This window comes from Macrotis lagotis, chromosome 4, assembly GCF_037893015.1.
Source record: "Macrotis lagotis isolate mMagLag1 chromosome 4, bilby.v1.9.chrom.fasta, whole genome shotgun sequence".
Classification (NCBI taxonomy): domain Eukaryota; kingdom Metazoa; phylum Chordata; class Mammalia; order Peramelemorphia; family Peramelidae; genus Macrotis; species Macrotis lagotis.
The window spans coordinates 268,637,917-268,782,095 of record NC_133661.1 but is presented as its reverse complement, the minus strand read 5'-3'; the positions used below and the strand labels follow the sequence as shown (position 1 = coordinate 268,782,095).

Here is a 144,179-nt window from a genome sequence, read left to right as displayed (position 1 = left end):
CACCTTAAAAACAAAAAGGAAAAAGAAAAAAAAATTTAAATGCTTCAATCAAGTACTCAAAATTCATCAATTTTCTCTCTTTTATCATAGTATGCAAAGTGTTAATTTAATATTTCTGCTTTTCTGCATTTGGTTGCAAGGTCAATTTTTGTACCGTGTACATTGGAAAAAATAGCATTTTCTATTCTATTTGCAATCAATTTTCTCTATCAGTCTATCATCTATAGCTTTTCTAAGTATATATAAATCTCCTTTTTTATTTCAAGTTTTCAAAGAGAAAAATTAAGGTTCTTCCCTCTCAACCCACAAACCCACAATTTTACTATTTCCTCCTGTAATCATTTAATTTTTCCTTTAAGAATTTTGATGCTGTATCATTTGCTGCATATATATTTAGTACTGATTTATTTTGGCGAGATATACTTTTCTTCCTTATCTCTTTTAATTAGATATATTTTTATTTTTGTTTTGTCTGAGATCATGATTTCTATCACTGACTTTTTTTAATTCATATGAAACATGCTCAATTCCCTTTCAGTCTTTTATTTTTACTGTGTGTTTCCTCTGTATTTCAAGTGTGATTCTTGTAAACAGCATATTTTTGGATTCTGGCTTCTAATCCTTTCTGCTATTAGCTTCCATTTCTGAGATTTCATCCCATTCACATTTATGATAACTAATTGTGCAGTTCCCTCCTTCCTATTTTCTTCTGTTAATACTTCCATTTTACTTTATCTTCCTTTCCATTAAAGTCTACTTCGTTCTGACAACTGACTTCCTTTACCCATCATCCCTTTTATCACTACTCAGCTTTTTCATTCCTTTCCCCTTCTACTTTGCTGTTGAAAAAGATAAATTTTTAATACCCAATTCTCCTCCATTTTCCCCTTCATTGTAAAAGTTCTTTGTGTGGCTCTTTTGTGTGACAAGATTTTCCACATTCTTTCTTTGCCCTTCTCCCAGGGTATCCCTATTTCTCACCAATTTTTTCCTTTTTTATATAATTAGCTCACACCATCACACACTCTCTCTCTATGTGGAATCCTTTTAACTACCCTAAAAATGCTGATGATGTTTGTCCTTTCTTCTCCAAGAAGACCATGACATCAGGGAGGTGATGCCATAGCATGCATATGATTTGGACCAACCTCATTTTCTTCTCCAGAGCCATGAATCCAGTGGCCAGACATGAATCAGGAAAACTGGAGATGGCCCTGATGGAGGCAACAGGATTAAGTGTCTTGGCCAAGACCTCACAGATAATAAGTGTCTGATGCTGGATTTGAACTTAGATCCTCCTGACTCCAGGGACAGCAATCTACCCACTGTGCCACAAGAGTTACATGATACTATCTCAGTTTTTTGCACTGCTATTTTCAGGGTTAAGTCTGGAGTCAGGAAAGTGCTTCCATTTTGGTATAATCTAGGGGAACATGTCAAGAAAGACCTCTAATCCCATGGAAGTATTAAGGATGCTGTTCGTCAGGATCTCTGAACCCTGACCATAGAAAACTACTGTGGTGATGAGGAAAATCAAAACACAAACTCAGAAGAAAGTGCCAATATTAGAAGCTTCAAAGAAGAATCTGAATTGGTTTCAAGTCCAAAAAGTCCCCTTTAAAGAGCTCAAAAAGAATTTTAAATAAGAAAGATAAAAGAAAAATTGGGAAAACCATTGAGAATTATTATGCAGGGGAATTATGAAAAAGGAGTCAACTGATTTAAAAAAGGAAACACAAGAATTGACTGAAGAAAACAACTCCTTAAAAAGTAGAATTAGTCACATGGTGAAAAAAATCCACTGAAAAAAATAATTCCTTTAAAAATATATCTGAACAAGTGGAAAAGAAGGTTCAAAAGCTAACTGAAGAAAATAATAAAAATTAGAAATGGGCAAGTGAAAGTTAATGATTCTGTAAGACACCATGAATCAAACAAAATCAAAAGAATGAAAAAATAGAAGAAAATGCAAAATATTTCACTGGAAAAACAACAAAACTGGAAAACACATTCAGGAGAGATAATTTAAGAATCATTGGATTACTTGAAAGCCAGGATCAAAAGAAAAGCCTGGACAACAAGATTAAAATGTTTACAAGCTTACACAGGAAGATAATACTTCTCTCTGGAGAACTATATCTCTGTTAGGACAGTTTGAAGGAGTATACATAATCAGGTGTTAGAGGCTGCTTGAGTGAGTTGGGGTGGGAGGCCAGTTATGGCCAAATAACCTAAGCTCTGGTGACCCTTGAGCAGAAAGTTTCCACAGAACTCTGATTTGATAACACAACTGTGTCATCCATGACCTCACTTGTCATTAAGCCCTGTTCCCAAACTTCTTGATGTGGATTACATCCTTCTCGGTTATATCCTGCCCAAAACAAACTTAGATCATTTTTTTATCCTATATGCTAATTTTGTGGTTTTCTTCTATAAGAACTGTTTGATGTTTGCAATAAACCAGCTCTGCCAGTTGTCCAGCTGGTATTCCCCACCCAAATATGTGAGTTTCTTTTTCTCTCCTGAGCTGAATCAATATCCCCTTGGTGGACAAGGGATCTCAACAAGACAGGTGAACATATAAATTGATTCTGATGTGATGATATAAAAAGAAATTACAGGCTGAAGAAAAGGATTATACAGGAAGAAGACAAAAGGAGGAGGCAGAACAGGGTAATAACAGAGACACAAAGGACTTATAGTAGAGAGAATGAAGGTAGGGTGTAAGGATTGTTTGAATTTTAATTAATTAACCTCTTCTCCCCAATCAAATTTAGCTCAAAGAGAAAATAACATCCACACTCAGTTGGGTTTCAAAATTCATCTTACCCTATAGGAAATAGAAAGGAAAAGGAAAAAAGAAAAGAGAAATAGGGGCTGATGACAGGTAAGACATAAGGTAGGGGAAAAGCAAATGGGGGAAGGACATGGGAGTTGATAGCATGGAGGGCAGATTGACAGAAGTGACAGTCAGAAGCAAAACCCTGGAAAGGAGGAATAAGGTGAAAAGACAGAGAAAAGTCCAAATATAGGGAAGACTGGATAGAGGAAAATACAGATTTAGTAATCATTAACAGTGAATGTGAATGGAATGAATTTTCCCATTAAATGAAAGTGGATAGTAGATTAGATTAAAAGGCAGAATCCTACAATATGCTGTTTACAAGAAACACATTTGAAGCAGACAAACAAATGCAGAGTAAAGATAAAATGTTGGAATAGAATATATTATTCTTCAGCTGAAATAAAACAAGCAGGGATAGCAATCCTGATCTCAGAGAAAGCAAAAGCAAAAATAGATCTAATTCAAATGAAACCACATCTTTTGAAAAGGTATCATAGAAAAGGAAGTAATACCAATACTAAATATATATGCAACAAGTGGTAGGGCACTCAAATTCTTAGAGGAAAAGTTAAGTGAATTATAGGATGAAATAGGCAAGAAATCCATATTCAAAGGAAACCTCAACTCACTCTCTCAGAACTAAATTAAATTTAACCAAAAAACAAAAATCAAAAATGTTGAAAAGGGGAATAGAATTTTATAATGATAGATCCTCTGGAGAAAATGAATGGGAATGAAAAGGAAAATATCTTTTTCTCAGCAGTACATGACATGTACACAAGAACTTATCATGAATTAGAGCATAAAAACATCACAATCAAGACTTCTGGCCAAGATGGCAGAGAGAAAACAGGCACAGTTCTAAAGTCTCCTGATCTCTTCCCCATCTATCACATGAAATAAACCTCTTAAAAGAAATCCGACCTACAAAGCCCAGAAAGAAAATCCAGGAGAAAGAAAATCTACCTCAGGATTTGTCTTGGGCAGCACCTTTGGCCGAATTCGGGTGGGTGAGTCTGGGCTCAGAGGGAGGATTGGCCCTGTATCAGCCAGATTAACAGCTGAATTGAAACCAGGAGTTGGGGGGCCCGAGAGCCTGACCTGCGGGATCAGAGGTGGGGCTGGACAACAGGGGCTTGGGTTGGTGGGGCAGCAGAGGCGCTGGTGTTGATGCTGTCCCCCTGGAGCTTGGGGACAAGGATGGTGGGAGAGTTCTGGTGCAGAAGAGCTGTGGACACCATCCCTGGGATCCTCTGTTCTGAGGAACTCTGAGTCCCATTACAGCTCAGACCTCTTCCCAGAGCAAAAAAATGCAAACTACTTCTGCCTCAGGCCCAGGTGTGTGAGCAGAAGAACCAGCCCAGCTGAGGGAAGACCTCAGGCCAGAGTAAAGAGCACCACTGATTGAAGGCAAAAGAATTCAGTAGCTCCAACTCCTCCCTTGAAGCAAAGGGAGAAGGCCTCAACCAAGGTCACAGACATTCCAGAGAAAGCAACCAACACCTCCTACTGCCCAGCCAGAGAAACTGCACTCATTGAGTAAAGCCTTTAGAGATTCCAAGCCCCGGTGCACCAGCCTCCCACAACTCAAGGTCTTAGCAAAATGAAGAAGGGTCAGCAGAAAGGCGGATCCATAGAAAAATTCCTGGAAGGGAAAGACCCTAACTCAGAGAGACCTGGAACCCCTGAGGAGAATACAATCTGGTCTCCAGCACAGAAAGACTTCCTTGAAGAAATAAGGAAGGAGCTTAAAAATTTGGGAGAGACAATTAATACCTTGCAACAAGAAAACAAAACCTTAGAAAGTACAATTGGACAAATACAAAAGGAGAATAAATCTCTCAGATCATCAATTGGACAATTACAAAATGAGAATAAATCTCTCACAGCATCAATTGGACCAATAAAAAATGACAATAAAACTCTCAGATCCTCAATTGGACAAATATAAAATGAGAATAATTCTCTCAGATCCTCAAATGGGCAAATGCACAAAGAAATTAATTCTGTCAAAACCTCAACTGGTCAAATGGAAAGCTCTTTCAAAAGTAGAACTGACCAATTGGAAAAGGAGTTGCAAAAGATTAATGAAGAAAACTCCTCCCCCCAAAAAAGAATGGAGTCTACAGAAACTAATGACTCCATGAGACAGCAAGAGTCAGTTAAACAAAATAAAAAAATAGAAAAAATAGAAGCAAATGTAAAATACCTCATCAACAAAACCACTGACCTCGAGAATAGATTGAAGACGGGGAACCTGAAAATTATCGGACTTCCTGAAAACATTGAAGAGAAAAAAAGCCTGGACTTAATATTACAGGATCTAGTGATGGAAAACTGCCATGATATCATGGAAAGAGAGGGCAAAGTAGTTATTGAAAGAGTACATCGATCCTCATCAGAAAAAGATCCTAAAATGAAAACACCAAGGAATGTTGTGGCCAAACTATAGAACTGTCAGATAAAAGAGAAAATCCTGCAAGCAGCCAGAAAGAAACAATTTAAATATCAAGGAGCCACAGTAAGGATCACTCAGGACCTGGCTGCATCAACATTAAGGGATCGAAGGGCCTGGAACAAGATATTTCAAAGAGCAAGGGAACTTGGAATGCAGCCAAGAATCTACTTTCCTGCAAAGTTGAGCCTTCTCTTCCAGGGAAAAAAGATGGACATTTAATGAACTGGAAGAATTCCAAAAATTTATGATGAAAAGACCAGAGCTAAAAAGAAAATTTGAACATCAAACAGGAGGTTCAAGAGACACATGAAAAGGAAAAGGGGGGGGGCAGTAAAAGGGAAAAAATGCAATCCAGTAAGTTTAAACTGGCTATATCCCAGCATGGGGGGGGGGGGGGGAATTCTCATAAATCCTGAGAATTGTAACTCTAACAGAGAGAATACACCTAGCCAGAAAAGATGGACATTGATGACCTATCCATGAGACTGCTATCTAATGGGATGTAATGGGCTTTAACCCCACTTGGGAGAAAGAGTCTAATAACTCTCAGGAATTTTGACTCTATTCGATAGAATATACTGAACTAGAAGGGGCAGACACACAGAATTTTCTATGACGTAGAATGATCTAAAAAAATGCTACCTCCTTAAAAAGGGGGACAGGAAAGAGACTGGAGGAGGGAGGGGATTGAATGGGGTAAATCTCATTACACTAAGAGGTAAAAAATACCTATGGTAATAGAGGGGAAGAAGGGAGCAGAGGAGAAACACCTGAATCTTCTTCTCATCAGACTTGGCTTAAAGTCAACCTACACATACTCAGTTAACTTGTAAAACATCTAACCTTTCAAGTATTAAAAGGAGAAAAGGGGAGGGGGGACAGAGAAAGGGAAGGGGAGTGGGGGGAAAAGGGGGGAAACAAAAGGAAGGGAAAGGGAAAAAGGGAAAGGGGAAAGAAAGTGGAGGGTGTGATATAGGAGGGCAAACACACTGAAGGGGGTGGTATTCACAAACAAAATACTGGGGAACATGGATAAAGGGGGGAGAAAGGGGTAAAAATACAAAGGGAGGGAAGATAGCACGGAGGGCAAAAAAGAATTAGTAATCATAACCTTGAATGTGAATGGGATGAACTCTCCCTTAAAACGTAAGCAAATAGCAGAGTGGATTAAAAACCAGAATCCTACAATATGCTGCTTACAAGAAACTCATTTGAAGCAGAGAGATACATATAGAGTAAAAGTAAAAGGTTGGAGCAAAATGTATTTCACTTCAGCTGAAGTAAAAAAAGCAGGGGTAGCCATCCTTATCTCAGACAAAGCAGCAGAAAAAAATAGATAGCATTAAAAGAGATAAGGAAGGAAACTTTATCCTCCTAAAAGGTACCATAGACGATAAAGTCATTTCAATATTGAATATATATGCACCCAGTGGGACAGCACCCAAATTCTTAGAGGAGAAGCTGAAAGAACTACAAGAAGACATAGACAGCAAAACTCTACTAGTGGGAGACCTCAACCTCCCGCTATCAGATCTAGATAAATCAAATCATAAAATAAACAAGAAAGAAGTTAAGGAGGTAAATAGATTGTTAGAAAAATTAGATATGGTAGACTTATGGAGGAAACTGAATGGGTATAGAAAGGAATGTACCTTTTTCTCTGCAGTACATGGAACTTATACAAAAATCAACCATGTACTAGGACATAAAAACTTAGCTAATGATCAACTGCAGAAAGGCAGAAATGGTGAATACATCTTTCTCAGATCACAATGTAATAAAAGGCATATGCAATACTGGGCCAAGGAGATACAGACGCAGAACAAATTGGAAACTGAATAACCTCATTTTAAAAAATGAGTGGACCAAAAAATAAATTATAGAAAGAATTAACCATTTTATCCTAGATAATAATGAAGCAACATACTAAAACCTATGGGATTCATTCAAAGCGACTCTCAGGGGATATATTATAGCTCTAAATGCTTACATGAAAAAATTGGAGAAAGAGGAAATCAATGAATTAAGCATGCAACTAAAAAAATTAGGGAAAGAACAAATCAAAAATCCCCAATTAAACACCAAATTAGAAGTTCTAAAAATTAAAGGAGAAATTAATAAAAGCAAAAGCAAAAAACTATTGAATTAATAAATAGAACCAAAAGTTGGTATTATAAAAAAACCAATAAAATTGATAAACCTCTGGTCAATTTGATTAAAAAAAGAAAGAAGAAAACCAAATTGCTAGTATCATAAATGAAAAAGGTGAACTCACCACCAATGAGGAGGAAAATAAAGTAATACTTCAAAATTATTTTGCCTAACTCTATGCCAATAAATTTGATAATCTAAGTGAAATGGATGAATATTTACAAAAATATCAGTTGCCCAGGTTAAATGAAGAACAGATTAAATAACTAAACAACCCTATCTCAGAAAAATAAATTCAACAAGCCATTATTGAACTCCCTAAAAAAAAAAAATCTCCAGGGCCTGATGGATTCACAACTGAATTCTACCAAACATTTATGAACAATTGGTTCCAATCCTATATAAACTCTTTGGAAAAATAGGGAAAGATGGAACTCTGCCTAACTCTTTCTATGAAACCAATATGGTACTGTTACTTAAACCAAGAAGAGTTAAAACAGAGAAAGAAAATTATAGACCTATGTCCCTGATGAATATAGATGCAAAAATCCTAAATAAAATCTTAGCAAAATGATTACAAGTCATCACTAGGATAATACATTATGATCAAGTAGGATTTATTCCAGGAATGCAGGGTTAGTTCAATATAGGAAAACTGTTAGTATACTCAATTATATCAACAACAAACCTATCAGAAACCATATGATTATACAATAGATGCTGAAAAAGCTTTTGACAAAATACAACATCCATTCCTATTAAAAACACTAGAGAGTGTAGGAATAAATGGACTGTTCCTTAAAATAATTAGCAGTATCTATCTGAAACCATCAACAAGCATTATATTCAATGGGGAGAGGCTAGAGGCAATCCCAATAAGATCAGGGGTGAAACAAGGGTGCCCATTATCACCACTACTATTCAATATTGTATTAGAAATGCTAGCAAATATATCCCCTGAGAGTCGCTTTGAATGAATCCCATAGGTTTTAGTATATTGTTTCATTATTATCATTATCTAGCAATTAGAGGAGGAAAAAGAAATTGAAGGAATTAGAATTGGGAAGGAAGAGACAAAACTCTCACTCTTTGCAGATGACATGATGGTCTACCTAGAGAATCCCAAGAAATCATCCAAAAAACTACTGGAAACAAATAGCAATTTTAGCCAAGTTGCAGGTTATAAAATAAACCCTCATAAATCCTCAACTTTTCTATAAATGTCTAGCAAGTAACAGCAGGAAGAGCTAGAAAGAGAAATCCCATTCAAAGTAACCTCAGACAATATAAAATACTTGGGAGTCTATTTGCCAAGACAGACTCATAATCTTTTTGAAAACAATTATAAAACACTTCTCACACAAATTAAATCAGATTTAAATAACTGGGCAAATATCAGCTACTCATGGATAGGTAGAGCTAATGTAATAAAAATGATAATGTTACCAAAACTAAACTATCTGTTTAGTGCCCTACCAATCAAAATTCCAAAAAATTACTTTAAAGAGTTAGAAAAAATTGTCAGTAAATTCATATGGAGAAATAAAAAGTCAAGAAATGCCAGGAGCTTAATGAAAAAAAGTGCAAAAGAAGGTGGCTTAGCCCTACCTGATCTAAAATTATATAATAAAGCATCAGTCATCAAAACTATTTGGTATTGGCTAAGAAATAGAGTGGTGGACCAGTGGAATAGACTAGGTACAAAACCAGGAGATGATTATAGTAATCTGCTGTTTGATAAACCCAAAGAGCCCAGCCATTAGGATAAAAAAAATAAAAAGAGTGAATTCATCACCAATGAAGGAAAAATTGAAGCAATAATTAGTACTTATTTGCCTACTGTATGCCAATAAATATGACAATCTAAGTGAAATGAATGATTATTTCTGAAAATCTAAATTGCCCAGATTAACGGAAGAGAGAAGAAAATCCTTAAATAACCCTATTTTAGAAAATTAAATTAACTTAGTCATCATGAACTCCATGAGAAAAAATCTTCAGGTGGTGGCTAGGTAGCGCAGTGGATAGAGCACCGACTCTGTAGTCAAGAGTACCTGAGTTCAAATCCAGCCTCAGACACCTAATAATTACCTAGCTGTGTGGCCTTGGGCAACCCCATTGCCTTGCAAAAAAAAAAGGAAAAAAAAAAAGAAAAAATCTCCAAGACCAGAGGGGTTTATTACTGAATTCTAACATTTGAACAACAATTAATTCTAATACAATTAAACTATTTAGAAAATTGGATGAAAAAGTCCTACCAGATTGCTTTTATTACAAAATATACTGCTGATAACTAAACCAGGAATAGTCAAAACAGAGACAGAAAAAAATTTTGCACTAATATTCATTAGACCAATCTCCCTAATGAATATTAGTGCAAAATATTTTTTAGGTTTTTGCAGGGAAAATGGGGTTAAGTAGCTTGCCCAAGGCCACACAACTAGGTAATTATTAAGTCTCTGAGGCTAGATTTGAACTCAGGTACTCCTGACTACAGGGCTGGTGCTCTATCCACTGCACCACCTAGCCGTCCCTATTAATGCAAAATTTTAAAATAAAAGAATAACAAAGTAATTGTAGCAATTTATCATCAAGATCTGTGTTATGATGGGGTGGGGAATGCAGGGGAGATCAAATATTAGGAAAATTATCAGCATAATTGATCATATAAATAAATACTAAGAGAAATCAAATTATTAAATCGATAGATACTGGAAAAACTTTTAACAAAATACAACACCCATTCCTATTAAAAACATTAGAGAGGGGGCAGCTAGATGGTGTAGTAGATAAAGCACCAGCCTTGGAGTCAGGAGTACCTGGGTTCAAATCCAGTCTCGGACACTTAATAAGCTGTGTGGCCTTGGGCAAGCCACTTAAACCAACCATTTGCCTTGCAAAAAAAAACCCATTAAAGAGCATAGGAATAAATAGAGTTTTGATTAAAATGATGAGCAGTAGACATCTAAGATCATCAGCAAGCGTTATATATAATGGGAATAATTTATAATTCTTCACAATAAGATCAGGGTGAAACAAGAATGCCCATTATCACAATTACTTTTCAATATTGTACTAAAAACAATAGCTGTAGCAATAAAAGAAGAAAAAGAAAGGAATTAGAAGGAATCAGACTAGATAGTGAGGAAATAAAACTATCTTTCTTTGGAGATGATGAGACAGTATACTTAAGAGAATTCTAGAGAATCAACTAAAAAACTACCTGAAACAAAAAATTTTAGCAAAGTTGCAGGATAGCAAATCCACATAACTCATCAGCATTTCCATATATTACCCAAAAAGTCAAGCAGGAAGAGAAATTCCATTTAAAATAATTGTACACAATAAAAAAAAAAAATTTGGAAGCTTACCTGCCAACCTGGGGCTATATGGACACAATTACAAAACACTTATCACCAAAAAAAATAGTCATATCTAAACAATTGGATAAACATCAATTGTTCTTGGGTTCACCAAGGTAATCAAATAAAAATGACAAATTCTATATAAATTAAATTAATTATTCAGTCCCATACAAATGAAATGACCAAAAAAATTTTATAGATCTGGAAAATATAATAACAAAATTCATCTGAACAAATAAAAAGTCAATAAATCAAAGAAATTAATGAAAAATGCAAAGGAAAGTAGCCTAGTTATTCCAGATTAATTATATTATAAAATGGCAATCATCAAAAGTATTTGATACTGGCCAAGAAATAGAATGATAAATCAATGAAAGAGGTTAAATCCATGAGAAAAAGTAAGAAATGACTGTAGTAATCTTCTATTTGATAAACCCAGACTCCAGTTTCTGAGATAAGCACTCCCTATTTAACAAAAACTGCTAGGGAAGCTGTAAAATAATGCAGTAGAAAATAGATATAGACCAATATTTCACACCCTATATCAAGATAAAGTTGAAATGAGTACATGATTTATACATAGAGGGTGATACCATAAGAAATTTAAAGAGCCAGGAATGGATTACTTGTCAGATCTATGGAGAGGAGACAACTTTATGATCAAAGAAGGAATAGAGAACATTGTGAAATGCAAAATGGATAAATTAGATTACATTAGATTATAAAGTTTTTGCTTAAACAAAACCAACACAAACAAGATTAGAAGGAAAGCAGAAAGTTGAGAAACAATTTTTATACTCAGTATTTCTGATGGAGACCTATTTCTAAAATATTTAAAGAATGGAGTCAAATTTATAAGAATACAAATCATTCCCTAAATGATAAATGCTCAAAGGCAGTTTTCAGATAAAAAAAGTTAAAGCTATCTATAGACATATGAAAAAAAAAGCTCTCAGGGACTTATAGACCAGAGCCAAGAGGACTGTATGAAGCTAGCATGCTCCCAGAGCTTTTCCCTGTACAACATTAAATGAAGCTTCTACACAGACATTAAACCTATAAATTTCACAAAAAAGAAAGATCAAAACAAGTTGTCAACTATAGAAATCATGGAGGATCATCACTTAAGATCTTTCTCTTCAGGGGAGAAAGAGAATTAAAGTCCAACTAGGCAAGAAAGTAAGAAAGTCAGCTGTGGACTTTTAGCCAGAGTACATTCCAGATGTCAGTAGCTAGAAAGCAGCACAGGTGCCAGCAGCTAGATAGCAAGTCAAAAGGGAGGGTCCCTACTTCAGACAAAATCCAAGCCTGAGAACACTGGGGCAAATACAGGACTGGGTTGGGAACAAATCACTGAATAGACAGAGCCTGGACATAAAGTAGGAAAAAAAAACTTCTGCACAGGCAATACCTGGAATCCATAGGCAGCATCTTGGTCAGTGATAAGCCAGGGATCATATCCCAGCCCCTGAGTAAAAATGTCAAAGAGATACTCTCTATACCTCAGGAGCAGATCTCAACAATTAAAATGAGCAAAAAAAAAAACCTAAAAGAATGCTAACCATAGAAAACTACTATGCAGATAAAGATGATAGAAATGCCATCTCAGAAAAACAAATCTGTGAAAAATTACCTTTCATAGGAATCTATGAATTGGACTCAAATCCAAAACCTGATAGAAGAATTTAAAAAAGAATTTAAAAACCAAAGAAGAGAGGAAGAAGAAAAATGTACAAAAGAAATAAGAGTCATGCAGGAAAATTAAGAAAAATTGAGCAAAGAAATCAACTCTTAAGAGTAAAAATAATCAACTGGAAAAAGGATGTAACTCTTCAAAAAATAAAATTGACCAAGTGGAAAGGGAAACACAAAAGGTAAGAAGAAATAAAACCCTAAAACTTAGAATGGACAAATAGAAATTAATGAGTCTGTGAAACACCAAGATTCTATCAAACAAAATTAAAAGGCTGAAAAAATTGAAGAAAATGTAAAGTCCTTTTTAGGAAAAACAAGCAATCCAGAAAATAGATCCAGGAGAGGTAATTTATTAATGACTGACCTACCAGAAAGCTTAGATCAAAAAAAGAGCATTGAAAATATCTTTCAGAGAATTATCATTGAAAACTATTCTAATATATTAGTTCAAGAAGACAAAATAGTACTTGAAAGAAAACACGTCCAGAAAGAGACCCCCAAGATAAAAATTACAAAGACTGTCATAGCCAAATTCCAGAATTCTCAAAAGGAAGCACAATCAGAATTACATAGGATTTATCAGCATCAACATTAAAGGATCAGAGGAATTGGAATATATTATGAAGGGCAAAGGACCTTGAATTCCAACCAAGAATTTACTACCATGCAAAATTCAGTATATTCTGTCAGGAGAAAAGATGAATGTTCAATGAAATAGAGGACTTCCAAAATTTCCTGATTAAAGACCAGAACTGATAGGCTACAAGGTGGTGTAGTGGATAGTGCACCAGCCCTGGAGTCAGTCAGGAGGACCTAAGTTCAAATCTGGCCTCAGAAACAGACCTAGCTGTGTGACCTTAGGCAAGTCGCTTAAACCCATTGCCTTGCAAAAATCAAAAGTCACAAAAAAAAAATAAAAATAAAAAGACCAGAACTGAACAGAGAATTCAATCTTCAAATACAAGATTTAAGAGATTCATAGAAAGGTTACAGGAAAGGGGAAGGAAAACAAATCTTAGTCAACAACACTAAATTGTATACAATCCTACAAGGGAAGATAACATTTATAACTAATGAGAATTGTATTTCTCTTAGGATAGTTTAAGGGTTGAATTTAGTTGAAAAGATTGCACTGAGGGGATATAGTCATGCTTAGTTCTTGTCTCTTTTTATTGAAGACAAAAATAACATCACTATGTTTGAGACAAATTACAGTACATTCAACCATATCCAACTGTGTCTGATAAGATGCATGTGAACTCAGAAGGCTCCCCCACAGGTTGGACACAAATAGTCCTGGTAAATACTTAGGAGGTTTATTTTAACATATATCACATGTTCCCTTTGAGTTATTTTAATTCTGTCTTGCTCATAGACCTCAGCACTTTCTCTTATGAGGGCACCTTATTCTGAGCCATTCTGCATCAGTGTCTCCTATGACTTATAATCAGTTTTAAAGTTCTTAAGAGAGATCATGAGACTTCCAACCAAGATGGTGGAGAGAAGCCAGGTCCTGTGCTAAGGTCTCCTGAGCTTCCCTCATAAACAATATGGAACAAACCTCTTAATGGGAGTACTATCGACAAAACCGTGAAAGAGAAGCTAGAAAAACAATACATACCTCAAGGTCTGTCTGCGGGCATCAGGGTGTGGTGAGTGCAGGATGCCAACAGTCAATGGGGGAGGGTCAAGAGCCAGACTAATCTAAGATCAGTCCTAGGGGATTTTCACTATGGGAAGCACTTTGCTGTGGGAACTACTTCCCTGTGGGAACCACTTCACTCTGAAGTGTGGAGGTGCAGGCATGGGACTAACAGTCTGGGAATTCAGGAAGGGCTGGAGGGTAGGTTCCAGCCTGTAGCAAACGCTGCTGGCCAAGAGGAGATATTACATTCAATGAGAAAAGCCTCCAACACCCCCTACTAGCTACCCATTGAGCAAAGACTTCAGCATCCCCTACTGGCCAGCTGGAGATACTATCCTGAGTGTGTAAAGCCTCTAGGGATCTCAACACCAAAATCTATGTGAACCAGCCCCTTCCCCAACACAAGATCTTAGGTAAATGAAGAAAATCCAGAGGAAAGGGGGGATCATAGAAAAATTCCTAGATGGAAAAGGCCCTAATTCAGAGAGACGTAGAACCCCTGAGGAGAATATGATTTGGTCTCCAGCACAGGAAGATTACCTTGAAGAAAACAGGAAGGAGTTTAAAAATCAATTGGAAAATTTGGGAAAAGAAATCCAAGAGAAAATTAACACCTTGCAACAAGAAAACAAATCCTTGTAAAATACAATTGGACAAATGCAAAAAGAATATAATTCTCTCAAAACCTCAAATGATCAAAGGGAAAACTCTTATAAAAAATAGAAGTGACCAATTTGAAAAGCTTTTGAAAAAAGTAAATGAAGAAAATTCTTCCCTAAAAAAAAAAAATAGAGTCTATGGAAACCAATAACTTCATGAGACAAGAATTTATTAAACATAACCAAAAAATTTAAAAAATAGAAGAAAATGTTAAATACTTCATCAGAAAAACTCCTGACCTTGAGAATAGATCAAAGAAAGATAACTTAAAAAGTATTGGTCTTTCTGAAAACATTGAAGAGAAAAAAAAAGCCTGGACTCAATATTACAATTAGAATAATAAGCAGTATCTATCTGAAACCATCAACAAGTATTATATGCAATGAGGATAGGCTTGAGGTATTCCCAATAAAATCAGGGGTTAAACAAGGATAACCACTATCACCATTACTATTCAATATCATATTATAGAAATATTAGCTTCAGGAATAACAAAAGAAAAAGAAATTGATCCTTCAATAGAGAAGGAAGAGACAAAACTGTCAATCTTTGCAGACGACATGATGGTCTACCTAGAGAATCCCCCAAAATTCTAAAAAACTACTAGAAATAATTTGCAACTTTAGCAAAATTGCAGGATATAAAATAAACTCTCATAGAACATTTCTATATATGACTAGCAAGATACAGCAGAAAAAGCTAGAAAGATAAATCCTAATCAAAGTAACCTCAGATAATACAAAATACCTGGGAGTATGCCTGTCAAGGAAGACTCAGAAATTTTTTGAAAATAATTATAAAACACTTCTAACACAAATAAAATCAGAATTAAATAACTGGGCAAATATGAACAGCTCATGGATAGGCCAAGCAAATATGATAAAAATGACAATTCTCCCAAAATTAAACTACTTGTTTAGTGTCCTACCAACAAAATTCCAAAATATTACTTCAATGAGTTAGAAAAATTGTAAGTAAATTCATATGGAGAAATAAAAAGTCAAGAATCTCCAAGGATTTAATGGGGGAAAAAAAGTATAAAAGAAGGTGGCTTAGCCCTACCTAATCTAAAATTATATTATAAAGCATCAGACATTAAAATTGTCTGATATTGTCTAAGAAATAGAGTAGTGGATCAATGGAATAAACCAGGAAATGATTATAGTAATCTGCTGTTTGATAAACCCAATGAGTCCAGCTATTAGAATAAAAACTCTCTCTTCGATAGAAACTGTTGGGAAAATTGGAAATTGGTATGGAAGAAACTTGGATTAGGCCAGCACCTCACATCCCAAACCAAGATAAGATCAAAATGAATACAGGATCTAGACACAAAAGCAATATTATAAGCAAACTAGAAGATTAAGGAGTAGTTTATCTGTCAGATCTATGGAAAGGGAAGCAGTTTATGACCAAGGAAAAGATGGAGAACATCATTAAAAACAAACTAGATAATTTTGATTACCTTAAATTAAAAAGCTTTTGCACAGACAAAACCACTGTAACCAAGATCAAAAGAAATGCAGTAAATTGGGAAACAATTTTTACAACTAATGTTTCTGACAAAGGACTCATCTCTAAAATATACAGAGAACTGAGTCAATTTTTTTGTAGGTTTTTGCAAGGCATTGGGGTTGTGGCTTGCCCAAAGCCACACAATTAAGTAATTATTACATTTCTGAGGCCAGATTTTAACTCAGGTACTCCTTACTCCAGGGCCAGTGCTCTATCCACTGCACCACCTAGCCACCCCCTGAGTCAAATTTTTTAAAAAAAGACAAGCCACTCTGCAATAGACAAGTGGTCAAAGAATACGCAAAGGCAATTTACAGATGAAGAAATAAAATCAATCTATAATCATATGAAAAATTGCTCTAAATCACTAACTATTAGAGAAATGCAAATTAAAACATCTCTGAGGTACCACCTTACACCCCTCAGATTGGCCAATATGACTAGCTGTGAACTCATCCAATCTTTCTGGAGAGCAATTTGAAATTATGCCCAAAGGACAATAAAAATGTACATACCCTTTGATCCAGGAATACCACTACTGGGGCTATACCCTGAAGAGATTATGAAAAAGGATAAAAACATCACCTGTACAAAAATGTTCATAGCAGCTCTGTTTGTGGTGGCAAAAAAAAAATGGAAACTGAGGGAAAGTCCAACAATTGGGGAATGGCTTAACAAACTGTGGTATATGTATGTGATGGAACACTATTGTTCTGTTTGAAACCAGGAGGGATGGGAATTCAGGGAAGCCTGGAAGGATCTGCATGAACTGATGCTGAGTGAAATGAGAAGAACCAGAAGAACATTATACACCCTAACATCAACATGGGAGAGATGATCAACTTTAATGGACTTGCTCATACCAACAGGGCAACAAGTAGGCACAGTTTGGGGGTATCTGTGTTGGAGAATGCTATCTGTATCCTAAGAAAGAATTGTGGAGTTTGAACAAAGAACACAGACTATTACCTTTAATTTAAAAAATATATATATTGTCTTATGTAATTCTGCTATATCTTATTTCTATATGCTTCTTCCTTAAGGATATGATTTCTGTCTCATCACATTCAACTTAGATCAATCCATTCTATGGGAATGATATAAATACTAGCAAATTGCCTTCTGTGGGGGCTGGGGGGAGGGAGGCAAGATTGGAGGAAAAATTGTAAAACTCAAAATAAATAAAACCTTTCTAAAATGAGAGAGAGAGAGAGAGAGAGAGAGAGAGAGAGAGAGAGAGAGAGATACAGGGTGTCCCAGTACTTAGAGGACTTATAGGCTCTATTCATAATTAAATCAGAAGTGACTTTAAATGGGGTTTGCAGTATAATAGTGGCAGAGGATGGGTGCATACTTAGAAGGGTTGGACATAAAGAGATTAGGAAGTAATCTTGTCTTTTTTTTAAATTTTTTTTATCTTTATTTAAGGTAATGGGGTTAAGTGAATTGCCTAAGGTTGCACAGTTAGGCAATTATTGTCTGAGGCCACATTTGAACTCAGGTCCTCCTGACTCCAAGGCCAGTGTTTTATCCACTGGGACACCTAGCTGCCCCCCAGTAATCTTGTCTTAATTCATACTTTAGTTAACAGTGGTTTTAGTACTATGGTTGGGGTGCTAAAGGGAAAAAATGTACCTGCTACTTTGGTTGGAAAGGGCTATAGGGCTATAGATGGAGTACTACAGAGACAGTGGGAAAGAATATACTTGAGAGACTAGACATGAAAATTTCATAAAGAGATTTTGATTTGCTTGACACTTTGGCTACACTTGGAGGGAGTATGCTTGGGGGGTGGTATATAAGTGATTTGGCTTTGCATGGTCCTTTGACCCATGAGGATTGAGTCCATGGAGGGTACTTGAAAAGGCAGCAAGTTATAAAGTGATAACAATTTGATGTGACACATGATTCTTGAGAAGTGTTTTTCTAATGAGACAGAAGAGAGGAGGGTATTTAGTGACTATTAGACAATGCTACTTATCAAACAATCAATCAATCAACTTTTGAAAATATACTCCTAATGGACAGCTAGATGGCATAGGGGATAGAGCACTGGCCTTGGAATCAGGAAAGACTGAGGTCAAATCTGATATCAGATATTTAATACTTACTTAACTATGTGAGCTTAGCAAGTTAACCCTTTGCCTGAAAAATCCAAAAAATAAAGAAAGATTAATACTTTTCTCAGGTCAGATAACAAAAATCTATTTTGAGAAAAGGAATATAAGTTCAAGATAGGGTTAGAACGATAAAAAAATAAAAAGGACTATATAGGAGAAGGCTAAGCATGAGTGGATAAATACTATCAGATGATATATGATATCAAACAAACCTCTTAACAGAAATCTTATCAATAAAAACCCAGAAAGAAAAGCCAGGAGAAAGGACGTCTTCCTCAGAATTTGTCTTCCGCAGTTGTGGGTGAGTCCAGGGCACAAAGGGCAGATCAGATGTGGATCAACCTGATTAGCAGCAGGGTTGGGAGCCTGAGGGCCCAAGAACCAGATCTGCTTGATCAGCAGCAGGGCTAGAGCCTGGTTAACCACAGGGGCTTGGGTCTACTAGGGAGCAGAAGCATTGGTGTTGGCGCTGACCATCTGGAGCTTGCCGGCAGGGCTGGGGAGAGAATTACAGTACAAGAGAGCTATGGACATCATCCCTGAGCTCCTCTGGTCAGGAGGAACCCCGAGTCCATGCTTCTATTTCGACAGAAACCTCTTCTCAGAACAAACACAATTACAGACCTTCTGCCCCAGGCACAAGTGTGTGAGCAGAAGAACCACCTCAACTGACAATAGGGAGAGGGCTGACCTCACCCCAGGGTATAGCCCACCATTGATTGAGGACAAAAGGATATAAAATAGACAATTTGATTACATTTTTGCACAAACAAAACCAAGATTAGAATGAAAGCATAAGACTGGATAGGAACTTTACCACAAGTGGATATGAATAGACTGAAAAAAATCAAAGCTATCTATATAGTCTTAGTGAAAATTAAAATAACTCTAGGGCACCATCTCACACCTATCAGATTGACTAATATGACAGAAAAAGAAAATATCAAATGGTGAAAAATGCAGAAAATGTGGAAAACTGGGACACTAATACACTACTGTTGGTAGAAGTGTGAACTAATCTAACCATTCTGGAGAGCATTTTGGAACTATGCCCAAAAGGCTACAAAGCTGTGCCCCTTGTCTCACCATTAGCACTGTTAGGTTAATAAGGAAAAAGATCTAGATGTAGAGAAATATTTATAACAACTCCTTTTGTGGTGGCAAAGAATTGGTTGAACAAGTTGTGGCATATAGAGTTTTTTTGTGTTTTTAATACATATTTTATTCCGCACCCAATTACACGCTAAAACAACTTTTAACAATTTTTCAGTTATGAATTCCAAATTCTATCCCTCCCTTCTTCCCTCTCCTCTCCAATTTTTGAAATGGTAAGCAATCAGATATGGGTTACACACGTGCAATTATGTAAAACATTTCCAATTTAGTCGTTTTGAACAAGAAAACTCAAATAAGAGGAAACAAATGATTGTCCATCAATCTAAGAATGGCTAAACAATCTGTGGTATATGATTGTAAAGGAATATTAATGTTCTATAAGAAATGACAATCACCATGATTTCAAAAAAAATCTAGAAAGAACAATATAAACTAACGCAAAGTGAAGTGGGCAGAACCAGATCATTGTTTTCAGTAACGGCAATATTGTCTAGTGATCAACCTTGAATGACTTAGCTAATCTCAAAATATAATGATCTAAGACAATTCCAAATGACTTGTGATAAAAAAAAAGTTATCCTGAGATAAAATTGATAAAATCTGAATGCAGATAAAAGCATACTTTTAATTTTTATTTTTCTTGGGGGTTTTATGGGAAGACAGTAGGATCTCTGTTTTCTTTTACAAAATGGCTAATACCGAAATATTTCTCATAACTACACAAGTATAACCCTATATCAAATTGATTGTCATCTCAGAAGGAATTAAATTTGGAGCTCAAAATTTTTAAAAATGAATATTAAAATTGTATATGAAAAAAATTTAAAGTGGTGAAAAATATATATGTTTGGAATTACTTGATTGTATACATCTCAAGAAGCCCATATGTTTTATTTTTTTTAGGTTTTTGCAAGGCAAATGGGGTTAAGTGGCTTGCCCAAGGCCACACAGCTAGGTAATTATTAAGTGTCTGAGGTCAGATTTGAACCCAGGTACTCCTGACTCCAGAGCCTGTGCTTTATCCACTGTGCCACCTAGCTGCCTTGCCCATATGTTTTATATGAAAATTGTGTATGTATTGTGTCCTTTACCTGGCTTTGAATTCTATATCATGTAAGTTTTACAGAGGTTCAGGAGAGCCTCTATCTGCCAAATGATTAATAAATGTCTTTCTAAAATTTTTTCAGGTTTTGGGTTTGCTCTGAAATAACACTGTATACTCTAAATGGATTTGAAAGATTACCAAAAAAGAAATCAAGAAATTAATATTTATTCTGCAAATCTGGTATACCAGGAATTCCTATTAGTTATCAGAAAAAGAAAATTCTTTAGCATGCTTATAAATAAATGCCAATTTTTAGGATAGTTGGTCCTACTCTAAGGAATTTTTGTGAAAGAGAGGAACTAGTTTAGAGTGAAATTGATATTCCATATATTTAGAAATGGAGGGAAAAGGAGTGCAGTTCAACAATCATGAAAGAGAAGATGAGGCTGAGCAGTAGCAGAAAAGGAGAGTCATTCACTTTGCAGCCCTCTTGGGGAAGAAGACCCATTCCAGTTCTACCAGAATACTCACTTAACTCAGGGACTAAAGGAAATCTCAAGAAAAGATGTACTTTTCCTCCAACTTCTCCTCTGAATTCCTCTCTGTCTACAAAGGTAATATAATCTGCTGTCTTGCTCAATTGTTTTCAGAATCCAGTGTTGGGGGCGGGGGGAAGAGGCTTGGCAGTCGCTTAGAGGGGGAAACATAATCACCTTATAAGGGAATGTTACAGAACTCGGCCCCTCATTGAGTAAGAGTTCATGGGAGGGAGGACAGAGGGGATAAAAGGGTCTGCTGAGAGGTGGGGGGGAGCGGGAATGTGATCACAGAAGAATAAAGACTCATTACCCACCTCAGGCGCTCTGTCTGGTTCTTCCCCCATCAAAGAGTGGGGGCCGGAGGTACCCCGAAGACTCATCACGCGTTGGACTGGTGAGTAAGAGGACGGACTAGCATAAAGAAGCCGGCGTTGTAAATAAAAACCCGGCAAGTGGTGCCGAAACCCGGGACCTGATTTTGCTAGGGAACATCTGAATCCGCTGGTCGGATTCTCCAGACAGCCTCGGTCGTTTCTGACCGGGAGGAAGGAGAGGGCGTTTACTCTCAGATATTGCCTGAGGGACATATCCCTATTGTGTTGACTATGCTTTCTTTCTCTCCCCTTTCTCCTTCTGCTCTAATCACGCTCCTTGCCGTGCTGGCCTGTCTGATTGTGCCCTGCTGCCTCCTTCTCTTTTGCCGAACGGGAACTTTCCAGTTCTGCCACCTGTTAGGATTGCAGCCTCGGCTAGTAGACAGCATGGGGGGCCGGAATAGTATTCCCGCCTTTGAGCCGGAGGAAAAAGAGGCCGTTGCAGCGCAGCTTTATAAACTCGGCGCTAAGCATGGCCGTAAATTACCTATCAAGACGTGCCGTGCTTTTGTTGAGAATATCTGGAACATCTGCCCTTGGGTGCAACATAGTGGGATCCAACCAGATAAATGGAAGGTGGTAGGGCAGCAGATGGCCTCCTATAATGACACCTGCCCGGGAAAACTGACCCCCAAGGATTTTACAGTGTATAAGATAGTGGATGCAGCCCTGCATCCCCAAAAGGTGACTTTGGCACGAACAATCAGCACTCAGGTGGGTAGCTTGTTGGCGGGATCGGATTCAGAGGGCTCAGAGGAAGAGGGAAGGCCACCCCCTCCCCTGTATCCGTGGGAGGAACTTAGAAGAAACAATGGGGGAACAAGGGGCCCCCAGGGAGAAGAAAATGCCGCATGCCCCTCCTTACCGAGACAGAATGAAAAGGGGGAGGGCGATGAATGTGGCACACTTAGAGATTCAGGGCCGGAAGTTTCCGAGCGCGGGAAGGGAGGGGTGCAAACAGCCCTCAGGGGTGGCAGGAAGAGGAGCGTGAGTAGGTGGGACCGGGAGGCTGCTGACGAGGAGGGAGAAGTCCCCGCTGATTGGACAGCTGCCGCGCCCCAGGCTTGGCGGCCCAGCCAGGAAACAGAGGCAAAAAATCCCCCGTGTTCCTTGTCCGCCCTTCAGAGATCCCCTCAAGGGCTCCGCCCATCCGGCCTACTTGCCACCAGTGCCTCCATAGCAATAGAGAAAGGGGAGGAGGTGGACTGGGATGACTGGGGCCTCTACCCGGTATTTACGGACCCCCTTACCGGAGCCCGAGACTACCGCCCTGTCCCTTTTAAGATGCTTAAGGAACTTAAGGAGGCCGTGACTAAATACGGCCCAAGCTCCCCTTATGTAAAAAGACTGATGCAAAACCTCTTTGCTACGCACCCTTGGACCCCTGCTGACTTTGACGAAATTGCAGCCGCGTGCCTAGATGCCTCCTTATATTTAGCTTTTAAGGCTCAGGCCCGCAGAGAGGCCTCTAAGCTGGCAAAATCCCGGGGTTATACTCCCCTGGATTTAGCCATTGACCTCCTGTGTGGAACTGGAGCCTATACTGACCCTGCTGTTCAGGCCCAGTATGGCCAGTTTGAGCTAGAGACTGTTAAAGAAACACATGTTGCAGCTTGGGATAAGATTGGAGCCATGAAAGGGGGGAGAGCCACACAGAAGTTGGTTGGGCTGAAGCAGAGAGCAGATCAGACACCCCTCTCATTTGTGAACGAGGTTAAAGAGACAGTGACTCGTATAATGGGAGACACCCCGGGATCTGATCTACTTATGAGACAATTGATTAAAGAGGGTCTTCGCCCCAAAGGGATCGCAGCCATTAGCAGCCTTCCCCCCGACGCTTCATTAGAAGGAATTGTTGACAAATTGCTGGACATGCCCAGCGAGGATTCAATTCAAGCCTTAGTGACTGCCATGGAGAACCGGGAGGATAGCCTCCTGACCGCCCTTCACGGTATGCAGGTGAGACCCACCTGTTTTGGGTGCGGAAAGCCAGGGCACCTCAAAGCACAGTGCAGGCAGCGGCCCCCCTCCACTTCAGTTCCGACCTGTTATTCCTGTGGAAAGCCAGGTCACATAGCCAGGTTCTGCCGATCCAAAGGGAAGTCGGGAAAAGGGAAAGGGAGGGGCCCGGCCGCGGGCCCCCCCCCCCGTGCTCGAAGACAGCGGCCCCATTACTGTGACTATCCCCGTGAGGGTTGACTATAGAGAAGGGACACAGCAGAGAGAGATCGGGCCTTGGGAAACCTCGATGATTCCCATTGAGCTAAATATTTTCCCAGCGCTCATCACAGGGGCTGAGAGATGTGTGGACTTAGTCACCCATACCCAGGTCATTTTTGGTCCCGGAAGTCCCACATCCGTAAGGGTCACAAACCCCCACCCCTTTCCCACCTTGGTAAAACAGGGCCAAGAGGTAGGAAAGGCGCTGCCCTTGCGGACCCCTCCCGCTCATGTGAACTGGGTCCACCCGGTCAGCTCTGGGCGACCACTGTTAACCGTCACGGTGGAAAATCAGAAGCTCGAAGGGATAATTGACACTGGAGCCGATTGCTCTGTCATAAATAGGGGACAGTGGAGGCGCGAGTGGCCACTCCTACAGAGCCCTCAAGCAGTGACGGGGGTGGGGGGCAATAGATCTGCCATGAAAGCAGCACACGCCTTACGGTGGTCAGCTTTGGAAGAATCTGGACTCTTCACCCCACTGTGCCTACCCGACCTCCCTTATGCATTATGGGGTAGAGATATCTTGAGCCAGCTTAACCTGACACTTGCCACCCCTGATAGCCTGCGGGGAAATTAATTGGGGCCACTCTAGAGATGAGCTTTTCCCCCAGAATAACATGGATTAATAAGAAACCTATTTGGGTTGAGCAGTGGCCCCTGACAAAAGAAAAGCTCATCGCCCTCACAGACATAGTAATGACCCTCCTGCACGAGAACAAAGTGGAACCGTCCCTTAGCCCGTATAACTCCCCCGTCTTTGTCATAAAAAAGAAAGGGGGGAGTTGGAGAATGTTGATTGATCTTCGGGCAGTAAATGCCAACATGGTACCCATGGGTACCCTCCAACCTGGTCTCCCTATGCCCACTGCAGTCCCGCAAGGGTGGACTATTATAGTGATTGATGTTAAAGACTGCTTCTATAGCATTCCCCTCCACCCGGAGGACAAAGAAAAATTTGCCTTTTCCCTCCCCGCGATCAATTTCAGGGAATGGCCAATAGCCCCACCCTGTGCCAGCTTTACATGGATACTCTGCTACATCCTATCTTTTTAAACAGAAAGGGGGAGTTGGCAGGTCACTGACCCATTCAGACCTGTCTCAGGTACTATTTACCATGAATTTCCTACAAGTCAGGGATGACGGCACTACAGCCGCCCAGAGATTTTTCTCCCCAAAAGGACATGCTAAGAAAGAACCAACGCTCCTGCCCTCTCCCACCAAGGCCCTACCAGGCTCTAAAGTCATGTGGAGAGATGAAGAGGGAGGTTGGCATGGCCCTGTAACGGTAAAGAACAGAAGACAGGGCCACCTGTCATTTCATCCCGAGGATAAGATAGAAGAGCCAGAAAGATGGCTCCCTGTTTACAAGATAAGAGACCTTGATTAATGCCCAACCCTACGGGGTGAGAGGAATTTCTTCCTTTTTCAGGCCTTCTGATCATCGTAGGGATCCTTGGAGGTGCTCCATCTGAAGGAAATCCGACATGGGGAATACTCCGAGTTATTCCCTCTCCCCTTCCGGTAGCACGGAACTCCCCGATCTACCCTCGCCTGCTAGTGACCAATACATCGATGGGGCTCCCTTCTGCCTCGGTGGGGCCCCTCATGTGTGGCCACAGGGGAAGACATCGAGGATCCCATACCATGGAGGGATTGCCAGATGGCGGGAGGATACCCCCTTGAGGGTGAACAAGGACGCTGATTCTGGGAATCACCCTACTTGTTGTCTGTTTCTGCCGCCTAGCTAGGCGACAGAGGGGCTATATGCTTCTTACTCAGAAAGCCTTCATGGCCATGGAGACGGGGGAGGATCCCCAAGTCTGGCTAGCCGCCATGCATGACATGTGACACCTAGGGGTAAGACGAGGTAAACCCCAAGACGGGCAACTTCTCCTGACCCAGCCACCTAAGACGGGCAAGGTCCTGGGTTGAAGGAGATGACCTAAGACAGGGTTCCTCGCCCCCGGCGGATCCCCAAGTCTGGCTAGCCGCCATGCATGACATGTGACACCTAGGGGTAAGACGAGGTAAACCCCAAGACGGGCAACTTCTCCTGACCCAGCCACCTAAGACAGGCCCTGAGGGTGTCGGGCGCCTAGGACGGGCAAGGTCCTGGGTTGAAGGAGATGACCTAAGACAGGGTTCCTCGCCCCCGGCTATCAGAGGCCAGTAGAAATGACACCGCTTAAGGCTAACCTCAGCACCGCTTAAGGTCACACCAAGTGATAACCTTGTAAAACAGAAAGGGGGAGATGTTGGGGGCGGGGGGAAGAGGCTTGGCGGTCGCTTAGAGGGGGAAACATAATCACCTTATAAGGGAATGTTACAGAACTCGGCCCCTCATTGAGTAAGAGTTCATGGGAGGGAGGACAGAGGGGATAAAAGGGTCTGCTGAGAGGTTGGGGGGAGCGGGAATGTGATCACAGAAGAATAAAGACTCATTACCCACCTCAGGCGCTCTGTCTGGTTCTTCCCCCATCAAAGAGTGGGGGCCGGAGGTACCCCGAAGACTCATCACGCGTTGGACTGGTGAGTAAGAGGACGGACTAGCATAAAGAAGCCGGCGTTGTAAATAAAAACCCGGCAATCCAGAATTTTTCTTTAAGGAAAAAAACTTAATTAGAGATTGATGTAGAAGTAAATTAGGGTAGAGGGATTATTAAGCATTTTCTTAACTAGGGGTTTGTGGCAATTGAGGTTTTACTAGTAATTTTTAAGAATAAAATCAACTCCTTAAAAACAGAAGTTTAAAGGACCACATGGACCATATTAGCCATAATAGTACTTTACTTAGATTTAAAATCAAGAAATTAATATTGTATTCTGCTAAATATATATGTATATATTACTTTCAAATTTTTGTCACCTTTATCAGTGATAATATGACAAAGATTTTTCTATTACATATTTTTCTAATTTTAGATGCAAAGCAGTTTCTTTAATTTTTATACTGTAAATTATATTTTATGTTTACTGTTCTGTCATCCAGTGTTGTCAAAAATATAAAATATAATCTTTCCTTATCTCTCTGTCTCTTCTCTCTCTCTCTCCTCTTGCACTGTTTCTAAAGGAGTGATAGGGATATGTGTGTGTGTGTGTGTGTGTGTGTGTGTGTGTGTGTGTGTGTGGATATACTTATAACTACATATATATAATGCATATATGAATGAATTTATACATTAGAGTTCTTATATTATACAAGTTTCTGGGTATAAAATATTTCCCCACAATACCATATTCTGGATCTGATTTATTTCCTAGTTCATAACTGGAGAGATAGAGTAGTTTCAACTTGGAAAAAATTCAGTAAATAAAGTGAGCATTTATTCAGGGTCAAAGAATTGCAATTTGGAACACACCGCATTATTCAGACAGGGATGCCTAGGGAAAAAGAGAAGAAAATTCTTTCAGACAAAGATACTAGAAACAGCAAGAGACTTATAGTCTGAATATAAAGAATATTTGAATTGCAGGAAGGGAATGTTAAAGGTGTTGAGAGATTACAAGAACAAGATCACAGAAATGTCCTTGGAACTATCTCAGTTCAGGAACAGGGGCAATTAGAAACTGCTGGACAGAGCAGTGTAGAAGTCCAATTTCCCAGGCATGGACAGCAGGACAATAGTGTTTACTAATAGACGATTCTAGTTGATCTTTTTTTTCACTTTTAACAAATTTATTTATTTATTTTTCCAATTATGTGTAAATAAAGTTTTCAACAATCAGTTTTCGAAAGGTTTTGAGTCCCATTTTTTTTCCTTTTTTCTAAATTAATTATTTTTTTCAACAACATGGAAAGATATTTTTTCAACAATCATTTTTATAAGGTTTGGAAGTTCCACATTTTACTTCCTCTCTCCCTTCTCTCCCCACCTCCCCTTGACAGAGAACAAACGAATATGGGAAACAGATTTCCACATGAATCATGTTCTGAAAGAAGAATGAAAACATAAAGAAGGTAAAAAACCATGAGGGGGGGGAACCATAAAGCATAAACAACTTTTAAAAACTGAAAATGAAAAGCTTTGGTCTACATTTAGACAATGTAATTCCTTCTCTGTATGTGAATGGCATTTTAAAAAGTTATTTATTTATTTATTTTTCACATTACTACAATAATCTTTTTGTAAAAGTAAGCATAATCCCTCCTGCCCCCATAGATAAAGAAGCCTCAAGAAAAATAAAGTGAAAGGTGGGGGAAAAGTGTACTTCAGTCTACATGAATGGTAATTTCAAACCAAAAGTCCTTTAGAATCATCTTTGATTATCGAACTGCCGAGAAAATCATGTCTATCATAACTGATCATCACACACTGATGCTATTAATCTGTACAATGGTCTGGTTCTGCTCACTTCACTCAGCATAAGTTCAAAGTCTTTTCTGAAGTCTGAGTGCTCCTGATTTTTTTTTGGCAAGGCAATGGGGTTAAGTGACTTGCCCAAGGTCACACAGTTAATTATTAAGTATCTGAGGCCAGATTTGAACTCAGGTACTCCTGACTCCAGGGCTGGTGCTCTATCCATTGCACCACGTAGCTGCCCCAGTGCTCCTGATTTCTTACAGAACAGTAGTACTTCATCAAATTCATGACTACATTTTGTTTAGTTATTCCCCAATTGATGGACTTCTCTTCAATTTCCAATTCTTTGCCACTACAAAATGAACTACTATAAATATTTTTGTACTTCTAGTGTTTTACTCTTTCTTATGATCTCTTTGGATAGAGACCTAATATTGGCATTGCTGGATCAAAATGTTATACTTAATTTTATACCCTTTAAGCATAGTTCCAAATTGCTCTCCAAAAAGGTTGGGTCAGTTCACAACTCCACAAACAATGTATTAGTGTCCCAGTTTTCCTACATCCCTTCCAATATTGATCATTTTCCTTTTTTTCATATTAGCCAATCAGATAGATATGAGATGGTAACTCAGAGTTGTTTTAATTTGCATTTCTTTAATCAATAATGATTTGGAGCATTTTATATGACTATAGATAATTTTAATTTTTTTCACCTGAGAACTCCCTATTCATTTGCTTTGACCATTTATCAATTAGGGAATGACTTTTATTTTTATAAATTTGACTCACTCCTCTATATATTTTAGAAAGGAACACTAGCTGCACAATTGTTTCCCAACTTACTACATTCTTTTTAATCTTGGTTGCATTAGTTTTATATATGCAAAAAATTTTTAATTTAGTGTAATCAAAATTATCTGTTTTTCATTTTATAATGTTCTCAATCTCTTCTTTGGTCATTAAACTCCTCCCATTTCCATAGATCTGACAAATAAACTATTTCTTATTCTCCTAACTAGCTTATAGTATCGCCCTTGATGTCTGTCATGTATTACTTCAACCTTATCTTGGCATAGATTGTGAGATGTTCTTCTATACTTAGTTTCTACCAGACTATTTTCCAGTTTTCCCAGCAGCTTTTATTAAAGGGTGAGTTCTTATCTCAGAAGCTGTAGTCTTTGGGTTTATCAAACAGTAAATTACTATAGTTATTTACTACTGTTTCTTTTGTACCTAATCTTTTCCACTGATATGTCACACTATTTCAAGCCAGTACCAAATAGCTTTGATGACTGTGCTTTATAATATAATTTTAGATCTGTTACTGCTAGGTCACTTTCTGTTACTTTTTTATTAATTCCCTTGATATTTTTTACTTTTTCATATAAATTTTGTTGCCATTTTTCTAGCTTAAAGAAATAATTTTAATAGTTTGCTACTTGAAAGTCATGTCCAAAAAAGTAAAAGAAAGAAAGAAAAAAATTGACTTAACAAACAATCATGAAAGAAAGCTATTCAGACATATACAAAAAGATGGGCAAAATGAAAATAAAAAGGATTCTTAAATAAACTCCTAAAAAAAGTAAGAGGAAAAACTAGAGGAACATCACAGAGGAAAAAAATATTTCAAACTGCCAGAAAGAAAGAATTAAAGTTCCAAGGAATCACAGTCAAGATATTTTTAGCTCCTACATTCATAAAGAAACATAGAACATGGGGGATGGCTTTTCAAAATGCAAAAGATATAGATTTAAAATCAAGAATAAGTTACCCAGGAAAACTAAATATAATTTTACATGGTACTTCAATGAAGTAGAGAATATACAAATATTCCTAATGAAAAGAACAGAGCTGTATATAAATTTTAGAATAAAAATATAGGAATAAAGAGAAGTATATTAAAAAAGCAAGCAATACTTTATATAAAATTTAGCAATTGAAAGGGTTTTTATATGATTGAACTGTCAATATCCTGGGATAGGCTTCCTTAAGAATCCTAATATCGGGGGCAGCTAGTTGGCATAGTGGATAAAGCACGGGCCTTGGAGTCAGGAGTACCTAGGTTCAAATCCGGTCTCAGACACTTAATAATTACCTAGCTGTGTGGCCTTGGGCAAGCCACTTAACCCCATTGCCTTGCAAAAACCTAAAAAAAAAAAAAAAAAAAAAAGAATCCTAATATCATTTGGTCAATAGACATAAAGTCCAACAGACAGAGGATGTGGGAGTGGTTTTGATATGTTTTGATAATGTTGAAAGAACAAAGTAAAGGGATTGTGAGAAAAAAATATATAAAAGTAAAAAAAATAGAGGTATGAGAAATTTTATTATCTCAAATAATCAGGGAAGAAGTAGTAGAATGGGTAGAGTAGGTAATACTTAAAGTGAATTTTCATTCATCTTGTCCCATATAGAGAGTTTGGTGTAAAAATCATATTCATCTCAATTGGAAATTAGTAAAAGGGGGAAAGGGAGAAATAAGACCAAAAAACAAAACCAAAAAATAAATTGAAGAAAGACTTAATAATACCTAAAATACCCTGTGAAGAGCAGAAGAATTGAGAAATATTTTCAAAAGAAAGAAAGGTTAAGGATAAGGACACAAGGGGCAGCTAGGTGGCGTAGTGGATAAAGCACCGGCCCTGGAGTCAGCAGTACCTGGGTTCAAATCCGGTCTCAGACATTTAATAATTACCTAGCTGTGTGGCCTTGGACAAGCCACTTAACCCCGTTTGCCTTGCAAAAACCTAAAAAAAAAAAAAGGATAAGGACACAGCAAAAAGTAAAGAGAAATGAAAAAAAGTATAAAATAATGGGATGGAGGAATTACATGCTTAATGATTGCAATTGTTAATGTAATGGTATAATATATTCCCACCTATAAAATATAAAGAAAAAACAGAATGGATTAGAAAGAAAATTCCAACAATTTGTTGTTCATAAAAACACATTTTACATATTAAGACTCAGAGCTAAAATATAAAAACACAGAATTAAAGTAAGGGGCTAGAGTGAAATTTCTTCTGCTGCTGTATATGACACTGCTAAAAATTAAAAAGTAGGGGGCAATAATCATGATTTCAGAAAAGGTATCAACATACATAGACTTAAAAGATGTATCAAAATACAAAACTATAATATTGCAGGATTCTAATATATCCCTGGCAAAATTAGATCAATCAACCAAAAACAAACAAGAATTTAAGAAATTGAATAGAATTCTAGAAAAATTATATATATATATATGACAATTTATGATTAGAAAAATGAGGAAGCATAAGAAAATAAAAAAATTAAGATTGGGGTCAGAAATTCTCAATATCCAAAGCTAAAAAGATAGAATAATTTTATGAGTAAATCCTTAAGGAAAGCCACACTTCTAAACCACAAAGTCACAAATTCAAGTGGATTTTTAAAAGAAAAGAAGTAAAAAGTTGAAAATTGTAATTAAAATAAAATGAATAGGCTTGAGATGAAATGTGGAAAAGAAAATGAGAGTGCTGAAAGGAAGAATAGAAAATGGAATTAGAGCTATAAAGAACAAGAAAGAAAATAAACAACTTAGAATATAACTTTCAAAAACCTTAACCAAGGTTTTATTGCTGCTTAAAAATTAAGCTGGACAGTCCAAAGATCAATGCCTCTATGAGACCATAAGAAAAAGAAAATAAAGTGAAAAGCTGAAAAATAAAAAAATCAAAGATATCTCTTATTGAAAACACCTAATCTGAAAAAATGCTTTATAAAAAAATCTAAGAATCATTAGTCTACTGAAAAACTTCTAATTTTTTAAAAAGCCATAGGTGTTATATTTCAAGAAATTTTTATGCTATTATAAGTAGAAGATTAAGTGAAAATAGAATCTACCAATCACCTCCAAAATCCAAAATTTTGATGCTCAAAAATGTCAGTCAAAAATTATTTATTAAGTATCTACTATGTCTTGGCACTATGCTACTAAGCACTTAAGTTATAAAAGGATGCAAATAAAAGTTTCTGCTTTCAAGGGGCTCATAATCTAATAGGGAAGACAAGCAAACAAATAAGATGAATAGAAAACAACTGATAGAGAAGCACTAGAATTAAGAGAGGAGCACTGGAATTAAGAGAGGTTAAGAAAGGCTTGCTGTCTTAGAAGATAAAAATTTTAGCTGAGATTTAAAGGAAGTCAAGGGGGGTGGCTAGGTGGTGTGGTGGATAGAGCACTGGCTTTGGAGTCAGGAGTACCTGACTTCAAGTCCAGCCTCAGACACATAATAATTACCTAGCTGTGTGGCTTTGGGCAAGCCACTTAACCCCACTGCCTTGAGAAAATGAAAATAAAAATAATAAAAATAAATGAAGTCAGGGAAACCAGGACACAGTAGATAGAGCACTGACTCTAGAGTGAGGAGGACCTAAGTTTAAATTTGGCTTCAGACACTTAATAATTATCTAGCTGTGTGACTTTGGGCAAGTCACTTAACCCCACTACCTTAAAAAAATCTTTTAGAAGATTCTGGTGAGGGGCAGAGCCAAGATGGAGACAAGAGAGGATCCTCTCTTAGGCAGTCTCATAAAACTTATAAAATAAGGACTCTAATTAAATTTTCAAGAGACAGAACCCACAAAGGGACCCAGTGAGGCAGTTCTCCTACTCAAGGTAACCTGGAAAAGAGCAGAAAGGCTCTGCTCCCCAGGGTTGGAGGGGCAGCCACCAGAGGGGTGGCCCACCAGAGTGAAAGAACTTCAGCCTCCTGGAGGCAGCCCTTGGGCATTGAAAGCCACAGCTCACAGTAGCGGAGGAGTTTCCTGACATGGTGGTGGGGAGACCTCTGCCAGAGAGAGCATGTGAAGCCCAGCCCCCATGGCACATAAAGAGCAGTGTGGGCAAGGCAGTCCAGATCCAGGAAACAGAAGCCCATAAGCAGGAGCCCCCAGGGCATGAGCCCATTGAACCTAGGGAAGGGAGTGAAGAGAGACTGTTGAGCTCTGTCCTCTGTCCATGGAACAGGATGCTAGGGTTCTGACCACATTCGTATACTGATTGCAGTCTAGGCCCCCCCCGATAGAACAGCAGGGCCCCCCCACCTCAGGCCTGTGGCAGAGTAGGGCACTTATGGTCATTCACAGACCAAGAGGGAAAACAGAGCCTCACACACTAAGAACCTTGTGGGAGTGTCCCAAAAGCTCAGGAAGCACCCCCAAAACAGGCGCAGGCTGGGAAAATGAGCAAGCAGAGAAAAAAAACAGGAACACCATTGAGAAATATTTTGCCTGTGAGCCCAAAAAAGGATCAAAACACTCAGTCTGAAGATGAGGAAGCACAAGCTCCTGCATCTAAAGACTCCAAGAAAAACAGAAATTGGGCTCAGGCTATGACAGAGATCAAAAAAGACTTTGAAAATAAAATGAGGGAGTTAGAAATAAAACTGGGAAAAGAAATGAGAGAGATGCAGGAAAAACATGAAAATGAAGTCAGCAGCTTAGTCAAGGAAATCCAAAAAAATGCTGAAGAAAATAGCATGCTAAAAACCAGCTTAGGTCAAATGCACAAAACAGTTCAAAAAGTTATGGAGGAGAAGAATGCTTTAAAAAGCAGAATTGGCCAGATGGAAAAAGGGATAAGAAATCTCTCTGAAGAAAACAAGTCCTTCAGATAAAGAATAGAACTCAGGGAAATTGCTGAATTTACAAGAAATCAGGACTCAATACTTCAAAACCAAAAGAATGAAAAATCAGAAGAAAATGTGAAACATCTCATTGAAAAAACAACTGATATAGAAAACAGATTTAGGAAAGATAATTTAAAAATTATTGGAATACCTGAAAGTCATGATCAGGAAAAGAGCCTTGACATCATTTTCAAAGAATTACTACAGGAAAATTGCCCTGATATCCTAGAAGCAGAGGGCAAAATAGAAATGGAGAGAATCCACCCATCCCCCCAAGAAAAAGATCCCGAAAAGCCGACCACCAGGAATACTATAGCCAAGTTCCAGAACTCCCAAGTCAAAGAGAAAATATTACAAGCAGACAGAAGGACACAATTCAAATACCATGGAGCTGCAGTCAGGATCTCACAGGACTTAGCACTAACTACATTAAAAGCTCATAGGGACTGGAATATAATATACCAGAAGGCAAAAGAGCTTTAGAATGCAACCAAGAATCAACTACACAGCAAAACTGAATGTCCTCTTCCAGGGAAAAAGATGGACTTTCAACGAACCAGGGGAATTTCAAATGTTCCTGTTGGAATGGCCAGAGATGAACAGAAAGTTTGATCTTCAAGTACAGGACTCAGGTGAAGCATAGAGATTGGAGGAGAAGGGGAAAATATGAAGGACTTAATGATGATGAACTGCATGTATTCCTGTATAGAAAAATAACACTTATCATACTCATATAAACCTTCTCAATTAACAGGGCAGGTAGAAGGAGATTGTATATATGAAGCACAGGAGAAAGCTGAATTTGAAGATAAAATATGGTGTAAAAATGGAGTCAATAGGAAAGAAGGGAAATATAATGGGAGAAAGAAAAAGCAGAGGGGGACTAGGCCAAGATATTTCATATAATAAGATTTTTCTTTATTACAATGAGCTATTGCAATGATATGGAAGGGGGGAAGGCAAGTGGGGAATGAGGGAATCTTCACTCTCATCAGAGGTGGCTAGGAGAGGAAACAGCATATATACTCAATGGGGTATAGACATCTGGAGTAAGAAGCAGGGGAGACAGGGAGAAGTAGTGGGGATGTAAATGAAGAAGGAGAGGATGGATCATGGGGGAAGAGTGGTCAGATATAACACTTTTTTTTTTACTTCTTGCAAAGGGCTGGGATTGGATGGCCTTTCTGGGACCATAGGGCCAGGCGGATGCTGGGCCTAAGGGGTGGTATGGGGGCTTGGAGCCTCTTGGCTCCAGGGCCAGGGATCTGTCTTCTTCACCACCCAGCTACCCTACAGCAGAGTCAGAGTGAAAGGAGAGAGAAAATATTACTATATTAGTACATGGTAGTGGAGAAATACGAAAGGAGGGAGTTGTGATCAGCAATGGCAATGGTGGAAAAATATGGAAGGAACTTTTGTGATGGACTTATCATAAAGAATGTGATCCACCCATGACAGAGTTGGTGGTGTTGGAACACAGACTGAGGCACATTTATTATTATTATTATTGGGGGGGGGGTGCAGGGCAAATGGGGCTGGGTGGCCTGCCTGGGGCCACATAGCAGGGTGATCGTAGGGTGTCTGAGTCCGGATTTGAACCTGGGTGCTCCTGGCTACCAGTGCTCTGTCTGCCACCCAGCCGCCCCTACTATTATTACTACTTTATTATATTTTAGGTCTTTTTTTTTCTTTTTTTGGTTTTTGCAGGGCAGTGGGGTTGGAATGGCTTACATGTCACACAGCTGGGTGATTGTTGGGTGTACGGGACCAGTTATGGGCTTGGGTACTCCTGGCTTCAGGGCTGGTGCTCCATCCACTGCGCCACCCGGCCATACCTACAATTATTACTATTATTTTTTTAATTTTAGTTTTAATTTTTTTCTCTCCCCTTTATCACTCAAGTGAGTCTACATTTTGGGGGGGGAGAGGGTATTTTTTTTTACTCTTAAACAAGAATATTTTATTAATGTATAAAGACATTATTTGTACAAAATGAGAATAAATAAATAAATACTAAATTTTAAAAAATGAAAAATAAAAAAAAGAATAATAAAAAGAATCTTTTAAATTGATTTGATCATCTGGTTTTTGGAGGGATTTTTGGAACTCCACTGGAAGACTTAAGTGAAAATTTCCATGGGGCAGAAACAACTTCATGTGGAAAAATGTTGGTTTGCTGCCTATTATCCTTTTGGGTTGCTCTCAATCAGTTCTGTCCAGACTGCTCTTTAAGGCAGATTCAGAAAAAAGGTTAAATGTTGATTTGAAGTTGCCTTCTTTTGATTTATGGAATTGTGTCTTTGTTTTCATCACTCTCCTAGGGTTTATAACTTCTGGTAGGAATTGCTTAGTTTGTGTATTATTTTAACAAATTCCATTTTTCTACATGGTACTACTTTCTTAACTTTTCTGTGTATTAATTCAATATCATTCAATAAGGAATTGTGCTATACAGAAATGATTTTTTTTGGTGAGGCATTGGGATTAGGTAACTTGTCTAAGGTCACACAGCTAGTAAGTATCAAATGTCTGAGATCATATTTGAACTCAGGTCTTCCTGACTCCAGGGTCTATGTTCTATTCACTGTGCCAATTAGCTGTCCCCACAGGAATGATTTTTCAGTATCATATGCAGTATCACTAAAGGAACCATAGATTTTGAGATCTCTGTACATACTCCAGAAATGTTGCCAGAGCAACTGGGGTGGGGAGGTGCAAGAGAGACAACTGTGGTTCATATTGGGTGATGAAATCACCAAACTCTGACTCAGGAAGGTAAGTTTTACAAGTTACTACAAAAAAGTTCACAGGCTACTATAAAAGTTCACAAATTGGGTTCTTTAGAGAAGCAGTAAGATGGTAAGATTCAGTATTGCCATAAGCTAAAGGGAAAGAGAGAGACTTAAAGGAGACTGATTAGCAGCAGAAACTGAGGGAAAGAAGGACTAAAGTGAAGGCCGAAAATCACTGAATTCTAATGAGGGAGAGTCATCACCTGGGAATCATATTTTGGTTCTTTAATGAGGTAAAGAAAGTGAGTTTCTAAGAAGATAGTAAGGTTAAGCAAAAAGAGAGAATTACAAGCTGGGAAAGAAGGTAGTCAAGTTAAACAAAGAGACAAGGAAAAATAGAAAAAATGATAGAAGATAGGTTAAGCAAGACAAAGCGGGGGTGGGGTGAATAGAAAAGTAAGATAGGTACAAGTTAAAGAAAGTGATTTTTTTAAGAAGAAAGGATCCAGTCCCATGGAGTTGTAAACACATGCAGCAGCATGGAGATGGGATCACATGGATCCAGCCTGGAGAAAGGAAGGGAATGGGACCACCTCCTCCCTGGAAAAGTCAGGTAGGAAAAAGAGGGCGAGTGAAGGAGGAATCTTGCTTATCTACATTTCTGTAGTGGACAGAACAAGGGCAGTGCTTGAGTAGTGGTTTAACACTTTAGGCAGTCTCCAAACCACATGCCACATGGCAGTCCTTAAGGAACAGCTAATACCTGATGTAAAGTAGTATTCACTATAAATGAGAAGTGTTTGTTAATACTGCACATGCGTGGAATCTATTGGTACTGAACACCTGCCCCCAGGAGATGTCCAAGGTCAGGCTACTTTTAAAATCCAGAGAGGCTTAGGAAATGGAGTTTACAAGAGCCAAAACAGAATAGAGAACACTTTTACAATACAGAAAAAATTGCAAGATTTGTTTTTAATAGAAAAGATTACATTTCTCTGTGCCTAGAGTTTCCCCTGCTTCAAAAAGAGTTTTGATATTTCTCAGGTAAATTCTATTTCAGTTCTATTTCTAGTTTCTATTATAGGCTATTTCATTGATGCGTCAAAAGAATCCTCCATTTCCGCTAACATCTAAATATTCTGAGCCGTTATCCTTCCTTAACCAACAAGTCTAAAGCAAATATACATATTCTTATTTAGAATACATGAGAGTACATTGAGCTAAATATGACTTATATTGCTTTCAATTCCCTTCTTGTTAATCTTTTTTTACTTTGAGAATTCTGGGCAAATGGTAAAATAAAAGGTGATAAACTGCATGTCGAAAGCTTTAGTTGGTTATTGTGTTCATTTTAAGTTGTATGATATTTTTGCAAGCTGTTTTTTTTGTCTTCAAATACCTAGGGACTCTTTCAAACCAAAATTACATTATTTGCTGGAGAAATAACTTAACTTGATTGAGAATATTGTCTGAGTACATTTTGTGCCATTTCAGTAATTGAAAACTCATTTGATCATCAGTTCGAGGAATTCTCAATAACATATATTCAGAAATTGATAAATAAGCTCAAACTTCCTGAGTGAATTTAGAATTCCACAGGAAGACTAAGTGAATATATCAATGAGAGAAGAATAACTTCCGCCCAAGAAATATCAGTTTGGGAAATATTTGAAAAATGTCACCGGTCTTTTTAAGTTGCTTCTGCTCAGTTTGAATACTTGTTGCAGATACAAGGAGAAATTATTTGGAATATGATGTCTTTCTTTTTTTAAAGGCAATGGGGTTAAGCAACTTGTCCAGGGTCACACAGCTAGGCAATTATTAAGTGTCTGAGGCCAGACTTGTCCTCCTGACTCCAGGGCCAGTGCTCTATCCACTGCACCACCAAGCTGCCTCAAATAAGATGTCTTTCAATGAATACTTCTGTATTTCATCAAGACTCACTATAATTTTTATGAATTCAATGGTTAAATATAATCTAAACTTCTAGTTATGAGTATTTTTTGCCCACAAGAGTTTTCTCTAAATAAACTAATAGGCACATGGACTTTGGAGGACATTTACTGAAAGAGAAGATCACTGTCTTAGATAAACTAACCTTAATGATCCTTAATGAATATGATGAATTGATGATAATAGTGGTGATATTGAAAATCAAATAAATGTCCTGAATCACCAAGGTTTTCTGCATCTCTAAAGAATGTCTTCTATTTACTATGAAACCTTATATGCTTGTTTGAAGGGAAGGAAGATACAAAACTCCTGTTCATTGAACCCTAATTGGTACAGGTGTGTCTTATTTGTATTAATGTCTTTTTATGGCAATGATTGAATTCATCAAGACTCATTTTCTTTCTCTGAATAGAATATATTACAGAGGGACTAAATTGTAACTATTGTCAGTAATTTTCATCCAAATAAGTGCTTTCTCTTTCCAATAATAGCTACAAAGGATATTCTTTAAGAACACTTTCTTGGGTAAAGAGACCTTACTGTGACCTTAATGGAATTGAAACAAATGAATTACATTGCTGCAGCCAAATAAAATCCCTGAATTTAGTGGAATGGTTTTCATTTCCTGGGAAATTTTCTGCCTGTACAGCCCTGGATTACCTTTAGAGGGAAGGAAGATATAGAATTGCCATTCATTTACATTATGCCTAATACAACATTGGTGCAATTGAGTCTTACTAAGTATGTTACATTTCAGCCTTTAAAATTAATATTTGAAAACTTTTCAAGAGAATCTCTTGTGTAGTCTACTGAATTTAAGCAATGGCTTGAAATATTCCTTGACAAAGAGACTTTTCATATAATCTTTTTGGTTTAGTATTATGATGATGGAAAAAAGGCTGGGGTAGTCTAATCAAGGGTTCAGGAATGTATGAACAAACTCAAGGAAAGACTGACTCTTCACCTAGAAGAAGTAGGGAAAAAACGTTTATTCTCTTTAAGGCAACAAAGTAAAGGAACTAAACAGCAGAAGGTTAAAAGAGTTGGTTGATCATTGGCAGCCAGCAGGAGGTAAACAGCATAGGAGAGAAATTAAAGATAGTTACTAGGCCATTGCAACTGGGCTGATAGCAGCCCAGGGAAATTTAAAGGAAGGAAGTTAGAATAGTTGAAAAAATGTTGCAACTGGCCTGAATCAGCAATCAGCAGGGGAAAAGGCCAGCTTTATATAGGGGAGCAGGATAGGGGACATGCTGGGAAATAGGGAAGGGAGGTCAGGGTTGTACTTGTTATCTTGGAAAGTTTATGTGCCTGGACATCCTCTCTTGATAGAGGACAATCCCTGAGGCTGTCAGCAAGATACACTCGGATGGGAGTCCCTAGTCATCTCTGGTAACAATGGGATGAAAACATGGGCAGCTCCAAGTGGTTTCAGTTTAAACAAAAGGATAGGAGTAGATGGGTATAAGTCGTTCTCAAGTAGTTTTAATAGCTTACATAGTGGGACAAGGGCCAGTGTTAATGTAAGACCAGTAGAGAAAGAAGTTAATGATTTAATATGATCGCTACAAAACATTTTTGAGAGAAATAAGTTAAATATTTTTCAATTTTCTGTAATATATATTTCTCTATTACAGGTTGATGTGACTCAATCCAATTCAAATGACTGGACACTTTTTTAATTTGTTTTTGAGAAATTGTTCGACATATTTTCATTCCACAAAAACAGTTTAGAGCAGTAAGAAATTTTGTGCATTTGCGCAAAATGGGAGTTCATGATCTAATACCCAATAAAAGCATCAGAAATTTACCTGTTTTGTTGAAGAAAATATTCTTTAAAAAGATAAGCACATTCATGCTGAAATAAAGTAAGTGACATGGAACTCAATGGTTTCAGACTAGGTAAAAGAAATGATGGTGTGAGACAACTCTTGTTTTGCTTCAGAACCTTTTCAATTTATCCAGACTGACAAATTAATATCTGTTGTTCATTTGTGGGACAGCTAGGTGATGAAATGGATAGAATACTGAATGTGAAGGCAAAAAAATCATTTACATGAGTTCAAATCCATCCTCAGACATTTACTAGCTGTATGATGTTGGGCAAGTCAGCTTACCCTTTGGTTTAGTTCCTCATCTGTAAAATGAGCTAGAGAAGGAAATAACAAACCTCTCTAGTAACTTTGCCAAGGAAACCTCAAATGGAGTCATGAATATGACTGAAATGATAAAACCACATTGTAGGTATAGTGAGAAACCATCTGGAATAAGATTAGACATTCAATAGATAAGATTGTATTTCATCAAGACTCATTTCCTTTCTATAATTCAATACATTACAATAGTTTAGACTCTTCTAGTTGAGCATATTTTTAGTCAAACTAAGAGTTTAATCTCTAGAGAGAAATAATGGATAGGGATGACTTCCTTTGTGTCCAAACATTTACAGAAGGAGAGGAACTTTTTTTTGGCAAAGACACACACTAATAGAACCTCAATGGACTTGACATATTGATGATAATAGTGGGGTTATAAGTAGTCAAATAAGTGCCATGAATCACAGCAGATTCTCTGCATCTTTGTTAAATGGCTTTTATTTCCTGAAATATCTTATATGCCTATAGAGTTCTGGCCTACCTTGAGAGTGAAGGAAGATATAGAAATATTATCATTGCACAGAGGAGTCTTACCCTACATGTTATAACACAGTCTTTAAAATTAATGTTGGAACTCTTTCAATAAATCTAGTGGTCTACTGTAGTATACTGGAATCAAGCAATGACTTCAGCTCCTTAAAATATACCTTGACAAGGATATTTTTGCAATAAACCTCAAAGAGGAGTAAATTTAATTTGTGACTGAACACATTTTTTTTTAATTTATTTTTATTAAAGATATTATTTGAGTTTTACAATTTTCCCCCAATCTTGCTTCCCTCTCCCCACCCCCACCCCACAGATAACACTCTGTCAGTCTTTACTTTGTTTCCATGTTGTACCTTGATCCAAATTGGGTGTGATGAGAGAGAAATCATATCCTTAAAGAGAACAGAATTCTCAGAGGTAACAAGATCAGACAATAAGATATCTGGTTTTTTTTTTTTTCTAAATTAAAGGGAATAGTCCTTGTACTTTGTTCAAACTCTACAGCTCCTTATCTGGATACAGATGGTACTCTCCTTTGCAGACAGCCAAAAATTGTTCCCAATTGTTGCACTGATGGAATGAGCAAGTCCTTCAAGGTTGAACATCACTCCCATGTTGCTGTGAGGGTGTACAGTGTTTTTCTGGTTCTGCTCATCTCACTCAGCATCAGTTCATGCAAATCCCTCCAGGTTTCCCTGAAATCCCGTCCCTTCTGGTTTCTAATAGAACAATAGTGTTCCATGACATACATATACCACAGTTTGCTAAGCCATTCCCCAACTGAAGGACATTTACTGGATTTCCAATTCTTTGCCACCACAAATAGGGCTGCTGTAAATATTTTTGTACAAGTAATGTTTTTACCCTTTTTCCTCATCTCTTCAGGGTATAGACCCAGTAGTGGTATTGCTGGGTCAAAGGGTATGCACATTTTTGTTGCCCTTTGGGCATAGTGACTGAACACATTTCAATGCATTGTGGTTCTTACTTGGAAAAACAAAGATATTTGACCTAGGAGTTCCTGTTTCTAAAGTCAATAGAATCCTTGCAAATCTATCTGTTTTTATTGAGGCACACATTTGTGAACAAGCTAGATACATTTAGATAGGAATTAAATACTTGACAAAGAAGTCAATGATTACATTTCACTTGAAATAATGAACCTCTAGACAAGACTAGTGATACAGGAAAGGATGATGTGGGATATCTGTTGTTTGTCCTTCATTTTTTTTTTACCATATTTTTTTATTTAATATTTATTCTCATTTTGTAAAATTAATGTTATTTTTACATTAGTAAAATATTCTTGTTTAAGAGTAAACAAGGGGGCGGCTAGCTGGCAGTGGATAAAGCACCGGCCTTGGAGTCAGGAGTACCTGGGTTCAAATCCGGTCTCAGACACTTAATAATTACCTAGCTGTGTGGCCTTGGGCAAGCCACTTAACCCCATTTGCCTTGCAAAAAAAAAAAAACAACCTAAAAAAAAGAGTAAATGAGATACCCCCTCCCCCCATAAATATAGACGCTTCAGCGATAAAGTAAAGGGGAGAGAAAAAAATTAAAATTAAAAAAAAATAATAGTAATAATTGTAGGTATAGCCAGGTGGTGCAATGGACGGAGCACCAGCCCTGGAGTCACAAGCACCTGAGCCCACATTCGGCCCCATACACCCAACAATCACCCAACCATGTGATATGCAAGCCACCCGAACCCCACTACCCTGCAAAAAAAAAAAAAGAAAGACCCAAAATAAAATAAAATAGTAATAATAGTAGGAGTGGCTGGGTGATGGACAGAGCATTGGCCCTTGAGCCAGGAGCACCCGGGTCCAAATCCAGCCTCAGCCACCCAAGGATCCCCCTGCTATGTGGCCCCAGGCAGGCCACCCAGCCCCATTTGCCCTGCACCCCCCCAAAAAATAATAATAATAAAAAATGTGCTTGAGTCTTTGTTCCAACACCAACAACTCTGTCATGGGTGGATCACATTCTTTAGGATAAGTCCATGGCAAAAGTTACTTCCATATTTTTCCACCATTGCCATTGCTGATCGCAATTCCCTCCTTTCATATTTCTCCACTACCATGTACTATATTTTCTCTCTCCTTTCACTCTGACTCTGCTGTAGGGTAGCTGAGTGGCACAGCAGACAGATCCCTGGCCCTGGGGCCAAGAGGCCCTGAACCCCCATACCACCCTTTAGGCCTAGCATCCACCCAGCCCTGTGGTCCTGGACAGGCCTTCCAATCCCAGCCGCTTGCAATAAGTAAAAAAGAAAATGTGGTATATCTGACCACTCTCCCCCCATGGTCCATCCTCTCCTTCATCATTCACATCCTGCCTCCTTCCCCCTGTCCCCCCCCTCTCTTTCTTACTCCAGATGCCTATACCCCATTGAGTATATATATGCTGTTTCCTCTCCTAACCACCTCTGAGGAGAGCAAAGTTTCCCCTCATTCCCCACTTGCCTTCCCCCCTTCCATATCATTGCAATAGCTCATTATAATAAAGAAAAATCTTATTATATGAAATATCTTGGCCTATTCCCCCCTCTCCTTTTTCTTTCTTCCATTACATTTTCCTTTTTTTTCTATTGACTCCATTTTTTACACCATATTTTATCTTCAAATTCAGCTTTCTCCTGTGCTTCAACTATAAAAGCTCCCTCTACCTGCTCTATTAACTGAGAAGGTTCATATGAGTATTATCAGTGTTATTTTTCTATGCAGGAATACATGCAGTTCATCATCAAGTCCCTCATATTTTCCCCTTCTCCTCCAATCTCTATGCTTCACCTGAGTCCTGTATCTGAAGATCAAACCTTCTGTTCAGCTCTGGCCATTCCAACAGGAACATTTGAAATTCCCCTGGTTCATTGAAAGTCCATCTTTTTCCCTGTAAGAGGACATTCAGCCTTGCTGGGTAGTTGATTCTCGGTTGCATTCTAAGCTCTTTTGCCTTCTGGTATATTATATTCCAAGCCCTACAAGCTTCCAATGTAGTTGCTGCTAAGTCCTGTGTGATCCTGACTGTAGCTCCACAATATTTGAACTGTGTCCTTCTGGCTGCTTGTAATATTTTCTCTTTGACTTGGGAGTTCTGGAACTTGGCTATGATATTCCTAGGGGTTGGTTTTTTGGGATCTCTTTCTCAGGGAGATCGGTGGATTCTCTCCATTTCTATTTTGCCCTCTGCTTCTAGAATATCAGGGCAATTTTCCTGTAGTAATTCTTTGAAAACAATGTCAAGGCTCTTTTCCTGATCATGACTTTCAGGTATTCCAATAATTTTTAAATTATCTTTCCTAAGTCTGTTTTCCATATCAGTTGTTTTCTCAATGAGATATTTCACATTTTATTCTAATTTTTCATTTTTTTGGTTTTGAAGTATGGATTCCTGATTTCTGGCAAATTCATTAATCTCCCTGAATTCTATTCTTTGTCTGAAGGATTTTTTTCTCCTCAGAGAGTTTTATTATCTCTTTTTCCATCTGGCCAATTCTGATTTTTAAAGAATTCTTCTCCTCCATAACTTTTTTTATCCATTTGACCTAAGCTGGTTTTTAGCATGCTATTTTCTTCAGCGTTTTTTTGGATTTCTTTGACTAAGCTGCTGACTTCATTTTCATGTTTTTCCTGCATCTCTCTCATTTCTTTTCCCATTTTTTCTTCTAACTCCCTCATTTGATTTTCAAAGTCTTTTTTGAGCTGTCATAGCCTGAGCCCAATTTCTGTTTTTCTTGGAGTCTTTAGATGCAGGAGCTTGTGCTTCCTCATCTCCAGACTGAGTATTTTGATCCTTCTTGGGCTCATTTGCAAAATATTTCTCAATTGTGTTCATCTTTTTTCTCTGCTTGCTCATTTTTCCCAGGCTGTGCCTGTTTTGGGGGTGCTCCCTCATCTTTTGGGACACTCCCACAAGGGTCTCAGTGTGTGAGGCTCTGTCCTCCCTCCTGGTCTGTGAATGACCATATGCGCCCCCCTCTGCCATAGGGCTGGGGGTGGGGCTTGCTGCACTTCTGGGGGGGCCTAGACTGGGATCAGGATCTGAATGTGGTCAGAGCCCCAGATTCCTGTTCCAGGGACAGAGGACAGAGCTCTGCAGTCTCTCTTCACTCTCCTTCCTCAGCTCAGTGGGCTCATGCCCTGGGGGCTCCTGCTTACAGGCTCTACCTACTCCTGTTTCCCAATCTGGAGTACTGAAAGACCATGTTGCTCTTTGCTGGCTGTGTGCCCTGAGGGCTGGGCTCCACATGCTCGCTCTGGCATAGGTCCCCCTCTGTTCCCCCACTTTGTGCCCAGTGTTCCCTGGGGCGTAGGTCAGGAAACTGCCCCCGCTGCTGTGAGCTGTGGCTCCCAATGCCCTGGGGCTGCCTCCAGGAGGCTGAAGTTCTTTGGCTCTGGCAGGCCACCCCTCTGGCAGGCCACCCCTCCAACCCCGGGAAGCAGAGCCTTTCTTCTCTTTTCCAGGTTACCTTGAGTAGGAGAACTGCCTCATTGGGTCCCTCTGTGGGTTCTGTCTCTGGAAAATTTAGTTAGAATCCTTAGCTTATGAGTTTTATCAGAGAGCACCTAAGACTGGATCCTTTCTTGTTGCCATCTTGGCTCCAACCCCTGTCCTTCATTTTTGAAGAGGACCAATGACATCACAAGTGAGGTTTTAACTTGTGTTTGGAATAAATTTAAATGAGGTAGAGTTGTGTAAAGTCATCACTCTCTCAGAATCATTCAAGTCCAATGTCAGGACAAAAGTCAAGATGACTGATGATTAGTTGGCAATTTGATGAATTGAAGCACAGTTTCTGCCTAAACAAAGTTGTGGGTGAAGATAGCACATATGCATTCTTGCTAGAGTCCTTCTTAATATACCAATGGTGTTTGCTGCCTGACCTCCAGGGGAAAATGCCAGGAGCAGAACAAAGGCATTTTCTCCTGGAGGTCAGGCAGCAATCAACTGCTCCTCAACCCTTTCTGAAGCCACACTGGTTCTCAAGTAGGTGACCATCTTCCAGGTGAAGATTGGTCTATTTAGAAGGACTCTAGCAATATTCTTGCCAGTAATGACTAAGAGAGAAATGCCCTTATGATTGTCATAGACCAATTTATTCTTTTTTACCTTTATAGACATGGACAATGGAGGCATCCTTCAACTTATGCCATATAACCTGGAAAATTTTAGTCAGCTTTTGTATGAGCAATGGACCCCCTCCTCCAATCTTGTAAATCTTAGTTGGAATAGAATCAGCACCAGATAGTTTGTCACATGGAAAGGATCTAATGGCATTTAAAACTTCTTAGTCAGTTGGAACTTAAGCTTGGGACTTTTGACTTCAACTTGAGGTAAATGGTCAATAACTTACATGTTGATTAATGATAGTTTGCTAAGAATATCATAGAAATGTTTAGGCCATCTCTCTAGGATCATGTCCCTATCACTAATCAGTGTGGCTCATCAGCATGGAGTAGTTAAGATGTACCATATCTTTGGCCCATAAATAGCCTTCAGAGCACATAAAAGCACTTTGGATTGTTACTATTCACATAAAACTGAAGTTCATCTGCCTTTTTACTGAGTCAAGAATTCTACAACTCTCTAAGCTTCATTTGTACATTATTTTTTATGGAATTAAATGCTGCTGTTTTAAAAAATGTTTTAAATGTTTTAAAAAACTATTCTGCTGGGAAATCCTGTGAAGTTCTCAGTTTTCATTTAGCAGCTTCTGTATTTCCCTATCATTGTCATCAGTCTTATATTTGTGAATGGTCCAACCCAAACAAGAAACTGCAGTGCTTTACACTAAATCTCTGAAATCCCACTTTTTTCTGCTCCACTATTGACAACTGAGTGCTGATTCAACTTTCCTTCCAAGTTATCAACAAAGTATTCTCACTCGGGGAAACATTCTAATCTTTTGACATTAATTCTTCTGGTAGTCATTTCATCTTGAGACTACTACTTCAGTTTAATGTGAATATTTAGCTTGAAATGAATGAGTCTATGATCAGTCTGTACCACACATTGCCTTTGTCATTCTCACATCTTTTCTATTTTTTTCCCTACAATCACAAACTTTATTAGATGTCACTATTTGCTACAAGGGTACATCTAAGAAATTTTATTTCATTTAAGTAAATGGAAGATAGTTTTTGTGATAAGAATGTCCTGATACAAAAGTCTTTAATAGTAAGTGTTCATCTGTTGTTTCAACTCCATAACTCCCTGCCAAGGCTAGTAGTCTGAGACTACTCTAGCATTAAAGTTGCCCAGAATTATAAGCTTGCTCTTTTACTATATTGATTATAAGGGTCTTCAGATCTTTGTAGAATTTTTGTTTGACCTCATCAGTGTTCATCATAATGGAATCATAGACACTGATAATGGTGGCATGGCATTTTCTTGCAAGTAACAACCGAATTGTCATGAGCCTGTCATTAATTCCTTTTGGGAGGCATTAGTTTTGACTGCAAACCTAACCCAGCTTCACTCCCCTTCACTGTTGTCACTCCAGAAAAATGTATATATAGCTATAACTTCAGTAAGCTGACCTTCATTTGTCAGTCTTGTTTCACTCATGGTGGCTATTTGGATGTGATACCTACTGAGTTCTCTTGCAACAAGAGCTGTTCCTCTTTCCAATCTATTGGATCTTATGCTGTCTATGAGTGTGCATATATTCTGTGTAATGATCGTGAATGGAATTATCTTTGGAAAAGTTTTTGTACTTTTTTTGGTGTTTCAACCACAGGGTAGTATCCCCACCTGTCAAATAAATCAGACCAGGATTCAGTAAGCAGAAAATTTTTAGGGAACCTTTCCTAGCTGCTTCCACACACCAGGAGGTAAGCAATGTGATCCTTAAAAAGTGGCTAAGACACCCATGGGCACTACCAAATTCCACTTCTGTTTCCAAGGAGGAAATGACTCTATAACCTGGACCACCTATGTGCAGGATTGTGACTATAGCTCCCAGTGTACCCACACTTGCTGCTTCATCACTTGCCTGTTGCCACAAGACTTTAAGATAGGAATGGTGAAATGGTATGATTTCTTGTTGATTCCTGCATGAATTGGATGTGAAACAGAATTGGATGAAATCATCAGCCTCCTCTCTTTCAAAGTCATCACAGTCCAGTGGCAAGACAGAGAAAAGACAACTGGTGACGGCCTCTAGACTCAATGGATGACCTTGGAATTTTCAGTATCTAATGATGCTCTTAAGCACTCCACAGTACCGGCTTCAGGTGCCTTCATGGCCACTGGAATGAATTTTTCTCATCTGTCCATTCCACCAGGATAAGTCTTCATATGCTTGGGGTAGACCCCTCTAACTCACTGATGTGAGACCCCTTCAGTTATCCTCAACCCAGTTTAGACCATCTGCTAAAATGGTTTACTAGGGTGTGACTGCTGTGCATACTATAGCTTCTTAGATCCATGTGTGAGAGTTAGGGGGCTCAGGTGCATATAAAAGGTAGAAAGCAGCCCTGAGAAAGGCTCAGCAGCCTTCACACCAGAGGGACTAGTCTTCCTTGAACATACCCTACACCCCTACACTAGGGATAAGGAAAAGTTGATCCCATGAGTCAAGGCTTAGGAGGACCTAGCAAGACAATGGGGAACAACCAAGAAAAACTTAATTAGGAAATCATAATAAGATCTACTTGATAGAGATCCCCAGGGAAAAACAAATCACCAAGGAAATAAAAACTATAAGAAGGTTGAAGATTCCAAAGATTCCCAACAAAAGATGCAAGAAGGCAATAACAAAGACACAATAGCAAGACAAGATAATATATTCAGCATTATTTAATTTATGTCCCTGGTCTTGGGACTGCTATCTACAAAGGATGTTGTCTTCTTTGTCTCCTGTTAAGTCTCTTGGTCTACAACTGCAATCAGTGGTTTCTGACCTTTCTGGATAATTACAATCAGGTCTCCAGTGGGTTCAATCATCTAAACAGTAGCAGAAGCTTTCTTTAGATGTACTTACTGGTGACACTGGGCTTGCTGAAGAGAACGACTTTTAAAATGCTGAGGTGACTGACTGAGAGATACTGAATGTAGTGACTACCTAGTCGAATACTACATCAGCAACAGAATTGACCAAGTGAGTTGCTAAACTGACTGCTCACAAGCATCCTGGGAGTGCTTTGACCACAGTATCAAATCCAAGGGGATAGAAATACTCCTCCTATGCTTTTCCACCTTTGTATATGCCTGGAGGGACAAATCTTCAAAAATTGAGACAGTCTATTGTGAGTAACAATGTATCCAAGAAATTTAGACTGGCATTGATGGTATGTGGATTGGACATAATAGGGGGAAACCTGTCTTTCTTCTCTTTGAGTCCAGGTATGAGTCATATTTGACAGACAATCATATAGTCACAGGGTATTAAAAAGAAGATTCAAGATTAACCAGGTGGTGAAATTTCCTTTTCAGAAAGAAAATAACACAATAGAGACATAAAACCAATTATATCCTACCTTTGGCCTCACTAAGGTCATCCCCAACACCATTCACCTTTAATAGCTCCAAAACTGCAGTATATGCCATTTTCCCCTACTGGCTTCATGACAATTCAGACAACTATCCCTATGATCAAAGCTCCAAAAAATGGTAAAAATAGTCTTCAAAATTTTTAACTCAAATAGCAAAATTTCACTAACCATAATGTAGGGTTTGAATTCCTTTTCTGATGTTTCCCTAACAGTTAATATTTCATTTATTCTTATAAATTAAAATTCTAAGACCAGATAAACAGCAACTATCTAATAGTTGACTTCCAAACTACCCTATATACTTTCACAATAGCCAAAATATTTTAAATGAAAATTTATTACAGTAAATTAATTTATTATTATTATTATTGATATTTGTATAAGAAAATATACATTATTAATTTTTTCCAATTACAAGCAAAGGTAGTTTTCAACACTCATCCATATATAAGTTGGATAAGTTCCACATTTTTCTGCAACCTTCCTTCTTTCTCCTTTCCCCATAGCAGTGAACAATCCAGGAAGAGTTGCAGATATACAGAAAGATTTAACATATTTCTTTATTAGTCATGTTGTGAAAGAAGAATTAGAACTAAGGAAGGGGTAGAAGGGCAGCTAGGTGGTGCAGTGGATAGAGCACCAGTCCTGGAATCAGAAGACTTGAGTTCAAATGTGACCCCATTGCCTTGCAAAAAAAAAAACAACTAGAACTAAGCAGGGTGGGGGGGAACCCATGAGAATTAAGGAAATATCATAAAAGATATTTTAAAAAGTGAACATAGTATGCTTTGCTCTGCATTCAGACTCCATAATTTTTTTTAAGTTTTTGCAAGGCAAATGGGGTTAAGTGGCTTGCCCAAGGCCACACAGCTAGGTAATTATTAAGTGTCTGAGGCCAGATTTGAACTCAGAGACTCCTGACACCAGGGCTGGTGCTCTATCCACTGCACCACCTAGCCACCCAACTCCATAATTTTTTCTCTGGATGTGGATGGCATTTTCCATAACAGGTTTCTTAGGATTATCCTTGATCCCTGATCAAGTTGCTTATCTCACAATGCTGTTAATATCTTCAATGTTCTCTATTCTCTTCACTCAGCAGTATTTCATTAGTTCTTTCCATGCTTCTCTAAATTCCAGGAGCTCATGATTTTTGACAGAATACTATACCATAACATTCATAAACCATTCAGCCATTCCTCTAATTGATGGGCATCCCCTCAATTTGCGATTCTTTGTAACTACAAAAAAGAACTGCAATGTATATCTTTGAACAGTGGCAACATTTCCTGTTTTTTTATAATCTCTTTGGGATACAGACCCCTAGTAGTGATGTTGCTGGATCAATTTTATTTCACAACTCCACCAACAGTGCATTAGTGTCCCAATTTCCCAACATCTTTTCCAATATTGAATATTTTCCTATTCCTATCTTAGCCAATCTGATAGGTGTAAGGTAGTACCTCAGAGTTGTTTCAATTTGCATTTCTCTAATCAATAATTATTTGGAGCATTTTTCATAGACTATAGATAGCTTTAATTTCTTCATCTGAAAACTGTCTGTTCATATCCTTGGACCATTTATCAAATGGAGAAGGACCTGTAATCTTATAAATTTGATTCAGTTCTCAATATATTTTAGAAAAGAGTCCTTGATCAGAATCTCTAGCTATGAAAATGGTTTCCCAGTTTTTTTTTCCTTCAAATCTTGACAGCACTGCTTTTATTAGTGCAAAAACTTTTTAAATTTAATACAGTCAAAGTCATTCATTTTGCAATTTATAATGCTCTCTGTCTCATTTGGTCATAAATTTCTCCCCTCTCTATAGATCTGACAGATAGTATGTTTCCTGTTCTCTTAACTGGTCTATGGCATTACCCTTTATGTCTAAATTCTGTATTCATTCTGACCTTATTTTGGTATAAAATGTGTGATGCTGGTCTATGCCTAGTTCCTGTCATACCATTTTTTAGTTTTCCCAGGAGGTTTTTTTTTTCAAATTGTGAGTTCTTATCTTAGAATTTATCAAACAGTAGCTTACTATTATGATTTATTACTGTTTCTTTTGTATATAATCTAATCCACTGATCAGTACCAAACAGCTTTGATGACTGTTGCTTTATAATATTGTTTTAGATCTGGTACAGCTAGGCCATCTTCCCTTGCTTTTTTTTTTCATAAATTTCCTTGATATTCTTGACCTTTCTGTTGCTTCAGATGAATTTTGTTACTAATTTTTTTTGTTCTGTAAAATAGTTTTTGGTAATTTGATTGGTATGGCACTGAATAAGTAATTTAATTTGGATAGGATTGTCATTTTTATTATATTAGCTAGGTCTAACTATGAGCAACTGAAATTTTTCTGATTGTTTTGATCTGGTTTTGTGAAAAATATTTTGCAGTTGTATTCATATACCTTCTGAGTTTGTCTCGGGAGGTAGATATTAAGTATTTTTTGTTATCTCCAGTTTCTTTAAATGTAATTTCTCTTTCTATTTCTTGCTCTTGGGCTTTAATTGGTCACATATAGAAATGCTGATGATTTATATGGGTTTATTTTATATCCTGCTACTTTACTGAAGTTGTTGTTTCGAGTAGTTTTTTTAGGTGATTTTCTAGGGTTCTTTAAGAATACTAGCATATCATCTGCAAAAAGTGAAAGTTTTGTTTTATTGTTACCTATTCTAATTTCTTCAATTTCTTTTTCTTCTTTTATTGCTGAAGCTAATATTCCTAATACCATATTGAATAGTAATGGTGATATCCTTATTTCACCCTTGATCTTACTAGAAATGTTACTAGTTTATTCCTATTACTGCTTTAAGGAAAACTTAATTTATTCCTTTGATCTCTAATGTTTTCAATAAGAATGGATGCTGTACTTTGTTTAAGACTTTTTCAGCATCTATGGAGATAATCAAAAGATTTCTGTTAATTTTGTTTGATAGTCAATTGTTTATTATTTTCCTAATATTGAATCATACCTACATACCTGGTATAAATCCTACATGATCATGATGTAATATCCTAGGGATAACTTGTAATCTCTTTGTCAAAATTTTATTTAAAATTTTGCATCAATATTCATTAGAAATAGTCTATATCTATTTTGACTCTTCCTGATTTGGGTATCAGCATCATGTTGGTGTCATAAAAGAAATTTAACAGAATTCCCTCTTCATCTATTTTTAAGATAGTTTAAATAGAATTGAAATTAATTGTTTCTCAAATGCTTGGTAGAATTCATTTGTAAATCCATCTGGCACTGGAGATTTTTTCTTAGGGAATTTTTCATGGTTCTTCAATTTCTTTTTCCTGAAACAGGATTACTTAAGTTTTTTTTAATTTTTTTTCTTCATTTTTATAAATATTCATCCATTTCACTTATATTGCTTAGATTTATTGGAATACAGTTGGGTAAAATAGCTCTTATTATTATTTTCATTTTCTCCTCACTGGTAGTAATTTCAACCTATTCATTTTTTGATACTGTAAATTGATTTTCTTCTTTTTTAAATCAGATTGAACACAGATTTATCTATTTTATTGTTTTTTCATAAAACCAACTCAATTTTGTTTATTGGTTCAACAGTTTTCTTACTTTCAATTTTATTCATTTATCCTTTGATTTTCAGAATTACTAATTTGATATTTAATTTGGGGTTTTAATTTTTTTTAGCTTTTATAGTTGTCTTCCCAATTCATTGATTTCCTCTTTCTCTATTTTATTCATTATAAGCATTTAGAGATATGAAATTTTTTCTAAAAACTGCTTTGGTTGTATCCCACAAGTTTTGGTATGATTTCCCATCAATGTCATTGTCTTGGATGAAATTGTTGATTGTTTCTGTGACTTGCTGTTTGATTCACTTATTTCTTAAAATTAGGTTATTTCATTTTCAATTAATTTTTTATCTTCCATGGAGTTTTATTACATGTAATTTTTATTGCACCATGATCTGAAAGGATGCATTTAATATTTCTGCCTTTCTGCATTTGATTGTGAGATTTTTATGCTGTAATACATGGTCAATTTTAGTGATGCTGCCAGGCACTGCAGAGAAAAAGATATATTCCTCTCTATCCTCATTCAGTTTTTTCCAGAGGTCTATAATATCAAACTTTCTAAAATCATAATTCTTAACTTCAATCATGTTATTTTTGTGGTTAGATTTTTGTGGTTAGATTTATCTAATTCTGAGAAAGAGAGGTTGAGGTCTGCCATTATTATAGTTTTGCAGTATATGTCTCCTTATAGCTCATTTTGCTTCTCCTCTAAGAATTTGGATACTCTACCACTTGGTGTCTATATGTTTAATACTGATATATTGTCTATGGTCCTTCTAAGAAGATCAAGATTGCTACCCCTGCTTTTTTGACACCAGTTTAAGCATAATATATTCTACTACAGCCTTTTTACCTTTAGCCTGTGCATATTTCTCTGCTTTAAATGTATTTCTTATAAAGAATATACTGTAGGAGTCTGATTTTTAATCCACACTGTGAGCTACTTCCATTTTATGGGAGAGTCATCCCAGTCAAATTTAGTTATGATTATGCCATCTTACCCTATTTACACTTTACTCTTTCCTTTCCTCTAATCCCTTCTCTCCATTGTTTTACTTCTGATTGCTGCCTCTCAATCAGCCTTTCTTTCTATCAGTCCTTTTCCCTTTTTTCTCCCTTTCCCCTTTTACTTTTTTTTGACTGTGACTTTGACTTTAACTTTAGCTTTATTTTTGCCCTCCCTTCTATCAGTTCCTTCTTCCCTTTTTGTTTCCCTTCTCTCCTTACTTCCCTGTAGAATGGAATAAATTTTAAAATCGAATTGGTAATGTATGTTATTTCTTCTTTGGGTCAAATCTGTTGAGAATAAGATTTACTCAGTGTAAATTTTTTTCCCCTCTACTCTTATAGTTGTGTCCCTTCGTATAGTATTTTTATCCTCTAATGCCTCACCTTCTCCTAGTAAAATTATTCTTTTCACAGCTTGTTTTAAATCTGTCAAGGTTTAAAAAGGCCTCCAATCTCTGACAAGATATACTCCTTTTATCTGTCCTGATAGAGGAACAATTCTCAAAGGTTGATTGATTGATAAGTATCATTATAAGTACTCTCCCTTCAACTGACCGATTAGAAATACAAGAGTCATAAGCCTCATCAAATTAAAATCAATTTATCCCACACCCTCCTTCTAAGTATCCTCTATAGAAATTCAATCCTCAGAGCTAAAGTATCAAGTTAATCAAAATCACTTCATGATATATTTATGTCCAGACCCTCTAAGTACACTCCCTCCCTCTGTCCTAGTAGAAATATAACCATCATGAGCTAAAATATCATATAAAATAAAAATCACTTCATGACTCATTTATATCCATACCTTCTAAGTAAGTCCCTCCAACTAACTATCCCAGTAGAAAAACAACCCTCATGAGCTAAAGTATCATAAAAAGAAAAATCACTTCAAGATCCATTTATGCCAAACCCTCTAAGTACTCTCCCTCCAACTATGTTCAACCCTCATGAGCTAAAGAATCAACTAAACCAGCATCATTTTCATGATCAATTCAAACCCAAACTGTCTCTCTAAGTATGCTTTTTTTAACTATCCTAAGAGAAATAGAATTCTAAAGAGTTACAAATAGTGTCTTTCCTTGTAAGAAGGTATATAGTTTAATGCTATTTATTAACTTTTCCCCTTTCTGTTTACTTTTTTATGCATCTCTGGAGTCTTATATTTAAAGGCAGAATTTTCTGTTCAGTTATGGTCTTTTTCTCAGATAATTTTGAAAGTCTTCTATTTCATTGAAAATTCATCTTTTCTTCTAAAGAATATTAATTTTTCAGTGTAACTGATTCTTGGTTGTAATCCTAAATCATTTGCCGCCCCCAGAATATCATATTCCTGCTCCTCAGATCCTTTAATGTTGAAGTTGATAAGTCCTGTGTGATCCTGACTGTGATCCCTTGGTATTTAAATTGCTTATTTCTGGTTGCTTGCAGTAATTTCTCCTTTGCTGAAGAATTCTGAAATTTGGCTACAATATCCCTTGAAGTTTTTATTCTGGGATCTTTTTCTGAAGTGATTAGTGGATTCTTTCAAGTATTCTCGGATATTAGGGTAGCTTTTCATTATAATTTCCTGAATATTTTACATTGATTGAGGCTTTTATTGATTCAGGATTTCAAGTAGATCAATAATTCTTAAATTATCTCTTCTGGATCTATTGTCCAGGTCCTTCATTTTATCTAAAAGGTACTTTACATGTTCTTCTTTTTTCCCCAGTCTTTTGGTTTTGTTTGATGGAATCTTAGAATATTATAGCCAGATTTCAGAATCCCCAAGGCAAGGAAAAAAATATTTCAAGCATTCAGAAAGAAACAATTCAAATATCATGGCACCACAATCAGGAAATCACAAGATTTAGCAGCTTCCATATTAAGAGCTCATAGGGCTTGGAATATAATATTCCAGAAGGCAAAAGAGCTTGGATTACAACCAAGAATCAATACCCAACAAAACTGAAATAGGGAACTTTAAATCTTTCCGGATTAAATGACCAGTCTTAATGATGTTGACCAGCTTATATTCCTGCATGGGAAGGTAATACTGATAACTTATATGAACCTTCTCATTTATTAGGGTTGTTAGAAGAAACATATAAAGACAAGACACAGGAGGAAGCCGAATTTGAAGGTATAATAGTTAAAAAGATGGAGTTAATGGAAGAGAAAGGAATGTACTAGAAGAACAGGGGGAAAAGAATGGGATAAGATATTTCACATAAAAGAGGCAAGAAAAAGCTTTTGGAGTGAGTGAGCCTTACTCTCATGAGAAGTGGCTTAGAGAGGGAATAACATACACAGTCAACTGGGTATAGAAATCTATCTTACCTTAAAGGAAAAAACGAGAGGAAAGGGCTGGGACAGGGGGAGGGGAGGAGGGAGGTGTAGATGATAGAAAAAAGGAAAGATTGTGGGAAAGGGTAGACAGTTGCAAAACACTTTTGAGGAGGGAAAGGGTAAAAGGAGAGAGAGAGAGAACAGAAGAAATGAGGACTGGGGGAATAGGATGGATGGAAATACAGCTAGTAATAGCAACTGTGGGAAAAAATATTGAAGCTGAATACAGACTGAAGCATACTTCTTTCCTCACTTTATTTTTTTTGAGGTTTCTCTTTCTTTGTGTGTGGGAAAATTATGTTTACTTTTTGTTTTTCATGGTTACATGTTTTTAACCTACTTTCTCCATTGCTTTCTCAATGGGAAAAGATGGGGGGAAGAAGCGAGAGAACTTGGAACTCAAGGTTTGGAAATAAATGTTGAAACTTGCTTTTGCATGTAGTTGGGGGAAACTTTTTTAACAATTAAAAAACCTAGACTATTACAATAGCTGTTGGTAGGTCTGCTCCCTTAAGTCTCTCCCCATGCCCATTCATCCTCCAATCAATTACTAAAGTAATTTTCCTAAAACACAGATCTGATTATCTTACCCCATATACTCAATGAACTCCACTGTAACCTATTGTCTCCAGGAACAAATACAACATGTTCTATCATTTAAAGCTCTTCATAACCAAACCCACTTCTACCTTTCTGATCTTCTTATAACTTACTCCCCAACATATACTCTTTAATCAAGATACCCTGGATTCCTGGCAATTCTAAGAATAAGACATTCCATCTCTTGGCCCTGGGCATTCTCTCTGGCTGTCCCCTATGCTGGGACACTCTCCTTCTTTAACTCTACTATTAACTCCCCTGGCTTTCTTGAAGCCTCAACTAAAATCCCATCTTCTTTAGGAAACCTTCCCCAAATCTCTTAATATTAGTGCCTTCACTTCGTTAATTATTTCCTATTTGTCCTCTCTATACTTTGCTCTATATCTATCCATTTGCACAGTCTTCCATATTAGATAGTAAATTCTTTGGAGAGCAGGGATTCTCTTTTACCTTTTTTTTTTTGTATCCCCAATGCTTAGCACAGTTCCTGGCACATAATATCTTTAGTTAATAAATTTTAATCTATTAATTAGTCAATTGCTCAGAATATTGGTTCAATTGGATTGAAATTACAATTCTACCACTTCAGTGTTACCTTGCACAAGTCAATTAATCTCCCTCAATTTTTATCTTCAACTGTAAAATTAAGGTATCAAACTAGAGAGTCTTTTTTAATTCTTCCAGTTTATGAGCCTTTCAATTGAATTGAATTCAGAATCAAGTTTTGTGCTTTATTTCAAAATGATAATCTATAAATAGAATGTAATGCTTGATTTCTGATTAGGTCTAGTTCCTTTGAGCTTTGGACAGAGAGGTCAGATGCATGGATTTTCTTTTTTTTTTCTTGAAACAAAGTTAAGTGACTTGACCAGATTACATAGCTAGAGTCTGAATCTGAACTCAGATCCAGAGCTTTATCCACATAATCACCTATCTGCCTCTACAATGATTATAATAGGTTCTTTATGATTATAATAGGTTCTTTCTTTGTTTTTCTTTTTCTGGGGCAGACTGGAAGCATAGAAGCTACTTATTGGGATTGATTCCTCTATTGATTTACCTGTGAGATTTTACCTGCTGCTTTTTCGACCTAGATAGGTTTGACCCTCCTTAGGCAACTTCTGTCCTGGAGGTTTAGCATATTAATGTTAAATGTAGTGAAGAAACTTAATCATAGTAGCCCACTTATATTTCCAGACTCAAAATATCTGCCAGTTCCCACCCAGACCCTGCTTCCTCTTCTCCTAATCCCCAGTAACTAGATTACAAGTATGAAGCACCTCCAGTTGATAGTGAAAGAAGTTTAAAACCTAGTTGCCCTCATTAAATCATTTTGATGAGGGGCAGCTAGGTGGCACAGTGGATAGAAGAGCATTGACCCTGGAGTCAGGAGGACCTGAGTTCAAATCTGACCTCAGACACTTAATAATTGCCTAGCTGTATGACCTTGGGCAAGTCACTTAACCCCATTGCCTTAAATAATAAAAAAAATTTGAATCATTTGGTGAAACAAAAAAGAAACAAAGGGAATCTATAATAATAGATTTTGAAAAAGGCTTCCGAATCTGATCTTAGGTACTAACTACTAAGGTAATATAGGGGAGAGTATAAGGAATCTACACACAATTCTATAATAAAGAGCTTGCCAAATTCTGCCCTTCAGAGAAATTGAATTTATAGACTCCCAGGACCTATCAGCATGTTTTTCTTAAACAAAGCTGAAAATTTCATCTTATGTAACTTTTATATAGGACATATTCTTTGATTGACTTAGAACACAAAGAATTATTAAGGAGATAAGCTGGTAATAATTAAAGGGAAGGGTAACTATCCTGCTAAGATTATACAAAGATAAATTTGACAATTAATCTTACTTAATTTCAACAGCTAGGTGGCACAGTGGATAGAGCACTGAGGCTAGAGTTAACAACATCTAAATTCAAATCCAGTCTCATGTACTAGTTATGTGACTCTCATTTATTAAATGAGCTGTGGAAGAAAATGACAGATCAGTACAATATCTTTGCCAAGAAAACCCAAAACGGACATGAAGAGACAGACACAACTGATCAATGACAAAACAACCTAATTGAATGTTACTGCAGATTCAGGCCAATTTCTTTTTGGGCTCCAGTCAACCAGAATGATAGCCATCTCTTCTAGCTTTGTAAATTTGTAAATCTGATATGAATTTCATCTCTGTTAATACTGAATAGGTTCAAACAGAACCTATTCAAGGAGCACTCCAGTGACAACCTCTAGTAAAGTTGACTTGAACCATTAATAGTTTACACTTTGTCAATCAATTTTTTTTATCTTTTCCATAAGAATATGATATTTTATCAATTTAACACCCTGTTACAATTATTAGCTCATTTTAAGCCTGGTGGACAATATAATAGTCTCTGAGGTCCATTTGATTTTCTTTTCCTTTGGTTTAGGCAGTATATTCTAGATGAAAAGTTCATTACAATCACTGAGCCCTCAATTAGGAATAATCTCTAGTTCATTGGAAGAGACTGGGTTTTCTAGGCCTTGGTCTCTTTATGGAAGCAAAATCCTATATATCTAGAAACTTGTGGTTAAAAAAAAGCAAATTACATTATAGTATCTAAAGACAGACTTTGTGACACGAGTTGAGGAAAGAGTTGACCTTTTCTTGCAACTTCTTTCAGCCTACATCCTCCTTTCCCCATACCTGTAATTAAGTTTTTTTAATGCCTTGTCCTATTATAAGCTCTTACATTATTAGCTTTTTTGCTTCAAGCTTGCTCTAATATCTCCAATCTAGATAATCAGAATTTTGTATTTCCAATTTTAAGATAACTCCTATCTTGTAAACAAAGTTCTCTGATTGAGACTAAGTCTGTCACATAATGACCGATCGATTCAAGGAGGTGTACATGCTCTACTCATTTTCAGTTTTGGTTGATTAAAAAATTGTAAAACAATCTCACCTAGATTAGGGTATTAGAGACAGAGTAGTTTTGACCCTACAGTATCCTAAGATTTGGATAAACTGTATCTAAAGCATTTCCCAGATCTACAAGTCTAGAAAAGTTCCAAAAAATAAAAATTCTAAAATGAAATAAGTGAGTGTGGGGTGCTTGTTTCTGATGAAGCGTTGCTAGGTCTTGGGTTATTACAGCTTTCATTTGAAAATGTTCACTAAGCACATCCTTAAAGATAGACCTCTTCTGCAATTTCCTTAGGAAATTAAGTCCGTTTGACAGGCTTACAATTTGCAGTCTTTGTTTTCTTCCCATCTGGGGAAAGCGAGCTTATTTTCAAAAGGAGGTCGAACATCGGAAGATTTCGATTTCCCTTCAATTTCCTAAACGTAGGAGGGTGCGTGTTGGTTAGGAAGAAGAGCCCCAGATCACCTCGGATGGGAAGAAGAGCTCCAGATCACCTCGGAACAGGCGCCTCCGCCTGAGGCTAGGGATGAGACCAGCGGAGCGGCGTCGTAGCTGGGCTTCTCCAGTTACGGCTCTGAGAACCGGGTCCATTGAGGACCGGATGTTTCTTCGGGCCCGCCCACCTACTGCCGACTTCCTTGCCCTCTGCTTCCTGTGCGCCTGCGCGAGCCCTTGGCTTGGAGCAGCCATGATGGTGGGTGTTTTCCGCCCCTTGGAGCGTCCGGGCGCACGGCCGGGACCGTGGGGACAGCGGGGACAGCAAGTGGGGAAGGGTTTTGGGGGAGCTGCTCCCGCTTCGCACTAACTTCTCTCCTTTGTATTTCCCCTTCCCCACCTTCTTCCTTGGTATCCCCGGCGCCGCCAACCCTGCAGGAAGGCCTGGACGACGGCCCTGACTTCCTCTCTGAGGAGGACCGCGGAGTAAGTTTTGCTTCGTTTTCTTCTGGCGCCCCTTCCTCTTTTCTTTGGGGCTCGGGAGGGCACCTCCTTTGTCCGCTCTTGCACTTCTGCCCCTTGACAAGCCTTGCACTCCGCTGCTGCCGGCCGCCCTGCTTCGCCCCGCCCTTCTGCACTTCGCCTTTCTTAGGGGACGCCCCCATTCCTGTGTCTCCAGGAGTAGAACCCGCTCTTCTGCTTTCCAGCACCCCATCCCTACCTTTTCGTATTCCTTTTTCTATTAAGCCCCCCCCCCCCCGAACGCCGATTCTCACCCTGCCCATTAATCTCGTCCTTCAGAGAGGCTGAGAATGAGGCCTGGGACGATCTTCTAGCTTTTCTCATTTCCTTACAGCTTTGCCTTTTCAAAGAATAGTTTAGGCACAACATTCCACCTGAATGCCTGAAAACTAATTCTATTACCGTCCACGATGCTTTTATATGAATTTTCCTAATTGTTTTCCTTACACACTCATGCCTCTTATTACTCCAAAAACAAGTTTACACATTTTTAGCAACTTAAAATTTCTAGATTCATAACTCCATACCTCTAGTAAGTTTTTTCTTAAAAAAAAGTGTGTATATGCAAAAACGACTGTGTAGTTGAGAATATTTGACACTATGAAAATTGTTTTCCACTTTTGTCCTAATAAGTGAACGTTTTACTCCTTAGAGTAATTATTTCAGAATAGCTCTCTGGAGATCCCTAAACTTCCTCTTTGATTTTATAATGTTATTTGTTAATTGTTCCATTCACTTCATCATGCTTTGGTTTTCACACAAATCTCAGTTTTCTCTGAAATCGTCCCTTTCATAATGTCTCTTAGTATACAATAGTATTCAGTACATTAATATACTATAATTTGTTCGGATATTCCTCAAATAAGGGAGTACCCTTCATTTCTAGGTTTTTTTTACCACTATAAAAAGAATTAGTCTCTTTGTGAGTATCATTGTGTCAAAAGAATACAGGTACAATTCAGTGGCTTTTTTTGGCACAGTTCCAAATTGTTTTCCAAAATGACTATGCCAGTTCATTGATGTGCCTTTTTGGCAAGACTTTCCAACATGTCAGTTTCCTTTTTGAGCCCATCTTTCCCACATATAGGGTATGATGAGGTACCCTCTGAGTTGCTTTAATCTGCATTTCTCTTATTTTTTATTTGGAACATTTTTTTATATGACTATTGATAGTTTGAACTTTTTTCCTTAGAAAGTTGCCTATTTGTGTCCCTGGACCATTTGTTAATTGATTAGATAAAAACTTGCTGCAAAGAATCCCCCCCCTTTAAATTTTTATTCTTAGCTACATTAGTTTCATTTGGGCAAAACTTCAATTTTATGTCATCAAAATTGTCCTTTTATCTTCTGTGATATTCTTTATCTCTTATTTATTTCCCTTCCCTGGATTTGAAAATCAATTTCTTTCTTCCACCTCTAATTTGTTTATAATTCAACTAAGTCAGAGATGTCAAAGAGTATTAAGATATAAATAAGAATGTCAAATGGGGTGGCTAGGTGGTGCAGTGGATAAAGCACCAGCCCTGAAATCAGGAGTACCTGGGTTCAAATCCGGTCTCAGACACTTAATAATTACCTAGCTGTGTGGCCTTGGGCAAGCCACTTAACCCCATTGCCTTGCAAAAACCTAAAAAAAAAAAAAAAAAAAAAAGAATGTCAAACAAAATAAAAATATAATACAACATAGGTAAAGTTTAATTTGAGGTTTTCCAGTTAGTGTGCAGCCAGAGTCTTTAAGTAAAATGCCCGTTTAGACTATATCTTGCTATATAATGGGTTAGATGTTTGTTGATGTTTAGTTTCTGCCAAACTGCTTTACAGTTTTCTTAACAGTTTTTGTGATATAATAAGTTTTTTCCTCAGAAACTTAGTATATTATCAAAACTTCAGATTTGGGAGTTTATCAGAAACTAGACTTTATTCCTTTGTTTCTGTGTGTTGTGAACCTAATCTGTTCTTATATTGTTTTGATATTACTTCTTTGTAGTATAATTTGGAATCTTGCTACTGAAAAGCCTCTGCTTTCTACTTTTTTAATTCCTTTCCCTGAGATTACTAGTTTTTTTTTAGTCCAGATGAATTTGATTATTATTTATTATTATCATTATTATTATTATTGCTATTTCTGATCTACAAAATAATCCTTTAGTACTTTAGGATGGCACAGAATGAATAGACTAGGTAGTATTGACATTTTAAATTATATTGGCTTAGACTACAATTGGTATTGAAAATATCTGAATTCTTTTGTGAACTTGTAAGGTATTTTTTTAACAGGAATTACATTATTATTATTATTATTTATCCAGTGAGTAATGTTTCTTTCTGCTAGGCATTTAATTGACATCCTGTAAGTGATAATTGATTAAATTTAATTCAAGTGATTTAAAGAAAGAGAAGAAATATTCATACAGCAAATATTTATTAAGCACCTATAACTAATAGTTTTTCTTCAAGTCTTAGCTCAGATCCAACATTTTCTGAAGGTCTTTCCTCTAAGATGACCTTCAAGAATTTGCACTGTATTTTTACACTCTGCACATCTTGTATATACATTATTATTTATATATTGTCTCCCGTATTAAGAACAGGGATATTGGTATTTGCCTTTCTTATTGCTTAGCATGATAACCTGTCACACAGGTAAACTAAATGCTTGTTGCTTGACTAATGAGGCAATGTGTCTGGTTCTTCTTGACTGAAGTCTATAAAGTTGGAGGAGTGTAAAAATGAAATTTAGTCAAATGTATTTCCTTAAGTTGTGTTTGAAATACCTGTGGGTGACTTTTGTTGTAATTTGTAAGAAAACTAAGTATACAGAATAAAATCTTTTAAAAAAAACCTTAACATTTAGCAAAATATAATAAAGTAAATTAACAGACAAAATTTGTTTGCTTTTTCTTTTATATTCATATGAAGTTACTTTGCCTTTATCTCTGTTAAAGCTTAAAATGGCACTGAAACTTTTGGGTGTGTGTGTGTGTGTGTGTGTGTGTGTGTGTGTTGTACAACTTTACCTAGTTGTAAAGTATGTGCTCTTTCTAAGCATTAAGTCCTTGACAGAATAAAAATTAGAATAAGTATTTTTTCATTAAAAAAAAAAAAACCTTAGCACAGCAGAAAAAAGAATGAATTTAGATTCAAGAGATTTAGGTTTGAATTCTGACCCTCCCACTTGCCTGTGTCACCTATGTGACTTTGTGCCATACTAAACTGCTAAATGTCACTATATAGAAAAATGAATTAATCTGGAAGAAACTATACTATATAAAACAGTATTCATCAAATAGATGGAAAGTGAGGTATAAGACTGGAAAGAATGAAATATTCAAAATAATTGTTTTCATATGATATACCTGTACCCAAGACAATTTTAGGTAGCATTAAAATTTAAGAAAGAATGTTGAAGAAAACAATCCCAATATCTAAAAGTTACAGTTGAGTAAGAAGTTCCTGTTCCTTCATGTATTGCTGCCCTAATGGAATCAATAAGACTCCTCAGAGATCATTTTAAAATCTCTTCTGAATAGGAGAGGAGAATATCTTCTAAGTAATAGAAAAGGATATTTCTCTTTAATTAGAATAGTGGGCACTTTATTAAAGTTAGTCTTTTTTAATGGAGATAAAGAAAATGAAACTTCCCTTAGAGTGATCAGTATCCCAATTAACTTAAGGGATGTTTTTTAAGTTACCATTCTTGTTTCATTTCCTTATAAGAGGCATTTTTGCCCTCAAACTAACTCATCTCCAAACCTAGGAAGTCTTGAAAAATTTTTTTAAGACCAGAAAAAATATTGCTTTGATATTTTCAGTTTTATAAATGAGGAATTTTAATGTTTTCATAAAATAAAAATTTTGTAATGCACTCTAAATTGTTTGTTCCTAAATTCTTCCCTTATCCACAGATATGAAGTTAAACTATACTTTCCTGATTTGGTTAAGGTATCTCCCTCTGTCTAAATTGCATACCCATTTTCACCTTATCTTGTATACACTATGAGATAATGGTCTATATATATATATAATTCCTGCCAAACCACTTTTCACTTTCCCAGTAGTTTTTGTGAGATGCCGGATGGTCAGATAGGTTGGAAGAGATGTGGTTTTCCAAATGCTGAATTCTTATTCCCAAAATTTGGGTCTTTGCATTAATCAAAACACAAAATTACTATAGTCAGTTGCCACTGTTATTGTGCCCCTAATACAAACCACAGATTCCATCACTATTTCTTAACTGGTACCAGATTGTTTTGATGCTATTTTTTTGTCTTTCAATCTTGAAGAGTACCTTGACAACAGGAAGGTGATATCAGGACTTGCACATGAATTGGATTTAAGTGAGACAGAACTATGCAAAGTCAGCAGCCCACTCTCCTCTGGAATCATCTAGGTTGTGGCGAGATATAGATCAGCATAACTGGAGATGGGCCAGGATTATCCAAAAATCTAATGTAATGTTTGACTGCAATAGGAGGGACAGAGTGTCTATGGCTAGGAAGGTCTCTAAATATATTGCCTTATTCAGACCTCATCCATTGCATTTTGTTTACTTCTGAGCACCACATTTTATGAAGGACATTAATATTTCAGTAAGAAAAGAAGAATACAATGAAGTCAAGTATTTGAAGGTTTATTATGTGGAATAGAGACTAAATATAGCTTCCTTATTCCATGAGGTCAGTGAAAGAAGGTGCAATAGCTAAAAGTTGCAGAAAGGCATATTTAGTCTTTATAAAAAGGAAAAGCAAAAAGATTCAATATCCACCTATAAAAAAAAACTGTTCCAGATACTGTGCTAGGTGTTAAGAGACACAGATAAACTTGAAATAGTATCTACCCTCAAGGAGCTTGCATTCCATTAGAGGAAAGATAAAATACATGTGCACATATGGCTGGGCTGTCCAACCTTACATTTAAAAGTTTTTATTGAAACAATAGACAGTATATTTTGATTTGCCATTTTAGTGAGAGCTTGGTGGTAGCTCAGCTTCATTTAGTAAAATCATAGGGAGCTACATGCAGTTGATCACATTTTGGTCAGCCCTGGTCTATAGAATAAATACAAGCTAGAGAGGGAAGACTAGTAAAGTTCATTAGAATAAAAGATACTTGAAACAGTCTTGGAGAGAGTCAGGGATTGTTTTGATGATTACTGTTTTGTTGTATTGTTTGAGACCTAGTGTGGTTTGATCACCTTCCCTTACATTTTTTTTTTTGCAAGGCAGTGGGGTTAAGTGGCTTGCCCAAGGCCACACAGCTAGGTAATTATTAAGTGTCTGAGGCCGCATTTGAACTCAAGTACTCCTGACTCCAGGACCAGCTCTCCATCCACTGTGCCACCTAGCTGCCCCATTTTTTTTTTCATTAATTCTCTTGATGTTCTTGATCTTTTCTCTAACAGATGAATTTCTTTATTTCTTTATTTCTTCTCCCTGGTAGTTGATTGGTAATCACCAAATAAGTAGAAATTGCTTAGATTTTTTATTTTATACAAAATGTTTTGTAATTGTATTCATATAGTTCCTGGATTTGTCTTAACAGGTATACTCTAGAATTTTTATATTGTCTGCCGTCAATTTAATTGGAATATCTATCTCTTGCTGCTGAACTATGTTGGCCATATATAGAAATGGTGATGATTTGTGTAAATTTATTTTATATCCTACAATGTTGCTATAGTTGTTAATTATTTCAACCAGATTTTAGTTCAGAATCTCCAAATTCAGATCATCTTTCAAAGAGTAATAGTTTTGTTTCCTCATTGCCTACTCTTAACTCCTTCAATTTCGTTTTCTTGTCTTTGCTATTGCTAGTATTTCTAATACAGTACTGAATAATATTGGTGATTGTGTGCAATCTTATTTCATCCCTGATCTTATTGGGAAAGCCTCTAGCTTGTCCTGATTACACATAATGCTTGTTGATAGTTTTAGTTAGATATCATTTTAAGGAAAGTTCAATTTATTTTTATGCCCTCTAATTTTAACTAAGTTGGAAATGATAGTTTTGAGTTCCAAATTCTCTCTCTTCCTACCACTTTTCTCCCACCCATTGTGAAGGCAAGAAATATGTTATTATATTATATATTATATTAAACATTTCCATATTAGTCATGGTGTGAAAAAGAAATTGCTTCAGTCTTCATTCAGATTCTTATCTTTGGAAGTGGACAGCATTTTTCATCATTAGTACTTTGATAATTAGTTTGGATCATTTGTTCTGATTAGCTAAGCAATTCACAATTGATCATCATAAAATATTGTTGTGACTGTACAATGTTCTATCTTTTGTCTTCTTTCCCTCCAGCTTCCCTATTTCTATAGCCAACTGAGTGTGTTCTTTTGTCTTTTTTTGCCAATTCCAATGAGAATTAGGTTCAAGTGTGGTCCACTTGTGAGATAACCTTTCCCCTATATGTGAAGTAATGTTTCCCATTCTTCTCTCTGCTTTCCCCTTTCTCCAATGGCACCCCTCTTTCCTACCCCTTAATTTTTTTTTGAGGTCATTTCATCATAGTCAACTCACATCCATGCCCTGACTATCTATACTCCTAAGTGCTTTAGTAATACTAAAGTTCTTAGAAATTACAAGTATCATCTTCCCATTTAGGAATGTAAATAATTTAACCTAATTGAGTCCCTTATGGTTTTTCTTTCATGTTAACTTTTTTATGCTTCTCTTGAGTCTTGCGTTTGAATGTTAAATTTTCTGTTCAGCTCTGGGCTTTTTCATCAGTGATGTTTAAGTCCTTTATTTCATTAAATATTTATTTTTTTACCTGAAAGATTATGATTAGTTTTGCTGAATGGGTTTTTCTTGGTTGTAATCCTAACTCCATTGCCTTTTAGATTATCCAGTTCCAAGCCTTCTGCTGCTTTATTGTGGAAGCTGCTAAATCTTGTTCCCAGCTGTGGCTTTACAGTATTTGAATTATTTTTTTCTGACTGCTTGGCAGATTTTCTCCTTGACCTGGAAGCTCTTGAATTTTTCATTTTTGATTCTTTCTGGAGGCGAACAATGGATTCTTTCCTTTTCTATTTTACCTTCAGGATCTAAGACATTGGGACAGTTTTCCTTGATAATATCTTGAAATAGAAGATGTCCAGGCTCCTTTTTTTAATCATCATCTCCTTTTGAGCTATTGGCCAGGTCAGTTGTTTTTCCAATTAGATATTTCAACTTTTTTCAGTTTTTTCATTCTTTTCACTTTATTTAGTCTTTATACCTCAAAGAATCATTAGCTTCCACTTTACCCACCTCTAATTTTAAAGATATTATTTTTATCAGTGAGCTTTTGTACCTCTTCTTCCATTTAACCATTTCTGCTTTTTAAGGAGTTCATCTTATAAAACAAGAATCTCTGTTACTCTTGGTCACTTGTTTTAGAAGATGTTATTTTTTTACTGTTATTGATTTTCTTGTCATACTTTTCTTACATCACTCTTTAGATTTTGCAAGGCAATGGGGTTAAGTAGTGCCCAAGGCCACATGGCTAGGTAATTATTAAGTGTCTGAGATTGGATTTGAACCCAGGTACTCCTGACTCCAAGGCCGGTGCTCTATTCCACTGCGCTACCTAGCCGCCCCCTCTTACATCACTCTTAGTACTTTTCCCTATTTTTCTTCTACCTCTCTTACTTGTTTTTTGAAATCCTTTTTTGAGCTCTTCCAGGAATTTTTATTTGACTTGTGTCTAATTCACATCTTTTTTCTTTGAGGTTTTATTTGTAGTATTTTTTTACATCATCTTTTTTTCTGAGTTTGTGTCTTGAGCTTCCCTGTCACCAGAGTAATGTTTTATGATCAAGTTCTTTTTTTTTGTTTTTTCCTCATTTTCCTGGGTGGAGGAAGCACTGTTCCAAGCTTCTTGTTTTTCTTTTTGCTGTTTTCAGAGCTAGTTCTGGGCATTTATTTATATGTTGTCAATGCTTCCTAGGTAGTACTGACCAAGGAGAGGTGTCACTGCTCTCCTGGACTTTATCCTTTTTTTTAGCAGTATTTTTTTTTCTAATTACATGTAAAGACAAATTTTAACATTTGTTTAAAATTTTTTTTAGGGTTTTTTTTTTTTTTGGTAAGGCATTGGGGTTAAGTGGTTTGCCCAAGGCCACACGGCTAGGTAATTATTAAGTGTCTGGGACCGGATTTGAACTCAGGTACTCCTGACTCCAGGGCCGGTGTTCTATCCACTGCACCACCTAGCCACCCCTGTTTAAAATTTTTGAATCCCAAATTTTCTTCCTTTGACAGTAACAATTTGATATGGTGGGTGCTGTCATATACAACATAATTCCATATTAATCATGTTGTAAAAGAAGAAATGAAAAAAAGAAAATACAAAAAATATAAACACCAAAGTGGCGTGCTTCCATCTGCATTCAATTTAAGCAGACAATTCTGACATTTCTCTGGATGTAAATAGCAATTTCCTTCATGAGACTTTTGGAATTGTTTTCAAATACTGTTTTGCTGGGACTAGCTAAACCTTTCTTAGTTGATCTTTGTACAATTTTATAGTTACCGTATACAATATTCTCCAGATTCTGCTCACTTCACTTTTTGCAACAGTTCATGTAAGTCTTTAAAGGTTTTTTTCTGAAATCCATCTGTTTGCCATTTCTTATAGTACAATAGTATTCCATTACCTTGTTCAGCCATTCCCCAATTGTTGAACCATCCCCTCAGTTTCCAATTCTTGCCACCACAAAGAGTCGCCATAAATATTTTTTAATCTAGTAGATCTTTTCTCTCTTTTTTTTTAAGTTGTTTGGATAGAAATGTTAAGAGTTCAGCTGAGTTGCCACCTGTAGATTATCTTGTCTCCATTCCCATTCCCCATGACTTTTTTTTAATGTTATTCAATTTTTTTTTAATGTTTGGGGAAGATTATTGATTTTTTTAAAATAATTTTTAAAGTCTTGTGTTTTTACATTGTCAATTTCTTCCAGTATACCTTTGGCATTCCAAAGAATTTTTAAGCAAAAAAGAGAGACAAATTAAATCAGCAAAACTGTTGATACATCAAGAAAGTCTGAAAAATACAAAATTCCACATCCTGGGCTCTGCTAAGGAATATGGGGGCTGGGGTGGGGTGGGAAGGTGGATTTTATTTTGACAGGGAAAGACATGCTCTTTTAATGTACTTAGGCAATATTCACCTTTGATTATTTTGTGGTGGTTCTTTACATTTATATTATTTTGTTGTCAATGGAGACTTTTTTTTTAATCAATTATCTCAGAGTATGTACAAATGATTGTTCACTCAGTACAGTAGCTTCTGAGAATGAGATGGAACAGATTATGGATTGATTCTCTGCCACTTGTGCTATATTTCACCTGACAATCAGCACCAAAAACCAAAATTGCTTTCCAAACTGGTTCTACTGATTCATTGCCTTACCTAAGATGTACTAATATACCTATCTTTCCCACAACCCTTTCAACCTTGATTATTCACTTCTTCTTATATTTATCCATTTATTGTGGCAGAGTAAAATTCTCAGGGTTGTTTTGATTTTGATTTTATTGATTGTATTATTAGTGATTTGGAGCATTTTTCACAGGTTAATAGTTTGCAAAAGTGATAACTTTGTTTTTAAATTTTGACTACTAAGCTATTGAAGAATAGTATTTGATCTTATATCTGTTGCTGTTCCAATTAATCTTGGATACAAAACCCTCATGTGAGAAATTTGAAAAGAAAGTATTTCTTATTTGACAGGTTTACTTTTTATCCTCAGTTATGTTCTTCTTGGTTTTGGAAGTTTCTTGGTTCCATGTTGTCAAAGTTACCTATTTTATATTTCCTAATTGTCTATGCCTTTTGGTAAAGAATATACATCCTACCCATATCTGTTTTTCTCTTCCATTTTTTTAAGGCATGATCTTCTAATATTAAGTCATAATAACATTTTGTGTATGTTAAGGAATGTGATAGAAGGTGATGGTCTAAGCTTAATTTACCAGACTGCTCTATAGTTTTCTGAGAGTTCCATTTCCAGGTCATTTGCCTTTTATATTTTAAAGGGTTGGGAATCTTCCAAATTTTACTTTTTTTTTTAACTTTGCTTCAATATTTCTTGTTCTACTCATTGAATTTTGAACTTTTTTCTTTTATTTTTTTCCAACATGGTCACTGTTTTGCTTAAGTTTTCTAGTTTTATTTTAAATAAATGCAGTCAGTAGCCAACACTCCATTAAATGCTGGAGATACAAATATGGGTAAAAACAAAGACAGCCCCTGTCCTTGATTTGTGTAAGCAATCTAGTTGGGGAAAACAACAGACAAAAGGAGACTGAAAAGCAGGAGAGAGGGGAAAGGAAAGGAAGGTACATGAAAAGTTCAAAAGCAGTGAAATCACTGGGAAATGTAAGTAAAAACCTATACTAAGCCCTTTAAATAAAGGCCCCAGAGCCTGTTTCTTATCTTCAATCAGAGGAGCAGACGGTGGTGAAATGAAGCTACCAGGCAAATTCATTGCAAACTCTTATGCCCATTAAAATGGTCATTGGGGCAGGGCTAGGGGGTGGAGGTGTGTTTGAAAATGAAGTTTCTGTAAAATCAGAAGAATTTTTTTAATGAATTCTAATATTAATCCTTAGTATTTGCTTCAGTTCTTAGTTCTGTGTACTACTTATGGAGGGGAGGGAGAGGTTTGTGGCTATTTCATTTTCTTTTCTTTAATTCTTGTGTAGTTAAGTTTTTTTTTTCTGCAATGGACTTTTTGAGCAGCAGTTTAATTAAGGGTTCCCTTAGGCATAAAGAATTATGAGGAAGGGGCAGCTAGGTGGTGTAGTGGATAAAGCACGACCTTGGAATCAGGAGTACCTGGGTTCAGACCCAGACTCAGACACTTAATAATTACCTAGCTGTGTGGCCTTGGGCAAGCCACTTAACCTACCATTTGCCTTGCAAAAATCTAAAAAAAGAAAAAGAGTTATAAGGATCATGTGATATGATTTGCCTGCTTTAAAGAACCACATAGATATTGTTTATTATTACTGTTAACATTATTTTTTATCTATTTTATTTTCTTTTTATTCTTTGCAGAAGTGCTACTTATTTCATCCTGTGCCTAGATGGTTTTGATTTCCTCTGCTTGGTCTTTATATTTTGAAAACTTTTCAAGTACAATTATAATGTTGGATAGTTTGTACTGTTTCCTTGCATAGCTTGCATTATTAATAAATCCAGACTCTTAAGTATGTCTATAATTCTGGTAGCAAGAACTTTGAATCTCTCTCTCATAGTCCCTGCCATTTCTGCCAACAAATCCCTTAACTTGGACATTTGTTTGCACCTTTGTTGATACATTATTATATTTGAGGTCTTTTGATTGTCAGGACCTATTGTTAGAAATTTCTGTCTTGGTATTCCTTTCCCCCATATTACTCTTTGATTGTGTTAATAATTTTCTTTATCTTTTTATTTCAACAGCATGTCTGTTTTTCTTTTAAATACTTAGAATTGTATTTACTGAGACTTGAAAAATCTGATCGAATGTCTATTTTCACTGAGATGTTGAGCTTGCTTGTTAATTTAATCAGTATTGTCTCATTGAAAGGGGCAACCAGTAGCATACACCTGATACTTTTTCCATGATGATTACATGGGGATAATTTCTTTTCTTCCATTTGTGTTATACTTTAAGTGAATTGGCAAATTTCTTGCAATTTTAAATTGGTAAAGGGCAACTGCAATTAGACATGATCTCTCTTACTTGGCAATCCCAGTTAAGGAAGCCTTTTATAAACACTATGTTCTTTTTTCTACAGACTTTTAAAATTAGACTCCTTGTAATTTTAGAAGACAATATAATGGCTCATATGCAAAAATAAAATCTACCTCTTAATACAGAACTCTAATAAATCATTGTTTGCTTTGATGTGAATTCCTCAGGCTTACTAAGTTTAGTTAGACATAATGAAAGATGGTTTAGAAAAACTGATTTATTTAAGGGACATCCCAAATTTTCTCCCTTCTTTTCCTTATTCTTTCTGTAGGTTTTCAAAGTTTTTTTCCCCCTAAAATTATCTCTTTGAATAAAGACGGGAAAGGAAAAGAATATGAGATTTTATTTAAAAGCACAAATTCAATATTTTTATTAAAGTGTTATTGATTTTCTTTGTTTAGCTTAGAGCAATAAATGTAGATCTTCAAAGTGATGCTGCTCTGCAAGTGGATATTTCTGATGCACTTAGTGAGAGAGATAAAGTGAAATTCACTGTGCACACAAAGGTAAATTTGTTTCCCTTCCTCTCTCCCCTCCCCACTTTTTGGATTAATTCAGAGCTTTTTCTCATTAATATCAGGCAATAATGCTTTTGTCTGGTCTATGACTTTGAAACAGGGTGTAATAAAAACTTGATACTTTAAATCAGTGATGTCAAATTAATACCATAAATAAGGAACCATGTAGGCCTATATTGACTTAGAAAAACACTTATTGTAAGCAACAAGAAAAAATCAATTTAAATACTATGGGGGCGGCTAGGTGGCTAGTGGATAAAGCACTGGCCTTGGAGTCAGGAGTACCCGACACTTAATAATTACCTAGCTATATGGCCTTGGACAAGCCACTTAACTCCATTTGCCTTGCAAAAAACGCAAAAAATAAATAAATAAATAAATAAACGAACAAACAAACAAATAAATAAATAAATGCTATGGAGATACTGTCAAGGATTTCACAAGACCTAGCCACTTCTCCCTTAAAAGACCTTACTTTAGGTCTGAGAACAAAGAGCTGGGCATGCAACCAAGTATTACTTAACTAGAAAAGTTGAGTATAATTCTGAATAGAAAAAAAATTGAGTTTACCAATTGAAAATCTTTCAGATATTTGTGACAAAAAGACTAGAATTCAACATATAATTCTGTATTAAAGATTCAGAAGAAATATAAGGAAAACATTAAAGACTAATTATTAAGGTGGTTGGGGAAGAAAACTGCATATTCTAACTTTTATAGTATTTTTATTTTATTTTAAGTTTCTCCATTACAATTTACCTTTGCTTAGCTGCACTCAGTATTATGATACACATGTTTGATGTGGAAGGAGTTTGACACTTTTTCTCTAGATTATTAGATAGCAGCTTTTATTTCAGGGATCCATTTTAATTAGTGATATTCTATTTACTCTCTACTTTTAATTTCCCTCTTGACATTTCATTCACTAATTTTGAACCAGTTTTTCCTCTCATTAGTTGAAAACAGTATTCATTGATAGTGATTTTAAATCATTTAGTAATCCAACAAAATAAGCCTTATTGATCTATTTCCCAAAATGCTATTTGTAATAATTTGTATTTCTTTTGTATTTTTTCGTAATAGGATAAAAGTTCAAAATACTCTTTTCTTTGAAGAGTAATCTTTATTTGAAATTAAGAAGTATTCTTGTCTATGAAAATCTTGAACCTTTTTCACTCAAAAAGATCTCTGTCTTTGCAGAGTTCATTACCAAATTTTAAACAAAATGAATTTTCTGTTGTTCGACAACATGAGGAGTTTATATGGCTTCATGATTCCTTTATTGAAAATGAAGATTATGCAGGTTACATTGTAAGTACTTTGGTTGCTTTTTTTTAAGCTCTGGTTTGTTTAATTAATTGAAGGTCCTTGTTATGAGCTAAAAAAAAATTCTTAAGCTTTCAGTGAAATGATCCAGTTTTTGGTACTGTCTTTCATGCTTGAAGTTATTCTTTTGTTTGAGTAAGAAGGAGACTCCCCTGTGATTTTTCTTTTAGGTCATCTCTTAGATATTATTTTGAAGTACTTTTTTTTTCCCCAACTGGATTTAGGATTTTAAACTCCCTCTCTCAAAGTAGATCTGCATTTCTGTGCGACTTGTAGTTTTAACTGTTGCCAGATAACATAACCATTATATGTCTGAGATGGGATTGGAACTCATATCTTCCTATCACTAAGACCATCTCTATTCACTTTTCTATACTTTTTAAATTGTTCTTAATAGTTAATAAAATAGTGTTCATTTTAGTAAACCACTTTTAAAGTTACAGTTCTTAAAAAGCAGGGTGATGGGGAGCAGCTAGGTGGCAAAGTGGATAGAGCACCAGCCCTGGAGTCAGGAGTACCTGAGTTCAAATTTGTAATAATTTGTATTTCTGACACTTAATAATTACCTAGCTGTAAGCAAGCCACTTAACCCCATTTGCCTTGCAAAAAACCTAAAAAAAATTTTTTTTTAAAAGCAGGGTGATGCACTAAAATTTGTTCTCTTAAGTTGAGTTTTTCATTGTTTACTTTGAAAAAACTGTGTTAGTTTAATTATAAAGTAACATGGTACTGATTTTTCAGTTTAAGTTTTAACTTATTATTTTCACTTATATAAAATTATTTTAGGAATTTAATATCTCAATAGTTATTCTTCCTATTGCACTTTGTAAAGTACTTTACAACTATTTTTTCATGTTATTCTCACAGTCCTGGGAGGTGGGAATTTCATTTTACAAATGAAGAAAATGAAAGCAGATTAGTGACTTGCCCAAGTTCACACAACTAAATATCTGAGGTTTTATTTGAACTTAAATCTTCCTGTCTCCGAGTTCAGTACTCCACTGCATTGCTTAGCCTATGTGATTACATGATGAAAAGAAATGTCTATTATTATGGTTGTCTCAGTTGCTGCCATTTTATTCCTATTGATTTGACTTTTTATTTTGGAAAATCATTGTCTCTCTGAGTTGTAACATACCTTAGAGGTCATCTGGCCCAAACTCCTACTCAATCCAAGAAGTCTTCCTGCTATATTCCTGACAGGTGATCGATCATCTATTCTCTGAATACTTCCTGTGTTGGGGAATTCATAATTTATATCAGAAAGCAGAACATTACATATTGCAAAATTGTTAAAAAAAAAAAAAGTTTTCTCAAGTCCCACCTTCAGATCCTAAATCTGTTGTTAGGTGCTACACAGACTAGGATCTTCCACATCCCAGTCACTTACTTATTTGAAGACAGCTGTCTTTATCTTTTCTAGCTAAATATGTTTGGTTCCTTCATGTGCTAATATAGAACTGACCTCTTAAAATATGAGAATCAGTACATAATCTACTTAGAGGGACCCTAAAAACCTTTTATTACTTCTTTCAGCTTTTCTATTGCTTATTGTATAGTATATTTACATATGAAATATTACAAACAAATTGGCTTAAATCTGGCTTAACTCTTGTCTAACATTTCCATACATTATTTTTGGAAAATTTTTGAGATTCAATGGGATCTGTCCTTGAGAATCAGTTTTCTAACATTTTGTCTTTCTTTAAAAAAATTAATAATATTAATGTTAGCTAAAATTAATTATAATCTTAGTTTGTGAAATATTCCTCACAATTCTATGAGGTAGGTGTTATTATTTTACAAATGAGGAAACTGAGACAGACAATGATTAAATTATTTGCCCTGGATCATGCACCTACTAAGTATCGAGGCAGAATTTGTATTCTAGCCTTCTTGTCTCTCACTTCTGGGTGAAAATCTTTTTATGATATATGCATTTAAGTTCCAAGTAACTAAAGGTGATCACTTTTAAGGTAGGGTTTGCTTTACTATAGAATTAATGAGATGATCAGGAGCAGATCTTCTTTTTGCAGAAAGGATAACTGTTGAGCTCTGAATTTGTTTCCATCTTTTCTTCAGTTTTTCTCTCTGAGCCATCATCTTATACCAGTAATATTTTTTAATCAGTCAACAAGCATTTATTAAAACAACTTTAGGAGGGGTAGCTGGGTGGTCCAGTGGATAGAGCACCAGCCCTGGAGTCAGGAGGACCTGAGTTCAAATCCGGTCTCAGACACTTAATAATTACTACTTAACCCCATTTGCCTTGCAAAACCCTAAAAAAAAAAAAAAAACAACTTTAGGCCAGACCTTATGCTTGATCCTCAGATAAAAAGATCAAAATTAAATAGTTCTTGTCCCTAAGGATCTTACTTTTTTTGGAAAGCATTATCTCTTTTAATCATAATACATAGGTTTATACAAATTAGAGCCAGAGGGAACTTGGAAGTTATCTTTTCTAACTGATTTTTACAGGTGGAAAAAACTAAGAGAGTGATTTGCTTAAGCAGAGCTGGGATTTTTACTACTTCATCTCCCTGACATTTTTTTTTTGTCTTTTCCCCTGTTTTTTTTATTTGATAATCCTTATCTTGTTCAAGACATTTCTTCCCCTTTAAATTCAACCATTTTTTCCTGCTCTTTCCTTAGTCCTTGTCTAATACCTATTCTCATTCCTTTATTCTTATCTTCTATTAAATCTTTCCCTTAGAAATACAATCATCCTTTGCCATTTAGAATCACTCACCCCTATCTCATTTTTCAGAGTTAATCCCTAACAACATTCTCTCCCTTTTGCTCAGTTCTTTCCTGTCTTGTCTTATCATCTTTTTTTGGTTTGTTTTTTTTACTGGACTGTGGGGCTAAGTGACTTGCCCAAGGTCACACAGCTAAGTAATTATTAAGTGTTTGAGTTCTGACCTGAACTCAGGTCCTCCTGACTCCAGGGCTCATGCTTTATTCACTGCATCACTTAGCTGCTCTTGTAGTCATCTCCAGGAAAGTTACATCCTAGGATATAATACACTAACGATTTTTAGCACCAAAACATGCAGTTATCTTATTAGCTGATACTAAAGAACCAGTAGACTATTAAGTTTATATGTGTGCATGTTTGTGTGTTTGTGTGTATACATATATATATAAAATTGGCTACTATCTGATATTTTTATAGGTATAACTAGTATATAAAATAACTAGCTACTACCTGCCAACACGGGTTTTCTGTTCCAGTTGTATGATTTTCTTTGATATGCAAGAGTTTTCTCCCTACCCCTGTGAGATAGGGTGAGGTTATATAATTTATTCTCTTCTAGCTAATATATAGCTATTATATGCCAAACACAAGGTTTGAATCTAGTTTCTTCCTGATTGTAAGGCCAAGCTTATATCTATTAAACTGTATTGAAACATTTAATTATCTTAAAATATTGATGTGGGCAAAATACATGTATTTCTAATCATGTTGCCTTTTATAAAAAAAGTGGAAAATTTGCTTTATATATCCTTCTAAACATAATGAGTGCCTCCTTATTTTTTAGTCACTCTCTATCAAAATCTTTTCAACTTTTTAGTTAAGACCTTAGCTTAAAAAAAAGGCCAAGGTCTCTTATTGCATTTGGGACCATCTCCAATTGCCCTGATCCATATCTGGCCACTGGACCCAAATGGCTCTAGAGGAGAAAGGGAAACTGGTGTCTTTGCATAGCCTTCCCTCACAAATCCAGTTCACTTGTATATCATGGCATCACCTCCCTGACATGGTGGTTCACTTCTAGAACAAAGGACAAACAACAACCTTAACTGATCAGTTCTTATAGTTTTCTTGACTGGCAGTGAAAGACTGCTAACAGAATAAAATAGTTGCAAAGTGATTAAATGATCTGGATTATATAGTCTCTAAAGTTCTCTTCTAGCTTTAACACTGCTAATAAGTCTATTAGAACAAGGTAAAACTACTCTCAGTATTTTAGAGACACCTCCTATATTGTATAAGGGCTAACCATAGGCAATATTGTTCCTATCAATGGTGGTTACAGAAAGTATTGATAGTACTGATTAGGTTTCATTTTTCCTCTTTGACTTAAGAGGGAGCCCCTAACAAACCCTTACCTTAATTAAAGGAAACTGTTTTTTAAATTGTACAAAAAAAGTTTAAAAATAAAAATATGATACATGTTCATCTGAATCTATTCTGGGTCAATCAGTTTTTTTAGGATGTTCTTGGGAAATTTTGAGGACTCAATTTAATTCATTGCAACATTCCTTCAGATTTTGCAGTGCATCCAAATTGCTAAACTGATTCCAGAATTGAATCTAAACCTAAATCTTTGACTAGCTATATGAAATGAAACAACTTAAAAACTGAGTAGCTATCCATTCCTGAATGACACCATTCCAGATTCCACCAGCACCACCACGACCTGATTTCGATGCTTCAAGAGAAAAACTACAGAAACTTGGTGAAGGAGAAGGGTCAATGACTAAGGAAGAATTCACAAAGATGAAACAAGAATTAGAAGCGTATGTACATCTTTTTTTCGAGTCATTTTTGGTAAATATACTTTCATTATGATGTCTTTCCAAATGTTCTCTGCTCTGTCACCCTATTCATTTTAGCATGGTAACCCTTTCTGGAAGATTCAGGTTTGCACATTGACTGCTACAATATAACAAATATTAACTATCATGATCAGAGCGGGAAATTGTAGCAATTATTACCCCCACAGTGAAAATTATTTAAATGATTATTTTTAATCCAGTCCACTAAAATGCTTTATTCATAGAGCTACAAAAACAATTAATTAAACATTTCCTGACTGTAAAACATGTTTGCCTCATAAAACTTCAGCTATTATCAACCTAGTTCTTTTTCCTAACATGAAAATTCTGTTTCCTCATATAATTAAGGCCTAGGCTACTCACTACAAATGTCCTAATATCCAAAATACATATCTTATTTGGTATTCTTTTTTCTCCTGCTTCAAAGTTAGTAAATTACTTCTAGATATAAAAGCAAATAAGCATTAGTGTATAATGAGCAACGTAGCCATGGCATAGTAACCCTTTCCCCATTACTTTTGTAAGCATACCACATATTTATTAAAAATTTAAAGCAATTTCTATTTTACATTTATTTATACTTCACCCAAAGTATAAAGACTTTCCCTTTTCTCCATGGAAAAATATATTTTCAAACTATTTTTATATTAATTTAAACTTTGCTCTGTGCTGGTTCTCTGCATTGTGAGAGTCACACAGAATACTCATTTTTCTTTAGTCATTTCCATCCTTTTTCTCTCAATTTTTTTGTGGGGGAGGGGGTCATTTCTGCCACTCATATATGTCCGTCCTTTTGCTCGGTTTCCATTTCCAAGTATATGTTCACATTGCTACTAGGCCCTTCTTTGGCATTTCAAACTGCCAAGAAAAATCTAAATTCAGAAAACTAGAATCTTTTGTTTAAGTTTAATTTTTTAGAAAATTATCAATTCTTTGTACAAGAAGTAGCCTGTTAGCAGATGGAAATATATACTTACAGACTGTAAAATTGAAAACTGGAAATTAACAGAGCACACTTATATTTAAGAATCTGTGATTTTCCAACACCCCTGATCATGATTCTTTTGTGGTCTGGTTAGGGGTTGGATAACACAGAAACCTTGGGTTTCTCTTCTACTGTCACCTCCATCCTCTGCATCCTTCTTTTTTGTCTTCACTGAATGACTACCCTCACAGAGATCAAACTTCTCCCAACATTGAACCTGCTGGTTTCCTGGTATGTAAAACTTATGATCCTTCTTGCACATAGTTGAAGCAAGAGTATCAATTAGGTCTTAAAAAAAAACAAAATGCTTTTCCCTCCAAATTACATTTTTTTGGTGTGTGGCTATGGATAATTTTGGATACTTAAAACAAAAATATTCATCTAGTGCTAAAGATAAAATTCTTCAAAATGGTTTTGGGAATTAACAAAAATAAGTAGTCTCTGTTGGAAAATCTGCTTCCCTGTAGTTAAGATTTAGAGATTTATGTGCCAGAGTTGAATGACAGTAATTGTCCAGCAACTGAATTTTCATTTGTGTTGTATTGTTTGTTGTGTATTTTTTTGTGGTACCAGAAGCAGCACCCCTGCTGTAATAGTTATGTGGTTGGAAACTTATTAAATTTCAACCTTTTGTTGTAAAAATATTTATAAAACCATTATCAAAATTTATATGTGTTTATTAATAAGTTTCAGGAGCAGGGTTTTGCATCTTTAATAAAATTCAACTAACTCCTTTATTTACATGAATATAATGCTTTTGTTTGGCAAATTTATATTTGAGTTTATTACAATTGATTGACTTAATGTTTAATTCTATTCATTATTTCCAGTGAGTATTTGGCAATATTCAAGAAGACAGTTGCAATGCATGAAGTATTCTTGTGTCGTGTTGCAGCACATCCTATTTTGAGAAAAGATTTAAATTTTCATGTCTTCTTGGAATATAATCAAGATGTGAGTATTGACTTGATTGAACCAAATATCCAGATTTATTTCCAAGATATTTTAGAAAGGGGTTATGTGTTTTAGAAAATTCTTATTTAAATCATTAATTTGAAATATAGGACCCCAGGCGTAAGAGGGTATTCAGAAATTTGGAAAATGAGTAAAGAAATGAGAATTCATAATTCCATTATTTGGGATTCTAGGGTTTATTTTATTGATATTTGACATCTAAGGATTCAGATTATAAATAAATCTGATGAAGTTATCTAAGACTTCAGAAAATGATTTTAGAGCTATAGAATTTCAAACAAGTACTTGATAATTCCACATTAGAGATTCTTCTCAGGATGAGATATGCTTCCTTTCCTGTGCATTTCTCTTCATATTCTTTCTCCTAAATGCTGAGGAAGCTAGAATTGTTAGTTATGAGCCTTCAAATAAAAGCTATCTTAAGTTTAAAAAAAAACTTAAAAAGAGTAGAGGAATGTTAGTCAATAAATATTTATTGAGCTCCTGCTAACAAAAGCTAGGTAATAGACAGTCCCCACTCTCAAGGAACTCAGTCTAGTGAGGGGAAACAACATGCAAATAATTACACGCAAATAAGTATACAAGATAAATTGGACATAACAGAAGGACGACGCTAGCATTAAGGTGAATCAGGAAAGGTGACTTGTGGAAAGGATAGTCTTAGTTGGTTCTACAAGGAAACCAAGTAGAATAGATGAAAGAGGATAAGGAGAGAGAATTCCAAGTATAGGTGACAGTCAGTGAAAAATCATGAAGTGGAGACATGGAGTATTTTATTCAAGAAACAGCAAAGAAGCCTGTGTCACAGATTTTTGAGTTTAGTGGAGGATATAAAAAGGATGTAAAAAATAGGAAGGACTCAGGTTGTGAAGAGCCTTAAATGGCAAACAGAGCTTTTATGTTTGATCTTGAGGAAGATAAGGAGTCACTGCAATTTATTAAAGAAAAGAGGCTGATAAGGTATTGTTAAAAATTTTAATATTTGTTATTTTGCCATTTGCACCCAGGAATTATGTGTAGATGTGCCCAAATGACTTAGTTTCAAGAGAAATATGGACTTGACCTGTATTTTTTTTTTGTATAGGAAACTCTGATGAGGGAACTCCCTTTATTGATTCAATACAATACTCTTTCTGCAACTTAAGCATCTTGGATAATTGCCTATCTCACTGACAAATTAAATGACTTGTTTTATCACATTGCCAGTATGTGTCAGAGCTGGAATTTGAAACCAGAGCTTCTTGTTTCTAAGTCCATATAGAAAATATAATTTAAAAAGCTGGCAATTAAGCTCAGTAATTTTTGAAAGTCAAATAGTAATAATAATAATAATTTGTTTCCTCTGACAAAAAAAATCAGTTATTACAAGATATTGTCAAGAATGTTGGCTGTATTGTAAATAACAGAAAAGTCATTGATGTATAATAAGCTACATAAGTTGTTATATTAAGAGAATCATTGCCTAAGTGATTCTTGTGGATAGACGCTAGACTTGAAGTCCAGAAGACCTGAATTCAAATCCTGTCTCACTAGTTATATTATCCTGGGCAAGTCACTTATCCTCTGTCTGCCTCAAGTTTGCTCATATGTAAAATGGGAATAATAGTAATAGCACCTACCTCTCATACTTCCCATATAGCATCTACACTCCTTTAAGTATAAAATGTGATAATATATGTAAAGTATTTACATAATACTTTGCATTTATTTGTACTATTATATATTATGTTTTATAAATATTATAACATTATATATTTATATACTTTACAAATTTTTAATATTTTGTAAACTTTTTTGTACTGCTTTTTCCCATTCTTATTTAACAGTAGGCTTGTGGCTCATTAGGTCAGGAACATAATATCCATAAATGTTAAATTTTTAAACCAGACCTGAAAATAGTGTACTTATTATGACTAAATTTCTCCTGGTAACCAAAAATTATATACAGATGAGCTTGGCTGACCTAGTATGAAAAAGGTATAGGGACTACACATACAATTTTGTTTAGGAAACTTCCAGATAAACAAACTCTATATATCAATTAAGTCAGCATCCAAACTGCAACTTAATATTCTTGGAGAGTTCCCCAGGACCTTGAAAGGAAAACTTGATTTGCCCAAGGTCTACATTTAGTATGTATCAGTTTTGGCTCAAAGATTATATAGAAAAGTCTTAAAATTGAGGATAAAATTTCCTGCCACTCAAATATATTTGTGCTAGGACAGAAAATTATCAAATTCAATATTTATGAATTTAATGAACTAGAGTATCAATATGAAAAAATGACAGTACCTACCTTTAAGGGCAGATAGGTTATAGAGTAGATAGAGTGCTGGGCCTGGATCCAAAAAGACTCATCTTCTGGATTCAAATCAGGCCTCACATACTTCTAGCTGTGTGACAGTGATCAATTCACTTAACCCTGTTTGCCTTAGTTCTTCATCGGTAAAATAGCCTGGGGAAGAAAATGGTAAACCGCTCTGCTACCTTTACCAAGAATACCCCAAATGGGATCACAAAGAGTCAAACTCGATTGAAAGGATTGAACAGCAACCATCAAGGAATCTTGTTTTACTACCCAGGTGATAGAAGATGCTGTTATAACATAGATAAATATGATGCAAAATATGGAATGATAGGAACAAAAGAAAAATAGAAAATACTCTAGGAATATTTGAAATGATAGGGATATTTTCATGAGATGGATCAGGGAAGACAGTATATAGAGCTAGCACTTTAGCTGAGTTTTTGAAGAAGACAAGAATTTGAGAAATGGAAATATGGAGAGTATATTCCATTCTTGGTCTGTGGTCTATACCAGGCTATCTAAAATGCAACCCACAATGTGATTTTATGCAGTTCCCCTGTGGGTTTACTAAATGCTTTAGTAAATGAAGCCGAGCTACCACAGAGCTCTCGCTAAAATGGAAGATCATAATATGTTGTCTGTTGTTTCAATAAAAAACTTGTAAAGGTAAGGTTGGACAGCCCTGATATACAATGATATGCAAGAAGTTAAAATGTTTAATTAGCAGAATTGCTAGTAGCCCCCATGCCTATGTTAACCTATGCTTAAACAAGATGAATATGTTTTTTATCAACAAAAGTCTCTGGGGAAAATATTGAACAGGAAAGGATAGTATAGAGTTCATTAATTTTTTGTATTATTATTATTCCTGAGTTTTCCTATTTTAATTGAATTCTAAAATTCTTGGAGTATGTTTATCTAAGAATTTTATATCTGGAAGGCAACATAAGATTGTAATTATCCAGTTTTCTTCTATCAGAATTATAAAAAAATAATAATTCAGAGAGATTTAGTGTATTAACTACAGTTACACCAATGGCAGAACTGTATCTCCTTTCCTGCTTTCAATATGAAGTTAGTGCTCATAGAAACATTTTCCCACTCATTCGTTGATTAACAGTCCAGATTCCACTCTGTTCTTTTTTGAAAATCAGGACATATCTTGCTCTTTTCAGATATTTTTCAATGGTCTTTCGAATGTTATTATCAGCAGTTCAGCAATTAAACGCACCAGCCCTTCCAGTATGTTTGAATGTTCTTTGTGACAGGTGACATGAACTCATCAAGTAACTAGGTTCTACTTACCATTTTCTTATCTAGTATTTTATTTACTAATTGGCCAATCCCTACAAAGTAGATGGATAATTAGTGCACTCAGTGCAGCCTTTGAGGCTAAGATGTAATAGAATATGGATTGATTCTCTGCCACTTGTGCTAATTTTGGCCTAACAGCCAACCCCAAAATAACAGAGGTTCTCTACCAGCCAGTACCATACCATCCATACATGAAACCATCTTTTATGACAGAAAGAGGAACTCTGAATGCTGCAAATAAGTTCAGTTACCTTAGTAGTGTAATTTACAGGGAAATACACATAGGTGTTAGTGGTGATGCACACATTGCCAGAGCTAGCTCAGTGTTGGGGAGACTCCAGATGAAAAGAAGAGATATTGTTCTGACCTTGTATGCCTGCAAAACCTACCATATCAAGAAAGTGAATTGCTTCCATCTGAATTGTCTTAAAAGGATTCTTAATATCACCTGGCAAGATAAGGTACCATGCTCTGAGGTCATCTTTTTGAACTGAAATGCCAGGCATTCAAACTCTTCTGCAGAGACAGCATCTCCACTGGTCTGGCCATGTTGTTTGATTGCCAAACATATGGAGAATTCACACAAAATAGGAGTTAACATCAGAAGAAGTGATACAAGGACACTTTCAGGCTCTCTATTTTTGAATTGGTTGGGAAACATGGAAGACATTCACAGGACTGCCCAACTCATTGCATCAACAAAGGCATTGCTCTCTGTGAACAAAACAGAATTGCAGTAACTCAAAAGAAATGTGAGATATGTATATTTAGAGACATCTTCATACAACAATTTGTGCTTGACCTGTGGTAGAGCCTTCTGAGCTTATATTGGTTCTGTCAACCACAGTTGCACATATTGTATGTTGAACCCAAATAGTGGTATCATTTTGGTCCTCTTTGAGTATGAAGGACAAAATCCAACAACCAACCAAATCCCTAGCATTTTTTAATAAGAAGAACCAAATGAATGAAGAACAAACAAGGAAAGACAAAAATGCTCTCTTCCCTTCTCCTCACCTCATTTCTCCTAAGGTTAAGTATAGTATCCAAGACCAAGGTGGAGATAGGCCTACTCAGACCCATATCTGGAGGATTATCCTCAGTTCTTGGTGCCACTTTTTAGGAAGGATTTTGATATACTAGAAAAATATCCTGAGGAAAGGGCCTTAAAATCATGTCCTGTGAAAGAAGTGACATGGAGAAGAGTAGAATAAGGAGGAATATAGTAGCAATCTTGAAGTATTTGAAAGATTGCTCATTTGAACAAAGACTAGAAGTTTTCTTCTTGATCCCAAAGATTCAAAATTAAGACTAATGCCTGAAAATGACAAAGAAGTAAATGTAGGATAGATAAAAAAAATTTTTTTAAAGTAACAGCTAATTAAAAGTAGGATGGGATGCCTTAGAAAGCAGTAGCTTCCTAGCTTTCACTAAAGGTCTTGAAGAAGAGGCTGGAAAACCCACTTGATAGGTATGTTGTCAGTAGTATTTTTTTCAGGCATATATGTTATTCCAAATGACCTTTGAAGTGTTCTTATAGAGAGATTTCATTAGTCTAAAACTCAGTAGGAGGACTATAAGCTAACACAAAATATTTAGATTTCTGTCACTTCTGTAGTAATTAAGGAAGTAGCAATAGCTAAAGTTGTAAAGAGTCTGGGACTGAACCAAATGCATATAGAAAATAAATCTATACTTAAAACAATTTTAAATGCACCCAGGGATTGGTTTTTAAGTTATGATAGAGGGACAGATCCCAAAAGAATAAGAAAGCTAGATACTTAAACAAAAAACAAAAGAGGGGAGGAGCAGCCAGGGAAATAACAGCAGATACCAGTTCATATGCCTAATTTCTCACTTCTCTAAAATCTTTTTTGGGGAATGTTCTAAGGCACACACGATTGAAACCATAAGACAGGAACTTTTAGGCTTTTTCATATCATTTTCTAGAGCACATTATATTATGTGGACACAAGAGGAAATGAGAACCAGGTCATTTTTTAACATTTGAAGGGTTGGGAGGAAAAGAAAATTCAAACATTCATGTATTTGAGTAGGGATCTGAAACTTACTTCTGGGTAGTTAGGAGTTCAAGATTTATTTCTTTTATCAATCAACTTCTTGATTCCATCCTCAACAAGAACTAATTCAACTGGAAGCAAAGAATGGAAAGGTAGATATCTTGTGGTGCATAGAGCAGATAGTATAAAGAGGTATAAAGACCTCATATTCAGAAGTTTATCTAGAGAGCTAGAAGGAGAAATCAGAGGCAAATGTACCCTCATTAAAGTTTTACTCAAAATTATCCCACATGCCACCAGAGAGTAAAGATTGGTTTCTAGAAAGCTGGAAAACAGCTGCCCAACTATGGGAAAGGAAGGGTATGCCAAAAAAGGGATGTCTAAGAAAATAGTAGTTTCTATTTTGATTCTTGAAGCCTAAAAGGCACTGCTTCCTATGTATATTGAAAATGCTCGTTTAAAATTTCTGTATCTTTCAGTTGAGTGTACGTGGAAAGAATAAGAAAGAAAAACTTGAAGATTTCTTTAAAAATATGGTTAAGTCGGCAGATGGTGTCATTGTTTCAGGAGTAAAGGTAAGATTTGGTTTGCAATAATAATAGTTTGGGAATTTGTTCTTTTAATTCAGTAAGCACTATGTTCAAGGCATTGTGCGCCATGCTGGGATACTGAAGATAAAAATAAGACATAGGACCTAGGCTCATAGAGCTCATGTTCTTTTGGGAGTCATTGTCCCAAAGGTAAGTTGTACTCATAGCAGCTGATGAAATTACTAAGGGATAAAGTATAAGAGAAGAGAACCCAATGCAGAACCCTGATGATGTCTTTTCTTTGTGGGCAGATGAATTATGATTACATAATGAAGATTGAGACAGATTGGAGAATTAAAAGAAACAAGTGCCATTGAAGATAAGGAAAGAGAATGTCTAAGAAGAAAGGTTGATAGCCTGTGTCACAAGCTGTATGGGGGCAAGTCAGATGAGGGCATTTAAAAAGTTATTGGAAACTTGGAAGGGAACAGTTTGAATTGAATGATATGTTGTTGCCAAGACTGAAATAGATGCAATGAATACAGCTTACTCTTGCTAACAGTGTGAAAGTTTGTAAAAAAGGAAAAGGGATGTTACAGTAGCTTGAGGAAGTAGCATGGTCATGTAAAGGATTGTGAGGGATTGAAGGAAACCTAGGCAGTCCTTCTTCATCTCCTGAAGCTTAGTATACTTCTCTTCAAAATTATTTTGTAAATACTTAGATATGTACAGGTTTCCTTCCTCAACTAAATGTAAACTCCTTGAGGGAATTGACTTTGTTTTTTGTATTTGTATTCCCCAGTGCCTAATTCAGAGGATAAGTAGATATTAAAAATCAGAAAATAATAGGGAATAATTGAGCAACATGTTCCTGGAAAAGAGATAGATTTGGGGTAGGTTATGAAAGTCAGTCACATTTGTGCTTACTGTGTACCCAGGCACTGTGCTAAGTGCTGGAAAACTCATAATCTAATGAGGGAAGACCACACATTTAAAAAAAAAATAACTGAAGAAGGAATGGGAAGAGAAAGAAAGTACCTGAGCTGGGATTAGGAAATGAAGAAGAGATAGCTGGGCTGAGCACTCTCCTTAAACAGAGCATCTGGAAGGAACTCTCTACTGTAAACTGTTTCTTCCCAGAGGGAAGAAGGGATAACCCAGAGGCAGGAGTGAGTGGAAATTGAAAAAGTGTAGAAAGGTTGAAATTTTCTTGTGAAGAAAGAGGAAGAACTTGAGGAAGTTTTGAATGAATGCTAGGATGAGAATGTGAATTCTATTTGGTAGGCAATAGGAGCCTCTGAAGGAATATGATCAGTGCTGTGAGTGAAAAAGACTCTTCTAATAACAGTAATTTGTGAAAAATCAAGAGAAAAGGTTGGATGACTGTCGTAACAATTGAGACAAAAGGTACTAAAGGGCAGATTGGACTAAAAGAATGAAAAGAAGGAATAAGTTTGAATTAAAGTAAATAACTGTTAGGGTTAAAAAGCAAGAGGTAAAAAATACATCTGAGACCATAGTGGAGAAATTTGGGCATCAGGAGCTGAGCATAAAGACACTGGGGTAAAAAGCCAGAAAACAATTTGCAGGGCTTATCAGTTGATCAGTTCTTATAGAAATGATTGGTTCTTCAGTGACATAAGATTATGTATACTACATATGTGAGTTGTGAGAAAACTTTGAAATTAGTTGAATTTAAGCAATTGGGCATTCTGAAGTATTCTTTAAAAAGTTTAGGGGGAAATAAAGAAAATAAATTAAATAATTTCAGTTATCCATTTTAAAAATAAATTTCTTTCAATCAGGACTGATTGAAAAGGTAGGCTCTCACTTTCCAGTACTTGGCAGAGATATTTTTAATTTCTCTCTCAATGTTCTAGCAAAAAAAAATAATAAATATATATGTGTGTGTGTGTGTGTGTGTGTGTGTGTGTGTGTGTGTGTGTGTGTATATATATATATATATATATATAGGTTCAGATTTCTTAGCCTCTCTATATCCAACTTGATCACTAATCAGGATCAAATAATAATTATTTGTTAGAATCCAACACTATTGCTTTTTTCTTCTTATTCATTTGTTATATTTTCCTTCTCTAGATGTAATCTTTATTTTACCTAATGGTAGATGTGAGCCATGTTAAATAGAGCCAGAATTGGTTTAGCCAAATACTTTAGTTAGTCTTGAAATATAGGTAATAAACCTTTTTATGAGAGAAAGATTATACGTGTTTTTATACACATGTGTTTACAGGTAGGTGTGCACTTCAAGGATTGAGATAGGGATTATGTTTCATAGCATTGCACAGATAGATTCTCAGTGAATACAGATATAAAGAACATAAATATTGATGTTATTAAACAGGCTGTTACAGATGCTTACCCTGTTTTTATAGCTATAGTTGAAAGGGTTCAAGGAGCCCTGAAGGCTATAGATAACCAACCTCAGAATTAGGAAGACTTAGGTTCAAGTCTTACCTCTTGACACTTGGCTTGTGATGTTTCACCCTGCATGAGCATGCCATTTAATTCCTTACTTCCCAAACAGCTTCTTAAGACTCTTAAAATTTAGATATTAGGGGCAGCTAGGTGGCGCAGTGGATAGAACACCAGCCCTAGAGTCAGCAGAAGTACCTGAATTCAAATCCAGCCTGAGACACTTAATAATTACCGAGCATCTATGAAAATACAGAATGTCAGTGCCTTAACTGAATGCTTATTTGATTATTCATAGACTGTTTAATTAGTTTGTTAGATATCTTATCATTAGTGGGGGGTCAGAGGGACAGCTTTATATCTAAATCATGTGCCCATTTGACCTTATCTTGGTAAATGGTGTAAGATATTGGTCTATATTGAACTACTTTCTATTTTTCCGAAAAGATAAATTCTTATCCCGAAAAGACTATACTTATAAAATACAAGGTTCCTGTATTTATAATTCAATAAAATAATATGAGAATGGCATTGAATATATAAAATAGTTTAGGTAAAACTGTCATTTTTTATTATGTTGGCCCTGTTATAAACAATTGATATTTCTCCAATTATTTAAATTTGATTTTATATTTTATGCATGTATATTATATTCATTCATATATGTATGTATATATATATATAAATATATAAATATAAATTTCTTTTTGCAGTCTGGAGTTATTTTAAATGGGGTGTCATTTATAATTTCTTCTTGCAGGGTTTTGTTTGTGATCTATAGGAATGTTAATAACTTATGGATTTACTTTATATCCTACTACTCTACTAAAATTATTTTTTCAGCTAACTTTTTAGTCATCTCTTTGAGATTTCCCCATTGGGCAAAATATCTCCTTATAATACCTTTAATTTCATCCTCATTAGTGATATAGTCACCCTTTATTATTTCTAGAGAATTGATTTTTCTTCCTTTTTTAAAACCAAATTAACCAATTAGATAACTATTTTAATTGACTTTTTCATAAAACCAACTCCTAGTTTTGTTTATTAAATGGTTTTCTTAGACTTAGTTTTATTAGTCTCACCTTTAATTTTTAGGATTTCCAAATTAATATCTTTATTTTTAGGTTTTTGCAAGGCAAATGGGGTTAAGTGGTTTGTCCAAGGCCACAAAGCTAGGTAATTATTAAGTGTCTGAGGCTGGATTTTGAATTCAGGTACTCCTAACACCAGGGCTGGTGCTCTATCCACTGCACCACCTAGCCACCTCCAAATTACTATTTAATTGAGGATTTTTAGTGTAATTCTTCTTCTAGTTTTTTAATTGCTCACCCAATTCATTAGTGTATTGATATAAGCATTTAGACCAGCAGTGTCCAACATTTTAGCTCTTTTGGCTGCATTGCCCAACAAAAATTTGTCTAGAGCCACATATAGGATGTTATATGTATTTATGACTACTGGGTAATACATATTACTAATGAATATGATAGTAAAATGTAACATAGTATAATAATAATAAAAATGAGAATAAAACATTTCATTTTTGAACAAAAATAAGAACATACCATTTTAATTTGAACTCTGAACCTGCTTTTTTGATATCATTGCATCTATATCTAGTACAATAGAAATTGTAGTGCTGTGAAGACTATTTTCAAGATCCTTGTGCAAAAAACCCAAAAGAACCAGGCAGCCTATGAGACCACACAATATTGGTACAGAAGTCAAGCAGTGGGGCTAAGTTAGTCTGTGATGTGGCAACCTTGGCACATGCACACCACTGTCCTTCATTTTCCACATGAATGGGCTTTGAGGGCTGCATGCAGCTCTCAGGCTAGCCACAGGTTGGACACACCTGATTTAAAGCTTTAAATCTTCCTCTGATCATCTATTCCATGGGTTTTGATATGTTGTCTCATTGTTGTCATTCTCTTCTATGAAATTATTGGTTGTTTTTATAATTTGTTCTTTAACCCACTTGTTCTTTAACTTTGTTTGATCTCACTTAATTTTTTATCTACTTTTCCATTGTCTCTTATGGAGTATAATTTTGCTGCATTATGGTTTGAAAAAATTAATATTTCAGCTTTTTTACTTCTAAGTATTAACTTTTTATGCACTAATGTGTGGTTAGGTTTTTTTTTAAGTACCATGAATTGCTTAGAAAAGGATGTATTCCTTTCTATTTACATTCAGTTTTCTCAAAAAAAACTTAAACAAAAACACTTTAGTAGAATGGTTGTGTTTTAAGAGTATATGCAATTATCTAGTCTTTGCCCTATCTATATTCTTTGAAATTAATTATTTACTTTTTTCTATTTATTCAGTTTGGCTTTCTTTTAGTGGTTTTCATTTATGCTGTTTTAGTTAATTTGTATGTCGTTTTTATAATTGTGCTTATTTTTTCTCTTTTTTGAGTTCATACAATTCTTCCTAATTGACATTGATTTTTACTTCTTGTGGTCTGAATATTCTTACATTTGTGGAAATTAGCTAGTTATTCATAAAGCTATACTTTATGGAAGTATTTAAATGGAGAATGTTCTTTGGGGGTTGTTTAGTGTTAACCAAGTCAGGTGGGAAAAATTTTGTTCTTGTTGACTCCATTTGAGGTTTCTTGTTAAACATATTAGAGTAGTTTGCCATTTCCTTCTCCAGTTCACTTTATAGATGAGGAAACTGATGCAAACAGGCTTAAATGACTTGCTCAGAGTCAAGTAAGTGTCTGAAACTGAATTTGCACTCAGGAAGATGAGTCTTTTTGACTCAACACAGTAATCTATCCACAGTGTCACCTAACTCCCCCTGCTGGGGAGAGTTTACCTCTAGAAATAAGGGTTGATTTATATAATGGATCATTAAAAAAATAATAATAACTTGTTTTCTTTCTTCCAAACTCTTTTCCTTTCTTCTTAACTGGATTTCAAATACATTTGTGATCTCTTAGATTTAGAAATTTCCTCCAGCAACACAACTTACACTTCATCCTATTCATCCCATGCCACGCTTGTCTTTGTCCTCCCAAAAGTCCATTTTAGGGTATCCACTCAGGTTGCCTCACTTACTTTCTCTAGACATTTCAAGGGAACCAGTGGGTTGTCTTATGTGTTTGTTATCCCCTTCCTTACCACCATATCAGCCCATCTTTTCTTCCAGGCCTGTAATTCCTTGAAGGTTATCTTTTCTATTCTTCCTCACAGTTCCTCAATGGTTTACATGTTATAATCTGCTCATACTTACTATTTCCATGTCTTTATTGTCCTCTATATGATTTATCTTAGTTCTTAAAAAGTACTGATGGTTGTGTCTTATTACCATATAGCATGCTGCATCTATAAAATATTAGGGACCACCAGTTGGTACAGTTGATAAAGCACTAGAGTCCTGGAGTCAGGAATACCTGTAAATTTGGCCTAAGATATAGATGAGCTGTGTGGCCTTAGATAAATCATTTGATTACTGTCTGCTTCAGTTTCCTCCTCAGCAAAATGGTGATACTGATAGTATCTACCTTTCAGGGTTCTTATGAGAATCAAATGAGATAATATTTACAAAGCTCTTGACACAATGCCTATAACATAGTACATAGTAAGTGCTATAAAAATGTTAGCTATTAGTTAATAATATAAGACGAAGCTTGAGATCATTAAACGATTTTTTTCAGCCTCCTAAAAGCAATCTAACTCTCAACTCATCAACTCTTGTCCCAGCACATTGTTCTAGCTATATGCACTGTTGAAAAAGTTCTTTAGGAGATCCATTGCAAATACATGTTGAAATCTTGGAAATATAGTCTTCATTTATTTAGTCTTTACCATGTGGATAAATAGACCAAATTCCTTTCAGTTGTTAGATATTTATTTCAGAAGGCTTTGTTTGATATGCTTATCACAATGTTAACCACAAACAGGACGATCTCAGAGACATCACCACTCATAGAGAATCCCTCTTAAACCCAAACTCTAGATTAAATCTCTGATTTATCTCAGTGGGAAATAATTTTGGCACTCTTAGTTTCCCTGTTTTCATGCTTCATGGGATGTTTATTATCCAAGAATCAATGAACAGCTATTTATGTTATTGAAGCATACCTTTAGCCACATAAGAAATCAGGAATCATTAGAAAGCCCTGGCGTTGGGAAAGATTTAAGGCAAAAAGAAAAGGATGAGATAAATAGATAGTGTCATGGAAACATCAAACAAACTTAGATAGACTTTGAGTGCTAGTTCAGGATAGAAGGGCCCATTGTGCTATGGTCCGTGGGAATCACAGAGTCAGAAATGACGAACAACATCATTTATGGTACTGCATTTTCCAGGGCATTCTGAAAGATTTTGAACTATATGTGCCCATATCCAGTCTGTTACTAAGGCCTGTCAGTTTCACATTGGCAATGTCTCTTGAATTCACCCCTTCTCTTCTCTGACATTGCAACTTCTCTAGTGCAACCCTTATCGCTTCACATCTTGATTATTGTATAGCCTGCTGATGGGTCTGCCTACCTCAGGGTCTCTCTTCACTCCAATCCATCCTCCATTCAACTACTGAAGTGATTTTCCTGAAGCACAGTTCTGAACATGTTAATATACACACAGACTCTTAATAAAACTCTAGTGACCTCTAGGAACAAATAGAAAATGCCATTTGGTATTCAGAACACTTCATGACTTAGCCCCCATCCTCCTTTCCAATCGTCTTTGACCTTATTCTCTGACATATACTCTTGATCTATGGCATTGGCCTTCTGACTGTTCCAAAACTAGACACTTGGTCTCTCAACTTCAGGCATTCTCTGACTATCCCTCATGCCTGAAATGTTCTTTCTCCACTCTGTTGATCTCCCTAATTTCCTTTAAGCCTTAACTAAAATTTTACCTTTTGCAGGAAGCCTTCCCTAACTCCTCTCATTTCCAGTGCCTGCCTTCTTTTTATTTCCTATTTATCTTTTATACAGCTTGCTTTGTTTACATTTGTTTGCATGATTGTAAACTTGGTGAGTTTATGGATTATTTTTTGCTTCTTTGCCCAGTGCTTAGCACAGGCACTGCTCTGTAAATAGCAGGCACTTAATAAAATGTATTGCTTGATATATAAGTAGGAGACACCTAGATGCCAAGGATTCTGTAAGAGTAGAGCTAAGGTAGGGAAATTAAGAGCATTTTTGCCAAACTTTTCCTGTGCTCCCCTATAAACGCTTAAAGTGTGTCAATTCGAATTCTAAGGTTAGTCATTTCTCAAGTCCAGGACACTTTAGAAAGACAGAGAGATTTGTACCACTGGGTTGGCCCAAAGACACAGTGGAAATAATATTGACTTGGAGCCTTTAAGGATACAGCAAGGAAAGAACCCAGCATCTGTGGACAATAAGGGAATTTCCCATTGCTCAGTTTCAGGTTGTAGTTCCAGGGCAGAGAAGCAACTTGTAATCAGGGAGCAAGGTCTCTGTTTTATTAGTTTCAGGAAAGTTGAGTTGTGGTTGTGAAAGAATAAGGGACTTATTTGGGTAAGGACCAAAGCACAAATTAGGAAAGCACTGAAAATTTAGAGGCTCTTCCCCTCCTCCCCCCAACAGTGAAAACAGTTAAGACATAAAAAGAGTGAAATTCTGAACAGTTAGCTTCTCGACCTTTAACACTCCCACACACATTCACAAGAGGTAAGTAGAGCCTAACCATAAAAAGAGTCAAAAGTTCAAAAATAGGTTGGGAAAATCAGCAAACAAAAGTGAGTCAATATGGCAGCAGAGAGATAGAAAGCCAGTCAAACTCTCCCCAAAATCCTCTCCAAACCAATTCAAAACAAGACCCCCAAATCAAAATTTTGGAGTGAAAAGAACCAACAAAAGGTCATGATGAGACATTTTTCCATGCTAAGTCAACTGAGATCAGCAGGAGATTTCTGTGACACTGGGGTGGAGGCTACAAGTTGCTAACACTAGCAGCAGACCTTGGAAGTGACTATGACAACAGCTTCAGCTGCTCCTTTAGGTGCTCTCATTCTAGAGATGGGGTTAGACAACTGATCAGAAAAAGATTACAAGGGACTTGCTGGCACTGAGTGCAACAGGCACTTAAAGACAACTAACTCTGTTGCCCATACTTGCTACTTGGTCAATTTTAGGGCAGACAAAAGTACTTTTAAATGATCATAAGGGAGCAAGGACCCTGATAGTAGTTCTAAGAAAGAGAGGAGCACTAGCATTTGCAACCATAGGAGAACTGGGGGCCTAGTCCAGGTTCTAGGGCCAAAAAAGACAACTAGTGCTTGTGGTAGTAAGTGGATCTTTCCTAGGTAAACCTCAGAACACATAACACAAAAAAACCTTCTGAAACTTGAGAACCATACCTTTCTACCTCCCAGGTGAGCAGAGCTGTACTTAAAGTTCAATGTTAAGAAATAGCCTGGAGAAATGAATAAGCAACAAAAACAAAATTCTATCATAAATAGTTAACTAACTGTAACAGGAAAGATCAAGATACAGATGCAGAAGAAAGCAACTTAAAAGCAGCTAGAAGTAAACCAACAAAGAAAAAAGAGAGAATGTGAGTGTTGGTGTTTTACCAGAAAACCATGACCCCCCCCAAAAAAAAAAGTCTAGATATTATATTTCAGGGTGGCTAGGTGGCACAGTGGATAGAGCATCAGCCCTGGAGTCAGGAGTACCTGAGTTCAAATATGGCCTCAGATACTTAATAATTATCTAGCTGTATGGCCTTGGGTAAGCTACTTTAACCCCATTGCCTTGCAAAAACCTAAAAAAAAAAAATTATGTCCATATAAATTGAAAACAGAAGGTAAAATAGAAATGGAAAGAACCCATCCTTTCCTGAAAGAAATCCCTAAATGAAAACTCTTAAGGAAGATTATAGCCAAATTTTAGAGCTTCCAGGTCAAAGAGAAAATATTGCCAGATTTGGCGGGGGGGTAAAAAAGAATTCAAATATTGTAGAACTAATCAGGATCATAAAAGATTAGCACCTTCCACATTGCAGAAGAGAGACATTCTGGAAGACAAAGCTACAATTATAACCAAGAATCAACCAGAAAAACTGAGAATATATTCCTTCAGGGGAAAAAATGATATTTAATGAAATAGAGGACTTTCAAGTATTCCTGATAAAAAGAACAGAGCTAAATAGAAATGATGATTTTCGTACACAAGACTCAAGAGGCATAAAAAGGTAAATATGTAAGAGCAAAGAATGAACATATAAACACAGTTGGGGAAGAGAATGGTGGATTAATGGAACCAGTGGTCAAAAAATAAAGTATTTTGGAAAAGGAATAAGATGAGAAAAAATGGGATGTGGAAATAAACAGTAATAATATCTGTGAGTATGATGGCTCATCTGTAAAATGGAATTGAAAATCAGAATGGATTAGAAACCAGAATCCAAAACGATATTGTTTACAAAGTCACATGGAGTAAAATAAAGGGCTGGAGCTGAACTAAGAGGCTTCTAATATCTAATAGCTATAGAACTAATTAGAAGACAGAAAATAAGGCAACTAACTAGGTGACGCAGTGTATTAAAATCCAGCCTCAAACACTTAGTATGGGATCCTGGGAAAGTCATTTTACCCTCTTTGCCTCACCTGTAAGGTGAACTAGAGAAGGAAATGGTAAACCACTCCAATATCTGCCAAGAAAACCCCCCAAAAGAGTCATGAAGAGTTAGATATGACTGAAGAGCTATAGTCAGTGAAACAATATCCAAAATATTTTTATATAGCATGTCTTACTGATAAAGACCTTGTCTTTCAAATATAGAAAATTGATTCAAATTTAGAAAAATAAGATCTATTACTGAATTTATAAGTTATCAAAGATATGAATAGGCAGTTTTCAGAAGAAGAAATCAAAGCTATTTATCGTCATTACAACTCTGAGGTACTACTTCACATCTATCAGAAATAAGAAATCCTGGAAGATATGAGGTAAAAAATAATGAATTGTTGATGGAGTGGTGAACTGGTCAAACTATTATGGAAAACAATTCAGACCAAGCCCAAAGTTCTTTAAAAAAATGTGCATATCTTCTGACCCAACAGTACTACTACTACTAGGTCTGTATCCCAAAGAGATGAAAGAAAAAGGAAAAGAACCTACCTATGCAATAAATACATAGCATCTCTTTTTTGTGGTGACTTGGAAATTGAGGGGATGCTCATCAATGGTGTAATAATTGATCAAGTTATAGCATAAGATTGTGACACAGTAATGTGCTATAGGAAATGACAAGGAGTGTGTTGGTTTCAGAAAAAATATTGTCAGATCTTTTATGAACTGATGCAAAGTTAATTAAGTACTGGGAGATCATTGTATACATAAGGAACAATGTTCTAATAAAGATTAACTGAAAGACTTGGCTACTTTAATCAGTAAAATGAAATGCTCTGAATCACTGTTGATTAGAAAAATGCAAATTAAAACTCATAGGTAACATTTCACATCTATGGATTGGCTAATATGACAGAAAAGGGGAAATATTTATAGAGGGTATAGAAAAATAGGGAAGCTACCATTTGTAGAATTATGAAATGGCCCGACCATTCTAAAGAATAGTTTGGAATGATGACCAAAAGGCTGTACAGTCTCATAATCTTTCACCCAGCAATACCACTATGGAGTAACAAAAAATTGAGAAGAGGCAGCTAGGTCTAGGCGCAGTTGATAGAGCACTGGCCCAGGAGTCAGGAGGACCAACCTGAGTTCAAATCTAGCCTCTGATATTTAATAATTACCTAGTTGTGTGATCTTGGGCAAGTCACTTAACCCTACTGCCTTAAAAAAACAAAGAACTGAGGGGATGAATTAACACTTAATAATTACCTAGCCGTGTGGCCTTGGGCAAGCCACTTAACCCCTTCGCCTTGAAAAATCTTAAAAAAAAAAAAGACTATATACATGTACATTTGGGTTTAAAATGTTTACATATCAGTCATTTTTTGTATGAGGAATTAGGATTAAGGGAAAGGAAAGAAATGGGATAAGAAGGAAAACCATAAGAGTAACTTTTAAAAAGTGAACATAGTATTCATTCAGATTCTGTAGTTTTTTGTTTTTTTCTTCATCTGGATGTGGATGGCACTGTTCTTAACAGGTCTCCCTAGTTTGTCCTGGCTCTCTGAACTGCTGAGAGGAGCTGCATCCATCAAAGTTGATCAGCTCAGAATATTGTGGTTAATGTGTTCAGTGTTCTCTTGGTTCTACTCTCTCAGCATTATATCCTATAATTCTTTGCATGCTTCTCTAGCTTCCAACCATTCATGGTTTTTCAGAACAATACTACTTCATAACATTCATATACTATGACTTGTTCAGTCATTCCCCAGTTGATGGGCATCCCCTCAATTTCCAGTTCTTTGTCACTACAAAAAGAGCTATTGTGAATATTTTGGAACATGTGGGATTTTCTCTTTTTTAATGATTTATTCAGGAAATAAGCCTAGTATTGGTATTGCTGAGTCAAAGGGTATGATCAGTTTTATTGCTCTTTGAGCATAGTTCCTTATTGCTCTTCAGAATGGTTGGATCAATTCACAATTCCCCCAACAATTCATTAATGTCCCAATCCTCCCATAACCTCTTCAGTATTGATCATTTTCCCTTTTTGTAATCTTAGCCAATCTGATAGGTGTGAGGTAGTACCTCATAATTGTTGTAATTTGCATTTCTCTAATCAGTAATGATTGGTGCATTTTAATAGGACTGCATATAGCTTTAATTTCTGCATTTAAAATGATCTGTTCATATCCTTTGACCATTTATCAATTGGAAAATGACTTTGTAACATTATATATTTGGTTCAATGCATTATATGTCTTAGAAATGAGAAAATAATTTCCCAGCTTTCTGTTTTCCTTCTAATCTTAGGAGCATTTGTTTTATTAGTGCAAAAACTTTTTAATTTATTATAGTCAAAATCATCCATTTTGCAATTTAAAGGTACTCTACTTCTTGTTTGGTCATAAATTTCTCCTCTTTCCTTAGATCTGACAGAGTATTTTCTTGATCTGTTAATTGGTCTGTGGTATCACCCTTTTTGTCTAAATCCTGTACCCATTTTGACCTTATTTTGGTTTTAGGTGTATGATGTGCAACTATGCCTAGTTTTGCCATACTGTTTTCCAGTTTTTCCAACAATTTTTTGTTGAATAGTGAGTTCTTGTCCCAGAAGCTAATGTCTTTGGGTTTGTCTAAGAATAGATTATTATAGTCATTTACTACTTTTCTTTTGTACCTATCCTAATTCACTGGTCCATTGCTCTACTTCTTAACTAGTACCAGACATTTTTGTTGACAGCTGCTTTATAGAATAATTTTAGATCTGGTAGAGCTCGGCCATCTTCCTTTATATTTTTTTATTAGTCCCCTTGATATTCTTGACTTTTTTACTCCAGGTGAATTTGGTTCCTATTTTTTCCAGCTCAGAACTAGTTATTTGTTCATTTAATTGGTATGACACTAAATAAAAAATTTAATTTGGGTATAATTGTCATTTTTATTATATTAGCTCAGCCTAACCATGAGCAATTAACATTTTTCCAGTTATTTATATCTGATTTTATTTGTGTGAAAAATGTTTGTAATTGTTTTCATTCAGTTTCTGGGTGTGTCTCAGGAGTTAAATTTCCAAATATTTTATGTTGTCTGCAATTGCTTCAAATGGAATTTCTCTTTTGTTTATTCCTCTTGGGCATTGTTGTTCTTATTTAGAAATGCTGATGATTTATGTGGGTTTATTTTATATTCTGCTCCTTAACTGAATTTGTTAATTGTTTCAAGTAGTTTTTTAGATGATTTTCTTGGGTTCTCTAAGTATACTATCATATTATCTGCAAAGAGTGAAAGTTTTGCTTCCTTACTGCTAATTCTAATTACTTCAATTTCTTTTTTTTCTTATTGCTAAGGCTAACATTTCTAATACTATATTGGATAGTAATGGTGATAATATGTATCCTTGTTTCACTCTGATCTTATTGGAAATGTTTCTAGTTTATTTTCATTATATGTAACATTTGTTGATTTTTAGATAAGATATTGCTTATTATTTTAAGGAAAATTTCATTTATTCCATACTCTGTAGTGTTTATAAAAGGAATGGATGTTGTATTTTGTCAAAAGCTTTTTCAGCATCTATTGAGATAATCAAATGATTTCTCTTGGGTTTTTTACTACTGAAATGGTCACTTATGTTGAATGTTTTCCTAATAATGAACCATCTCTGCCTATGTGGTATAAATCCCACCTGATCATGGTGATATATTATCCTAGTAATCTACTTGCTGTAATCTCTTTGCTAAAATTTTATTTAAGATTTTTGCATCATTGTTCATTACGGAGATTAGTCTCTCTAATTTTGTTTTGACTCTTCCTGGTTCAGCATCATTTTGTTGTCTTAGAAGGAATTTGGCAGAACTCTTTCCCCTATTTTTTAAAAATAGTTCGTGTAGAATTGAAATTAATTGTTTCATAAATATTTGGTAGTTCAAGTTCATCTTCAATGTTTCTGTGACACTATCACATCCTCAGCCTTCTCCTTTTCCTTTTTTGCCTTCAGGTCAGGATCTTATCATAGTGATTTCCTATTTTCTCATTATGTGGCCAGAGTATTTAAGGTTCAGTATTTGACCTTCCAGTGTATAGCCTTAATTTCATTAAGTATTGACTGTTTTGATCTCCTTGTTGTCTAAGAGACTCTCAAGTCTTCTCCAGCACCACAATTCAGACGCATAAATTTTCCAAATATAGACTGTGTAAAAATTTTGTTTTTCTGTTTTGATATACAGGATGTAGATGATTTCTTTGAACATGAGCGAACATTCCTTTTAGAATATCACAACCGAGTTAAAGATGCATCTGCCAAGTCTGATAGGATGACAAAGTCACATAAAAGTACGTATTAGCTTTCTGAAAAGAAACCTAGGATCAACATAAATTTAATGTAGCAAAAATTGTTTGTTATTTTCAGTCTTAGCATAAAAATATAAATACACAAGATGAATGTAAAGGTCTGATATAACAGTAGACTCCTGATATAGCTAATAAATGCTTCAATAGGAAGTAGGAAAAAGAGAAGTCTCTTGTTTGGTAACCAGTAAAATTCTGTTCTTCACGCAATTCCTTTGGAATACTTGAAAGTTATATTTTAAAGTGTTCCTCTTCAGGAAACATCTATTTACAGTATGCAGTCCTTTTCAAATATGGACACAATACTAGAATCTTCCATGCTGTTTCTACAAACAAAAAGTAACTTTCTGAATGGAAAGTTAGCAGACTTGAGTGTTTTTTTTTTTTTGCCAAACTCCCATAATGATGTGCTGAAAAGCCATGGGCAAATCATTTGTTTTGCTTTAATTTCCATGTCTGACACATGCATGTCAATCTTTATGGCATTTCTTAAATTGTGACGAATAAAAGCAAGCATTTTCCACATCAAAGAAGGTACTGTGGTGTGTGTTTAAATCAAAAATCCCAGTAGCACAAAGATGCCTAAATATGAAGGCATCTGCATCTCACATGTTCAAACAGACTGTGCCCAATCTGTTTAGTCTTCCAAACTCAAATGGGACTTTTCAGTCATAGTCATACACCATATTTTGATATTTCATTGATCTTCTTCAGATATGATGAACAAACAACAGTTTATAAGCAGAAAATTCAGTAAACTTCATATGATTTGATCTTTGATAATACTAATCATCTTGATTAGTACTCAAGGAGATGATTATGTAGTTGTATATATCCAAGAAAATTCTAGAATTTCTCATTCAGAAAATATAATTTCTATGTCCATACAGTCATGAAGAGTCAAACAGGACTGAATCATTGAACAATAACCACACACACACACACACAAAAAGAAAAATACCTTAAGCAGTCAAAATTAGTTTACCTGTAAAATGAAAATATCTCTTGAGTTTTCAGTTCCTACTTACCAGGCAAACTATTAAGATTTTAAAATTTACTTATTTTCTTCCTTACAATTCAGAATTCGTGTTTATTAAAAGAGTAAATTTAGGTTTACCCAAAATGATGTGTCTTGCTAGAGATTTCAAAATGTACAGAATAGGAAATACATTTCCTAGTCCCTGACTAGCTTATTCAGAAAAGATTTTCCTTGGAGCAATATAAACAGAAATCTTTGATTTGAAGATAAATAGAAATCAATTCATGAATTATTAGAATAGTAATTGGGGGCAGCTAGGTGGTGCAGTGGAACGAGCACTGGCCCTAAAATCAGGGGGACCTGAGTTCAAATCTGGCCTCAGACATTTGATATTTACTAGACCTTGGACAAGTAACTTAAACCCCTAGCACAACAACAACAACAAAAAAAGAATAATCATAGGATAGTCTCAAGTCCTTTTACAGAAATTTTACATTTGTAGAAAACTTGGAGCTAATAAACACTAATGTGAAAAATGTTAATATATAGTGAATTTACTTTGGACCTCATTCAAGGAGTTTTATTGGTATCACCAGAAATAAGAATTTTGTCTAAAAAAGTTGTGCTGATGATGTAAACTTAGAAGACAATGGTGTGTACATCTTCATTGTGTTTATTCTATGGCACTTTATTTTTATTCTATTGGAATGATTTATTAAATCTTAAAAACATTCTTAGGTGCTGCAGATGATTACAATAGAATTGGATCTTCACTATATGCATTAGGAACTCAAGATTCTACAGATATATGCAAGTAAGTACTTTGGGTAAACAGCATTCAAGATAAAGCAAAGAAAAATTACTAATTTCAGCCTATATACCTCCAACTTAACATATTGAGATTTATTTTTTGCTCATTTAACTTGTATCTATATCAAGAATACTTTGCCAAGTGTGCTGCTATTGGTATTCTGTTCTCATTTCTCTTGTTCATTTATCACAAGAATATATTTGTGATATATATTTTTTCAGCCTACTTTATTTCACTTGATAAAAATTAGCTGATTTTTTTTAATTCTTAAGTCTTATAAGTTATATGTGCCTCTGAAAAATTTTATTGAAATAAGATATACTAGTTTCAGTTCATAATTAGAAAGATTCACCAGCCCTGGAGTCCGGAGTACCTGGGTTCAAATCCAGTCTCAGACACTTAATAATTACCTAGCCGTGTGGCCTTGGGCAAGCCACTTAACCCCATTTGCCTTGCAAAAAAAAACCTAAAAAAAGATTACTTGTGGTTCAGATGTTGTGTTCTTAAAGTAATCTTTTTGAACATGACATCCTACATTTTATAATTTGTTGAATATGCTTTAGCAACAAAGAGTTTATTAATATGAAACTAACAAAATACAAAATGAAATTAAAAATGTAGTAAATCACTCAGAAAGATTGATTGTATAACTGTTCTATGATTTGGAGGGGTTGGTTTTTTGCTTAAGTTTTTTTAAGCTGTATCTGGAGTACATTGCAATCCCTATTCTTATTGGGAAAACATTTCTGTTTTTCATTCTTAGATCTATTTTTTTTTAAGTATAGAAAAATTTTGAGTTAATTATTCCATACCTTTTCCTATAACCTTCTCTTTGAACAATGACATAACAGTTTTCAGGAGAAATTCAAGATCCAAATTTCTGAGCAAGGCAGAATATACTAGAAGTTTTACTTTTGTTTATATTACTAATACAGAAGAAAAACAAGTGATTAATAGTTCATTTTTTTATCCCCTTGTGATTAAAATATGAGTTAATGGTTGCTAACAAGTTATGGTTATGTCTTCATTGAAATGGAAAATTGCATTTTTCATTAACTTTATTGAGTTGTATTTGCCAGAGGTTCTGGAAGTGTCACTTATATGAGCTAAAACATAAAAATTTTACATTGATTGCTTCATTTAACAAACAAATTAAGCATATTCTGTGTGTACATCTGTTCCAGGCACTAGCAGAAAGATAAAAAATTTGTGGTTCCTTCATTTCTGAAAGCTTAGCATCAAAGACAAATTGTAATATGAATATTACATGAGCAACATATTAAAGAGTATAAAATGGTGCTGTGTGAGGGCTAAGGAAGACAGTTATTTCTGGCAGTGGATTGGAGGGGTTAACTCAAGACTTCACCGAAGGAATGGTTTTTGAGTTGGTCTTTAAAGAATTCAAAAGGCAAAGAAAGATAAGGAGAGACCATTCCAGGTATACAGAGCAAGGACTCCTCCTTGTTATCCAGTATCTAAATAAATAACCCTATACATGATGAAGGACAAATTGCATCTTGCCCTGGAAAACACAAGTAAAGTCTTCCCAGTGAGAAAAAAGAGTCAAGTAATCTTCCATATTGAAAAGTGAAAGGAGAGAAATATGCCTATTGTACAAATTATGACATGTAGCCAGACAGACTATCTTTTAAATCAGTGTATGTGGAGACAACTAAGTGGCTCAATGAGTAGATCTTTGGACTAGGAGTCAGAAAGACCTGAATCAAATAGATCTCAGACACTTACTAGTTATGTGATCCTGGGCAAATCATTTAACCTCTGACAATCCATTGGAGATGGAAATTACAAACTACTCCAAGTATCTTTGCCAAAACTCCATAGCATTCTATGGACTACAGGTTCACAAAGAGTAGTACACAACTAAATGACTGAACAACAACAATTAATATATGATGCTGGAATAATGAGGTGGGTCTTGAATAAGTCAGACTGCATTTAGGAGAATTCAGTTATTACTGTTAAAAAGTCTATCTCAGTGATTTATGAGAGTGCAAATTGCAGAAGTCCACTCTCCACCTTCTCGAAGAATTTAAATGACAAATAATTTCAAGGGCAGAGGAAAGATTGATCATGACCATGTGTAGGCTACAATGTATTGCCAATAAGATTAGTTTATGAAAAACAATGTAGAATGTAGAACAATGTAGAACAATGTTGTTAAAGTTGCATATGACCAAAAACTTAATTGGGTAGAGAATAATATATCAAGAATTAGAAAACAGATGTACCCACTTACATTGCTATGATACATAACTATATCACATAACTCTAATGTTAAGCAAGAGTTTTAAAAATTGTTAAGTTCTTTCCAAATATTTCAAACCCCAAAACAACCTTATGAAATAAAGGTACTTAGAGATGTTATTATCCCTATTCTTTAGTTAAGAAAGCTAAGACACAAAGAGGATATGTGATATCTCTAATGATCGTCAAGATTTAGACCTAGAGCTTTCTGACTCCAGATCAAGCTCTCTATCAAATACTCAGAATTAATTTGAATTAATTAAAATTTAATTAATTTCTATTTAGATTTGAGCAATTCTGTGAAATTAATGATATCCAAAGAAGCAACTGATAAAAATCTTTTTCCTTCCAGATTTTTTCTTAAAGTTTCAGAATTGTTTGATAAGACAAGGGTAAGTCCCATTAATTAAGATTTGAGAATCTAAATTTTGCATGCAGTAAGACTTTAAGATTCCCTTTGTGTTTTACCAAAAAAAATTTTAAAAAGTTTAAAAGTATATATATCCTACCAAAAGGCATCTAGTATTCAGAAGTTAATTTTGAATATATTCGTTTCATTCTTTGCCAAATACTTGTGTTTGAAATAAGAAATGTATTTTTGTTATTGTTATTATTTAAATTCTTATATTAGCTTGGCTCAATTGTCTCATTCTAGTATAAATAGTATCCCTAAGTTATTAAAGATTGGCTAGTGAGTATATTCCCAGCACATAGCATAATGACACATAGCAAGCACTTAAAATAAATGCTTGTTGGTTCAACCAAAGAAAATCTCATTAGACAATTATTAAATCATAGAGGAATTGTGATCCAAATCACAGTCCACATTGACAAAATTCCAGGTCTTTGAAGCTTAGTTTTACAAAGACTCTTAACAGATTTAGAATTTTCTTTAATAGTAAAAATAGTGTGCTTTTCAAATCCATGGAAAGCTTTTTTTTTAACCTTTACCAAGGCTTTTACCAAGCACCTTGTGATATACATTTCAACAAATGAATGAGTTATTATTAATTATCATAGTGGTTACTATCCTAATGATATTGACATAATATAGTTTTCTGTTTTGTATTCTGTGATTATATGATCAGGGTTTGCAAGAAATTCTATTTAATTCTTGGACAAATAAACAGCAGTGATTAAACCTATGTTTTTATCAGATTTCAATTTGGAAGAATAATTTTCAAGCATTTTTAGTCTGTACTATTAATATAGTCAGTATAACAATTACAAATCATTAGGCAGGTAAACTGGGGACCTTTAATAACAATAAAACATTGTTGTTTACTGTCTTGTATTTAATGAAATTCTCTAATCCATATTCCCTGTTAATTTCAACTGAATTACCTAGTTGGTAAAAAATTGTGAGGTTTGTTGAAAAAACAAACCTGTAACAAATTTCTTGTTTCATAGGTATATAAAATCTTAATAATGAAATCATAATATTTAATGTTAGAAAAGTACATGGTAATGAATGATTAGGAATTAGAAATTATAGGTCATTGAGAATTCCTCTGCCCACTGCATTATTTCCAGAATCAGCTGCCTTAAATAAGTTTTTGTTAAGTGGATCAATTCACAATTTAATAAATCTTTATGCTTGTTTAGAGCAAAAACTATGTGCACTAGGGCAGCTAGGTGTCATAGTGGATAGAGCACTGACCCTAGAGTCAGGAGGACCTGAGTTCAAATCCAGGATCAGAAAATTAATAATTACCTAGCTATGTGATCTTGGGCAAGTTACTTAAACCCCATTGCCTTGCCAAAAAAAAAAACTGCATTAACTAGAATTGTAGTGAGTATGATTATAATGTGTGTATACATATGTTCTCACATCATAAAGCTATTCAGTTCCTATATTGAGTGACAAACCTTTGCTTTGGAATGACCTACCATATAGGAATTCTGTGTAGGGTATGTTTTATGTATGCACATAAAAATACACATTGTGCTTTAATTTATTTAAATATCAAAATATATTGTTTAGTTATGACATATAGATTTCTGATAGTACTTTTATTCTGTATCTTATAGAAAATCTTATCTGAAACTTCAGGTACTTAGATCCAGTTCATTTTGTGGTTATTACTGTGTGATTAATTGAAAGGATCATATGTTCCAAACTTGAGGAACTCAAAAAAGAGAGTATTCTTTGTTCTATCACTGCATTGTTAATTGACAGTATAATTTGCTGGAATAAAAAATTCAAATCTGACAGTGCACATTATAGAGCTGGCTTCAGAACCAGGAAGACCTTGATCTTAAGACCTGTTTGTGTCATGTACTTACTTTGTAAGTATGGGCAAATGATACAACATCTCAGAGTTCTAGGCAATCTCATAAGCACAGAACTTGCAGAAAAAGGTACTGATTTCCATTGGTAGAGGGAGTTACACTTAGCTAGGAGTTCTTTATAGCAATGAAGTCATGAAATATAGATATATAAGATGAAATGTAGGGATAGATTTTACACCTTGATTTAAAAAGTAGTTTCACAAGGATAAGTTGTAAAATTCATGACTAAGCAATAATTCATTTGAAAAAGACAGTGTTTTAGCAGATTTAAAGTACAATATAGCAACTCCCCCCCCCCCCCAAAAAAAAAATTAACATGTAAAGCTGAATTAAGAAAAACATATATATGGGGCAGCTAGGTGGTGCAGTGGATAGAGCACTGGCCCTGGAGTCAGGAGAACCTGAGTTCAAATCCAGCCTCAGACATTTAATAATTACCTAGTTGTGTGGCCTTGGGCAAGCCACTTTAACCCCATTTGCCTTGCAAAAAATAAAAAAAGAAAAACTTAAAAAAAAAGAAAAGCATATATGGGACTAGAAAAGTGATACAGTCCTGTTATACTTTGCCTGATCAAACTACTTTTAAGACAAATATTAATAAGTTAGAGAATAGGCCAACCAGAATGATGAAGTCATTCTGACTTTATGTGATAAGGACTAGTCAAAGGAACCACAGATGTTTAATTGAATAAGAGAAGACATCAGTGCTGACATCAATGCTGTTGCCAAGCATCTGAACGGCTATTATGGAAGTAATTACCCCCCGGGAGCAGTGGTTAAAAGTAGCAGAGAGATAAATTTAAGTGCAATATCAGGTAAACTATACTAATATTTAATTTTTGAAAAACAAACTAAGGGCTTCCTTGTAAGGTTCTTCCTAACTTGAAATCTCATTGTCAAATAATGTATAAATATGGGTTTGGCTCTCTGGCCTCTGAAGTCACTTCCAACTCTTGAGATTATATGATTCTATGAAAATTATCTGATTTTAGTTTCCTCTACTGATAAAGAATAGGCATGTAAAGGAAGAGTATTTTGAAAATGATTTTTTTAAAAAAATATAAGTGTTTTCTATATTTAAATTTCTTAAAGTATCTTAGTAGGAATTCCTTACCTTTTTTGTGTCATGAATACTTTTGGCAATCCAATAAAACCTGTGAACTTCTTAGGATGTTTTTAAGTACATGGTATTACAAAGCAAATAAACTACATTGAAATATAATCAATATTTAATAACAAGGCTATGGGCCCCACATTAAGAATTCCTGAAGTAGGGAGTAACTAGGTGGCACAATGGATAGAGCACCGGCCCTGGAGTCAGGAGGACCTCAGTTCAAATCTGGCCTCAGACACTTAATAATTACCTAGCTGTGTGACCCTGGGCAAGTCACTTGACCCCCATTGCCTTGGGGGGAAAAATTCCTGAAGTAGAGGAAGCTAAAAGATGTATTTTTTTTATATAAACATAATACTTTTGCTCTTTCAGAAGATAGAAGCTCGAGTATCTGCTGATGAGGACCTCAAACTTTCTGACCTTCTAAAATATTACTTAAGAGAATCTCAAGCTGCTAAGGTGAATTTATTGTTGTGTTCTTTGAAATTTTATATGAGAGAATATAAACATCATTAGTCTTATGCCTCATATCCTTATATATACTGCCTCTCTAAAATTCCATGACTGTAGCCAGAAATAGTTCTTGTGAATTCTATAAATTTCCATTAAGTTAACCAGAAATGTCATGCAAAAACATTTTGGGCCTCTAAAAAATTTCCAATTTGCTATAACTCCACTAAGAAAAAGAAAGTCATTGAAAAAGCTTTCTAAGCTTTTTTAGCTTCAGGACATTTATTTAATCTTTTAGTAATGAAAATGAAGTATGAATATGACCCATAGGAATGCTTTATATACTGCCTACCAAAATCAGCATTAGTTCAGATATATATAATGTTAATTTATGAAGCAGGTAAGTCTGAGTACCAATGCTATTTCATACCAAATTCTCTCAAAAGTGTATATAATAGTATATACATAATTATGTATACTTGCTATTTCATTTTGCAAAAAGAATTTCTATAACAAGAGATAGCCCCCAAAAGTCATTCAAAACAAGATATCCTAATCAGGTAAATTATACTATTTTCAGTAACCATAGGGGGGGTAACAGTTCACTTCAGAAATGTTTATTTTGTGAAATGTACTGTAATTTCAAAATAGTTTAAAGTTTTTACTTCCTAACTGAAGAGAATCTAACATTTTAAAATAGCTTTAAAATGTTAAATTTCTTCATCTCATGTAAATAGAACTAAATTTAATTCTAAAAATATTAAGCATCTGCTTTATTCAAGTCACTGTGCTAAATAAAAATCTATTCTTATTCAATAATTTTGAGAGACAAGGAGATTTATTGAATATTGGCCTCAAGAACATAGCTTCCATATCGTGCCTTAGACACCAGCTGTGTGACCTTCAAAGTTTTTGACAAGTCTTGGGCAGCACCTTTATGTGTTGCAGTTTCCTCAACTATAAAAGGGGAATAAAAGAAGCATCTACCTCATATGGTTCTTGAAAGGATCAAATGAAATAACTGTGGAAGATGTTTTGGAAACCTTTAAGCACTATATAAATGCAGACTTTAAAATTTACCATGTTAGCTACAAGAGGGAAGAAAGAAGGAAAAATGAAGTATGTTTACTGAGGCTATATTTTTAAGCTTAGTATTAATGCACATTTAATCTGTATCATCTTAGAATTTACAAAGTGCTTTCATACATTTTTATATTGCTTTCATTTTCACAATATCTGTAAAACATGGCAAACTGATTTTTTTCCCATCTTTACGAATGGGACTAAGATTCAATCATGATTGCTATATGATTGCCCACAGTCATAGATTATAAAGTTAGGGATAGGATTCTTACTCAAAATTTCTGACTTCTAGTCCACTGCTAAGGAAGATGCTATTCTTCTCTGTAAAACATGTATCTTTACAAAAAAATCTTCATTTGAACTTTAGCTTTATAACTATTAAATTTACTACTTTATATTGCAATTTATGTTTCAAATTATCTATTTTCCCACAATTAGGACATGTTAATAGCCTAAGATTTACACATATTTACACATAGACATACACTCAATATGACATGTGCACCATGCTTGTTCTCAGTCCTCTTTTTGAGGGAACTCTAACGAACGTCTTTGAAACAGTTTTCTTTTTTCTTGATAAAAAATTAATGAAGTCTTACAAAAACCAAAATTCTCTTTAACTACTGAACTAAATGATTGAAAATAATAACTGTGAGTTTGTGTTACATGTTACTTTGGAACATACTATTTTATAGGATCTACTGTACAGAAGATCTAGGTCACTAGTGGATTATGAAAATGCTAATAAGGCACTGGATAAAGCAAGAGCCAAAAATAAAGACGTTCTTCTGGCTGAAACTTCTCAACAAGTGTGTTGTCAGAAATTTGAAAAGATATCAGAATCTGCAAAGCAAGGTATTGTCTTTGTAATCTTTGTATAAAAGAAATGTCCCAAACTATTAGATTAAATTTTAAATCTTAAATTTCTTTCTTTCCTAGAACTTATTGACTTTAAGACAAGAAGAGTTGCTGCATTCAGAAAAAATTTAGTGGAACTGGCAGAACTGGAACTAAAACATGCAAAGGTATTAAGATATTTTTAAAATATCAATCAGGATGTTTATAAATACCAGCTGTGTTATGAAAAAGGACAGAGAAGTGACTGAGTTAGGATTTCATTGATAGAGGGAACTCCCAGGGATGAGATTTTTTTTTAATTTATTTATTTATTTTTAAGTTTTAGAATTTTTTCCCTAATCTTGCTTCCCACCCCCCACAGAAGGCAGTCTTTACATTGATATACATTGATCTAAGTTGAATGTGATGAGAGAGAAATCATATCCTTAAGGGGAAAAAAAAGTATAAGAGATAGTAAAATTACATAACTTTTTTTTTTAATTAAAGGTGTAATAGTCTTTGGTGTTTGTTTAAACTCCACAATTCTTTCTCTGGATACAGATGGTATTCTCCATCACAGATACTCTAGAATTGTCCCTGATTGTTGCACTGGTGGAATGAGCAAGTCCATTAAGGTTGATCATCACCCTCATGTTGCTGTTATGTTGTACAATGATCTTCCGGTTCTGCTCATCTCACTCAGTATCAGTTCATGCAAATCCCTCCAGGCCTCTCTGAATTCCCATCCCTGCTGGTTTCTAATAGAACAGTGGTGTTCCATAACATACATATACCACAATTTGTTCAACCATTCCCCAGTTTGATGGACAGTCACTCAATTTCCAGGAATGAAATTTTAAGTGAGAAAATTAATTTTTCATTTTGCACTTAGTTCATCAGTTCTCTTCAAAGGTAGATGGCATTTTTTATCAAGTCCTTCATACCGAAGGCTTTCATCAAAAGTCATAATTTTTTATTTTTTAAGTATAATTATTTTTCTATGATTTTGTTTGCTTTCAGTTATTCAAAAATGTCAGTATTTTAGCTTCTGATTTCTCTGTTCCCTGTCACATGACTGATTTTGTAAAAAGTATCTGGGAATGATTAGAACTACTAATATTCTTTAATGTTCTCATTCAAAAACTCCATGACTCTCAGATGTAATTTTTACAGTGTTTTCATTAAACTCAATGTGCTCTGAAAGAGGAACATTAAAGTCTCTGATTATATATATTGTCTTTGTAATTTATCTCTTCCAAAAAACTTGAGTATTTCCAAGAGGACTATGTATATGTTATGTATACATGTATAAACGTGTGTGTGTGTGTGTGTAGCTCCATTTATGGTTCCTTTAAGCATTTTAGTTTCCAGTTTTTCTTTTCATGACAGATTTTATCTAAAATTATGAGTGTAACTCTTGCTTTTTTGGATTTGGCCTGAGCATATTAAAATTTTGTTCTAGCACATTATTTCTTTAATATTGCCAATGGTTGAGTTTTTGTTTTTTTGTTGAGGTCTTAAGTCAGTTGATGGTTAAGATGGGCAGACGGTTCTCTAATTGTTAGGTTTTTGTTTTCCTGCATATATTATATCATATTATATTATATTATATTATATTATATCATATCATATCATATCATATCATATCATATTATTATATTTTTCCCTACTTAGTACTTAGGATGACTTGTAATTAGTTATGCTTAACATTAATTTGATTCTAGTTTCCTCACATTCTTCTTCCCATGAGATTCATAACAAATCACCAATATTCATGTAATATTTAACTGAATATTTTTCTTGAGGGTTGAGATTATTTCATTATTTGAACTTTTATCTCTACCATCAAGCATGTAGTAGATACTTAATAAATACTTGTTTGTTGCTTAAGGTATATACTTGTGTCCTAGTTAGAATATAAGCATCTTGTTACCGGATTATTTAATTTTTTTTATTTTTTTTTCTTTATTCCCAGTTCCTAATATTTATAAAGTGAAACAGGAAGTTGAGGAAGAATCACTCAAGGGAGTTTTGCATGTTTTGCATTTGAGATGCCTCTAGAACATCTATTTTGAAATATTCACATAATTAGCTGGTACACTGGATAGAGTACCATATCTGGAATCAGTCTCTGTGAGTTGAAATCTGATCTCCAACACTTAATAATTGTGAGACCCTGGGCAAGTAACTTAATCTTGTTTGCCTTAGATTTTCATCAGAAAAATGAGCTGGAGAAGAAAATTGTAAACCACTCCAGTATCTTTGCCAAGAAAACTCTAAACGGAATCAGTGAAGAGTCAGACACCTCTGAAATAACTCAACAAGAGGAAGTGTAAAACAGGGAAAGATAGTTTTCAGGCCCACTTATATTTAGAGGGAACATAATGTAGTCAATGAACTAGCAAAAGAGACTGAGAAGTGGTCAGAAAGAAAGGAGTTTTGTAAAAACCCAAAGCTTGAGAGACTGCTAAGCATTGTAAAATGTGACTGAGAGGCCAAAAAAGGATGAGTACTGAGAAAATTCCATCAGGTTTAACAGTTAAGAGATAATTAGGGGTGGCTAGATGGCATAGTGGATAAAGCACCAGCCTTGGAGTCAGGAGTACCTGGGTTCAAATCCAGTCTCAGACACTTAACAATTACCTAGCTGTGTGGCCTTGGGCAAGCCACTTAACCCCATTGCCTTGCAAAAACCTAAAAAAAGAGAGATAATTAATAACTTTAGAGATATTAATATTATCTGAAAATGATTCTGGAGGATTGAAAAGTCACAAAGGAAAAAGTGAAAATGATAGATAACTTTTTCCAGGTATGTGGTTAGGAAATAGGTAAAGAAATATTGGGTCACAATTTGAGAGGAATTTTTAAGTTACATGGACTGAGGCTTGTTTTAAGCAGTAGAAAAGAAAATAAAGATCAAGAATTAGAAAGGGAATCTGTTAGAGAAGAAAGGATGACATAGTATTAAAAGTATGTATATGTATGCATGTATAAAATTTGGGGCGTTACCATTTCTTTTATTTTTGTCCTTGCTCTCAAAGACTTTAGATTTTATTTTGTTTGGTTATTTTTGTAAGGCAGTGGGGTTAAGTGACTTGCCCAAGGTCACACAGCTAGGTAATTGTGAAGTGTCTGAGGCCGGTTTTGAACTCAGGTACTCCTGATTCCAGGGCTGGTGCTCTATCCATTGCACTACCTAGCTACCCTTGGGTTACTACTTCTACAGAAACTGTAATAAAGAAGAGAGTGGGGTCTGACTTCAAAAGATTTTGAGATGTAGAAAATGATAAGAGAGATCTCAAGGCAAGTGGTATCAGTTTTCTCAAATGGTATAGTCATCAACTAAGAACAGAAGAAATGAGAAACTTGAGGAAAATTTTGGAACAGTTACTAGTCAGTGGCCTAAAGAATCAGTTAGGAATAAAAGGATTATTTTGATATGGAAAGGACATAAATTCGATAACAAATATAGTGGATCTTGTTGACATGATTTTATCCCCTCCATCTCCATTCAATAGCCTAATTCAGAATTCCTAAAATTAAGTGTGTGAATTCATTAATTTTTTTTGTTTTCTTTATTCTCTAGGGTAATTTACAGCTGCTGCAAAGTTGTCTGGCAGTGCTAAATGGAGATACATAAATTACAATCCATGTTCCTGTTGACAAGGGCTGCCTTCCTTTGTATTTTGTTGTTGATGATGGCCTCTAAGCATTTACAGGGCATTGGAGGAAAAAAATCAGTTGACAAAGTGCACATAATCTTCTGATTTTAAACAATGGATTAATACTACTCTCAAATGATTCCTGAGTGTATAATGCAACTTTGCTCAGAAATACATATATATTCACGTGTATATTTATTTAATCACTGTATACTTTTCTTGTTCAAAAAACCAAAAGTTGTTTTCTTGTGAAAGTAGGCAATATAATTATGTTCATGTTATAATATACTTACATGTAGCTGCCAATCCTTATTTTTTGAGTTATCCATTTGATCAAATGGGATATATATTTCCATTGACTATTTTTGAATCCTGTTACTATAAAGCATTGTTTACTCATATATACTTGGAAAGCATCTTGATTTGGCTTATTTTTAGTTAACATTTCTTAAAAGTTTAAAAACAGATGTTATATAATCTCATTATGATTTTTAAAGAAAAGCAAATGCATTAGTATGTTTGCCTTAACTTGTAGACTAATCTTTATTGTAAAATAAACAATGATAACAGTGATATTTTTAAACTATGTTGTCATTGTATCACTATACAATTTGCAGTTGCTCATTTGTTAGGCTTAACAATGCAGGTTCAGTTTTTTTTTTAAGTGATATTGAACCAAGCACACCAATCCCTTTGCAAAAAATAAAGTAAATAAGGTACACCCCTGCTCTCTTAACACATTCAAAGATGAAATTTAGATAAACCAATTTAATTATCTACTTATAAAATATAGAAGCACAAAGTTGACATTGGGAATTAATAGAGCCTAGATTTGGATTTAGTTATCAAGCTAGCTATATGGTTTATGTTATCTGGCTGCCTGGTGCTTGATTCCCCAACTTCTGGCTGATTGATAAGAAATTTTTCTTTTTGGTAGATTTTGGTTTAAAATCAGTACATTAAAACATTAGTTGTCACAAATTAAAATTGGTTTTGACTTTTATAATGTGAATGACCATTAGTTTGTTTACTGGCTTGAAGCTACATTAGTTCAGTTTCATTTTCTCACTTTTTCTAACCATTCTTTCCTTTGAAAGCATAGTCATTTGAGGTTAGGAAAAACCTCTGAGTTGGCTAGTTTACTTTCCCTGCATTGTAGCAGGTTTGTTTACATTTTCCTAAACCATTCCTGATGAATGCCTAATCTCAGTCTCAAATATCTCCAGTGCTGGTGATTCCACAATCTATTTCTACATATTCTGTTGCCTAACTATTGTTTCTAGTTAACTGTTTTCTAACTTTCTTAAATATCCCTGATAGCATTTTAGCAGTTATTTTGTTGTTGTTGTTGTTGTTGTTGTTGCTGTTGTTGTTGTTGTTGTTGTTGTTGTTGTCATTGTTGTCATTGTCATACTTATTGTGGGCTAAGGAGACCTGTTATTTGGTCCTTTGTGTAATTTTGTTTGATGAAATACATAAGTGGGATGAGAAGGACCATAGTTCCTGGATTTTAAATATAGCTTCACTTACTGCCTTGGTGGCCTTGGGCATGTTACTTAACCTCTGCCTCAATTTCTCCAGCTATAAAAGATAAATTTTCCTACCTCACAGGGGTGTTGTGAGGATTAATAAATGTTTTAAACTATTTTGAAAATATAAAGGTACTATGTGAATGCTAAACAATAGTATGGAACTAAAAATGCAAAATCTGGCATCTGCTGTTAGTTATGCTTTTTATACTAAGGTTGACCTTTGTTTTGGTTAGGAGAGGTATTGTAATTTTCACTTTGCCCTTCTTGGCATGCTGAAAATTCCTTGTCTGGAAGTGCTTAAATAAAAGTATTCATTTATCACTGAAGGACCTTCTCCTTCCCTTGAACAGAATCCATATTCTACTCAAAGGATTACTATTTTAGTATTATTACTTAAGTATTTAAACTGCAAAGGCTCTTTTAACCTTTGTATATAGGATGCCATAATAAGGGTGGCTAACATTAGTTACATGACTATGGACGTTTATTTTTGCCAAAAATGAGCTACAAAATTTTCTTCAAAGTTACTAAACATTTATTGCTAGTTCTCTAAAATCAGATTCATGCCATGGTTAAAAAGTAATCTTTGATTAGTCAACCATGTCATTGACAATATTATTCACCTGGTCTTCAATTCTGATCTTTGATCCGTATACCTTTCTGTAGTAGGAAGGATTCTAACACCAATATCTTCAGTTCTGGTTCAATATCGGGACAAAATGAGGCACTCAAAAGTCATTGAACACTTAACAAAGGAGATTTATTTTACCCTAACAATAAGAATATACTAGAATTAGAGTGACATTTATAGACACTGACCTAACCCCTTCATCTCCATCTGGAAATTTATCAATAATCCTTCAGGGTGTGACAACTTATATGGTCTTAGGCATTCACCAAATTTGAGACATTTAGATTCTTAGACTTCACTGAGTCTTCTATGTTATGCCTTTTGACTAGGAAGTTGAGACCAGTGACGTTTTGTAGGGGAAAGAAAATTGCATCAGGAAAATGATGATCTTTCACACTTCTCAAAGAAGAAAATGTATGATACTCTAGCGATTTATAAAATAAATTCACGTTTTTAACATTTTGTTGCATGCTTTAGGAGACATGATATCATAAATCATGTACATATTTAAGTTATTCCTTGGGGATACTCAAATTACACAAGTATAAATAGCACAGGTCTTCCATCATGACTTCTTTGGGCTTAAGTTTCCTTTCTAAAATGAGTTAGATAGATTAAATGATCTAAGAACCAGTTTTTTTCTAATTGCATAAGATAGCTGGTATCTTCCTTAGGAATATCATTAGACTATAGGTGGTGAAAATCTTCAAGTAGCTATTGTTTCATGATCTACCTTGAAAAGGGCCTTAAAATTTATGGGGCAGGATTGGGGGGGGGGGGAGCAAAACAGCATTGCTTCTGTTTGCTTACTGGTGTGCCAAATAGCCTCAAAATTGTCTTTGAGAGGGGTTTTGAGATTTTTCTCTTAAAGTTTTCATCTTGTTCTGTGAGACAAGTGGGTTGCTTGGGAAAATATGATTATACTCAAAAGTACTATCATACCTCAATGAATCCCTGGAATAATAAAAACCCTTCTCTCTCTCCAATCTTAGTTCTAGATCATATCTTTCCCATCATCATTCCCATCCCAGCAGCCTCCCTTTTGCAGTTGACTCCCTTGATAGTGGGGTTAATTGACATGCCCAAGGTCACAGCTAGGCAGTTTTTAACTGTCTGAGGTGACATTTGAACTCAGGTATTCCTGATTACAAGGATGGGTGCTCTATCCCCTGCACCATCTAGCTGCCCCTCTCTTGATCTCTTAACCAGTTTAGATCTTGTGTGTCTATTGCCTACCTCCAGATTATTCTCTCCTTTAAGGAGTTCAGGACCTGGTTCTAAGTAACAGTAACCCTCTTCACCTCATACTCAGGAAATTCAAGTGTCTGAGGCCGGATTTGAACTCGTACTCCTGACTCCAGGGCCAGTGCTCTATCCACTGCGCCACCTGGCTGTCCCTAGCTTATTTTTCAGACTTGCTTACATAGTATTCTTCACACCTTAGCAGCCATATTTCTGAAATTTGACATTCCTTCTGTTTTCTTTCCTTTTTTTTTCCTTCTTTACACAGGCTACTGTGTGACTTGTGACAAACAGCCATTCCCTCCTCACCTGTGTCTTAGAATCCTTAGGAAACTGTAAAGTAACTTACTTTTCCCTGAAAGTCTTTATGATATTCCTAATTCTTTTCTCTTCAAATCTTTGATTTACTTGTGTTTAAACTTGTACCTCTCCATTAGCAGCTCTCCAATAAATACCTTGTCAATAGGGAATTTTATTTTTGTCTTTGTGTCCACAGCACCTAGCACACAATTCTTTGCACATAGTCCATTTGCAAATATTTGATGAATTCAAATTTGACTACAGGGTTGGACCATGTAACACCTTAATTTTCTATTTAATTTTTAAGTTCTAGGAACCCTGTTAATAGGAGTATAAGATCCATAGCATCAGAAGCAAGAATTACTTTTGCTGAAGTAAGTTATATATATTCTGATTATGCAGTTATCCCACTTAGAGATAATTGGTCCCTAGATCTCAGAAATAGAATATTGGGATTCAGTGTCCCTAACCAGAAAATGTGGAAGATCATATTTCTTATGACACCACTGTCTGTTTCAGGACTTATCTAACAGGATGTGGAGAACTGGGAATTAACCTGACTTCCTCCTTTACCAGTGGGACTATTTACCCTTTCTTCTGGTGACCAGTATTTTCATAACTAAAGGGACTGCTTTGAAACCAAGGAATACCTCATGTATTCTGTTTACTATGGACACTAATTATTAATGGACACTATTAATGATGTTAATAATAATATCTCTATAGTGACAATGTTCTTTTCCATGGATCTTTAAAAATCTCAGTAATCTCCCCATTATTCAGTTCATTGGGTGGCTGAATGGCAGACCTATGTTTTGAAATAAAGTCTTGTGCTATTTAGAAGCTTAGTGTGTTCATACCAAGACATTGGGGAGAGATAAGTCAATGGAAGCATAATAACTGGGAATGGAAATCTTGATAAACTCCCTTAGGTGAAACAAAAGAGCCAGGAAGATCTCAGACACTTAAAAGGAATCTCGCTAGATGAATGACATCAAACACAGGTGGATGTTGAAACAGATGTTCCATGCAGATCCAAAGAAAAAAAGTAAATTAGTCTCTAGGTGAATAGAATATAACATTCAGTTAATCTAATAGATACAGAATAGATGGGGATTCTATATAAGGAATCAGCAGGCTGATCATTGCAAGCAGGAAGAAGGGAAAAAGAAAATAGAGTGAGAATGAAAGGGTAATTTTATATATTCATACAAAAAAGTATGTATGTTCCTATGAAAACTAAATAAGAACTCAAAAATCTTCATTGCCTGGGATCGTTCAAAATAACTGTCAACTGGGAGGCTAGGTGGCACAGTGGATAAAGCACTGGCCCTGGCATCAGGAGTACCTGGGTTCAAATGCGGTCTCAGACACTCAATAATTACCTAGCTGTGTGGCTTTGGGCAAGCCACTTAACCCCATTTGCCTTGCAAAAACCTAAAAAAAAAAAAATTGTAAACTGGTATCAATATAAAGTCCCTTTTATCTTGAAGACAATGTCAGGGAAGAGAGGTCTGAAAGGTCATCCTAGGACTTGCCTATGTAAGTATGGATAAGAGTATCACCAATAAGTTGATCACTAGACTATATATATAATATATATATGCATACATACATATGAAATGAAAGATGTTTATCTCAAAGCTTTTGTATTTGAGTAATTGAAACAACATCTGAATGGTTCTGGAAAATGGAACTTTGATTAAACAAATTCAATATATGTATATAGATAGGTGTTCATATATATATATATATATTATATAGCTAATTGTGATGATTTTTTTAAGGTTTCCCAAGTATTTGCCCCATGAGTTCATTTGATAAGTAGAATTGGCAATAATCTACTTAGTGTTATTGTTGAGTGCTATATTAAAACACCTTCAGGGGAGGAAATTCACCTGGCAAAATTATCTCAACCTGGAATTGAAGTTAGTTTAAATATTTGCAAAGTAACAAAAAAAAAATCACTGGATTTTGTATTTATTTCTTAAGGTGGCTACATAGATTCTATTTCTTAAAAGGCTTTGAAGGACTAATTTTCTTTTCCAACATGGTTTTCTGAGTATATTTTGTATATGTGAGTGAAAACCAAATCTTAACTTAGAGTAAATTATTGTGAATATAGTATGAAATTTTAGAAACAGGTATCTCAAATAATAGTCATGGAATATCGCTTTATTTTGGAGGGAAAAATGGAACAAACCTGGTTATAAAAATCTACCCCTTTTCCTTTTTAATGTTCGAACTCTGGCATTCAAAGTTTCAGAGTTGTGAATTCTAATCTTGTCCCAATGCAACGGGACAGTGGCCCAATGGCAGCTCTCAGGACTTCAGCAACAATGTAAACAAACCTAAAATTAGGATACAATGCTTGACCAGGTATCATAGGACAGTCAAACCAGAACTGGTGCTTCTTATCTGGCACAGGAGCAAGACATAACACAAACACAAAACTTCTAAAACTATAGGGTATATAGCATTTGACCTTGGCAGCAGATTGAACTCCAGCAAAGTGGATAAGGTTGTAACCCCTTACTTTCTTTTTTGGTCTTAGTTCTGCATCTTGTTCAACAGATCATTCAGGGTCTGAGAAATATAATAGTATTGTTTAGTCATTTCAGTGAAAACTCTTTGGAGTTTTCTTGGCAAAGACACTGTTTTTCCCATTTATTTTTCTGGGTCATTTTACAGATGAGGAATTTGAGGCAATCAGGGTTAAGTTGATGATGGGAAAATGGGGTGACTTCAGAGAGACTCACAAAGAGGTCATCTCATCTGGGAAGTATGAAAGGTTTAGATTTTAAATCGCAGGTTACTGCAAAGTTCACATATTACAGGAAGTTCACAAGTTATTGAATAATATTCACAGATGACTACAAACAGTTCATAGGTTAAGATCTGTAGCAAGGTAGCAATTAGTAAGCAACTTAAAGACCAGATTAACAAAAATTGAGACTAAGGGAGAAGAGGAAAGAAAAGGACAGGAGATGGGACTAGCCTTAGACCCATGTGGATCCAGCCCTAAGAAGGGTGTGGCCAAATTTGTCCACATCTTGTGTGGGGAGGAATAGAGAGTCTTGCCCACCTCTTGTCAAGCAAGAGTTAGGGGGAGAAGGTCAAAGAATGACCCACCAGGATGTGACTGAAGTCAGGTATCTTGGAAGGCTAAGAGGGGGAATGGGGTGAGGTTGCTTTCTATTATCTTGGTGAATTTACATTTGAGAAGAGGATTACACTGAACAATGGAGGAGTTAGAGGCCCCAAAAAATATCAGATAAGTACAGATTAATTCCTTAATATTAAGACTAGACAAATATTTCTCCAACAAAGTGACTTGTTCAGGGTCACACAGCTAATGTCTGAGTTTAGATTTGAACTTAGGAAGATGAGTTTTTCTCACTCTAGGTTTAGCACTTTCTGCACTACATCAGTTGAGGATGATGGTGAGTGTTTTTCAGTTATGTTCAACGTTTCTTTGCTCCCTTGAGGGTTTTCTTGGCAAAAGTACTGAGGTAATCATTTCCTTTTCTAGTTAGGTGGCCAAGGCAGAGACCACTGACTTTGGTCAAATCCAGCCTTAAACACTTGACACTAGTTGTTCAACATTAAACAAGTCACTTAACCCTGATTTCCTAGTATCCAGGGCCATCTCCAGTTGGTCTTGATTCATATCTGTCCACTGCACTGAGGTGTCTCTGGAGGAGAAAGTGAAGCTGGTGACTTAGATGAGTACAACCCTGAGGCAAATAGGGTTAAATGACCTGCTCAGGATTACAGCTAGTGTAAGAGTCTAAGAACAGGTTTGAACTCCAGTGTTTCTAACTCTAGATGTAGTTGTTGGGATTTGGGGGTAATCAATTAAAGATAGGAATCCAGGATTACTGGAGGATCAAGGAATTTGCATGCTCTCTGGGGTTTTAAAATTGCTCAGGATTTAATTACCAATTATTAAAAAGTAAACAAGGTTAAAACTTTTTCCTCCTGGAGAATCAACAAGCACTTTAGGACAGGGTGAATAACAAAAAGTCTAGGAGAGGTTGCTTGGGAGACAGAGACCTGAGAGAGAGGTAAATAAAGACAGACAAAGCTAAAGACAGAGAGCTGACTGGGCCAGGTTTTTATAGCCTTGCCCATCATCTGGGCACTGAGGGCAAAAGGAAATCCCTTTCCCCCCCCTTACTGACTGAAACCAGGTAGAAGGTTGGAAGCTGCAGTTGGGAATGAGGAGACAGGATACAAATTTTACATTTGACAATAAAACAATAGGAGTTAAATTACATCTCAAGAGCAAAGAGCCTTCCACCCTTTAACAAGATTTAACAGCATTAAAGCTACCTTCATAATTCTCTGCATCACAGGCAAAGCACTACAGTGGATACATCCACTGCACCACCTAGCTGCCCATAGTGACTTAAGGTTTGCAAAATACTTTACATATGTTAACAATTAAAACCAAATAGCCAAAAAAAAAAAAAAAACCAAGAAACCAAATCGCCTCAGGTAAAAGCAACAATTAAAATTGTGAAATGAACTTAGCCATAAAATGGAAAAAGTTAACAAAATGGATTAGAAATCAAAATCTAATAACATTTTGATCACAAGAACCACAGAAACAGAAATATACACTTAGAGTTAAAATAAGGGACTGGGACAAAATCTATTATGCTTGGGTTAAATTTTTAAAAACTGCAGAGGTAGCAATCATGGTCTCCCGCAAAGCATGTCATGGTATCCATATTCTCTTTTTTTTATAATTATAATCATTGTTAGCTTACCCCCTTTTTCAAGTATGTTTCAAGTACACACACAATCCTCACAAGCCAAAATATCATCCAAAGCCATAATCATTTCTTGAACTATTTGTACTTCTACCCACCCAAAGGTATTAACCCCTTGTTAAGTAAAACACTGGTTAATTCAAACTATTTAATTCAATCTAATTAACTGAAAGAATCTTTTTTTTTTTTAGGTTTTTGCAAGGCTTGCCCAAGGCCACATAGCTAGGTAATTATTAAGTGTCTGAGACAGGATTTGAACCCAAATACTCCAGGGCTGGTGCTTTATCCACTGTGCCACCTAGCCACCCCACTAACTGAAAGAATCTTAAAGATCTATAAGTACTGGAAGGTTCAGGAGGTCTCACCTGAGAAGTTTACAAATGATTATAAATTACAGAGACTGACTTGGGACCACCCAACTTATGATGCTCTTATTAGACAAGGGACTAAGCACCTTATGATTAAAGTGAGTCATAGGATAATGAGATACTTAAGTTGAAGTTAACACCCCTGCTTTTTTTCTTTAGGGCTTTTTGTCTCAAATATAGTGATATCATCTTGAACCTCTTCAATTGAGAGATAAGATCTAATTATACCCATATCATTTAGGTTCATTCTTTTCAATTATATTCTACCATCTAACTATTGTTAGAGAAGTAAAGTTCTAAAGAACTTCTTAAAGTTCTTTAAAGAAGTGTTAGGGTTGCATAAAATTTGATAGTTAACCAACATTTGTTTTTTTGTTTTGTTTTTTTGCAAGGCAAATGGGGTTGCCCAAGTCCACACAGCTAGATAATTATTGTCTAAGATGGGATTTGAACCCAGGTACTCCTGACTCCAAGGCTGGTGCTTTATCCATTATGCCACCTAGCTGCCCCTCAACATTTGTTTAAAATAGTTTTGTTTTTTCCTTCTCCTTTTCATTTACCTTTTTTTATGCATTTCTTCAGTCTTGTATTTAGCGATTGAATTCTCTGTTCAGTTCTGGTCTTTGTGTCAGGAAGTTCTGGAAGTCCTGTATTTCATTGAACATCCATCTTTCCCCCTGACAGTATGTGCTAAATTTTGCAGAGTTATAATCCCAGGTCCGAAATATGTTATTCCAGTTCTTCTGATCCTTCAGTGTTGAGGCTGATAGGTCCTGTGTTAGTCTGATTGTGTTCCCTTTGTATTAGAATTGTTTTCTTTTTGCTGCTTGCAATATTCTCTCCTTTATTTGAGGGTTCTGGAATTTGGCTATTACAGCCCTTGGAGTTTTTATCCTGGTGTCTCTTTCTGGAGGGGTTCTGTGGATTCTCTCAATAGTTATATTGTTAACTTGTTCTAGTACATTTGGGCAATATTCCTTTATAATTTCCTACATGATGTTTTCCAGCTTCTTTTGTTGGTCCAGGCATTCTGGTACTCTGGTACTCTGTAGATTGTCTCTCCTTGGATCTATTTTCCAGGTCGTTCATTTTCCCTACAAGGTACTTTACATTTTCTTCGATTTTTTAAGCCATTTTATTTTGTTTGTAGTCTTATAGATTCATTGGTTTCTGATTGTTCAATTCTAATTTTTATATTTTAATATTTGAGGTCACCAATTAAAAGACGGAAATCAAGAGTTACCAAAAGACCAAGGAATTTGCTGGTTCCCTGGATTTTGTTACAAGTTATTACAAAGTAAACCAGGTTAAAACCTTTCCTCCTGGAAAGACAACAAGCACTTAGGACAAAGGGCTAGCCTAGCTTGCTTAGGAGACAGAGAGAGAGAGAGAGAGAGACAGTCAGGGAGAACTGACTGGGCTAGACTTTGGACTAGCCCAAGTTTTATAGCCTTGCCCATTCCTTATCTGGGCACTGAGGGCAAAAGGGGAAATCCCTCCCCATCTTACATGACAAAAACCAGGTAAAGGGTTGGAAGCTGGGGATTGGGAATGAGGAGACAGGATACAAATTTTACATTTGACAATGAAACAATTAGAGGTCAATTTACATCTCAAGAGCAAAAAGCCTTTGACTCATTAACAAGTTTTAATAACATTAAAGATTACAGAATTTGTCTCTGATCACAAGTCTTCTATATTCATGATTCTCTGCATCAATTATCCCCCTACCTGTTTGGCTTCTTGTGGGAAGCCAAATCTGCTAAGGAGGAGCATGATTCCCTAAATTCTTCCAGCTTCTTCCTACTTCTACTAAAACTCACTCTTGCTGCTTCTTCAAAGAACTTTTGTAGTCATGTGAGCTTTTCAGTCACCTGTGAACTTTTTGTATTAGTTTTTGTATTTTTTGTGATAAATTGTAAACTCTTTTTTCAACCTTTGAATGAAAATGTCTTTCTTATCTCAGATCAGAGGAGCTTTTCACTTAGAATGAACTAATCACCTGCCATCAGAAGAAAACCTGAAGGAAACAGAGTGAAGTACTTGCTCATGGTCACACAGCTAATAATTTATATATTTTATAGCATTATTGTCTTAAATAGTAAGTAGATTTTGTACTAAGTTCTGATTTACTACAGTTATAATTTAGTTTCAGAATAAAATTTCAACCAAATCTAATATGAATTTATTATAACATCTAATTGCTATATATGAACTAATTGTAACATCTAACATCCCAACATTCCCCAAGGACCCATGGTTTTCAGTTAGCTCATGTTCAAAAATTTTATGGTGGCATTTTTTTTTTAATCACTAAAAGGGTCAAATCAAGGCAGCTAGGTAACAGTACATAGATGACTGGGCCTGGAGTCAGGAAGCACTGAGTTTAAATGTAGTCTCAGATGCTTAGGAGCTGTATGACCCTAGCAGGTCACTGAACACTTGTTTTACCTCAAGTTCCTCATCAGTAAAATGACCTGGAGAAGGAAATGAAAAACCACTCCAGTATCTTTTCTGAGGAAATTCCTGAAAAGATTGAAAGACTGAATAATAAATCAATTCCTTTTGTTTCCTCAACCTAAAGATGGTAGACAAAAGAACATTGTCTTACTTTACTGATAGTGTTTTTCAGTTTTAATACTAGGAGGGTGAAAATACTAGGAGGGAGATAAGGCAAAAAAAAGTTACTTATTAGAAAAAAAAGAATTATATAAATTGTTACTAAGGCCTTTATAAAGAAAAGTACATCTTTTTTACCAATTAATTTGCCCAAATCAGATAGGATGAAGAGAAGGATGTGATTTCCTGGAACTATTAAATCTCAGGAGTTTTCTTTTATAATCTTCAAATGATTGGAGGAAGGGAGGTACCAAAGAAGACATTCAGTCAGGTAAAAGAGGAATATTTTTTCTCAAATTCTTATTTTAAAGGAACTAAAACTTCTCAAACCACTTTCTTAACTCCAAATCTTTCCCTCAGTTTCCTTTCACTTGCATGATCAGAACAAAAGGGACTCCACCTTTTTTTATCTTTCTACTAATTTTCCTTCTATATCTTTTTTTAATATTCCTTGCTCTCAAGTTGATTTCATCTACTGAATAATTTCCCTATCTTCCATCTGCCAGTGTAAACAGTGAAATATATATAAGTTTTAAGCTTATATTTCTATACAATTCACTGTTCACACCAGGAAGTAAGGAAATGTGATTTACCCTTAACGTTAATTTGTAAACTTTCAAAATCTACTAACAGCCATAAGATTACATAATTTTGAAATTTACAGTAAATATATTGCATTTCATGCACAACTCTAGTTCATAATGCTATAAATTTTTTCTGAGTTTTTGTCTGCTCTCCCAGCTTGAATAGAAAGGCAGAGCAAGAGAGAGAGAGAGAGATTTTTTTTTGGAATATTTTAAAAGTTCCCCAGAAAGTTTTCACTTTCTTTTTGGATGATAAGATCACAAGTAAAAATTGGTTTAATTTGTCAAGACATAAAATACAGATAATTCAGCAAGACAGATCACATCCAGGGTGGCTAGGTGGTACAGTGGATAAAGCATCAGCCCTGGAGTCAGGAGTACCTGGGTTCAAATCCAGTCTCAGACATTTAATAATTACCTAGCTGTGTGGCCTTGGGCAAGCCATTTAACCCCATTTGCCTCACAAAAAAAAATAAATAAATAAAATAAAAACTTAGAGTAAATATTATATTAGCATTTTTCCCCATTTTGATCAAAGATGACATGATTACTTCAGCAATAGATCAACTAAAAACATGAAGGTCATCTTGGAAGGGAAAATAGGGGAAGAATGATCAGGTGATAAACCTAAAGTCTATCTATGAGAAGGGAGGGGCGATACATTTACAGAGTCATGGGCAAATTACAAACATCAAAAGGAGGCAGTCAATATGGAACTATGTCCAAAGAGCAATAAAACTGTTCATACCCTTTGACCCAGCAATTCCAATTCTAGGTCTATATCCAGAAGAAATTGTAAAAAAATAGAAAAAGTCCTACATATTCAAAGTATTCATAGCTCTTTTTTGTAGTGGCTTGCTTAAATATCCCCTTAGCATTTTGAAAAGCTAAAGGATCTTAATCCTCACAGGAGCATGAAGCTGACATTTGTCAATGTTAGCTGATCTGGCTATTGGAATTAGATAGTTCTAAGTATTATTCCTGAGTAATAAGTATTTTTTCTTTTATGCTAATCACCTGGCCTGATTACAGGAATTTACCACAAGTTTGAAAGACATAAGAACGGACAACTATCTTTTTTTTCCATTTAGATGAGTCTGGATAAGGCTTGGTGGATGACCACATGCCTTGAGCCAGATTTTTAAATCTGCCAGGTAAGACATTTCCAAATATTGTATTTGAGAAATGAGTTAGGGAAGTTCAATTTCAGAACTTGCTGAACAATCACTTACTCAACCTCTCTCAATGAGTCTGTCACCCACAAATATACATAAACCTCATTAGGGTTGCTGTTCTCATTGTCATTGGTCCAGCCCAAATTTCCTTTATATCTGGATTTTCAACTCAAGGTCAATTTTCAGTCTCATGAGTTCCTTAATAGCAATTTCCTACAATCAGACTGAGATTTAGCTCTAAACTTTATTACATTCTAAAGGATCAGAATATTACCACATAGTGATTATAATCTTTCAGTGGCAACAATATATATTATTATAGAAGACCCTCACAACTCAATTCTACTGCTGTACATGAGGACTGTGGTTAAAGAAATAAAATAAAATAAAATTAGGATCAAAAAAATCCATAATCCCAAACCTCTTGAAAGAGGCTTTAAAAAAATATTTTATAGAATTTTTAGTTATTAGTCATGTTTAAAAATATACATAAATACAAATATTGCTTTTGAAATCCTTTTAATCAATTAGAAACTAATTTCAAACAAAACGGCCATAAGAACAATCCAAGTAGGGTAACTAAATAAGCTTTCGTAACTCTTTTCATACATACTTTCATTCTTAAAACACCATAGAGGTTTAACCTCTATGACTTTACATATTTTGTTTTATAAATTTGCTCAAATATACTCATTCTCAGAAGAAAATGAGATTCTTCAGGAATTTAATCTTATTCATGATAATTTCAAATATAACTTTTATTTAGACCATGGATATGGCAACAAATTTAGATCAAAACAGGAATACAATAAAAATATACAATGTACCCTGTCCTTGATTTCATTAATTGGAAGTTGGTTGGACACAGCTATTATCATAAATATCAGATTGATATTACAATGAATTAACTTATATATGAAAATTTTTCACAGAGAGGAATTATTACAAATTATCACAATGTTAAATCACCCTACAGAGATGGTTCATTTGAATGGCCCTGACTGTATACCTTAACATATATATACAACACCTCTATATAGAAACCGATGAAACAAGTTTGACCATTATAATTATACAATTATACCACAATTTTGTGCAAGGATTGCCAGAATTCTGCAGGGATAATGTGATTAAGGATATATACATATATATATATATATATATATATGAGGGACTGAAGTTCAAAGATTTAATCCTTTCAAACTAGCCCAGGAATCCATAGTTCTGTTAAAAGACCTGCCTCTTGCCAGGAGAAATTCTTATCAGGGAGGGGCAAGGTTCTTTACCAGAAGTTCTTTGACCTTATCTCAAGAACTTGAAACCTGGGATGGGGTTGGGTAGGGGACTAAATTGCTTTGAGCACTGTAAGATATATGTACAATACAAAGGGAAAACCTATTTCCCTGTCCAAAATGTTTCTTCAGTAATTCAAATGAACAAATGTACAATTTTCATCCTAGACAAACAACTTTAAATAAAATTCCTTTACTCAATTCCTAAATTTAAAAACCTTTCAAATTAATATAATATACATTTTTATTAATACACAGAAAAATCAATCCATAAAAGGTTATCTAATTTAAAAGATGATTGTATAGTTTTAATGCATTTCTTAAAATTTCAGTAATCCTGTTCCTTTTTCCTTCAGTACTAAATTTTAAATTATACACACACACACACACACACACACACACACAAACACACCATATTTATATAGAGGATTCTCAAAAAGAATAGTGTGATGAGCTTTTAAGGGTTCTGGCCTAGCCCTCCCAAACTCAAGATAAGCCCTGTGACCTCTTCTCAAATCTCCAAGTCAATAGAGACTAGAAAACAGCTGCTAAGGGAAGCTACAAACATAGACTTCTTCTTTATGATATTAATCATTATTGTTATTTTTTATTTTAATTAGGCTAATTAAGACCATTCAGAAAATAATTTTAGGGCCAATTATAATTTTCCTTAGGTACCTCATATGTATATTAAGGCTTCATTAATATAAAAAATCTTTATTAATAGTCAATCAGTAAACAAAACCCTGTTAATCAAAAGATCAGAACTTAATAAAAATTAGGAAGAGAAAAATAGAATCTTTTTCTCCTCCCCAAAACAACATGATTTGGTGTCCTATTGTAGCTGCTGGCTACTTGAGTTCAGTTCTACCTATGAAGAATCATTATTCAGACCCGGGAAAGCAAGGGTGGAAATAAAACAAAAATTTATTAAAAAGGTTATAACACATAATAGGCAGAAAGAGAGAGATAAAAACAGCCAAGAAGCATTGGTTGGACCACAGGTCAGAGAAAACCAAAGCCCTGAGCTGGAGTCCAACCCAGATTTTTATGTCTTGCCTCTCATCCAGAGGGCAAAAGGTGAATTCCCTTTTCTCTTGCTGGACCAGGAATTAGGTAGTGGGTAAAGCATAAAGAGATAAGGATACAAAGTTTACATTAAACAATGAATCAATGGGAATGGGAATCACCCAATTTGAGCATCCTTTAAGATAACAAATTGTTGGGGTGGCTAGGTGGTGCAGGATAGAGCACTGGCCCTGGAGTCAGGAGGACCTGAGTTCAAATCCAGCCTCAGACACTTAATAATTACCTAGCTGTGTGGCCTTGCCTTGCAAAAAAAACAACAACTAAAAAAAAAGATTACAAATTGTTTCTGTTACAATCATAATTCTCTACTTTTAGTCAATTTATATCTCAAGAGTAGGTGGTAGTCAGTTTACAACTCCACTCCACCCAATTTCTACATTCACAATTCTCTTCATCTTTCTCCTGCATCACTATGACACCAAATTGTTAGTTTTTTGAAAGGAAAAAGATCTAATTTTGAAAAGGGAGACTGAAAAGGAAAGTTGACCAATAAGAATACAGAGATATGACAGCAAGCCAGACCAGGCAGAGACAGCCAAGAGCTTCACTCTGCCTACACCTCATAGAACACACAATTTAAAACAAATACCTATAAAAACATATAAACCAAGTCAGAATACCTTGAACCTGAGAGGCCCCTGAATTCCAGGACAAAATCCCATCACTCTCACACTTAGAAGATCCCCTGAAAACACAACACAAAGACATTGGGATGCCAGACAAGCCCATACATTCTAGGGACAAGTCTCCAGCATCCACCTGACTGTAAAACAAAGACAATTACCATCAAAGTTGACTGAGCTCAGTCAAACCAAATGTAAAAAACCAAAGTGTTAGCAGGGGTGGGGATTAGGAACTATAGAAGATCCAGGATGGGCAATAGCTAAAAATGGTCCTGTCCAAGAGGAGTAGAAACAGGAGAAATTTTAAGTGCCCAAAAAGGCTATGGGGAAGAACTTTTTCATTCCTGTTTTTTATTACTTACTAAATCTCTGAGAAGGGGGTGGCTAGGTGGCACAGTGGATAAAGCACCAGCCCTGGAGTCAGGAGTACCTGGGTTCAAATCCGGTCTCAGACACTTAATAATTACCTAGCTGTGTGGCCTTGCAAAAACCTAAAAAAAAAATTTAAATCTCTGAGAAGGGCCTTACATTATATTTTGCAATAATAACAAACTCTAAAAAAAACCAAACTCTTGTGACTTGATCCTCAGTCTGCCAACTAGTAACAGGAGGATTTTGGACAGGAACTGTTAATGGCTTAAGTTGCATAGTGAATATTTTATCATATTTTGCTCACAATTCTCTTCTCTTGGAGATATTTGTCCACCTGAGTGGCCAATGTTAATGCCCATTGAGATGTCAATTCATCTAGGAACTATGGAAGTTTATTTTGCCAGTCTGATGGGTAAGTTTAATATTTTGTGACAGAGAAGGTTGGAGATTGTTAACAAAATAAGTGAGAAACTGAGTCTGTCCTCCTTCCATATCATGCTTTAGACAAGAATTTGCATCAAAAACCTCTGCTAAATGATCATAAAATTGAAATGCCATCTCATCTTTGAATAACATTTTTGATTTTTTGAAAAATCCACTGGTCAGGGAAAAGCAAGTGGGATAGCTTCTATTAAAGCATCTCCCAAAGCTTTTGCCTCTAGAGTGCCTTTGCTCATAAACTACTTCATTTGTTTCCTGAAGCTCCTCAAAAGTGGCTTGCATTTTTGTCTTTCTATAACAATTCTTGGCCTCACCCTTTCCAACTAAAGCTATGATTAACTGGCCAATGTATGGAATCCCTGGGCAATAGGATTACAGTGTAACTTCAAATTGCTCACTAAAGCTTATTGAATCTTGAAAGGATCAGTGAAATCTTTCTTTAAAGTCTGTAGCTCACCTCTTTCCCATGACTTGAATTTATAGTAAGAGAAAGTATAAAGTTTAGCATCTGATACCCTATCCTTCTCCATCTGTAGATGGGATGCCCTGAGGGCATGGTGTATTTACTACCTTGAAAGGATGGACATCAACAGGGTCAGGATAGGAAGAAGCTGGAATAGAAGAGCATAGGGAAGGGACCATGGGAGAATAGGAAGAGATAGAATAATATGAGATAGAGTAAGAAAAGTGAGTGGGTTGAACAGAAGAATAAGCATAACTATAAGAGAGAAAAACAGGAAGGAATTGGGGGACAAAGAGAAGAGGGAACAAAAGAAGATGGTGAAGAAATAAGGAATTAGAAGGGAGTAATATTTGGGGAAGAATTTTGAGGATAAACAGAAGAGATTACAGTGGAAGAAGAAATTGGAAGATAACGTGAGGAAGTTATAGAAGGGTTAGGATAAGGGGAAATAGGAAAAGTTGGAACAGAAAAGGAAGGGGAGGAGATTAGAGAGCAAAGAGGTAATAGAGGGATTAATATTGGGGGGATAGACAATAGAGGAAAGGGAAGAAATTGAAGAACAAAGAGAAGAGGGACAAGGATGAGTGGAAATGGAAGGAGGAGAAAAAGAGGGATTAGGACAAAATGCATGATTAATCAGTGAAGCTCTTCCATGTCCCATGCATGATCTGAACAAAAAATAGTAGAATGATTTAGGGGCATGGTGATCTTGTAGTAAAACACTCGCATAATTGGGAACTTAGCCAGTCCCCAATAAGGAAGGGAGTGTTTACTGGGAACTTGGCCAATCCTGTTGGCGCACCCCCGTTTTTTCTTCAGTTACCTGGACACAAACATTCATCCTGAAACTTGATCAGTTTCAGGATGTATCTTCTGGGTCTAGAGTCACATAGATACTTGGCACCATGCCTTCTTTGTCCAGAATATTATAATTCTACAAGTCTTGCTTGGAATCCGTTGGAATTTCATCCATGGAGACCCTTGCCTGGGACCCTTCTGATCAGTATTGTGAAATGGCTGAATTCTCTAGTCCGAGGTTTCATGAGTTCCCGAAATGGATAGATTGATTGATTATCTTTGGTAAAACTTTCTATCTCTTTTGATTATCTTTGATAATGTTTCTTATCTCTCATTATCTTAATTGTAATAGTTATAATGCTGTTAGGAATCATTAGTTCTAAGTTTTCTTTGACTTTACCTTTGTTATATTAATAATAATAAAAAGCTACTTCATGTTTTTCCCCTAAATTATGTTGGCTGAAATGGGGATCTTTTGAAAGAACTAAATTGAACTATCTTAAAACAAAGTTAATTTTAAAAACTAATAAGACTTCTAATAAGGAAGTGAAATGTTTCCATCACTGGTTTAGAGAGATGCTGCATAGTGGGCACGAAGCTGAAATGTCTTCACTTAGGGCTCAAAAAGATTTTAGCTCCATATGTTTTGTCTTCCTCAACAACCCCTCCCCCTGAGAAACAAATCCCTGCTCCAAATCTTTCTTCTCCAGATTCTGTTTCAGCCACTCCTCCTACTGAACCACTGGAGCCTTCAAAGGTTACTCTTCTCCCTTCTCCAAAAGCTCTAACTTGTCTTACTTTTTCACCTTCTGTCCCCACTCCTTATTCATTGCCCTCTGTACCTCCTAAAGACTCTGATTTTGGGGGATCCATCCCATCTGCAAACCTGGGTCACAATCTAAATCCTACTAAAACTTCATTTTTTTTTAAACCTCAATGTTATCTGCTCCCCACTAACCTACTCTCCTTAGTACTAAGGAAACTTCTGCCTCTTTTCCTCCTCTTCTTGTTGAAAGTCGTTCTCACTCATCATTCGCTCTTCCTTCTTTTCATTCTCCTTTCTCTCATTCCTCTTTCTCTCTTCCTTATCCTAATTTTCCTCACTCTCATTCTTTTTCCTCTCCTCCTTGTATTAATTCCTTTCTTCCTCCATTTCCCCTCATTCTTATCCTAGTAGCATTCCCTCTTCTCTTGTTCTCCAATTTCTTCCCTTTCCTCTTCTCATCTCCTTGTTATACCCCCCCAATAATAATTCCTCCATTACCCCTTCTCTTTGTCCTGCAGTTTTATGTTCTATCTCATTTCTTTCTTATAGTTCTGCTTATTCTTCTATTCAACCCCAGTCTATTTACTTACTTTTTTTTTAGGTTTTTGCAAGGCAAATGGGGTTAAAGTGGCTTGCCCAAGGCCACAAAGCTAGGTAATTATTAAGTGTCTGAGACCGGATTTGAACCCAGGTACTCCTGACTCCAGGGCCGGTGCTTTATCCACTGCGCCACCTAGCCGCCCTCATTTACTTTTCTTTCTCTCCTATTTCATCTCCTCCTTATTCCACTTTTTCCCTCCTCTTCCTATTCATCTCCTTACTCCATCTCTTCCTATTCTCCAATTTATCTCATTGTCCTTTCCTCTTGTCCTTCTATTCCAATTCCTTCCCATGTCTCTGCTACCTCTCCTCCTTCGCTTGTTCCTAGAGATACTGTTTCAAATGGGGATGCCCCAGCTCTAGATAGGAGCCCAAAATCTGATCAGTCCAGGATCTATCCTTTTAAGGTGATAAATGCCCTCATATCATTTCAACTACAGATAGAGAAGATGGTTATATCTGATATTAAACTTTATACTGTTCCACAGTATAAATTTGAGCCATGGACAGAGGTGAATTACAGGCTTTGAAAAAAAGATTTCCCTGACCCATATCAAGATCCAATAATTTTAGTGATCAATTTAAAATTACTCTGCAATCCTATCTTACTGGAATTTCATACATTTACCAACCATAGCTTTAGTTGGAAAAGGAGAGACAAAGAACTGATTTAGAAAAGTCAGAGTGAGGGCTGTGTTTGAGGAGTTTCAGCTTATACAGATTGATAGCTTATACAGATCAGCAAAGATTTATAGATGCAAAAGATTTGGGAAATTCTTTATTAGAGACTCATGCTTTTCCCAACCAGTAGATTTTTCAAAAATCAAAACTATTATTCAAAGACAAAATGAAACAGTATTTCAATTTTTTGGTTGCTTAGCAGAGGCTTTTGATGCAAATTATGGTTTAAAGCATGATCAGGAAGGAATAGGAAATACTGTTTCCCTCTTACTTTGCTAACAATCTTCAATCTTCTCTGACATGGAATATTAAAATTATCCAGTCAGAATAGCAAACTAAGCATCCCCAGTTCATAGCTGATATTTTATAATTGGGTTATGGATAGTTTAAAGGGTTAAAAAAGGAATATTGGAGTTATAATAAAGAAAATTTTAGTGTGAGAGATAAGTTCATTTAATTAATGATTAGATATTTGAAATCTTATTATTTAAAATCTTAATATACAATATAAGGTGCCTAAAGAAAATTGTAATTGACTCTAAAAAAATTTTCTGACCACTCTTAGTTAGAATGATTAATACTAGATAGTTAGGTGATTAACAATATTTTGAATAAGAGTGTGTTGCTTCCAGTAGCCCTTCTTTCCTCTCCATTGGCCCAGAGAGGTCACTGGGTTTTTCTTGGGTTAGGAGGCTAGGCCAGAGCCCCCTAAAATCTTGCCACACAATGAACAAATGCACAATCTCTACTAAGAATTGTCTTCTCTCTTGCACTTTCTAAATATATATTAGTACTATATAAAAAATAAGTAATAAACCATTTCTGAGAGTATGGAACCCAGATTTGAAAAGATTTAAGATTGTGCATATTTGAGGTATAATGAATCCTAGCATCCTGAAACAGTGCTAGTTTGGTGAATTCTATTCTGTTTTCCCTCCTTTTGCTTTTTTGTGAGGCAATGGGTTTAAGTGACTTGCCCAAGGTCATATGGCTAGTAGGCTAGTAAGAATCAAGTATCTGAGGTTAGATTTGAACTTTGGTCCTCCTGACTGCAGGGCTGGTGCTCTAACCACTATTCCACTTAGTTACCCCCTAGTTTAGTGAATTCTTATGAAAAAGTCAAGTGTTTAGTTTCAGGTTAAAGAATGAAAGCTGAAGGTCCTATTCTTGTATTAATTGTTAGAAACTACAAAAAAGAAGTTTGGTTTTCTTTTTTTGGTTTTGATTTGTAGGGAAAAAAAGAGTGGAATATATGTATCAAGATTTAATGCAAAATTTAGTTCTAAAAGGAAAAGGAACAGGACTACCAAAATTAAGAAATTTACTAAAGCTATATGATCACTTTGTAAATTTGATAGCCATATATGGATTGATTTTCTGTGCATTACTAATACATATATATATATATATAAAACTTGGGAGCTTTTAAATTTTAAAGCGTGTATTTGTGATAATGATCATTGTGATATTTCTAAATATTCTAATATTAAAAATATTGGTTGATTTAAAATTTTAATATAGGATTATTACTAGTGCTAAGAATGTAATGAGTGAACTTTATGATTGCATGTCTTCCCTCTATCTTAAGCAAACAAGCCTTCACATTTGTAAAAACTTTTTGGTTCAAGGAAAGTGATACTTAGAACTTTTCAGAGTTTATTTATTTTTTCTCTAAGATTGAACAAGAGGGGCAGTTAGATGGTGCAGTGGATAGAGCACCAGCCCTGGAGTAAAGAGTACCTGAGCTCAAATCTAGCCTCAGACACTTAATAATTACCTAGTTGTATGGCCTTGAGCAAGCCACTTAACCACATTTGCTTTGCAAAAACCTTAAAAAAAAAAAGAGATTGAACAAGATATATACATATATATATATATATATATATATATATATCACTTTACAAGTCCACAATTAATGTTATTATCCTTTTAATATCAGGAATATTTATTTTTGCTTTTAAAAAAATTCAGAAAAAGTCTTTTTGTAAATGTTTTTGTTATATGATTTGTATGTGGTCTACTAAATTTCCAAATCTGAAAGCTAATTATTGTCATGCTATTGCTTATAGTTGTCATAGAATAGTTTCTATTTTCAATGTTACTATTTGTGAAACAGTTAGCTATTGGGTTAATATTAAAAGCATTTACTATAATAATTGCAAGTAGAAAAGTTTTTGCCATTTCATGAATAAGTAAGAGTTATGTTGACATTTTGAAGTTATGATGTATAAGATAAAGTACCCAAAGAATCTCATTTTCTTTTTTAAGATTAATATAAGTATATTTGGGTAGAATGAGGAATTTTTTTCAAAACTTCCTTTCCTAGGCTCTAAAGAAATATAAAATTTCAATAGTTGCTTATTCTTTTGGTCTGCAGGCAGCATTATGCACCCCAATTGATTTAAAATGAGGAATTGATTGGTATATTTGGCATGATTTTTGGTACGATTTTGTTACAGTAGTCTTATTTTTAAAATGTAGTAGTAATTCAATAATAACTAAATATGCAATTATAAATATATTTTCAGCCTGTTTAATATATAAGTTTGGGGTTACTAGACTTTAAAAAATATATTATTAAGCATTGTTTTTCTTTCTCCATTTCTGCAATATCTATATATTACTATTGCGTATGTTCTTTGTTACATTTGAAATTCGGAACCTCTATACATATATATATATATATATGTATGCAAATTGTTTAAAAATCAGTTAATGATGTTATTTGTTTATTCATTCATTCATTCATTCATTTATTTATTTATTTGTTTGTTTATTTATTTATTTATTTGTGCCACCTAGCTGCCCTAAGATGTTATTTTCAAAAAAAGGATTCTGGAAGCAATGTTTATTTGAACATAGATAATAAATGAGCATATTAATAAATTATTTTTATAAAATATGCAGTTTGTGATTATTGTATTTTTACATTTCAAATCTTTTTTTTGTAAAAATCACTTGTGCAACATGGACAAAATTTTGTGATTTCTTTTTTGTAATGTTTTTCTTATTGTTACCACTATAAGATTATTTCTATGAGAGACTTCATGGGACTGAAAATTGGCCCTCTATCTTGAATCTGAAATCCAGGTATCAAAGAAACTTGGGTGGGTCACTGGACAATTAGAAAATGTCTCACTTGTCAGATATTAAAGTCTGGCTTAAGGCATATGGCTAACTATAAGACCTCTTCCTAGAAATGAACAGCCAAATAAATAAAGGTCTTTATGATACATTGCTTTAATCAAGTCAGGTGATTATTATTAAAATTAGACATAGAATTTAAGTCATTTGGCCAACATTGATGCTATGTTCTAATAATCAGGTAGGTTATTATATAGTTTGGTATCTGTTGTCAGCACACATTGCTATAATCTAACAATATTTTAAAATATTTTTAAGGAGAAAATTTAAGTGGAAATAGTATCCTCCAAATGGGGTTATAAATTATTTAAAAGGAATAAGATAATGTCAAGAACAAAATTAGTTTGATTTCTATTTGTAACTGAACATAAATTGTCAGGATCTAAGAAGTTCCAGAGTTTTATTTCTAAGTACTAAAGAAGATATCTATAGGTAAACTGAATGTACCTGGAAAAAGTCTGGTCTTTGACAGATTCTAGAGATCCAACAGAACATCATATGTCTCCAGAAGAAAAAAATGGACTGGTTTCAGATGCCTCCAGAAAAAAGGAATCAGAAAATTATGTTATTGTTTTTTCCTTTTTTGCTATTATTTTCTTTTGATCTAAGTTTTCCCTTCATTCTGCAAATGTGTTGTCCAATCCTTATGCCCCCCCTTTCTTAGATTGGCCTTATGTTTGGTGCTTATCCATTCTTCTAGGTCTGCCTGTCTCTTTAGTTGATCTGTAACTGACATAATGTCAGCTGTGATCAAAATGGGAGAAATTGTGAAAACATTAATATTTTGTCATAACTATATTATGATACAAGTTTAACTCCCTTTCAAGAATACTAGGCCTGAATCAGATCACTTTGTTTCAATTGTTAGAAATTAAGATCCCTATGTTAATTACAAATCTAGGAGAACAATGTTCAGGATGTGAGGAGACCATTATCCCAGGAAAGAGAAGAGGAATTCAGGAAGAGATACATAGATGATCATCTTTGTAAATCAATTCCAGTTAGTGATGTTGTGAAAATTCCTATGGGCAGGCCACTAAGGAGGTTAATTATTTTCCCCTTTCCTCAAATGGTAAGTTTGCTTTTTTTGCCCATTTTCTTTGTGATCACCATGGGATGGTTGCCATTACTTAGAGATTTTGTTTGGTAAATTCCAGAGAATAAAACTTCATATCTAAACTTTATTTTTCTGATATGTTGTTTTAACCCTATGTTTTTGAGGTTCTTATAATTTTAGGGTTCACACATTTTCTATCACAAATCTTTTAGAATTACCTATGATTATTGTGCTGCTGAAGTGAATAAGTCCATCACAAGGTGATCATCACCTGATGTTGCTATTAATATGTTTTCTGGTTTTGATAACAGGCAAATTGGTGGTACACCATAAAGATGAGAGTTCTTTGAAAGTGAAAAATTCACAACCAGCCCTGGAGTTGGAAAAACTCAGGATTTTTATTTACCAAGCTTGCAAAGTTACCAGATTAAACTTTTTCCTGAAGAGACAATAAGTTGCTGAAAAACAAGGGTCTCAGCAAGAATGAGCAAGATAAAGAGAGAATGAAAAATAGCCATAAAAGATGGTTGAGACTTCTGGCCAAGATGGCGGAGAGACTTCTGGCCAAGATGGCATAGAGAAGACAGGCACAGTTCTAAAGTCTCCTGATCTCTTTCCCATCTATCACATGAAACAAACCTCTTAAAAGAAATCTGACCCACAAAACCCAGAAAGAAAAGCCAGGAGAAAGAACATCTACCTCGGGATTTGTCTCCAGCAGCAGCTTTGGCCAAATTTGGGTGGGTGAGTCTGGGCTCAGAGGGAGGATCAGCCCTAGATCAGCCAGATTAACAGCTGAATTGGAACTGGGAGTCTGAGGGCCCGAGAGCCAGACCTGCTGGATCAGAGGTGGGGCTGGACCTCGGGGGCGTGAGTCTGCAGGGGATGGAGCTGTCCCCCTGGAGATCCCAGACAGGGCTGGGGGGAGAATTCTGGAGCAGGGGAGCTGTGGACACCATCCCTGGGCTCCTCTGCTCTGAGTCCCATTACAACTCAGACTTCTTCCCTAACAAACAAATGCAAACTACTTCTGCCTCAGGCCCAGGTGTGTGAGCAGAAGAACCAGCCCAGCTGAGGAATGACCTCAGGCCAGGGTAAAGCCCACCATTGATTGAAGGCAAAAGAATTCAATAGCTCCAACTCCTCCCTTCAAGGAAAGGGAGAAGGCCTCAACCAAGGTCACAGACACTCCAGAGAAAGCAACCAGCACCTCCTACTGGCCAGCCAGAGAAACTGCAATCAGTGAGTAAAGCCTTTTGTGATCCCAAGACCCTGTGAACCAGCCCCTCCCCAACTCAGGTCTTAGCAAAATGAAGAAGGGTCAGCAGAAAGGTGGATCCATAGAAAAATTCTTGGAAGGGAAAGACCCTAACTCAGAGAGACCTGGAACCTCTGAGGAGAATACAATCTGGTCTTCAGCACAGAAAGACTTCCTTGAAGAAATAAGGAAGGAGTTTAAAAATCAACTAGAAAATTTGGGAGAGACAATTAATACCTTGCAACAAGAAAACAAAACCTTAGAAAGTACAATTGGACAAATACAAAATGAGAATAAATCTCTCAGATCTTCAAATGGGCAAATGCAAAAAGAAATTAATTCTCTCAAAACCTCAATTGATCAAATGGAAAGCTCTTTCAAAAGTAGAATTGACCAATTGGAAAAGGAGTTGCAAAAGGTTAATGAAGAAAACTCCTCCCCCAAAAAAAGAATGGAGTCTACAGAAACTAATGACTCCATGAGACAGCAAGAGTCAATTAAACAAAATCAAAAAATAGAAAAAAATAGAAGCAAATGTAAAATACCTCATCAAGATGGTTAAGCTTAGACCAGTGAGTCTGGCCTTGAGGGGAATATAGGTGAAACTTTTATAGTCTTGCCCACTTCCTGTGCAGGGAAGAGTCAGGAAAAAGCAGGTAAAAGGGGAAACCAACCCCTTCTATATGATTGAGGTCAGGTACCATTCTGAGAATCTGGAAGCTAAAAGAGAGGTAGAGATGAGCTGAGGTTGTTCTTGTCTTGGGAAATTTACATTTCACAATGAAGTTACATTGAACAGTAGAAGGGAATTTACATCTGATTAGGGAGCCCTCAGAAAACAGACAGGCACAAATAACATTTTCTTAACATTAAGAACTAGACAGATATTTCTCCTTCTACAATTCTGTTCACTTCACTCAGCATTAGTTCATGCAATTCTTTCCAGGCTATTCTGAAGTCCTATCCCTCATGATTTCTTAGAGAACAGTAGTGTTCCATCATAGTCATACCACAATTTGTTCAGCCATTCCCCAATTTATGGAAGACCAGTTTTATTGATGATTTTTGTAATAAGAGAAGACAAATCTAATAGGCACCCATCACTAAAAAGAGATGGGACATTTCATCTTGTTGCCAGGAAGAGAGACAGCCCTTTGGGCAAAAAGTTCACAAGTTAGGTCCTTTGGTGAAATAAATAGTGGTTTCTATGCAGGTAATAAAGTTAAGCAAAAAGAGGCAGATGAAAGTGAATTACAAAGGGAAAAAGGGAAGGAAAGGAAATTTCAATCAACATGGATCCAGCCACATGAAGCTGGAACCATATTGGTTGAGCAGCATGGAGTTGGAGCATGTGGATTTAGCTTAGAGAAAGGAAAGGGAGAAGAAACCAGAGTGGCCAAGTTGGAAGTCAAATAGGAAAAGAGAACAAGCCTGGGTGGAACCATGGTCAAATACATGTCTTGTCCACAAGGGTGGTGCTTGAGAAATGGTTTAGCAACTGGCTTTAGATAGTCTTCAAAACTGATAGCAGCCTGAGCATAGGCAGGTTCATTAACTCTATGCATGCTCCTATCCCAAAGTGCTTAAGAAATGGGAGTTCACAAAAAGACAACACAGAATGGAGAACACTGCCCATAGCACAGAAAAGACTCCAATATAAAAAGATTACAACATTTCTGTACCCAAAATTCCTCTGCTTCAATCTCAGCTCCTTTCTCATTGTCAAATAATAGAGAAATAAGCTTAGAGATAAAAGGGATGGATGAGAGAACAATGTGACTACAAACTAACCAACAGGTAGGGGAGGGCTCAAAAGTACATGAAGCTGACTATTGTCTCCTCTAGCCTATTAATTAATATTACTCAGAAAACAAGCCAGACTGGAAGCAGTGGGTGTTGTTACTCTGGATATGAGCTCTGCAAAGTTTGCACTAATCATTTAAATATGCCAGAGTTTCCCTTTTATACCTGGGAAGGCAATGGAGTAGCCCAACAACTGGCCAGGTGGGAGGACATCTGATGCCTAGGGCAGCTTGACATACCAGTGGTCCTTTGTGATGTGAACTGTCGACCAACTGAGAGAGAAAAACAGACATTTTTGTTTTTTGATTTATCTAAAGAGCAGCAATCCTTCTACTTTCTGGTTTACTGTATTTACAGATCTCTTCTCCCTAGACCCTATACTTCCTGCCCAACTTTCCAGTCAAAAATCCTAAATACCTCACCTTTTCCCACAGATCAACAGATGAAAACATTGTCTCAGTGCTCTAGCTTCTTCTCAGGTGATAAATACAGTAATTATCTTTGTAAAGTGTGGACAGACTTGCTCATTCCAGACTTTAGCAGTTGACAGGGGTTTATCTTTTAACACTACATAAGTTTCAAGAGGAGTAGGAGAATAATTTATACAGTAATGACAATAAAAACATTTTGGGTAAAAAAATTAGAACTTTGATACAATGTAATAACATGTTCAATCCAAATGAATGTAGATGAAACATACATCTCACTTCTTGACAGAAAGGGACAAAAGTAAAATGCCAAAAGCGACAGGCTTTTGGATGGACTACAAGCATAATAAGAATGAAGCTTTTTACATTAAGCACATAGAGACAGAGTTTATGGCTTTTAAAGATGATGTAATGAAAGATGAGGAACTGCTAATGGAGCAAATGAAAAGGGGATCTGCTGATGGGGGGATGGGGAGGAATGACAGTCTTTAGCTGGGAAGAAGGCAGTGGGGTGGTGCTGTGTTGACCCTGGAGTCTGGAAGACTCATCTTCCTAAGTTTAAATCTTGTCTCATATATGCCTCAGTTTCTCATCTATAAAATTAATTGGAAAAGGAAGTGGCAAGCCACTCTAGTATCTTTGCCAAGAAAACCGCAAATGGGATCATGAAGTCAGACACAACTGAAAGTAATCAAACAATTAATTATATATTTGTTGATATTGATTCATTGTGAGTGGGATATTCCCTCTTAAGAGTTAATATTCCTAGTGAAGTCCTCTCAGGGTTAAAAATCACTAAAACAGACTGTTACTCTTAGACTATTCTTAGAAGGAAGAGGGAGAAAGATCTTGCATTCCAAGGAAAATCATAAGACTCCTCTTGTTTGATGATAAGTAGACTATTACTTCAATAAAATATTTATAATCCTGAAGATTATTCTCACCATCTGGATGGTGAGGTAACTTTTCGTTTTTTTCTTTGTTGCTGGGGTAGATTTTTCACAAGTAGAATGTAACTGAAGACTAACCAATGAGCTGACAAGAGAGGGACAATAGGGAGGAGGGGATTGATTTAGGCCATATAATCTTGGTTG

At 35.6% G+C, this 144,179-nt stretch overlaps 1 protein-coding gene across 2 annotated transcripts; it reads left to right on the top strand.

The window, feature by feature from the left end:
- Positions 1–60,476: 60,476 nt before the first annotated feature.
- SNX6 (sorting nexin 6) lies at positions 60,477–117,945 on the top strand. 2 transcript variants are annotated; one of them, XM_074235987.1, is made up of 14 exons: positions 60,477–60,659; positions 60,839–60,886; positions 73,056–73,160; positions 74,373–74,483; positions 78,901–79,022; positions 80,877–81,000; positions 87,144–87,239; positions 101,428–101,533; positions 103,266–103,341; positions 105,956–105,995; positions 109,382–109,468; positions 111,238–111,397; positions 111,482–111,567; positions 114,966–117,943. In XM_074235987.1, the coding sequence occupies exons 1-14, from the start codon at positions 60,492–60,494 to the stop codon at positions 115,017–115,019; spliced, it is 1,383 nt and encodes a 460-aa protein (XP_074092088.1). In that variant the 5' UTR covers positions 60,477–60,491; the 3' UTR covers positions 115,020–117,943. The 2 variants fall into 2 exon arrangements, with proteins under 2 accessions (XP_074092088.1, XP_074092089.1); XM_074235988.1 differs by lacking the exons at positions 60,477–60,659; positions 73,056–73,160; positions 74,373–74,483 and having other exon boundaries at positions 60,700–60,886; positions 114,966–117,945.
- The last annotated feature ends 26,234 nt before the right edge of the window (positions 117,946–144,179 follow it).

Bases quoted from the DNA above. Each gene is read 5' to 3' on its own strand.
- SNX6 (XM_074235987.1), top strand. From the start codon at position 60,492: ATGAGACCAGCGGAGCGGCGTCGTAGCTGGGCTTCTCCAGTTACGGCT. The intron at 87,240-101,427 runs GTAAGATTTGGT...TTTGATATACAG, and splicing joins TCATTGTTTCAGGAGTAAAG to GATGTAGATGATTTCTTTGA. The intron at 109,469-111,237 runs GTGAATTTATTG...ACTATTTTATAG, and splicing joins GAGAATCTCAAGCTGCTAAG to GATCTACTGTACAGAAGATC.